The sequence below is a fragment of the Schistocerca americana genome, chromosome 7, assembly GCF_021461395.2.
Source record: "Schistocerca americana isolate TAMUIC-IGC-003095 chromosome 7, iqSchAmer2.1, whole genome shotgun sequence".
NCBI classification, from domain to species: domain Eukaryota; kingdom Metazoa; phylum Arthropoda; class Insecta; order Orthoptera; family Acrididae; genus Schistocerca; species Schistocerca americana.
In genome coordinates, this window is record NC_060125.1 from 317,310,346 (window position 1) to 317,454,524 (window position 144,179).

The window sequence follows — 144,179 nt, forward strand, 5'->3', positions numbered from 1 at the left end:
AGCCCTTGGCCTCCTTATACCTTCCTCCCTGCAGTGATCGAAAAGTACTGCTGGTCCGTCTCTCTTAGTTTCTGTCCTACGAGATACCCCAATTCCCTGACGCAATCGTTCTGCGGGCTAAGTCCACCGCTCGATCCGGCAGTTAATGAAACTGTCTGCCGGCGAGGGGGGAAAGAACGTTGGGAGTAGGGAGGGGTGGGGAAGGGTTTCTTGCGAGCAGGGGCTGCTCTCTGGACCCACCGAGGCGATCGTCAGGCAGACGGCTCCCCGCGCCTCACACCACCTCAGTGGTGCCCTCTCCTCATCACTGCGGAGAACCAAATATGACGGATCTGTCCCTACGGAGAGAGAGAGTACCTCACCTTCTGCTTTAGTTCTCAGAACTTCCACAGCTATACATCACTGGTCGTCAAGTAAAATATAACAGCGATCCCTAGATTACAAGGAGTAAAATTTCGTACAAGGTTAAGGATAAAAATTTCTCAATTTTTCTATAACACCTTCGTTGGTCTGAAATTTAAACATACAGTATGATAGAAAGAAAGTACTGGTGCGCCATTACTTTCCTAAATACCCTCTACGTCTCATTGCCATGGTTACACTCCATAGTTGTGTTGTTCTACAAAACTCACATCTTACAATTTCTTTATTGTTTGCTTCTGGACTGAAAACAGTAGGTTTATTTTCGAGTCTGATATCGGCGACTTGCTGAGGGAGGGCTCTCTGCAGTCCGGCTATTGATTTCGATGAACTTCGGCGTACTAGTCGCCTATTGATTGAAAGTAATTCTCCGAAGGGAATTAAGTTACCACGCGAATGTTTTAGAAGGAAACCAGCGTTAGGTAATCTGCCGTAGAATTCGTTTCAGAGCGGGTACAACTGTCAGACTACTCGAAAATAAGGGAATTGTATCTATGGTTATCACTCTTACAGCCTCAAATTTTACGAGAAACCTAAGATTTAACTACCGTTTTTAAAGTGGTTGTAGATACACTCGAGAAGAAAGGCAATTCGAACCGATGAGAAAATGTGATGACTGTAATCAGAATGGAGGCCTTATAAACTGTTGAACACACACTATCTGATCCAAAATAATGCGACACCTACCTACTGTTGGACAACAACATGAGATCCGTCAACCATCCACTCTTATGGCGTGACTGTAATCTGAATGTAGGCGTTATATAACTACGAGTATATACGACATAAGTTAACAAGGACTTTCCTATACACTCATACACCATCTGATCAAAAATATCTGGACACCTACTAGTGAAAATCAATATCCGATGTATGCGCCCTTTGCCTTTATGACGGTTTTAACATTGATGGGAGGAATTCCAGTAATGTGTCTGAATGCCTTAGGAGTAATTTATAAAATTAAATAAATAAATAAATAAAATATAATATTAATTATTGTATATGTACGATAGTGATTGGTTGTAATTAATATTTGCTTATCTGGAACGTGGACGTTTAATTATTTGGTTCAGACGCTTGACAATGGCTTTTTCGTAAATGCAATGTCATTCGTAGTTGACCGTGAAATAAGACTCAAATAATCGGACTTCGTATTTAAATAGTTTCCAAAGACTGCTGCGGTAGGTGCGGACTCAAAATCTCAATATTAGAATAATTTGCCAGCCATGTCAATACGTGGCTCAGAGGTGACTGTCTACTAAACATAAAAAAGTTTACACAGTTAGTTAAATCAGACATATTCAACGAATAAGCCTACAGTTAAATAATTCAACTTACTTTCATAAATATAGAATCTTTACAGAGTCGAGTGCCTAGTGAGATTGCAACTCGCAGTGTTCTTATATAACACGAAATATGGCGGTGTGCCAGTTAATAAAATATACGTGCTTCCCGCACCAGCTATTCTACTCGACCTCCTTCTCGTTAATGAAACATAAGAGTGTCCTAATTGTATTTTGTTTTATCAGCGGCATAGCGCTGCAGTTCTGTGCCATAGGCTTTATTTATTTGTCAGAGATTAATTATTTAATTAAGATTTCGCGTTTCCGAGGAAACTCACGCACGGCATGCAAATGTGCCTTTATAAATTGCAGCCCGACACAGGAGCAGAAAGCAGAGAAGGTAGTGATGTTGGACACTGGTGTCTACTGCCAACTCGACGTTCTGACTCATTCGAAAGTTGTTCCATCGCGTTCGGATCTAGAGTTCAAGTAGACCGCTCCATTTCCGATATGTTACTACCTCCATATGCTGCTTCATGACAGGCTGCACTGTCATGCTCGTACAATCATCGTCTCCGAACTGTTCCTCTAGTATAAGTGGTGTACAATGTTTTAGAACGTATACATATCCATGTGCGTTTAGTTTTCTCTTAAGCTGAGAATGGGGACCGCACCATAACCACAGGAGAGAGCCTTGTTCCGCAATACCACGTCCTCTGCGCTTCATTGTTGGCTCTACACTTATAAAATCTAGCTTTCCCCAGGAATTCGCCAAACTTAACCTCTTCAATAGCATTGTGATTCAACACTCGTTTCTAGTCATTGTAGTGGCGTCACTTTTCACACCACCTAGAGCGTCGCTTAGCATTTATTTCAGAAATGTGTGAATTATGAGAACTAGATCGACCACTGTACTACATTACCTTTAACCCTGTATGCACATTTAGTGTGGTGGCTGGGCTGCTGGTAGAACTTTGGAACTCAAGAGTGATTCCTTTCACTGATTTCATGCGATTTTTAACAACCATCGTCTGCAATACTTGGCGTCTGCAATACTTAATGCGAAAGGTCTTCCTGATCTTGGTCTTGGTTTTAGCTGTCATTGTTCACCCATGTTTTCATTTCACAATCACGTCCCCATCAGTAGCTATGGCCAGCGTGAGAAGAGATATGGCGGTTCCGCCTCGTGTGACACCCAGTTGTCAATATCACATTACTAAGAAAAGACAGGCCATATAGTATACTTCCAACTGATCTTCAATCTGATCCCCTTAGGGGCTCAGCATTTCTGTTCTGAGTATAGGCTTGGCGACCCCAGGGTTCCTGAGCTACACACCCTTAAGTGCCGCCAGTCCGGTCACTGTAAGCTCTGGGTGTCACAAGGAACGGGGTTCTTGACCTGACCGCCCAGGTCGCGAGGATGTAATAAACTACTATAAAAAAGTCCTTCAACCTCAAGGTGTCGTGCGCGCTGATGAGATGCTAGGCTGTTGTGGAACAGTCGATATAGGGCAACCTCTGGAGAAACTGCCGCACCTCAAAGTCTTACTCAGGCATGCGTGGCTCTGCCTGAGTGTATCCTTATTTCCCTAGCTACTCGTGGGACTGTAATGGAATCCTTGAAATCTTCTTCTTCTCCTAGCAGCGGTGGGAAGGGCGTACTGCCTGGGAGTATTCACACCCATTCATCAAAAAGAATGAGGTAGGCTAGTCCTCATGATAATCAACTTGTTGTTAGTGACAGGGCTCATGACGTCATGAATCAGAATGTCTTTATAGTGATCAAGACGATGGCTTGCTGGTAACCTTAAGTCTATAAAGCCGTTGCGAAAAGCTTCCTTGCTGGTCGAGACTAACTACGCAAAGCAGATGGAACTACTTGGAAATTCACAAAAATTGGGTGAGTATGACATCACTGAGGAGTTGCATAACTCCCTTAACTCTAGCAAAGGTGTGGCCACCTGCCGTGATACTATGGACATCGATATTGCCGAACTCAGACAAGACTGGGCATCTCAAGGGATAACAGATGTGGAGCAATGGATCCATAAAAACAATGGAGAAATTCAGAACACTGCCACATTCACTGTGACATTCAATTCTCTGATGCTGCCTGAACACATCATGGCCTGACTACTTGCAGGAAGCAGTGTACCCCAGACTACGTTTCTAAAATTTAATTTAATAAGGTTTTACGTAGCCACCCAGATTTTATTACTGTCTACATGAATGGTTTTAAGCAGGGAGATTGTTTCGGTTGTTCTGTCGTGTTCCTCGACGTTTTCCTCAGGATAGGTCTGCCAGAGCAGTTTTCAGTTTACTACGGGGAACTATTAGCTATCCTGAGAGCAATGAAGCTGATGAGACGGCGTCATGACGAAAAATTCATCATCTGCTCTGATTTCAAAGTGCCCTTCTCGCTATTGGACAGATGTACGCAGCAGATCGAATGGTGCAACAAGTGCAGAGCGCTTCCCCTCTCTTGCAAAGGCAAAAGAAGGAAATCATTTTCTGCTGGGTTCCAAGGCACATTGGGATTTAGGGAAACAAACTAACTGGTGCGGCTGCCAACGAGGTGTGCTCCCTTCCTCTTCCTGCAGGCTGTCACTTCATTTGTGACCAGAAAGGCCATGTGCTGGTGGTAGGCTCAGTGGCTGGAAGGAAGGTATAATAAATTGTGTTCCATAAAAACTTCAGTGCGACCACAAATTACTTCCTTCAACATGTGAAGGTCTGAAGAAGTGGCCCTTACACAACTTACAGTGGGACATTGCCCATTGACACACGGCTTCCTCTTACGCGTGAAGGTAACAACAGTATGTCGGAGCGGCGGGACACAGCTATCTGTGTAACATATTTTAAGTGTTTTATATGAGTACCTGAGGGTTCAACTGGGTCTTCCATAGGATATTTGTTTTACCTGGTAACAAGGCGAGGGTTGTTCGTGTTTTAAGATTTTGTGCAGTGTCCCAAATTCTTCGAAAATATTGGATGTGAGATCTTAATGTGTCACAGAGTGGCTGGGTCACGTATTGTTTATAAGTCGTCATCCAGCTACGGTTATCTGTCCCTTTTTAATCATGTCTTTACAAGTATATTGTCCATTATTTTATTTAGTTATTCTGCTGTGTTTCGTTGGGATTTTATTAGGATCTTGTCTGAAGCCCACCTTCTTGGGCTGGCTTTAGACTCTTGTGGATCGATGAAACTAGGTTTTCCTGTTTAGTGGCCCTTTTCCATAGCCTTCCGCAATGTTCTTCGGCATATCACTAATGCAAGGGCGCTGATAAGCTTGCTGTTTAGCTTCCTCCACCATAAGTCATCATCAATCTGATGGATACTATTACGCTGGTGGAAAGATAGTATGAATAATTTTTATTATTTTCGCGTGTCGAGACTACTCCATCTGTTGGAAATCGGTGTTACATCGTGATATTTGGGCTCGATTTTTCTAAAAGGTAATCGTAGTTGCCAAAACCGTTTCAGAAGAGTTACTTTCGAGAGATCCATACCTAGAATCCCTATGCAATGGCTCACAGTGTCTTACCTCCCCTGGCACGTTAAAAACAAAAGGAATTATCGTTAAATATGTGGTCGTTGTTTGCAAATTAGTACAAGGTTCTCTAAGTCTCACCTATGCATTTATCGTTTCCCGTATTTCTAAAGAACCTTCAGACTCATAACACGTTTTTAGTTTTAAATGTTTAGTAGGGATATGACAGAATTTTGAGTGTTTTGGCGTTATTTTTTAGTTCTCCATGCACAATAACAATCGTAAGAATATAAGACAATGATAACTGCGGATTTCGACACAGGGGTCAACTAACTAAACATTATCCATAAATGATCATACGAGAGCCAGCTGTGGTGGCCGAGCAGTTCTAGGCGCTTCAGTTTTGAACTGCCTCGGGCCTGGGTGTGTGTGATGTCCTTAGGCTTGTTAGGTTTAAGTATTTCTAAGTTCTAGGGGACTGATGACCTCAGATGTTAAGTCACATAGTACTCTGAGCCGTTTTGATTATACTAGGGTTGTCCAGGTAGTAATTTCCGATCAGTCGCGAAATAGACACCACAGTGAAAACCCGATGAAGCTTTGCACATATGTGTTGAGTAGTGTCTCTAGTATGACCATAGATCCCATCAAGATGCTCTTTTCAGTTGTGAGCGCACTGTGAGCGAGTAAAGGCGCCTAGAATAACGATGTCTTCCGCCAAGTAGCAGGGCCCGCTGAGAGGCTTCGCCTTAATGAATGCAGCCCACCTAACACAACTGCCACGCACTTTCTTCATCATGGCAATTCTCAGATACACTCTGCAGAGGCAGTGAAGACGCTCCTGCAGCCTTTCCGATGGGAAGTGTTCGATCACCCACAATATAGCCCTAATTGGCTCGTCGTGAGTGTCATCTCCGTTCACATGAAACGCTGGATACGAAGACTACACTTCGGCGCAGGCCCGCGCTGTAGACCAGCATAGAGAATTATCGGAAAGCACAGGCGGCTGCCTTCTATGACGATGGTGTTGGAAATTCGGTATAACGCTCCGACAAATGTCTAAGTCGGAGCGGCGACAATGTAGAGAAGTATCTGGGAAGTGCACCTAACTCTTGCAAATAGAATGTTTCTGATTTTCACTGTGGTTTCCATTTAGCGACTGCTGGAACTTACTTTCTGGACAACCCTCGTAGAATGATATTTTTGCGAAGTTTGTGTTTCTTTCAATATGGCAATAGAGGGAATTGCGTAGCAGCAGTATAAGTAGCCGTCAAATAATTCACTTGGCAAGACGGGTTAGGCAGTCAGATGCAAGACAAGTTCATTATAAAGTTAGCTAAATCTCAGGGGAAAGTAGAGATGGAGAGATACTAGGATTCAAAATTTACATGATGGGCCTGATATGAAGTACCTATGAGCTGGGACGTCGCTAAAGGTATCAGTTCCAAATGTAAGCATTTGCTGATACACGTCTATCTTCGTTTCAGTTGACCTCTTAAATATAAGCTCGCAACAGTCAATACCTTCTGTGTCATGTAAACATAAACTGACATGATGACAGCACAGTTGTTACACTCTACTTGCTAATGAAATGTACTACAGCTCTTGTCTACAATTCCAACTGCTTAATACAAACATAAATTAGTAACAGCAATTTCGATGTATTCTTATTATCTTCTGCCATCCCTCTCTATTCAGGGCGTCCACCTCGCAAACACTGCGGCGCCCCATCTTTCCATAAATATCATGGTATGCCAGAATTTTGACTGCCAGGTCGTTCCTATTCAAAAATTTTCTTTTGCCATCGATGATGTGGCATTCTCAACAAATGTCCATACCAGTTTAAAAGTTTTTCAGTCCTAGCTGCAGCTGTTTCATCTCTCCTCATTCTAGTTCTAACTCTGCCTAAAGTTATTTCTCGATTTAGGACTTTCTGTATCTCCTGGATAAATAAACAATTTCCAAAGCTGTCAGTTGTCTTTTGAGATTGGAATTGAAAATCATTAGTTCTGATCCATAGCATAGGACAGGTTTATTCATTAATCTACATAGCCTGTTCTTATGGTTCTTGGAAAAGATCCTGCCCACGAAATAGGTTCCGTAGACCCTACTCGTTTTCTTCTTAACTGTATTCTGTAATTCACTTCTGAATTACCCAGTCCACTTTTGACAATTCTTCGCAGAGCCACTTCTACATGTAAGCTAAAGAAGATGGACTACGGACTGCAACAATGTCGCAAATTAATTAGGCAACTAGACGTAACGTAGTTAATAGATATTAGATTCTTAAAATAGATGATACAGCAAACTGATTACAAGATATATTAACTTCACAAAGCGCGATAAATGACTTGCACAATATGTAGCTAGTTTTATTCTTGCTGATAGCGAATTCCTTGACTGTTTACTACATATTGCGACAGCAAAGTGTCTGTCACGTGACAGAGAACTTATGTGCACATGAGCGCAATAGTAACAACTGGATACTTTTTCACAGTGAAACTGGTAAACGCAGTGAGAAGGTCTCCGTATAGTATAGGCATATCTGTGAAGGATATTGTAGCTTATTTGCGGGCCTTGTATTTCTATTAAGTGTTGCTACTTTAATATCATAATGAGGCAAGTCTTTCTGGCCATTTGCAGAAATTCTTATTACTGTCCTTACTGAATAATGTCTGCCGCTATCTGTCATACACATAAGTGTGTTTTCTCTTCATTCTAGTTAACTTAAACAATATTTGTACCAGTCATGGTTTAACAGATTCGTGTAAACACATTACTGTACTTCTCTTAACGAGCCCAAATCGTATTGTCGACTCATGTTTGAGGTGAAGTAATTTTATAAGGAGGCGAACTATATAGGTTTTCGAATGTGTTCTCCTGATGATAGTTTCAATAACAACAATCTTTCTGTACTGTGACTATGACATATCCCTTTATTAGAGACACGTATCTAGCACCCTCATTCAACTCCCTGTCGCTTAACTGCGTAGAAGATCCTGATCTGTCCGGTAGTTGTAATCTGCTCGGTAGTGGACGTCATCTTCCACTGAAGAAGAAAATGTTCATTCTGAAGGCTTTTAGTGAGTTTTAATGCAATTTTTACAATGCCAAGTGAAACAAGTCCTCCGTTTAAATGATTCTGATCATGTGTAAGCTATGTTTTGGTTTGATTCTACGTAACATTCCACGGTGAGTATGACTCATCATTTTAATACTAGAGTAATAGTGTAATTTAAAGTTTCCTTTCGATGGTAAGAATGCACTGTGTACCGGAACAAGACATTTTCTACAAGACTGCTCGAGTTTATCACACATCCACGTCATCGCAGCTCCGCTATAAAGTATTTTACTTGGTTCTCCCAAAACTAAAACAAAGTACAGCACGTGTAACATACTGATGCTAAGAGTTGAAGGGTGTGCTTGGAGAGGACGAATTTGTAGGTAAAAGCTATCTCTCTGAAGCAGAAAATACGGCGTAATGAATTTAGCTTCTTTTATTATTTCATGAGAACTTTCATAACAAGAGTTTACGATCCCTCTGTTCACTGATACAAAAGCACATAGCCAATTTCACAATTGAGAAGTATCATCAAAGTGTCAGGCCTGATAGCTGAAGGTACACATTCCCTAAAGAAATGACAAATGATACATCGAACAATGTAATTAAATGTGATATGGTCCGTCTGCCTATATGGAACATTAAACTTGTTTATCGCTCAGTCACGCCTAGTCCCTTCTCCATCATCAAGTCGTGGTGTAGCTAGAAAGCGCGAAAAGAGCAGAAAGACGAATTTTACCGAAATGTTACACAGAATAATCATCACTTCACACTGGCCTTACGTGCAGCTCCAGGAAAAAATTACGGAACACCACGCAAATAACGTAACAATCAAAAACATGAAAACACGTCATCATTCCAATAAACCACAGCATTTTCATTTGAACATTGATGAGATGTGACCTGAACAAAGAAATCTAATATTTACAAGTAGCTGGAAGACGGCGTTTGGCCAAGATGTAAGCGGATGCAATGAAAATTTGACGATAGGAAATAAGACATGAAAATATCAAGTCAGCTCTGAAACATGCTGAAAAGACATGCAGTAAATAATTTTAACTACCACTCGGGAGAGGTTGTGACTCATCTTAACTGAATGCGATGCATCTGAAGTGAATTACGGGATACTATATCCATAAACTATTAATATATCCTACCCATCGTCCTCAGGTATCCATTTGAATACGTAAAGGCGACCAGTCTACATATGAGCAACATGAACGCTTAAGATTAGCACGAAAACCAATGTAATTTAAAAAAAAAAAAGAGTCACTCACGAAATTATGACTTGAAGGTAAACAGAAGAACAGATACGTTCACATTGTCTAAGAGGACTGAACCAGCCGCATGAGGTGCAGTAATGCATATGGATATTATGCTAACGTTGCACACTCTCTGCAGCCCAAGTTAGTTGTTTATCGGGTGCAGATCATGTTATAACTAGAAATGAAATTTTCACTCTGCAGCGGAGTGTGCGCTGGTATGAAACTTCCGGCCACGTTAAAACATTGTGCCGGAACTAGACTCGAACTCGGGACCTTTGCCTTTCCCAGGCAAGTGCTCTGCCAACTGAGCTACCCAAGCACGACTCACTTACCGTCCAGACAGCTCTTCTTCCACCAAGAACCGAGATCGAGTCTCGGTCCAGCACACACACAGTTTCAATCTGCCAGGAAGTTTCATAACATCGCACGCTCCGCTGCCGAGTGAAAATTTGTTATTGTTTTCCAGCCTTCATTCACATGTATGTCACACTGGTTCAAAAAATGATTCGAATGGCTCTGAGCACTATGCGACTTAGCATCTGTGGTCATCAGTTCCCTAGAACTTAGAACTACTTAAACCTAACTAACCTAAGGACATCACACACATCCATGCCCGAGGCAGGATTGGAACATGCGACCGTAGCGGTCGCGCGGTTCCACACTGAAGCGCCTAGAACCGCACGGCCACACCGGCTGGCTTTATGTCACATTCTCAAATGCTTTCTTCTAAGTATTCCAGAATAACACATAACCGGTTTTAGCAAATCTGTAGATAACGATTTATGAAATGGATGTGCTTCGTGTACTCTGCATGTATTCAGCCCACACATTTCATCAGTGTCCATCTGTACAAAGAAATAATCACATGGTGGCTTCAGAATTAATGATATTCCAAAGCGGCAGTGAGTTGGAGCTTCATGTTCATTTTTTTGTATGTTTTTTGGCATGTGTGGAACGACATATCCTATTTATGACATTTATTTGACTCCTGAAGTATGCAGAGATACATCATATTAATGAAAGAACAAGTATCAATTGTAGTATTTGGTCCCCTTCATCTTACTGGCAAATAGCTTATGAGAAGTTGTTGCAGTCACTGGACTTATCTGTGTGGTGAATAGTAATATATCCACGTGTACCACCCGACTCAGCAGTTGCATGGTGACGATTTCAAGCGGGGAGCTACTTTCTGTGAATGTGCTGTGAATAGTATTAGTATGGACCCTTTACGAACTGTTATGTTCTGTGAGGAATCCATGTCCACAAACTACGGCGCAGCCGTCGCTGGGCCACAGAAGGTACTAGAAAGCTAGTCATACGGAGCATATAAGGTGGTCCCGTAATGTGTGGTGTAGAATATTTGGAGATGAAATTATTGGTCCGTACCAAATCAGAAGTATTAATCTGTTAACGTCTACGACGATAATATAAACATTAGAGGCCACACATGGACGGAAAACAACGGTCACCAAGTCCACTCTTCTCCAGATATTGTGCAAGAAGTGAACTATAGATTGCTGGAAGAAGGCTAGAACATCGTAGTCCACAGGTATGTCGGGCACGGTTGCCCGTATTAACACCGCTAGATTTGTATGAATATCTAAACACTTGTGTTTATGTCATGACACCCCATAACGCCGCACGTATCAAAGAAGCTTATAGATCCACGACACCAGAAATATCATCCACAGATAGTTTAAAGGATTAATTAAATTGTGATTTCAGGAAAATGGAACACTTGAGTGATCATTCCGCCAAGGGAACATATAACACAAAATATCAATTATGCACAGCATATTGCATCCATCGTAAGATTTTGAATATTTATAGCTCAAAACTAATATTTATATGATCTGATTTGAATTAGTTTGTTCAGCTTGGTTTAAATAAATGACGGAATACGAAAATGTTCTATGTAGAAATTAGCAACTCGTTGCTTTAACTCTCTGGAAAATATCTAATTAAACTATATTTATGTTTATGTAGAATTAGTAACGTGTCTTACTTTCACCTAAGTAAATAAATGTTCCTTTCACTTACTATTTTGTGGGTTGCAGCGCACGAAACCTTCTTGAAACACCTTGTGCAGACTTCCGAAAGGAAGCATCTAGGTCCTGTAAGAAAAATTACTGTGTTTTGCGCCCTTTTTCGGTCACTACTTTAAGAATCAGGTATTTCATTAAATACAAGTTGGTGAAATTGGTTGGCCGTTTCCGTAAAGGCTTAGTATAACAATTCCTTATTTAGCAATGAAAACATTGAATAAATGAAAGTGATAAAGATGCCCGCTACAATCCAAGTCTACGCAACATGTGATTTTAGAATATGAATAATATAGAGCATCCATATCTCCATATCTTGTGGTTTCTTTGATGATCAACGTAGTCCATATTTATTAACTGTACATCGAATATTACCATTATAAAAGATACCTTCACTAAATAATGATCTTGTTTAAACATCAATGATTCAGAGAAATGGAAGTATCATATAGCAGAATCCCTGCCGCAAGCGAATAGGAAATATCATTGTCTGTAGCGAACTGCACCTCTGTTTTCCTTCCAGGGACTTAAAAGCCATGAAGATTAGATTTCTGTGCCACATAATTCGATACTGAATGTTTTAAAAATGCAGGCGACCGAACGACGCCATGTTCCGTTCCTTGGGACTCAGCAGTAACCTAATTTCGCGACCGCTCTGGGCCAGGCGAGATGCTTAAAAGGGCGCCGCCACGTGCAGAGGGATTGAAACTGGATTATACCGTGAAACTCTGACAGATCATATCACCAACTTGGAGGGAGTGGTTTCTCAGACATCAAGTAAAGACTACGCTGAGGTCCGGGAACAGAATTTTAGTTTGTCCTGTGCCTACCGTCGACCTGAAGGTACTCTGAGGAATAAGAGGACACATCAATCTTAGTGCTCGGGCCAGCAGCCAGTTCATCGTTGTCGGGTAAAACAATCACCGCTCCGCTCAAGTAGGTCACTAATCACACCTCATGGTGCGATGAAAGTATTACAGGTACAAGACCACAGCATTTGTATGCAGCATCGTGGGAAGAGTAAAGTGCTAGGTGATGCTGCAAGATAATGACAGGAAGTCAGAATTTCGAGAAACACTTACGTGAAACGACTTCTGTTTCTCTCTTTCAAAGCAGAATCATAGAGGTACATGATGGAAGATTGTGCGTCTCATATAGTTAAGGCCAGCTTGCTGGTTGTATGCCTAAACATCATGAAGTGCTACAACAGGCAGCCCTGCTCTTACAGGTTGGTAACTGAAATGCAAGAAATGTAGTTAAAATTAACTGCCCTAACAATGAAAATATACCACGTTACCTGTCCTAAAAGTCCTAAAACTTGTCAGATTGGTTCCGTAAGCAGGTCGCAGGTTAGTCTGAGTGAAGAGGCCACAGACTACAGAGCCACTTTACATTATACGCCAATTCCATAGCCAACACCCGCCTATTATTCGAGACAGAGTAGTTGTAACACTTTACTTTCTTTGTCGGACGCGAAATACCTCGTCTAAACTAAACCAATATCAAGCCCACCGCAACAAACACCAGCAATTCTTTATAAAATCGAGCTGCCATACATAAAACAAATTTGAACGTCTCACTACTTCACTGATGAGTCACTCTGTTAAATACGCATATCTCGTAAAATATTCATTAGAATTATATATTAATATCTTCAGCTGCTGACGGGCGTTGATACACATCAACGTGGACAGGTGAAAATGCGTGCACCGACTGGTACTCGAACGCGAAATCTCCTGCTTACATAGCAGACGAGCTATCCATCTGAGCCACCAAGGACGCAGAGGATAGTGCGCCTCCCGCGAGAACCACATTCTCACCTTATATATCCACACACTACAATCGTAGTGTCTCCACACAACACACCCGTTACTCGTAGAAGATATTCTTACAAAGTCCCGTAAGTTTTGGGGTAATATGTATGCATCCGCACAGAAGAAGTACGTCATGGTCAGTATTGCCAGAACTATAAACTTATATGGTATCTGTTCTTTCGGACATGTCGAAAAGAATGCACTGTGTACCGTATCAGTATAAGTATACAGTTCTGGCACTACCGGCCATGTTCTTCTTCTTCTTCTGTGCGCATGCACACATATCCGAAAGAACAGACACCATATCGATATAGGAATGTAAAATCCATATGGTTGAAGTCTCCAAGCTCTATGTTGTTTTTATTATATGAAGCGGAAAGGGGTGTAAACAATAAAATTTTCGCAGTAGTATGAAATTTAAGTAAGATGTGTAGACTTGACACAATTTCAAATTGTGTGAAATACCGAAATTGACATTTTTGTTCACTTAGAAGCCGAGAAACTGCCAACCTGCTCATGAGAACTTGTGACAGTTTTACCTGTTTAGTTATAAAGACATTAAGTTGCATGTGTTTTCTGTTCCTTCTAGCACAGTAATACCTAATCATCTCTGAGAGTTTAGGAGTGGTGTGCCTCACTGGGGTAATTACGGAATTATGTTCAGTTCTCATTCTAAGAGGAGACTAACCTTCAGACATAATGAAAACGCGAAAAATCTGCTATATAAAGCTATGTCCGTAAACGAATGAATCGAAATTTATAAGCCAAATCAGATGATTCTTTAACTAGTTCAGCTAAGTGAAGCAAAACTAAACTATAAACTATTGATAACTTCAGCTGCTGATGTAAAGTATATTTACAGTGTAGAGGAAAGCTGCAAAGATTACTGCGTCATGGTGTGTAATAGGAGTAGAGTGTGAACATATCTTTAACTGGCTTCCAACTTTCCGTCACCTTTATGTCACATTCTGAAATGTTGGCTTTCGAAAACCACAGAACAGTCCGTATCTGGCATTAGTAAACATATATGTACTTCTTGTGAGCTTCAAGTTGAGGAGCAGCAAGTTCGTATTGCTCGAATTTCTATAATCCCAAACCTTCAATACTTTTTCTCTGTTTTCTGTTATACGTGCACTGCATACACCATGAGTATTTAAGATTTATAGATTATTATCCAAGCTGTGTTCTGCTCGACTTTATTATTCACGGCATACAAAGCAGATTGCGAGGATAACACTGTAAACAGTTCAAGCAGAAACATTTTATTTCATTAAATATTCAGGACATACGATTCATAAGAACTATGTGATTTTCAAAATTCACGCCTGCGTTGGGATTTATCTTTCACCAGGCTGATACACTGTTAAGTGGTAGGACTGGACTAGACAACAACTATTAACATTCACAGTTGACAACACCTAAGTTATTTTAATCAACAGAAAATTAACACAACTTTTTTCCCCCGCTTCACGTTTTATTTTCTTTTAAAAAAAGCAACGAAACCAAGAATTTTACAACTCTGTTAACAAGAAAAGTCTCTCAAACTACAATAACCTGCCTTTTAGTTGTAAAATTTTACCAACGACAGCCAATTACACATTTTTACAGATTTCAAATATCATAAAATTGCCTTTGGATACAAAACTTAAACGATGGCATTAAAATTCACCACCAAGCAGTAGTAAATACACAGCAAAAGCGTTACGCCCGTTGGTTACATGGGTTTACAATAAAGCGAAGTTATTTGAGTTCAAATCAAACCTCTGTCACAAGCGGTGACAATCCAAGGACCGAGCGAGGTGGCGCAGTGGTTAGCACACTGGACTCGCATTCGGGAGGACGACGGTTCAATCCCGCGTCCGGCCATCCTGATTTAGGTTTTCCGTGATTTCCCTAAATCACTCCAGGCAAATGCCGGGATGGTTCCTTTGTAAGGGCACGGCCGACTTCCTCCCCCGTCCTTTCCTAATCCGATGAGACCGATGACCTCGCTGTTTGGTCTCTTCCCCCCAAACAATCCAATCCAATCCAATCCAATCCAAGGAGCCTGATGGGCGGTGCAGACTCGTCATCCACGGCCGTACTCGTAGAAGGGCGGGTCACAAACAAGGTCAGCTACGACAGACTATAAACTAACCTTAAAAATCAGTAACTGTGCACTGCTTTAAAACAAAGGAAGGACACATTCTGCTACATAACAGCTTTCAACTCCAACAAAAACTGTTAAAATCATCTGTCCATTGACTACATAAGCCGATAAGCAAACTAACAGTACATGCAACTCAGAAACACAATAGGCTGTGCAATTCTAAACAACTGTGTTGGAGAATTACAGTAATAGCTGATGAGAGAAGGCCTTAATAACCCAAGATTATTTTACCAAATTATTGGCCATAATTATTCCACAGAAAGAAGCATCTCTTATTAAAATAAAATTAGCTATATTTTACTAGCAGAAAACACAAACTTCCAATGTCCAAAAACGTTTTACAAATGCTTTCCCTTGATAATTGGAGGGAAAAGGGAAGCCCTTATAAATACGTACTTTACTCGTTCAAATAGCAGGCGAGACAAAATTTATATTTCTAAAATTCTTTTGCAAATAGTTGTCCGTAATAACTGCAGTGAAAAGGGCAGCTCTTATTGAAATAAACTTGATTACTTTTAAATAACTGACTGCAGAAATAGTTCACAAAACATTGCGAGGAAGAAGTAGAGGGGAAAGAGCAGTTCTTATTAGAATAATCTTCACTGTTTTTCAATAAAAGACAAAATGAAATCTGCAGAAATGTTTTACGAACAGTTGGCCACAATAATGGAACAAAAGATGCAACTCTTATTAAAGTAAGCTTCATCACTAAAATAAGCTCTTCCTGACGGTGTGTGGCGAAGGGTACCCTGAGTACCTCTATCGGTTCTCCCTTCTGTTCCCGTCTCGTATTGTTCGTGGAAAGAAGTATTGTCGGTATGCTTCTGTGTGGGCTCTAATCTCTCTGATTTTATCCTCGTGATCTCTTCGCGAGATATACGTAGGAGGAAGCAATATACTGCTTGACTCTTCGGTGAAGGTATGTTCTCGAAACTTTAACAATCGCCCGTACCGAGCTACTGAGCGTCTGTCCTGCAGAGTCTTCCACTGGAGTTTATCTATCATCTCCGTAACGCTTTCGCGATTACTAAATGATCCTGTAACGAAGCGCACTGCTCTCCGTTGGATCTTCTCTATCTCTTCTATCAACCCTATCTGGTACGGATCCCACACTGCTGAGCAGTATTCAAGCAGTGGGCGAACAAGCGTAATTTAACATATTTCCTTTGTTTTCGGATTGCATTTCCTTAGGATTCTTCAAATGAATCTCAGTCTGGCATCTGCTTTACCGACGATCAACTTTATATGATCATTCCCTTTTAAATCACTCCTAACGCGTACTCCCAGATAATTTATGGAATTAACTGCTTCCAGTTGCTGACCTGCTATTTTGTAGCTAAATGATAAGGGATCTATCCTTCTATGTATTCGCAGCACATTACACTTGTCTACATTGAGATTCAGTTGCCATTCCCTGCACCATGCGTCAATTCGCTGCAGATCCTCCTGCATTTCAGTACCATTTTCCATTGTTACAACCTCTCGATACACCACAGCATCATCTGCAAAAAGCCTCAGTGAACTTCCGATGTCATCCACAAGGTCATTTATGTATATTGTGAATAGCAACGGTCCTACGACACTCCCCTGCTGCACACCTGAAATCACTCTTACTTCGGAAGACTTCTCTCCATTGACAATGACATGCTGCGTTCTGTTATCTAGGAACTCTTCAATCCAATCACACAATTGGTCTGATAGTCCATATGCTCTTACTTTGTTTATTAAACGACTGTGGGGAACTGTATCGAACGCCTTGCGGAAGTCAAGAAACACGGCATCAACCTGTGAACCCGTGTCTATGGCCCTCTGAGTCTCGTGGACGAATAGCGCGAGCTGGGTTTCACACGACCGTCTTTTTCGAAACCCATGCTGATTCCTACAGAGTAGATTTCTAGTCTCCAGAAAAGTTGATGGGAAACTGGTCGGAACACTCGATGTTAGTGCGGTAAACACACAGTTTACAGCAAGAAATTCACCAAAATACTTGATGAATCAGTAGCGAAAGGGAACTCAAGGTCTCCACAATCTCGGTTCAGGCAAATGTAGAGAGTGTTGTACCGTTGCCCCACAACTGGACAAAACACCGTCCTCTTACTGATCAGGTCTCCGTGCAGCAAGACAGAGTTTAATATGTCAGGGCTGAACGGTGGCAGACCGTCCTCGCACCCCCAGGTGCTAACAGTCTCTAGCTGCCTACCGGTGGGCCGGTCAAAGCGCCTGGCGCGGTGAACCACCAAAGATGTCGCAAGGCACTGCGATCGAGCGAGCTATCCGAGCTGACACAACTCTGACTCTATTAGTAAAATACTGTTTTACTACTGACACACTTTCCCCTTGAACCACAGGCATTGCCGGAGTGGAGTGACGAGACAGATAGACTTACAGTACGTGCGACCACAAAAGAGGTGTATCTGTGGGAAGGCCAGACAATCATGTGAGCCCTGAAGCGAGGCAGTAGTTTTTTGAGTAGTTGCAGGACCAACTATCGTGTAAATTTATCAGAATTTCTGCATCACTGTTCGATAAGGATGATAAACTACATGTATCGGTACATGTAACAATATACCTTGTTAAGCATGTTAGCCATCATTGTACTTCTCATGTACTTTGTCTACACAGTCGAGCGTATACGACACCACAGCATTCCACAGATTCATCTTTCAAAAAACGCTAATATTTCATCTGCCGCTTCTTTCTCACCCTGTGAAATTCTTTCATTTCCTATCTGACGAAATGTCGACATCGGCACGTATTGTTGTAGATTTAATGTAATGTTTGTTTGCTTTGTTTATCGTTGCCATTGCTTTCCTTTGTGTCAACGCCACTAGCACGGTAGCACAATTGTGAGGTACTTGCCGACCAAGCATTTCAACTACGCTCCGCAACTTCATGCCGTGTTCACCATTGTAAACCCCCAGTCCCGCCCCCTACCCATTAGCAGCCAGTATTGTGGCTGCATGGTGGACAATATATGGGACGTCGAATGCCATAAACCTCACTGGCTTCTTAGGACTCGCATTCAAGAGATTCATTATAAGTAATGTGGCGAAACGTGTGTTCAACAGCAGTTATTTGCGATGTACTGTACTGTGACGGCACTCTGTTATTCGTTTGCGCTTCAAATGGAGGATGTCGAATGAGGTTATATTTTGAATACGGTCGACTGTGTTGATTTGCTTGCCACCTATAATTAGAACTTAATTTCATAGCCCCCTGTGGAGTGAGCCGAAGAGCGATTTAGAGATCGTGCTTTTAGTATATTGTGTCTTCGAAGGGAACTGCTAGTACGTCCTCTCAGTTAGCCTCCATTGCTCATACTGTAACATGAACGTATTATTGGCTGGCATAGGACAGCTATGGCCGGGTGGGTTATTTGGCAAACAAGGAAAGCCCCTAGTGCAGATTTAGCTGAACTACTATATATTTCATTTAGTCAATTATCGACGTAAGTGAATATACTTGTTGTGTTGTTAATGCGTCGTATCAGCTGTATGTAACACATGCGTTTCCAAAGGAACATTGCATCCTAATTCGGAATGACACAGGCACTGCAATATGGTAGTTAATGCTGTGACTGTGTCATGTTAAGACGAGTTTTGTTGCCGATGTTGTCTAAGATTAATCTGGATTGGTTTGTTTTAGATATGCTGTGAGGTTTTGGATGTGTTTAAATTGAATAATATTGCTCTGATGTCTGAGTTGCAGAACCCTTCTCGAAATCCAGTCTTGTTTTAAATGATTTTACAGATATCAGTATTTGTAAAATTTTTCTCTTAGTTACATTTTTACTGTTTTTAAAAAGAATTCTTTGATTGAATTCTGTTTACAGAATAATTTATCCAAAATAAATTTTGACTTTACGAAGAGTTCTTGTGCATAATAACTGTAAAGAACGTAATTTACGGAATTGTTATGTTCATGAAAACAAATAAATATTTAAGTGCCACTAATGGCTGAATTGGCCGAGCCCATCACGTTATTCCTAGTAGCCGCTTCTCCATTGATGTCAAGTTGATTTAAAGCTAAGCGAACGTTCTGGTAACAGATGCCGTTGTTATTTGTGTTGTTTTTCATACAGCTTGTCAACATTAGAAATCGATATTTTGTTGTATTTTCTGTGTCACTATGGATCCAAGGAATGTACATGACCCAGCTTGGTTGAGAAAAGAGGAGTTAGACTACGAACTCCAAGCTAGAGGCTTAGATGGATTTAACGGGGATCCAGGTGAATTAATTCAGCGGGTAACGGCGGCTTTGGATAAACCGATTATAAGCCCTTCAGTGGATCCCTTAAAGGGAGCTGTTTATAGAAAGAGCACGCTTCTATAGTCAGGTTATGAGTATGCACATACGCTTCGAAAGTTATCAGAATAGGTCGATTGACTAGGCGGGGTGGTTGTCAGACGTGAAATTAAATCTAAAATCGCTGAGGTCGGTAATAAAATTAAGGCGATTACCGAGTCGTTACCGGAGGATAATAGGAAGATAAGAGTTGGAGAGGAGATGAATGGTGGCAGAGTGATACTGAAAGATGAACTCATTACGGAATATTATTTTCAAAACTTCCGAACCGCTTGGAGTGCTCGCAGCGGGAACAAGCCGCCAGGGAGGAGTGATCAGTTCTGCCAGCTTTAAAGCTAGTGCGTTTGACGGTAGAAGCACGGAACAGGGGCGACATACTTGGTATTCCAGATCATCACCTATTATGTTAATGGCGATAAAGGTAAAAGTACTTTGTTCCAGTTAGTGCATAAGCAATAATCATTTTAGTTTTATTGGTTTACGTAGGAAGCTGATAGAACAGCTAATTCCGCCTAGAGACTCTAATTAGTTCATGAGAATTGTGGTGGGGAATAAGGGCAGAATGAATTAATATGGGCAGTGCGTGTACACGATGAAACGAAGTGTGCCGGATTTGTGTTTCAGGTATATTGACGTGCAAGTGGAGCAACACACTCTAAGTTAGTTAAGGCTGGAGGATAAATAACACGCCATTTTTGGGGGCGTGTCTTACGATTTTCAAACTTTGGGTTAATTGCTAAGACTTATTCGAGCCTCGTCTTATGTGGATAACAAAAGGAAATAATTAGGTTAGGCCTGTCAGTACGAAATACGTCACCGACTTCTAGAGAGATGAAAAGTAGGTCATTTATATGCTTTGTGAAAAGAAGGGTCATTTTAGCATAAATTGCTGATAAAGGATTAAGTGTAGTTCGGAGGCAGGATGAACATGTCTTGTGGTCAATACAGTATAGAGTTATATGCACAATTACATACAGAGGTAATGCAGGAGTAGGTCTAACAAGTGATAAGAAAAGAGGAATGCGGGTAAGTTACTATGAGCAGTATAATGAACGCATCATCGTAGGCAAAGTAGACACAAAGCCATTACCGATTACAGTAGTACAAGTTTGTATGTCCGCTAGCTCCACAGAGATTCAAAGAACGTAATGTGAGACAAAATATGTAAATCAGATAGTTAAGGAGAGCGTAACTGAACTGTAGAGGGTAACTTAAATTCCGTACTAGGCATAGGAAGAGACGGAAAACTAGTGGGAGTATACGGACAGGAGGAAAAGGAGTGAATAGCGAAACCACTGGGTTCAATTTGTAAAAGAGCTTAATTTAATCCCCGCTAACGCTTGGTTTAGGAATCAGAAAGCAAGGTTGTACACGTGGAAGTGACGTGGAGCCACTGGAAGGCTTCAGATAGGGTATATAATGGTAAGACAGGGATTTTAGAGCCAGATTTTAAGCTGTTACACATTTTCAGCGGCTGATGTGAACTTTGATCATAATGTATTGTTTATGAATTATTGATCAAAAGTGATGAATTTACAAAAAAAAAAAAAAATTGGACGTTAAGGAGATGGTACTTGGAGAAGTTGAGAGAACAAGAGATTGTTGAAAGTTTCGAAGAGTTCTTTGGACAATGATTCAGTGAAACAGGAGAAAGAATACTGTAGAAGAAGAGAGGGTATCTTTGAAAGACAATTTAGTGAAAGCAGGAGAGGATCAAATAGATAAAAAGAAATGACCTATTGGAAATGCTTGGCTATCACATGCGATATTGATTATAACTTACAGAAGGAGAAATTATAGAAATGCAGCAAATGAAGCAGGTGAAAGGCAATACAAACGTTTATAACGTGATAGTGACAAGAAGTGCAAATGGCTAAGCAGGAATGGCTACAGGACAAATATAAGGGGCCTGAAGTATGTATAAATAGAGATAAGATAGATACCGCCTACAGAAACATTAAAGAACATATATAGGAAAGAGAAGCTGCTGTATGATTATCAAGAGCCCAGGACTGAAACCAGTACTAAGCAACAAAAGAGAAAGATGAAAGGTGGAAGGTAAACTCGTATATAGAGTGACGGTATTACAGTTATTCGGAGATGGGGAGATTGGAATAGGATAGAATAGTGAGGAGAGCTACAGTAAACCAGTCTTCGTAATGAAGACCACCACAACAACAACAACATCGTTAACTGAAAGCCCTAATTCCCCACTTTACAATAAACGTCCAACATTTCCTGAAGTCTTAATATTTAAAATGTTATCGATAATAATACTTATTAATTTCCAGAATGTTGGAATCCTAAACTGAAATCCTTTCAAAACTACGGTCTTTCCGAGAACAGCAGTTTCAGAAATACTCAGTTTTGAAAATGTAACTTTTTCGAGAGCTCATCGCAGCCTTTAAAAATGGCAGTCCACATTAAAAATTTCAGATCATAAAGCAGCACATTTAATTTCGCAATTTTCTGTTTATAAAACACACTGTTAACAATGATAATATAATTGTCGATATTTTTGTTTCTTTTTTAAAACAATTTCTATAAATTATGTTAATATGTCAAATTTATTACCTCTGCATTTAAAAATTTGTCATTAGTTCATTACGGACATGTTTACGTGGGCGTTACACACTGAGCCGTACTTAGTGGTTGTGTAAAATTCGCTTGGTACAGTCACTGTGTTACAGAAAATACAACTATTGTGTTTGTATCTGCCACCTCTGAATCTATGTAATCACTCAGTGTTTCAGTTGCTTACATATAAGTGCTGTGAAATTTATATTTATATGTTGCAAGCAAGCTGATTTCAGTGAGTGAGTTTAGTGTCAATAAATTTGATCAAAATAAGGAAGAAAACTCGTTAGTGTTGTGTACATGTATTTAATAACTGATTACGTGAAATAATCACACAAGGAAAATTAGACAGTATGAAACCCTACGAGACTTAAGAGGTACAAGAACAGATCGTTAAGTAACAAAGTATATGACGAACTCAGTGGGTAAGCAGCTCGAAATTCCATAGTGGTAATGAATACGTCTGTATCCGAAAAGAATCGAATTATAAGTATACATGAAAATTAGTGAGCTTGCAAAGTGACAGTGATACGACGTGTCACACCCATTGTCCTACCATGTATGCATCTCTGGAATGAGACACTCCGTTTGAGGCATAACTGTTTTACCCTTGAAGATCGCGAGTGGATGAAACGCATCGCCACCTCTTAAAACCATAAGTCAGTCTAAATTTTAACATGTCTTTTATTTGTCACGTTAAAAAGTGTAAATATTATTATCTGTGTGTTGAAGCTCTTCCGTCTGTGTTCGCTTGCTAATAATTTAGTGTTTGGATGGGTTCTGCATTGAGCACAACACAGTTTTCTCTTTTCCTTTGTTCTACTGCCCAGATGTATTTCCTTGCGATTTCAGTAACATCAGCGGACCTTTATTTTCTTTGTATTAATCAACAGTAAAAAAGCTCTTTACTGCTTGTACACATATGAAGTCGAGTTGTTAACAAAGTATTTACAAATTTGAAAACTCTAGAAAATTTATATATAGACTTTGTTACAACAAGCTGTGGTTTCCATGCTTTTTGTGTATATCATTTCATTTCATTGCACAGTCTGCCATCTCAAGCCATACATAATTTACTGGAGAAAAGCCATTTACCTCGAAATTTACGACTGAGAGTGTTATCGTTAGGCCCAACATTAGTTTGTACTATGTGAAAGACCGAGCACGCACCCAAGCGCGTGCGTGTGCGTTTCTGTGTAAGCAATATGTTTTACTTAACTTCCATGGTTTGCCCTTCATCTTCCGTGTCGAAAACTGCAATATTTAAGATTCAGCGTCTTTGTTTACAAGCTACTAAAACTACATGGCGACACGTGAACAGTAGGGTGTGTTCTGGATAGGAGTTTTGAATCTTTATGAAGTGTATGTGCCATTGTGCGTTTTTTGTCTAAGTGTGTATGAGTGGGGGATTGAGAGTGGGGGGGGGGGAGTGGGGGGCTTGTGTTCCCTGATAGTTCTTTGAAAGCAGGGAGGGCAGTCCCATTGGAGAGAGAGACCCCTGTTTTCAGAGTTAATAAACAGACACAACATAAGTTAAACACTGCATTACTCACAGTGAACGTAAAGGGGAATCAGAAAAAGTAAATCAAAAATAAGGCATACACACACAAACTTACACTTAGCATAAATTTATGCAGGGCCTAACCAGAATATTCCCAGTCGTATGATTTCGAGGTAGATAACTTCTGTTCTATAGGGAACTGATGACAGTCTGTGAAATGAACTAAAGTATCAAACAAAACCAAAAATATCATGAAAATCAGAGAACGTGACAGAAGATATATACTCAAATCATTATCTGTTTCTCAGCTTTCTAAATACTTTCTTTGAAACTCGAATTTATATGTGTACAGGTAGAAAATAGCATTTTCCCCTTTAGTTTAGTGCAAAGAAAATAAAAGGCCACTGATTATGCTGAAATATCAGCACAACTTTTATGGGCAATAGAAATAAAAGTGAAAACAGTGTTTCTCATAGGGTGGATCCCTTCAAACAAGAAATATTACATTTAATTTTTAGTCTTATTTATTTCAGTGGCAAACTGAGAGGGACTGCTCGAGCAGCACGCCTCCAGTGGGAAGTCACGCAGTTGTGATGTTCCCAGAAGTGCCTATAATACCGACGTAACGACCTGCTTCTGGGATCGACGGCAAAACGCATCCCTTTGTCTCGCAGGCAGAAAGTGCTTCAGACAAAGACATTTAACATCAACAGTACAATAGCACGTTGAGAGAAGCCTTTGCAAGACGGTATTTAAGACGGGTGTTGTTTGCTGTTTTCAGTGGGAGAGAGTGTGTGATGGAGTGACGGCGCTGCATTCAGTGACTCGCCTTACCTCAGAATGTGTTTGACTCTGCATTGGCTCCGGGTTGTTGTTTGTCCATTACCCAATTACCTCATACATTACCTGTCATTCATCAACATCTTTGCCTCTGTACTTCTGCATCGACAGACATCTCTGCCCAAACTCTTTGCCTTTACATATGTCTGCTTCTGTCTGTATATGTGCGGATGGATATGTGTGTGTGTGTGTGTGTGTGCGCGCGAGTGTATACCTGTCCTTTATTCCCCTAAGGCAAGTCTTTCCGCTCCCAGGATTGGAATGACTCCTTACCCTCTCCCTTAAAACCCACATCCTTTCGTCTTTCCCTCTCCTTCCCTCTTTCCTGACGAAGCAACCGTGGGTTGCGAAAGCTTGAATTGTGTGTGTGTATTTGTGTTTTTTTGTGTCTCTATCAACATACCAACGCTTTTCTTTGGTAAGTTACATCATCTTTGTTTTTAGATATATTTTTCCCACGTGGACTGTTTCCCTCTCTCTCTCTCTCTCTCTCACTATATATATATATATATATATATATATATATATATATATATATATATATATATATATATATAGGGAAACATTCCACGCGGGAAAAATATATTTAAGAACAAAGGTGGTGTGACTTACCATACGAAAGCGCTGGCTGGTCGATACTATCAGTAGTTCGAATCTTTTATTTAACTGGCCGTATTTGCGCTAGCTCTATTGCAGTAGTTCGAGTAACGAAGATTTTTATAGGTAAGTGATTCATGAAGGGTGTAGGTTATTGTTAGTCAGGGCTATTCATTTGTAGGGATTATTAAAAGTCAGACTGCGTTGCGCTAAATTATTGTGTATCAGTTTAGAAATGAACAGAATAAGTAAAGAGAAAGCAGTCTCAGTACGTTCAGTTTTAGTCAACTATTTCTGTATCAAATAATGTAGAAGTTGCACCAGCACTGTCATTCTTTTCATTCAAAGGGGAAGTTTCATATGTTGACCCTTAGGTGAGGATACCACACTGGAATCTTCTGATTTGTATCTTGTGGTTTGCGTAGTTAGTGTAGTTATTATTTATTGCTAGCGCGTAATTGTGGAGAAAATTTCCTATGTGGTTGTAGTTTTTCATTGTTGTACAGTAAAACAGTTGTAGCATGCAGGTAGATTTGCACCAAGTATTTCGCTGCCGCGCTTGCAATTAATTAGATATTATTCTCAGAGCTATTCAAACGTGTTTTTTTATTTTGCTCTTCAAATTGTGCTTTTCTGTGTTATCGTGTGAAATACATGACAATTATGGCTTCTGAAAACGTAACACTATGCTCCAAAGTAAATTGAGAAATGATAGCGACGACGAGCGTAACTTGTCAGCACCACCGTGTAATGAATTAACAAATATTCAATATATTAATTTGGTAACTGTGCATAGGGAAATGGACCAGGGAACAAATAATGGTGTAGACAATGATGCAATTAGTGTACAGGGAAGTATTGTCAATCGATCGGTCGGAATTAAAATGCCAGAACAAAATCTTGCAAATACCGTAGATTCAGGTTTTGTATCATTACCCTTTTCTCAATCAAGTCGAGACACATTTTCTGCTTTACAAAATTCCGGTGCAAATGCACTGCTAAAAATCACAGAGGAACAGGTTTAAGACACTTATAAATTATTATTGCAATTAATGCAACAAACGAAGCAAAATCAGAAACAAACGGAACAAAGTCAGAAACAAACACAGAAACAAATTGAACGAACACAGCAACAGCTTTCAAACATTAGACACAATTGAGCAAACTCCTGAACAAACACGTCGCGGTTTAAGCGCTGAGTTACTTAAAATTGAATCTAAGTGTCAAAAAGTCTGTAATGACGTAAAAACACAAATATGTGAGGATTTTCAACCTACTTTTTCGCGGCATGAAAATGTATTATAGAATCACACAGCAGGCATAAAAGAACTGCAAACTACTATTCATGAAAATCATGACAACTTGCAGGCTAAAATTGATACAGTTGTGTCTAATGATACGGTACGCAACTTGTACAAACTCAGGAAAACTTAAAGGACACTATAGATACTCTAAAACCTGGTTCATTATCGGAGAAAGTAGCCGAACTTTCGGATCAGTTCACTAACTTATATACAGAGGTAGACGATGATCTGAGTGACACAAGACCGTTAGCCTTCACAAACACAGAAGAGTATGAACAAATTAAGAAATTTAAACAAAACTAGAATCAAATTAATACACAGTTCAAAAGAGAAATGCGGACGGTACAAGATCATTTCACACACGTAATGCAAGTGGTACATATTTCAGAAAGTACTTGCGCTCCGACACGGGAAGAGGGACTTGAAATACGGAGAAGCGACAAAGTCATAACAAAGTGCATTTCGGAAACTTTGAAAGAAATTGGCATGGTGCACCGAATTTTTAGATGGAACCGCCGACACGGCGTAACGGTGACCGATATGCGACTCCCCGTCATGATGATTTTCACTATAAGCTCTTCAGTACTACACGTAAATTCAAACAAATCTTGCAACAACATTCATCCACAAGCGTGACTTCATGAATTCTCTCATAGTCTTCCTCCCAACTGGTCATTAGAACACAGATTAGAATTTATGTGTGGCTACATAGAGAATGAACCAGCTGTAAGAATACGATCGGTCATTCACGATTGTCACAGCAAAGAGAATTTTATCATGCCTTCCTCTCAGCATATTGGTCTCAAGCTGTTCAAGAGCGAGTAAAACATAGCATCATAATGATGAGGCATTTCGAACAATTTGAATTTTCCAGTCTTGCCAAATATTTTGAAGACATGTTGCATAAGAATCAGTATCTCTCAAACCCATACAGCCTCTCAGAACTTATTTGCATTTGTTTAATTAAGTTGCTGTAAAATTTAAGACATATTACACTCCTGGAAATGGAAAAAAGAACACATTGACACCGGTGTGTCAGACCCACCATACTTGCTCCGGACACTGCGAGAGGGCTGCACAAGCAATGATCACACGCACGGCACAGCGGACACACCAGGAACCGCGGTGTTGGCCGTCGAATGGCGCTAGCTGCGCAGCATTTGTGCACCGCCGCCGTCAGTGTCAGCCAGTTTGCCGTGGCATACGGAGCTCTATCGCGGTCTTTAACACTGGTAGCATGCCGCGACAGCGTGGACGTGAACCGTATGTGCAGTTGACGGACTTTGAGCGAGGGCGTATAGTGGGCATGCGGGAGGCCGGGTGGACGTACCGCCGAATTGCTCAACACGTGGGGCGTGAGGTCTCCACAGTACATCGATGTTGTCGCCAGTGGTCGGCGGAAGGTGCACGTGCCCGTCGACCTGGGACCGGACCGCAGCGAAGCACGGATGCACGCCAAGACCGTAGGATCCTACGCAGTGCCGTAGGGGACCGCACCGCCACTTCCCAGCAAATTAGGGACACTGTTGCTCCTGAGGTATCGGCGAGGACCATTCGCAACCGTCTCCATGAAGCTGGGCTACGGTCCCGCACACCGTTAGGCCGTCTTCCGCTCTCGCCCCAACATCGTGCAGCCCGCCTCCAGTGGTGTCACGACAGGCGTGAATGGAGGGACGAATGGAGACGTGTCGTCTTCAGCGATGAGAGTCGCTTCTGCCTTGGTGCCAATGATGGTCGTATGCGTGTTTGGCGCCGTGCAGGTGAGCACCACAATCAGGACTGCATACGACCGAGGCACACAGGGCCAACACCCGGCATCATGGTGTGGGGAGCGATCTCCTACACTGGCCGTACACCACTGGTGATCGTCGAGGGGACACTGAATAGTGCACGGTACATCCAAACCGTCATCGAACCCATCGTTCTACCATTCCTAGACCGGCAAGGGAACTTGCTGTTCCAACAGGACAATGCACGTCCGCATGTATCCCGTGCCACCCAACGTGCTCTAGAAGGTGTAAGTCAACTACCCTGGCCAGCAAGATCTCCGGATCTGTCCCCCATTGAGCATGTTTGGGACTGGATGAAGCGTCGTCTCACGCGGTCTGCACGTCCAGCACGAACGCTGGTCCAACTGAGGCGCCAGGTGGAAATGGCATGGCAAGCCGTTTCACAGGACTACATCCAGCATCTCTACGATCGTCTCCATGGGAGAATAGCAGCCTGCATTGCTGCGAAAGGTGGATATACACTGTACTAGTGCCGACATTGTGCATGCTCTGTTGCCTGTGTCTATGTGCCTGTGGTTCTGTCAGTGTGATCATGTGATGTATCTGACCCCAGGAATGTGTCAATAAAGTTTCCCCTTCCTGGGACAATGAATTCACGGTGTTCTTATTTCAATTTCCAGGAGTGTATTTTGGCAGGACGTTACAAAGTCGACAGTGAAGCTTTCCAGAAACAATCCTATAATTGGAAATAGACACTGACAGTCTCTAAATGCGAAAACGGGAATATAACAATTACGGGTCATATCCTTCACAATTTCATGACGACGGAAATAATAACTGGACACGACGAGACTACTTTCATAACACAACTCGTGATCAAAACAGAAACCAACCAAATAACAAACGTTGGCAAAATAATAATAATTACAGGGAAAGATCACCTCTCCGTGGTAATTATGATAGAGAATTCATTGAAACTGACAATATGGGAACCAAAGTAATTATTATGAAGGGAGACAGAATATCTTCAGACACAACGGTCCATCGTGCAATTACGGTTCAGGGAGAAATTCTCCACCAGTTAACCGACAAGTAAGAAATTACAGAAACTTCCAACACGACGACAGACGGTATAATCATGACGACAGGCCAGAATTTAACCAAACTTGACGTGATTCAAACAGAGCAGGAGCCTCTCGTCAAGGCGAGTATTTATAAGTTAGATCTCCAAATCCTAGTAACGACGTGCGACGACGTCGAGTTAACAGGGAATGACTTGCACCTTAGGCGGTCATGTGCGCCGGCTAGGCTTGAGAAAAATAAAATAAGCTAACCTTGACAAAAATTCCAGTATTCTCTACCATCGTATACCGCATGGTAATTGCGTTGAAGTTGAAATTATGCGTACTAAGAAAAGTAAACGTGCAAAATGGCTAAGCAGGGATGGCTAGAGGACAAATGTAAGGATATTGAGGCTTATCTGACCAGGGGTAAGGTAGATACTGCCTACAGGAAAAATAAAGAGACCTTTGGAGAAAAGAGAGCCACTTGTATGAACATCAAGAGCTCAGACGGAAATCCAGTTCCAAACAAAGAAGGGAAAGCCGAAAAGTGGAAGGAGTATATAGAGGGTCTATACAAGACGATGTACTTGAGGACAATATTATGGAAATCGAAGAGGATGTAGATGAAGATGAAAGGGGAGATATGATACTGTGAGAAGAGTTTGACAGAGCACTGAAGGACCTGAGTTGAAACAAGGTCCCGGGAGTAGACAACATTCCATTTGAACTACTGACAGCCTTGGGAGAGACAGTCCTGACAAAACTCTACCATCTGGTGAGAAAGATATATGAGACAGTCGAAATACCTTCATACTTCAAGAAGAATATAATAATTCCAATCCCAAAGAAAGCAGGTGTTGACGGATGCGAAAATTACCGAACTATCAGTTTAATAAGTCACGGCTGCAAAATACTAACGCGAATTCTGTACAGACGAATGGAAAAACTAGTAGAAGCTTACCTCGGGGAAGATCAGTTTGGATTCCGTAGAAATGTTGGAACACATGAGGCAATACTGACCCTACGACTTATCTTAAAAGAGAGATTAAGGAAAGGCAAACCTACGTTTCTATCATTTGTAGACTTAGAGAAAGCTTTTGACATTGTTGACTGGAATACTCTCTTTCAAATTCTGAAGGTGGCAGTGGTAAAACACAGGGATCGAAAATCTATTTATAATTTGTACAGAAACCAGACGGTAGTTATAAGAGTCGAGGGACACGGAAGGGAAGTAGTGGTTGGGAAGGGAGTGGGACAGAGTTGTAGCCTCTCCCCGATGTTATTCAATCTCTATATTGAGCAAGCAGTGAAGGAAACAAAAGAAAAGTTCGGAGTAGGTATTAAAATCCGTGGAGAAGAAATAAAAACATTGAGGTTCGCCGATGACATTATAATTCTGTGAGAGACAGCAAAGGACTTGGAAGAGCAGTTGAACGGAATGGATAGTGTCTTGAAAGAAGGATACAAGGTGAACATCAACAAAAGCAAAACGAGGATAATGGAATGTAGTCGAATTACGTCGGGTGATGCTGAGGGAATTAGATTAGGATATCAGACACAAAGTATTAAAGGAGATTTGCTATTTGGGGAGTGAAATACCTGATGATGGTCGAAGTAGAGAGGATATAAAATGTAGACTGGCAATGGCAAGGAAAGCGTTTCTGAAGAAGAGACATTTGTTAACATCGAGTATAGATTTAAGTGTCAGGAAGTCGCTTCTGAAAGTATTTGTATGGAGTGTAGCCATGTATGGAAGTGAAACATGGACGATAATTAGTCTATACAAGAAGAGAATAGAAGCTTTTGAAGTGTGGTGCTACAGGAGAATGCTGAAGATTAGATGGGTAGATCACATAACTAATGAGGAGGTACTGAATAGGATTGGGGAGAAGAGAAGTTTGTGGCGCAACTTGACTAGAAGAAGGGATCGGTTGGTAGGACATGTTCTGAGGCATCAAGGGATCACCAATTTCGTATTTGAGGGCAGCGTGGAGGAGGGTAAAACTCGTAGAGGGAGACCAAGAGATGTAGGTTGCAGTAGTTACTGGGAGATTAAGAAGCTTGCACAGGATAGATTAGCATGGAGAGCTGCATCAAACCAGTCTCAGGACTGAAGACCACAGCAACAACAACAACAAGAAAAGTAAAGGATTACACCACACTTCACAAGTAAAACCGTTTATTGAGAGATAATCTTCTTTTTAACATAGTCTTTGCCATAAAATTTTTCACTTCACATTACTACTCCGCTTTCTCACAGTAAGAAACTGTTAACACGCAACAACGTTTTAAAGTTTACTATCCGGTCAAGAACCTAGGGAACATATTTAGACAGTACTTACTAGCGCATTTTTTCAGGGAACAGACGACAAAGTCTCAGTGTGTATAAATTTTGTTTGTTGGTTGCAGGATTATGTAACGACTATAAAGTTTACATACTGGAAACATACTGCTAATGAGATTTTAAGGCAACATTTTGGTTTACTTAAAAAGACATTTTGTATTTAAAGTACTTTCAAAGAGATTACAGAGGACATAGTATTTGGTTGGTTTGACAGCTACATGATTATATTACGACGCTACTAAAGAGTTACACAATCGTCATAAATGCTTTTGCACTGTACTTATTTATATCCGCACAGTTTTTCTTCTGGAAAGTAAAACATGTTTTAGCAGTAAATTTTGTGGTATAGCTACAATGAGATATCCTTTATCGCAAAACAACAATACATTAAAGTGCAGTACTTTCTTGGTTACGGTAATGAACGTAATAGCTACGATATCTATTCGCATAGCACCTTACTTTCGCAAATGATAAGGTAAGTACAGAGACTTCTGCAAAACTTCGGTTATGAAAGACGAAAACTGCGACACTTGGAACGTTTTACCCTTAAGTAATGACACAATGTATTTTACAGCAAGACGCACATTTTAGTGCTACAGGACACGCACCTGGGCGATTAATTTTTGCAATTAAACCTTTTTTGGAAAGATTCTTGAATTTCAAAGGTACAAAGAAGAGTTTCGGTGAGATATTTCATTCCGGTGGTGTAAACTGTAACAGCTCAGGGTATAATTACATTAACCCTCAGGGCAGTATGCTTACTTTGTATACTAGGCGTGTGGCAAGTGCTAGGAGCCCTAGGTAGTATGGTATTTGCTTATTCAATTTTAGAAATCAGTACCCTTTTTCTCTAACGCAGAATTACACAGCTATCTGATTATTTAACATAGAGTTAAAATATTTTTATTACTATGTCAGTGACACATGTTTACGTAATTACACACTTGGAGAACTTCACAATTATGGAATTGTAATTTGTCTGCACTTTGGGAACTGTTCACATTTACTTGAGAAACCACTGTGATACTACGAGAGCATTTTTTTTAGAGACTTTGAAATTATTGATGAAAGCTACGACGTGTTTGAGATTTGATTAAGGCGTTTTGATGGTATCACTGCGACGACGATGTGTACTGTGTTGTCGAGGTGTGGTTGTGATCATTACGAAGGATGAGTGCTTGCGTGACTGTAAGTACCACATTGCTGACAGAAAACTTTTCGCACACTGTTATTTATGAGATTTCGTATATATATGACATTTTGGGAATAATGATGAGGAAAGGGAGCTCTTTGAGAAGAAAGAAAACCAACCCTGTCCTTTCGTTTTGGGTAATTCCGCTATGTGTTTATGTGCACCCTTTTGTGTCTATGCTCTTCCTGTCTTTATGTGTTTATCTGATAAAGAGCTATGTTGTAGAACTATTCTAATACTAAGCTGCATTTACTAAGATGAGATGTACTGTTCTCCTCAAATACAACCTGTTCTTTACTTTGGAAACATGTTTGGATATTATTTATTATGTAATGTTTCCTTTTTTATGCTCATGTATCACTTTGTTGTTCTAAATAATATTCTCATTTTTTCATTTATTTACTTATATCATGATTTCTCTAATACTCATATATCTGTTTGATTCTATTCTTTTGTACTGTCTGGATTACTACTAATGTTATGATTATGTTTCTTAATGATGTTTTTTGTACTGTTGTAATTGTATTTTCATGTTATAAAATTGTAATTGACTCCAGTTCATCAAATTAAGTAAATAGTAAGGATTCATTTCACTTCACACATTTCTGTTGGTCATAGCATCTTCACAATATGTAGGAATTCAAAAAAATGACTGTTAGTGCTCGCACGTGTGTTGCAAATCCAGCAAGGGGCTGGTTTACAGTATTGTTGGTTACAAGGACTTTCAAATTTTTTTTTTCTGAGTGTCGAAGTGGTGGTTCATGGACATGCTATATTATCCGCAAGATTCTTCGATGGTGATTTTGCACCTGCACAGTCGCAACAGATGGCTGCTTGCCATCTCTATGAGGACTACAGTGGGTCTGCACCTTTGGTGGCCCACCAATACCATAATCTCTACAACGACTACAGTGGGTCTGCACCTGTGGTGGCCCACTAATAACATTATCTCTCCAAGAACTACTGTGGGTCTGCTCTGTGATGACCTACCTACCAATATTCTTCAAAACTGCGACTGACTCTGCTGTGGGTTTGCTCTGTTGTGGCCCATTACCTGTCTGCATGTCAAGAGTCAGTGCTGTCTTCCCGTTGGAAGGACAACTCTACTTCTTCGAGACTGCATGGAAATCCACTACTACCATGTGCATTTTCTTTTACTGCACAGACTTTGTGCATAAAATTGTAATTACTACTGTGATGAATGATCAAGAGTATCTTTATGGACTGTGTGGATAATTTTTGCTTTTTACCAACAGTGTATCTACAAGTGTGTGCATTTGATATATTTGTTATTGTTAATATGAGAAATTTTATCAAATCAGCATTGGCCATTGCCCAAAACAATTGTAAAATTATTTGTGGGGAGCATGGGGGCTATGTACGTAGGCTTTTAGGTTTTTATGTTGGTAACAACATGCAGCGTTCCCTATTAAAAGCGCTGACTGCGCTGTGTGCAGTCTGTGGCTGGTTGAACTTGTTGTCGGAAGTTATTCGCCAGTGTAGTGTTGGGCAGTTGGATGTGAATAGCCAGTAGCGTTGGACAGTTGGAGGTGATCCGCTAGAACTGGTGGATGTGAGGAGAGAGATGCCAGAGTTTTGAGATGTTAATATGAGCGGACGATCTGGACGTTTGTAGGTCAGAAAAAGGAAATATGTTAAACGGTATGTCAAGAATTTGTATGTATATTATGACTTTTGAACACTATTAAGCTAAATACATTGTTTGTTCTCTATCAAAGTCTTTCATATGCTAACTATATGCCTATAAGTAGTTAGTGCCCTCAGTAGTTAGAATCTTTTAGTTACCTGGCAGTATTGGCGATCGCTGTATTGTAGTAGTTTGAGTAACGAAGATTTTTGTGATGTAAGTGATTCATGAAGAGCATAGGTTATTGTTAGTCAGCGCTGTTCTTTTCTAGGGATTATTAAAAGTCAGATTGTGTTGTGCTAAGATATTGTGTGTAAGTTTAGAAATGATGGGAATAAGTAAAGAGACAACAGTCTCAGTACGTTCAGTTTCACTCAGTTTTTTCAGTATCAAGTAACGTAGAAGTTGTACCAGCACTGTCATTCTTTTCATTCAAAGGGGAAGATTCATAACAGTTACGTTCATGAAACATTAACACAACTTACAACTAAATGAAAGTATCAACAGCTTGGCACAACTTAGGTAACGAATCTGGAATGAACAAGTCAGAGACAGCACGATATTGGTGGGAGCGAATAAGCTCGTGGAATCTGCCAAATGATAGATGACTGTTAATCAAAAAGGAAGGAAAAAACTGCAGGCAGAATGAAGCATGCATTACTTTCTTGATTGAGCGCGGGTTGCGCATCTGCATACCTGAAATTTAAAAGTGTTGAAGTCGTAACGTTAATCTGAATTCTTGGAGGTCTCCTACAATTCGTTTTGTTTGCACTGCCTGCTCCACACCATAGTTAGATTTACAGGCTGCCGCGAGCAGCTAGGCGTGGAGGCTGCATTTGTCCTGCACCAAAGGTTGCTCTCCTTCAGTGCCTCGAATAGTAGTCCGTCTCCTGGATGAAGTGCCCCGTCGAGTCTCGGACGGAAGTGCTCTACAGAGAACTTCCAGCAAGAAGTGAATGTTTACTCTTTCCTTGTGGGCGAGAGTTTTGTCCATGATTTTGAGCATCAACAACAGAGGTTCTTCGGAGTGATCACACACCAGATACATTCTAATAAAGCAGCAGTCTTCCTTCAAGCTCAATTTTAAGGATGGTAGACTTCAAACGGGCCTACTTGGGGCAGGAGAAACATCACAGGACATTTTAATTTCCACTGTCTATATTTTTACAAATAAATTCATGATACTTTGTCAGCATGACCAGGAAGGATTCAGACATAACAAAATAATATCAATAAGCAACAGTGAGTATTTTTAGTCGAGAAGATCGGAAACAGACAAAATCTGACTTCCAGTATCTTTCTTGTTTCGTGTTTCCGCTAGTAAGGAGGCCTTAGTAGCGGGTGAGATCCATTCTCCTACTCCAGAATTTTTGTTAACTAATAGCAGCTGCTTGACAACCACAGTTACCTTGGCGCCAGCCTAATGGTTGTTGGTGTCACGTTTCCAAGCATAAAGGTCGTTCTCATTTCATTTCTTAGACTTTATCTCTGAACTGTCCTTGCTCAGTGTTTCCAAGGATGCAGGATTCCTGGTCGTTGTTGGTTTGATTGAGAAAGTCTCAAGCCCCTGGTGGTGGGGGACACACCACATCAAAGACAGATTTTTATTACTCAATAGCCAGCGTCGGTTAGGACCCATTAACTATTGCCGTCCGAGGGAAGGGTCTGTCTGGTCGTCCTCTGTGCACAAACAATATACGGGGCCTAGATGCTTCCTCAATGGCTCAAATGGCTCTGAGCACTATGGGACTGAACATCTGAGGTTATCAGTCCCCTAGAACTTAGAACTACTTAAACCTAGCTAACCTAAGGACATCACACACATTCATGCCCGAGGCAGGATTCGAACCTACGACCGTAGCAGCCGCGCGGTTCCGGACTGCAGCACCTAAACCGCGTGGCCACCGCGGTCGGCCTTCCTCGATGGCGTCTCGCCTCCGTTGGTGATTATGGCAAACAAACTATGAAAAGATCCCATGGCCCCTTAGACTAATGGCTCGACATTGGCCCTCCCTTTTCTGGTCTGCGAGGCTCAACATGCATCCAATAGGACTCGGAGTTATTCTTTTGAGTAAACTTTCAGTAGAGGACATTAGCGTAGAATTTTAGTTGTTGAGACAATCAATGGCATTAGTTTTGTTGATACTCATACTTCCATGTCTCGACAGAAATTCAGATCAGCTGGCTTTATTAATTCAAGAGAGTTAGATTATAGTGCGTAGCAGAATATACTAAAAGTGGGACCATTGGCCAACGACTGACTAAAACAGGAGTAAGGAGTAAAATAGAATGCAAATGGATGGTCTTAAGCGTTGGAATAGTGACGGCAGGAGGCAAATAGGTAAGGCCCTGCACTAATTAATGAAAGGAGAAAAGACAATATTGTACCAAATGAAGGAGGAAAAACGTCAGCTTTCAAATTCTTCATTCTTACGCAAGTTTCAAGTCTGTTCCAAAGACACTATGCCCTGGGTTTCAATTGTTTGATTTACAACGGTCTTTGACTGCCACTGTGAAGGCATCTCTGGTAGTAAATACCTTGGAGACAGTATGTACATAACAATCAGTGATTCTTGGGCCATGTCGCATGTTTGTGAATCCCGTTTTATGGCAGAGTAAGCATTTTGCATTACTTCTGTTCTTCTCCGCTCTGCTCTTCGCTTTCATGATCTCCTCATATCTCCCTTTTCACGATCTGTGTTCTAGACGACTGGTATCACAGCTTGCTCATGTAATTTTGGAAAATGAATTGAGATCTCTTTCTGATGGCCGTTTTCTGGCCGCGAATTAAGAGAATGATGGTGAGCTGGAGAACAGAATTTTGCAACGTTTCAGGTCTTTTAAATGTACCACCACTTGTGTCTAGACGTAACATCCTCTACTCAGACAGGTAGATCGTGATCCACGGCAGTGGTACAGAATTGGTTTCCTACATGCTCACTCACAGAAATGGTATACTAGCTGCGTAACATTCGCACAAACTTAAATGTGTACAAAACTTGTTTATATGACTTCCACTTTGTTTTATTTATGTGGCTTTGTATATCAGGTTGTCCATCAAAGGATAAGCGTAATTTTCAATTGTTACCGCTTTTGAACTGAGTATTCCCAATCAGGAACTTGACTTAAACATCTACGAACTATTTTCCTTTCCCACTCACTTACGAAACCCATCTTACATTTCGGCTGCAAACTTGCATTTATATTCACCCCCGAATCTGTATTTAGTTTAAGCATGAATTTTGATATGAAGTCTGCCTTCAGCTGAAGTATTAATGACAGCAAAGTCAAAGCGCAATTCGCATAAGCCTTTTTCCACCCTTCACCTTGCTTTAGACCTCTGGTATTAGTATTGCTGAGACTCCTAAAATGCTTCCTCTTTTCTAGATTATCTTCGATGTGATTGTTATTTTCATGTTCTTGTGTCGACAGGTGTTAGGAATCAGACTGAAGGTAACATTCTCATCGAACTTGGTCTATCTACAAGGAAGATGACTATACTTGATCCTAAATTTTCCAAAACGCCTGTTCATGCAACGATTTCTTCTAGTTGCGCACTGTAAGCACTCCTACCCCTGAACATATTTATAGAACCTTGGTCAGATACCGTTAGCACTTATTTCGTGACTAAAAATTTTTTACAGAAGGAGCACATTTTCAGAAAATTGCACTGATGCCACATGTTCTCGAGTACTCAGTCCAGTTAAGATAGGAAATATGAGGCTTATAAGCGGAATACAGAAGTTTAAAACATGAGATTTATAGGAAGTGTAGCTTGGGAATGGAGAATACCATGACGATAAATGTAAGGCTGTTGAATGGTGCACGGTTACGGGAAAGGTAGATGGAGCATATAGAAAAATTATTCTTTTCGAGGTAAGGGAGCACTTATATGAATATTAAGAGCTCATATGGTAAGTCCATACTAAACAAAAGGGGAAGGTTGAATTGTGGAACGCATTCTTAGAGATGTATGCAAGGGAAACAAAGTTGAAGGCTGTTGTAAAAAGAGAACAGAAAGTAAATGAAGATTACAGAGGAGATATGATACTGTGAGGCGAATTTGACAGAGCTCTGACAGAGCCAGATAAGTCTCTTAGAATGGACAACATTATCTTAGTATTAATAAGATCCCTGAACGAAGAAGTCACAAGTGAACAAATCCAGTAGTCGAAATACCCTCCTGTCTTTAAAAATAATATTATTATCCGTATTCCAAAGAAAGATGACGATAACACGTGTAATTATTACAGAAAATAACATTTTAATAAGTCATGCTTGTAAAATACTGATACGAATTACCTGCAGGAAAACTAAAAACGGCTAGAAGCCGACCCCGGGGAAGATAAGTTTCGTCGGGATAAGAACTTAGGAACACGTTGGGCAATACTGTTCCTACATTGTACGTTTAAACCCTGGAGATAGGGAAACTTTTAAAGATTCAGAGAAAGCTTTTAAAATTAGTAACTGAAACACTTTGGATTCTGAGATAGCAGGAATCAAAGACAGAGAACGAAATGTTATCTACAGCTGGTCAAAGTGTATGACAGAAAGGTAGTAGAAGACAACGGATTGAGAGAGGGTAGCATCCCCTGATGTTATTAAATCGGTACATTGAACAGGGAGTGAAGGAGACCAAGGATAAGTTTTGAAAGTGGATTATAGTTTAGAGAAAACATATAAATACTTTGCGGTTTGCTAATAATATTGTAAATTTGTCTGAGGTAAAGGACTCGCAGGAGCAGTTGAGCGGAGTGGAAAGAAGTTGTAAAATGAATATCAACTAAAGTACACCAAATGCAGTGGAGTGTAATTGAATTAAACCAGGCAGTGCTGATTACACAACAAGTAATAGATGAGTTTTGCTCATGGACATAAGGTAATATTATGGTCAGCGTAGGGAGGATATAATATACAGACTGCCTATACCTAGAAAAATGTTTCAGAAGGAGAGAAATTAGTTAACACCAAATAGAAGGAAAACATGAACGATATGCACATCAGACAAGAAGTGAGTAGAAGCGTTAGAAAGGCTCTGCTACTAACGAATGCTGAAGATTCGATAGGTATATCACAGGACTAATCAGGAAGTATTTAAATGAACTAGGAGAAAGGAATCTAAAATTACACAGTAGCCACAAATGGTATGTACCTTTTTCTTTATTAGGGTTCACGAAGTAGATTAAACTAGTGCTGTTTAATCTTAGAATGTACTTGTCAAAACAGTTCACGTTAAGTTTACGAAATCAACTGGCTCCATTTTATCTATGATGGCAGCGCTGTCTACATCCCGATATTTGTGACGATTGACCTGCGGCTAAGTGATTGAAGTTATCATGTTGTGGGTTCAGCCTATGAATTTATCTTATTGTATGGTTGTGAACACACTGTATCTGCACAGTCCTGAAGATGCTCGCATTGATTGAGTGAAACATTTAAAAGTAAAGAAAAAGTTAAATGTGACTTGTGGTTTCTCTACAGATTTAATTTCTTGCTGCCACTGTTCCCCTGCATGCCATTACCTGAGCCCACTAAAATAGAAATTCATGGCACAACGTTACCAAAATAAAGGGTCTGCTGATAGGGTGTATCCTGAGACATGAAGGAAGCATCTGTTTAGTAATGAAAAAAAGTGTGTGTATGTGTGTGTGTGTGTGTGTGTGTGTGTGTGTGTGTGTGTGTGTATGGGAGGGGGACAGAGAGTTGGAAGTTGAAATGAATGCTGGTAGTAGCAGCAGGTATGCAGAGAAGGAGATGTTTGCACAAGTTAGATCAGCAAAGAGAGCTGCGCCAAGCCAGTCTTTGGATTGAAGACTACGAAAACGACAATGTAATGGGCCAGAAGAAAATGCATGTAGTTTGAATCCTCCACAGGGTAACAGATATTGCACGCATTGCTGCCGACAAGGGCAATATTGGGAACAGTTCTCTGCACATATACCATAATGTTCTTTCTTGTACTCTATATCCTCAAATATGTGTCACTGCGAAATTACAATTTCATCACATTTCAGATCGTTATGTATCGTGTGCCTGCTGCAAAATGTAATCAAAAGGTTCTTACTTTGGAGTGATATATCACTATCCCTTTGTAGTGGATGAGTGCCAGGAGGTGCCGTATTAAAACTCCTCCGAGCTTTTCAAATGATTTATTTTTTCTGCTACAGAGCTTCGTTGACCTCAGTCCGCGTGACAGGCCCTGCATTGCTGAGGAAGTACCCCCAGCAGCCTGTGCAATAGAATGCTGTGTTGTGCCGGCCTTGTTCGCCTGCTGTAGAGTTCCAATTACATCACGATGCCTGCGCTAGCAACCGACTCAGCGGCCACTGTCACCGTTGGCTCCGCACTGCTCCGCCGGGAACTGTAGCCGGCCCCGCTGCTGCTTCTTCCTCGGCTGGCACAGATGGGAATGCAGCGGCAATGACCGCTCCCGTTCCGGCGTCCGAACCTGCGTCCCTCGCCTTGTAAGTCTCCAGCGTGTGTCGGGAGCTGAGACGACTGTCCGCGGTAGCGACCCGAAGAGTGGCCTGCCTTGTCTGGCTGCGGACCTCGCGTCGGCCCCAGAGGGTCGAACCAACGACCCGCCATGGACTGGGACGCTGTCGCCCCATCTGTTGCCGTGTGACTCCAGTAGTGTGACACGCCCCGCCGTCCAGGAGAGCTGCCACACATCAGAGCCTCAGTGATCCGTACCCGGTTCACCCTTTCGTACACCGGATCCAACGCTCTCTTCAGCAGTTGGTGGACGTCGGTTCTCCAGTTAGCTTTATGTGGGTTCCGGGCCATGTCGGTATCCCTGGGAACGAAGCTGCAGATGCCGCGGCCAAGGCTGCGGTCCTCCAGCCTCGAACAGCTTCTTGTTGCGTCCCTTCGTCCGATTTTAGCAGGGTGATTTGTCGGCGCATCTTATCTCTGTGGCATGCCGATTGGGCTGCACTTACCGACAACAAGCTTCGGGCCTTAAAACCTCTTCCCGTGGCTTGGACGTCCTCCTCACGCCCTTCTCGGCGGGAGGAGGTCGTTTTAGCCCGGTTAAGAATTGGACACTGCCGGTTCAGCCATCGCCATCTGCTGACGGCTGCGCCGGCGCCGTTCTGCCCATGTGGGCACTTGCTGACGGTTAGACACATTTTAATGTCCTGTCCAGATCTTAACACACTGCGCCTCGATCTTAACCTGCCAAATACTTTCGATGCCATTTTAGCGGATGACCCACGAGCAGCTGCTCGTGTTCTTCGTTTTATCAATTTGACACACCTCGCTAAGGACATTTGATGATGCTGTTTTTTAATCCTATGCCTGTCAGTCTGTCTTTTATCGTGTTTTCCCTTTTAGTTGTTGTGGTCAACTTGTGCCTCGCGGTGCATTCTTAGAGTAGTCAGGGCGCTAATGACCATTGAAGTTGTGCGCCCCAAAACCACAAAAAAAAAAAAAAAAAAAAAAAAAAAAAAAAAAAAAAAAAAAACACATGAATGAATCTCGTTAGAAAACCACACCTATTTTTACTCGCCTTTGTTGCTCTGTTTCGATAATGCATCGCTCCAAGTCACATACGCCCCACACCACAGTTGCGCCAGTGGGCCCCTTCTTCCTATAGCTTGCGACATGCGAACCGCTGCATTTACACTCTTCAGCAGTTCGATGGCCGCTGTGGCCTCCATTCCATTTCGTAACCGCTGGTCAGCGTAACTTACTGCAATCCAGCCCGCACCCGACCGTAACTTGTGCACTCCGAAATATGGCACCAAATCTAACTTCCCTATCTTAAACTGTGGTGCCGCTGCACCTTCTTGGAAATGAAAGTAATTTACGGTAACAGTTTCTAAGTTCCAAAAATTGAATAAAGCATAATTAAGATTATAAGTAGTGTAAACATATTTTTCTTACGTGGAATTACGAGTTATGTCTTGGCCTGCTAACAGAGCCGGTAACCAGCATCACGATGGTCCATATCAACAACCAAACCACGCATACTGCGACAGAAATGTTTCATTATGTAATAATACCCTGTGTCACTGGTAAGTCATAAGAAATGAGCCTTCCTGCAGCTGGTAGATTCGGTGCGCCTATTGATATTCCGGTCAGTGTGCCGGCGCACTCACGGAATGATAAGTCGGGGGGCGGCTCGGCGGCGTCGGCGGCGGCGGCTGGGACACGTGCGGAAGGAGCAGCGACTAACGCGAAGAAAAACGTGGCCGCCCGCAAAGGGATGTGAATTTCATAAGGCGGCGTAGAACAGGCGCGGTGGCAACCAGCACGCTCTATGTCACCTGCGAAGCGTGGCGTGCCGCTCATGGCGGTTTCTGCAGGCACCGCTTAAAGAAAGTAGCTTCAGTAGCTTCTGTAATCGTTCTTTCTCTTCATCAGACAGTTGAAACTGTCTGAAGTAAAAATAAAAGACGGAAGATAGAGATGGCGATTATACTGATGAGATGAATGATGAAAATCAGTGAAGCCTGCGTTTTATATCTGTTTTATATGCGATGATGAGTGTGCCTGGAAAGATGATTGATCAGTTTTGTGCACCAGAATTAGCTTTACAATAAAATTATGCTTATAGACAGGCATAGATCTTCGTTCAAAACTTGCGTTGTCAACTCATCGCTCATTGACTCAAAATATTGTAGCAACAGGACCATGAGATCATTCGGTTGAACGACTGTTCGTATGTCAGTTTCATGGGAAATATCGCCCATTGGAACATTTATTTCAGATGAAACATTGTCATCAGATTGATGAATTGCACTACGTGCAAGATCACCTAACAGAGCATCATTTTTACACAATAAGTTATCTGTCATAATATCTGCTGCAGTTCCAAAGTGCGATTCCAGATCGGCTTCTGAAATTCGTGAGTTATCAGCCTACATGTTCGCAAACTCGTTCTGTTCAGCGTTAAGCTCTGTGTTGTAATCCTCCTCTGTAATCATTTTGGAAATATTGCCTATTTTCATCATAACATTAATGCCAATTAAAGGATTTTCCAAAAATTTTGAATGAATGTAATTTGGAAAAGCATGTATTTTGATAACAATATTCTAGTTAGGAATACTGGAACAACAATGTAATGCATTACTGATAAAATGTTCCAGAGTTACATGTGCATCTTGTTACTCACGTTCATAATACCAAAATTTAACACAGAAAATACTGTTATTGAATGACAAGGTCTAAAATTTCGATACTACATGTTGTAAGCAGCATGCGAGGCTAAAATTCCCCGTTGCAGATCTCCCTTACCTCAAACAGTGATACTTTGGCGTTCTCAAAATGGATCCCAGATTTCATCAATTGAACTCTCTGATGGTTTTTCGTCCTTTTCTATATCTGGTTTACTTTTTAGATGTCAACTCTGCATCGTGATACGATGCATACTACAAAGAAAAACAAGTAGCTTTAGATTACTGTAAGTCTTGTTATTGTCTCCTTTTCAGACCGCTCTTTCGGTTTAGTAAGGTATTGATATGTCTGAAGTAAAAGAAACAGTTGGAAGAGAGTGAGGTTGATTATAATGGTGAGGTGAATGAAGAAAATCGTCGAAGTCTTCGTTGTAGACCTATATCAAACACGATGAGGTGTGATTGTGGAAAGATGATCAATCACTTTCGTGCATCAAAATTAACTTTCCAATTAAATGGTGCTTAGAAATGAGGCATCGGATTTCATTCTCAAGTAATTAAATGAATATAGGTTCGTTTTCTGCTGGAATGTGCTATGAACACTTCTGGCTGTGACAATGGTGGCCGATCCATTACATCATCCTACTGAGGCAACCAACAAGGAATTTTTGACGAAAAACATTAAAAATTATTAACTGAGGACAAGGAGTAAGGCCAATAAAACAAATGAATAAAGTAAATAATCGTATTACTGATTGGCGACTCCATAGTGTCCTGTGCACTACGACCAGATAATGGGTATACTTGGAAGGAGAGACAGCATTGGTCGTATATTTTTGTTTATTATCGCAAAATCGATTTTCGGTCACTTAGTGACCATCTTCAGTGCTGTAATATATAACTTAAATTAGTAAGCACTGGTGTCAATAAGCTTACGGCGATCACATTATGCTCTGTTTGCAGGCTTATCGTATTATTCCAACTCCTTATCTAAATTATCATCTAAAGACACAATTTTTTATTATATCCGTTCACTGAGATGGCTGTGACATAAGAGAGAGAGTACAACACAGTATTCAGACATTGGCATTTTTCATAAAAAAAAATCATACCATAAATAAATCAGATAGCATCTCTGAGATTGGGGAGCTGTGATGTTAAATGAGTCATCACATCTATCACATCTTTACCTTCACTTTCACAAATCCATTCATTTGTTGAATTCTACTTTTACTCAAGGCTGTGGTATAAACAGATGAATTGTTTCAATAGTTAATGTTCTTAGTTACCAGGTCCTTTCCCTTCTTTTTGGCATGTATGTCATGCTACACGTAGCACGATATGATTATTATCAGTTTTAATATAATCTTTTTGCGACTATTCTAAATGTGTAAATACTCTCTTAGCTGCGTCGTAGCGTAAGACAAACAACTTATTTGATTTCCATGCAAATTATGCTCTGTTTGCAGGCTTATCGAGTTTGAAGAGTAAAACGCTGTAAGTTTCATCACTTTCAGGCCTACAATAATGTCAGCAGCAGAGATTATAGTTCCACTGGAAAAAGCGAAATTGGTACCGATATCTCTGTAATTTAGACCACTACAACCGGACACATTTTCTCAGGTAGTGGGAACTGTGTGACAGATAAACTGGGCCGACTTAAGACCCAAGTGACACAAGCCACCGCTTGGGACGCAAAGCTGTAGTGGACGCAGGTGGGACCACATTTCGAAGATTTCTGTACAGGACGTGACACATTCAGTAGTGGCCGCTTGGGGTGCGAAGCTAAGAGGCGTACCAGAAGCGCTCAGTAGAAAGATTTCTATACAATGCGATAACAGACACGTATGAAGGTGTATGACAAAAAAAGTGGAAGGGTAGGAGGCGCTGGAGTGCAAATAATCCGGATGAACACATACTTACGATACCTTAAAATGAAGTATTAAGTTATATTGTATAATTTGTGTAAGAATCAGTACAGCTTGTGTTCAAATTATAAGTAACAGTGGCTACAGTGGACTGGAATAAATATATAAATCTTAAATAGTTACGTAAATATGTGAGACAGATACCTCAGCTGAATCATTTGCAGTCATAAGGAGGACAAACCAGAAAAGAAATACATTTTGATGAAACGTCTTTGTTTGCTAGTTGCATTAACTATACTATTTCGCAGAAGAAGAGAGAAATTACGACACTTGGGACGAGACGACGCCGGCCCCCTTTTATGATACAGACCGCTTAGAGGGTGTTTTTCTACAGCAGACAGAGCATGCCAATGATGTGCTTCAAGTCACTGTGTGTACCAAGCCCCTGCCACGCTGTAGAGGAGGCAACTATCGGAACTGAATCCACCATTTTCAGGGACCAATATGAAACTTGGCCTAGTGTCTAAAAGGGTATGAGAGTCAACGGAAGGAAATTAAAGTAAAAAATAAAATTTTTACTTCATAACTTCTACTGATTAACGAAGACTGTCTTAAGTGTATGTAGTTTCCCGGTGCTCTGAAAGAGGTCTACATCAAAAGATAGCAGTTCTAGACACATGTTCAAATATGTAGGGTTCTCTTCTTACGTTTCTTACAAATGTGAGCGAAAACATGGCAGTTTATCTGCTCAAAATAGTTTCATGAAACTTACGAAGTAGCAGATACTGAGATTACTTTTTCATCCGCTGAGTTCTTTACTATCGGTTTCTTTTTAATACTTCCTTGCTCATCTTCTGCCGCTATCATCGGTGCTTATATACTTTTGTGTGGCACAATTTTATCTGCCATCCTTTCTACAGAGATATCACATTTTCCTGTCAACTAGTTAGGATATGATTAACTGTCATTTACAGTATATCTTGAATTACCCATTTCATTATAACACTTGTTCCTGACGGGGGCACGAAGCCCTCATGAAAGTTATTTGCACCAGTTAAGCTACTGCGTGTGCAACGTTTTATCAGGTATTTGACATCATTCACTCTGTGCAAACACAGCGTTGCTCAGCATACGGCGGCTACAAAAGAGGAACGCTACGCTAGCGCCAGCCAGCGGTATAGTTATTTCTCTGGCGTGTCATTTGTCTCGCAGGCTGTGTGTACTGTCTGTGAGCCTTCTTTGAAGGAACGACAAAACTGTGCGGGCGGATTAAATTGGGTTCTGTTGGATCACAGAGGCAGCCGGTCAGCCTCGGAATCACGGCTGCAGATTACGATGGCGAGATCGCAACTTGTTTCATGCACCTGGTGGGCACTGAATTTAGCAGCCATGGAATGATTCTTTTACGAGCTTAAAAGCGGGATAACGTACTACTGTATCTCTGCTGAAATAGCTTACTTTCATCGGCGTCTTGATTTAAGAAACGCGGACTGAGCGTAGTGACAAATGTTTAATAACAACAGATAGCTCAGGTGTGAATATTGCCCCGGGCTATACCTATAACGGAAAGCATATTGTAAACAGAGGTTGGCAACTGTTCAAGGATTATTAAACAAAGTTATATGATATGCCTCGGAATGGGAGGGCATACTGTTTATGGTCCCAGAGCTCTCTTTAGTTGTGTCCTGCTTAGTGGTATTCATCCACTCTAAGTATTTCAGGGCTGTAAATAGTCTTCACAGGTTTGCCGCCGGATCACGTTGTGCAAATTTCTCAGTATTTCCTCGAAGCAGCTGTCCGACATCTTCAGGTGGTTGAACCTTGCTCGTGGCTAGGTACTACTGACGGTATCCGCACACCGACGCCCTGTGCAGGGCTATTAAATTATACTTTTAGAAATGTTGTCTTTGGTAAGGTTTTGTAAGACTAGTTAATGTAGTCACGTTCTTCGATTTTACATGCTGTGCCTCGACACGAATAATTAGACAGCAAATTATACAACGAATGAAAGAATTTAGTACAGTTTCAAAATATTGTGTCAATTATGACACAACCAAAAACATAAAATTGGAGAGCTACTGAAATCAAAATGCTATTAGGTTTGAACCATGTGATGAGTTCAAATAACTTTTGGGAATGCAATCTGGTGACGTTGACGGCAAGCACAGATATTTCGACAGGAACACACGCCTCCACTGCTAGTGATACGAGGCCGTTGGGATTTAGGATGGCGTTCCGTATTACCCTCCTGAACCCACCGATTCCATATTCTGCTAACAGTCATAGGATCTCGACCAACGCGAGCAGCAATGTCGCGGTACGAGACACCGCAATCGCGATAGGCTATAATCCGACCTTTATCACAGTCGGAAACGTGGTGGTACGAATTTCTCCTCCGTACACGAGTCATCACAACAACGTTTCACCAGGCAACACCGGTAAACTGCTGTCTGTGTATGAGAAATCGGTTGGAAACTTTCCCCATGTCAGCACGTTGTAGGTGTCGCCACCGGCGCCAACCTTGTGTGAATGCTCTGAAAAGCCAATCATTTGCATATCACAGCGTCTTCATCCTGTCGGTTAAATTTCGCGTCTATAGAACGTCACCTTCGTGGTGTAGCAATTTTATTGGCCAGTAGAGTATATCAGAGACTTCATCAGTCATTAGACTTCGTGGGAGAGCAGTATAGGGCTCTCCGCGGAACTCACGGACTTCGAACGTGGTCGGGTGATTGGGTGTCAGTTGCGCCATACGTCTGTAAGCGAGATTTCCACACTCCCAAACATCCATAGGTTCACTGTTTCCGATGTGGTAGTGAAGTGGAAACGTGAAGGGACACGTACAGCTCAAAAGCGTACAGGCCAACCTCGTCTGTTGACTGATAGAGACCAGCGACAGATGAAGAGGCTCGTAATGTGTGATAGGCAGACATCTATCCATACCATCACTCAGGCATTCCAAACTGCGTCAGGATCCACTTCAAGTACTATGACAGTTAGGCGGGACTTGAGAAAAATTTTATTTCATGGTCGAGCGGCTGCTCATAAGTCACACGTCACACCGGTAAATGGCGAACGACGCTTTGCTTGGTGTAAGGAGTGTAAACACTGGACGATTGAACAGTTGAAATACGTTGTGTGGAGTGATGAATGACGGCACACAATGTGGCAGTCCGATAGCCGTGTGTGGGTATAGCGAATGCCCGGTGAAAGCGAACTGCCAGCGTGTGTAATGCCAACAGTAAAATTCGGAGGTGGTGGTGATACAGTGTGGTCATGTTTTTCATGGAGCAGGCTTGCAACCCTTATTGCTTTGCGTAGCACTATTACAACAAAGGCCTATATTAACGTTTTAAGCACCTTCTTGCTTCCCACTGTTGAAGAGCAATTCGGGGAAGGCGACTGCATCTTTCTACGCGCTCGAGCGCCTGTTCATAACGCACGGTATGTGGCAGAGCTACACGACAATAACATCCCTACAATGGAGTGGCCTGCACAGAGTCCTGACATGAATCCTATAGAACTTCGTGCAATGCCTCACCAATCGACATCGATAGCTCTCCTCAGTGCAGCACTCCGTGAAGAATGGGCTGTCATTCCCCAAGAAACCTCCCAGCACCTGATTGAACGTATCCTTGCGAGAGTGGAAGCTGTCATCATGACTAATGGTGGGCCAACACCATACTGAATTCCAGCACTACCGATGGAAGGCGCCACGAACTTGTAATTTATTTTCAGCCAGGTGTCCGGATGCTTTTGTTCACTTAGCGTACCTACCTTACACACACCGACATTCTGCTTTAAGGAACCTAATGGACCCTAATCTCGGAGGGTGGTCGAAAAAACTTATTCCACACAATTTTTCCCGCAAATAGACCAACCCTTTCCGAAATGCTCCCTGCGTAAGGCAAAAATTGCTGCCATTGCGGTGTTATCATCACTCTCGCGGTGCGCAGTTGGTTGATAGCGCAACGCACTTGTGATCTGCTTTTCAGTATAATCATTCTGACGGTAGGTGACCTCGAGATGTGGTAACTCAGTTGAAAATTTCTCAGGGTTCGAGATGACGTGGATTCTGTGAACCAATGGACGAAGTACCCCTTCACGCTGAACCGGATGATGACAACAGTCAGCCTGCGAATACAAGTCAGTGTGAGTAGGCTTCCTCTAAACGGAATACCACAACGTACAATCATCTATTTCCAACGTCCACAGTGAAACAAATATCCTGGTGGATTCAATTCAGGCATTCTAAGACGCCGCTGAAATTTTCTCTGTCATAAATGGTACATCCCAACCTACCATTAACCTTCTTCGTGACCAACGCATCAAGGTCGGGAAGGCAGTCATCCTTTTCCACTCCCATAGTGAAAGAAATATTGCTTTTAATTTAGTTGTTCTACAAAGTCATTCAAATTCTCACTTTCATGTGGCCGAAACTAGAAGTATCGTCTACATATCTGAAAAAGCTCCCATGTTTCAAAGCTGACGACTCCAAAGCAGATTCCTCCAAGTCTCCATTAGCAAATTTGCAGTAATTGGTGAGAACAAGCTTGTCATCGAAACTCCATCTGTCTACTCGTACCATTGGTCATTGAATTAAATGTAATTGGTAGTCAGCACATGTCGCAATAGGTTCACCTCAACACAAAACCTAATCTCAGTGAACCGTAATTAGTCATACAGAGGAACACAATTGAAGAGAGAGGTCACATCAGACCATACTAGAACATCAGACACATTCAAACGCATTCCTCTAATCGACGTAAGAAATTGTCGGTGTTTTTAATGTGGTGCTCACATCGATCTACTCAACAGAGTAGGAGGGTGTTTTGATACACGATATGCCTAAAACAATGGTAGCATTGCTCTTGTTTGCAGGAAAAATAACAATACGGATCAACTGTAAGTGAACGTAAAGTAGCCCTTTTAGGTTCTGTTACTCTTGGGTGGACGTGGCCCAGCCAACACACGGCATGCCTCCCTCCTAGCTTCGATATCAGGATGTTGCCTAAAAGCAGCCTATTCAACAGACGCTTGGGCGACGGTGCAAAGTTTAAACTAATGTTACCGATGTTGAGGACAAGCATGATTACGTTCAAAAGCTGTCGTATACAGTGTCTGATTCAGCTTATCGCAGGATCGGTCGCGAGCTAACATCCGAAAGATGTTCGGGCTCACATGCGGTTCCTCTTCGTTGAAATGTCTTGGCTAGGGGTTGAACCGCACATGTCGCATTACACGCCCTAAATTATAAACTTGGGTTAAATTGTCTGGCTGATGGCAAGTTTGCGAAACTGTATGAAACAAAGTTAATGTAACGTATAATAACAGTAATAATATCGGAAACTAAATTAACGACCCATAAATGATGTAAGCCACACATTTCCGATTTGGCTGGAATAAAGATTATTCAGAAAGCAAACTGATAGCGAAAGTGGTGGTATTTAGAATTACAAGCCGCATACACCACCTCGTTAACTACGCGAAAAGTTACAGTTCACACGAGGCGCGCGGCTGCTCACCGCTCAGAGACTAAGTTCCGCGATACCACACAACCTGAAATGTTTTAAGTCGTTTGACTTCCTAGCTGCCTAAAGATCGACTGTTCGTTTTCGTGTCTCCACCAGCGCTGTACCCTCTGATGTTTAGAGCAGAACTGTCGCTCTGGTGTCTCCAACCGAACTATCGTCCGCGTGCCGAACATCGTCGCTCAACTGACTAGGGCAGTTCCCTTTCCTGAAGCCGTCCATCTGATTGGCTACAGCTTATTCTACATTATTTTACATTTCAACATATTTAAATAACCAAAGCTTGACCACTTTCGCTTTAAGATCGACCGAAGCGTTCAGATATTAGTATTCAGGTCGTTGTTACAAAACTCATTAATTTGACTTTAACAGTAAATCCTAAACTATATTAGATATGATCAATATTCAAGTTTTATTTGTATCACCATGAAAATTTGTGAAGCATGGTAGATTAAGATTGCTTTGGCTTCATTCTCTAAGTTACTAAAGAAATGAATACTTTTCATAAATGTTTCCCTATATGGCCAATCTTAGGTCCGTCATATTTAACACTGCTACATCTCCCTGCCCACAAACGGCTCGGGATTTCCCTATGACCTAGGTTCTCATCTGTCTCCCTCCCACACTACCGCGCTTAGGAATCATTCAGCACAATAGACATCTGTGAATTTCCCCATCATTTGGCTAAATTGCGCTGTTTGTGGCACACTGTCCTTTACGACAGGGTTCGTTTTACAATTCCTGAGTACTGACTCTTTCGGCCATATACTTAAATGAGAGCAAAATGCTCGTTAACTCACACACCTCCACTTCATAACATGTTGGCGTGCCGTATATGATATGAAGTAGCACCCAAATTTTCAAGAAACTGGCGTGACCATAACTTATAATTAGGAAATTAAAGCAAATATAAAACCATCCAAACACTTAAGCCTAACACATACATACACAGAAATAAATCCCTTATATAACTCCAAAACCCCAATTTAGAGGCATAAGTGTGCACTGATGTTTGACCTAATACCATTCACCAAATAATTGACTTCTCCGACCTCCTCGAACCCAAATGTGCGTCTAAACTACCTCTTTCTAACTTCACAGAACTTGTGCAAAAATAAATAAATAAATAAATCATAAATAAATAAATAAATAAAAATCCTTAATCGACAAAACATCAAACAAGCTACAATAAATCCTGAAACAAAACATTGAAAATCACCCCTCCAAAAAAGTCTTGTAGTCTAAACTCAGATACACATATTTCCTAACCTGCTTTCCCCTTCTCAATGTACAATCTCAATTCTGTCACATTTCTTAATCCTAGAAGTTTTCCTGAAACTGGGTATATGAGTCAGTAGGCATTATGGTGTGGGCATTCTGCCGCTGCAAATGACCTATAGTACAGCTCAAACAACATTTTATTTCTCCATCTACTTCGCTGGACTTCTCTTTCGTACGTACTAGCACTTTGTTTCCTGTTTTGTATTTAATTGGTTTGTACCACTGTACCCCACATCATGCCGTTTGTTCGTTTCCCCTGCTGACTTGTACATACGGGATTTTACCGTCTGCTTCCCCTCAGTGACCGACTCAGCCAACCGCTGCGGGAACTCTACAATTTCCGTTAGCAGTAATGTCGGTTTGACTCCCGTCATCAACTCCAAAGGCGAATATTCAGTTGAGTTACTTTTCGCGCTGTTTAGAACGTCCTCAAATGAACGTACGTATTCCACCCACTTTGAGTGTCTATCACTCGCGTAACTCCGACACAGTCGTCCAACTGCCGGCCAGAGTGGTCGAGCGGTTCTAGGCGCTACAGTCTGGAACTGCGCGACCACTACGGTCGCAGGTTCGAATGCTGCCTCGGGCATGGATGTGTGTGATGACCTTAGGTAAGTTAGGTTTAAGTAGTTGTATGTTCTAGGGGACTGATGACCTCAGAAGTTAAGTCCCATAGTGCTCAGAGCCATTTTTGAGTCGTCCAACTTCTCGCATATACCACCCTCAAGGGCTATTCGCCGGGTGGTACACGGATATTTTACTGCGTTTTATTTCCTGGTCGTTCATAAATTTGTTCCAAACGTATGATGTAAACTGAGATCCGTTGTCAGATAACAGCCTTTCTGGTTTGAAATGCTTTTCTAATTTGGCTATTGCTGTTAGCTTTCCGTATGGAATAAAGTTTAATAAATTTTGAAAACAGGTCCACAGCAACAAATATGTACTTCATACCACCACGTTGTCTGGGCAGTGGGCCAAAATTGTCAGCAGCCAGTAATTCTCCTACCTTGTTCCGTATTATACATTGCATTTCCCCTTGTTGTGTAGTAGTGCATTATTTTACTCGCTGACATCGATCATAGGAAGCCAGCTGTGCGCGTACTCTGTGGCGAGGTTATTAATGTGGATATATTGCTCTATAAGTTCCGTGCACTTCTGGGCCCCGTAATGACCAAGACTTACATGGACGTAATCTATCAGCAGTGCCACATATTTGTCTGGGAATCACAGATATCCGTCTTCTCGTCTCTTCTGCGAAACAGCACACCCTTATGGATCTTGAAATAGCGGGGTATGTTTCCATAGCCCTTGCAGTCAAAGTTGATGCCTTTCATGCACAGTAGCTGAAATTCGATCTCTGTCTCCTCCCTTTCATTGTCTTCCTCCCCAACGGGCAGCTCCGACAGAGCGTCGGCAATACAATTCTCGAACCCCTTAACGTAGCGCAACTGGTAACTAAATTGCTGCAGGAACATTGCCCAGCGCCTCAAACGGTCGTTTAGTATTCTACAGCGTTACAGAAGGGCCTTATGGTCGGAAGCACCGTTACCTCTATACCCTCCAAATACATTCCGAACATTTTGAATGTATACAAGATTGCAAGGAGCTCCTTCTCTGATATGCTGTATCCGCGTTCGTACTAGTTGAGCATGCGATTGGCGAAAGCTACACTCCGGTGTTGTATCTTCCCGTCGATTTGTTTTTCTTGGAAGATTTCGCAGCCTATCCGATAATGTGAACTGTCCGACGACAAACAGAACGCAACATTCAGGTCGAGATAATAGAGCATCTTGCGCAGACAAAGTTTATCCTTTACGTTCTGAAATTCTTTTCACATTCCTGGGTCCATTTCTATGATGCGTTTTTCTTTAATAATTTATATAGATTTGGGCTATTCATTCCCTCATCCCCCAAGAATTTTCGATAAAACCCACGTAATCCAAGGTATGATTTTAATTGCTTTCTGTTGGCTGGCCTTTTGATTTCAGATTCTCGATACTCGGTAAAATTCCCTCAGATGTAACAGTGTGTCCTAGGAACTGTATTTCCGATTGGAAAAATTTGCATTTGGCAACCTTTAACGTCATCCCTCCTCGTCTTTTAAGGCCACAAGCACTTCTTCCAGCAATTTGCAGTGTTCGTATTAGTATTTCGTCACTATTAAAATGTCGTCTACCTAGATAATCAACTTACTCATTAATAAAATTTTCTCGGACTTCCAGCCGCGTCAGGCTGGAAGCCCAACAAAATTTTATTAGATCATATCACAGCGGAACCATGCATTCATACTTAACTTACTCATTAGGCGTTCACCTAAGCCATGACTAAGCGTTCTCACAAATACTGCCACTCCGTGCGGTTAAAGGCGCTGCAGTCTGGAACCGCAAGACCGCTACGGTCGCAGGTTCGAATCCTGCCTCGGGCATGGATGTTTGTGATGTCCTTAGGTTAGTTAGGTTTAACTAGTTCTAAGTTCTAGGGGACTAATGACCTCAGAAGTTGAGTCCCATAGTGATCAGAGCCATTTAGCCAAATACTGCCACTGAAATCGTGAGGCCGAACGGTACGGACTTAAACCAGTAGCTTCGTCCTTCGAATAACAAAGCTGTGTAACCTCTGCTTTCTGTTGCCAATGGCAATTGCCAAAATACTGAGGTGATGTCAACACTAGACACCAATTTTATGTCCCTAAAGTTCTGCAGCAGCACCTCCATGTTACCAGGCTGGTCGAGTTCTCTCACAATCACCTTATTTATCTTATGCGCGTCTAACACGATTCTAACTGATTTGTCTTTTTTTCTTTACAATTACAATGGGATTACAATATTCGCTTCTACACCGTTCTATAACATCCCATTCTAGCATTTGCCCTAACCTGGCCCTGACGGCTTCCCGATCAGCAGTAGGAATTATATAAGGCTTGCACTTAATCGGTTCGTGCGGATTCACTTTAATGGAGTGTTTGAGGTCTGTTACTTTACCGGGACGATCATAAAATACGTCCTCATAACGGCACCACAATTCACATAACTGCTTTATCTCTACTCTCCACTGCTTCTACCATTTCCTTTATATTGTCACACATATTGCTCTCTTCATCACAACCATGTGTAATCATGGATGTGCGCAACAGATTCATGATTTTCCTCTTCCTTTTTCACTCTCAATTTCAAACTCCAAGCACCTTCCCACGCAGTGAAGCGAAATTTTATATTAACATAAGAAATCTGTTCCGAACACCATATCTTATGCAAGTCCATTCACTACAATGCATCCTATACTAAAATGATTCTCCTCGCACTTGAATTCCAAGAGCACTTCTTGCCCTATCGGCTTACTTAAACCGCCAACTACCGTTTTAGTTTTCATACTATTTAGAGGTAGTAATAATAATTTCTTATTCTTTACCCTATGTAAAAAACCTTCCAACACTGCAGAAATATTATTTCGAAAATCGCGCAGTGAGTCAGCTTTCTCGTCATTTACTTTAATTTCAATGATAGGCTAAACATTAATCATTTTTTTTGTTCAAACACTGTTCCATCAATAAATCATTCTCTATGTCTCGTCCCTTCTCTTCCAGCTCTAGAGTTCACATACCCTGTTCGATCCACCCCTTGATTTCGTACTCGTCCAAATATAATTCATTAAACGCTTCTTTCGCCCCCATTTAATTTTTTTTTTCTAGACCTCTCGCTATCTTAAACTTCTCTCGAGTCCACAAATGAGGCATCTACATCTACATGATTACTCTGCAATTAACGTTTAAGTGCTTGGCAGAGGGTTCATCGAACCACAATCATACTATCTCTCTACCATTCCACTCCCGAACAGCGCTCGAGGAAAACGAACACCTAAACCTTTCTGTTCGAGCTCTGATTTCTCTTATTTTATTTTGATGATCATTCCTACCTATCTATGTTGGGCTCAACAAAATATTTTCGCATTCGGAAGAGAAACTTGGTGACTGAAATTTCGTAAATAGATCTCGCCGCGACCAAAAACGTTTTTGCTTTAATGACTTCCATCCCAACTCGCGTATCATATCTGCCACACTCTCTCCCCTATTACTTGATAATATAAAATGAGCTGCCCTTTTTTGCACCCTTTTCGATGACCTCCGTCAATCCCACCTGGTAAGGATCCCACACCGCGCAGCAATATTCTAACAGATGACGAACGAGTGTAGTGTAAGCTGTCTCTTTGGTGGACTTGTTGCATCTTATAAGTGTCCTGCCAATGAAACGAAACCTTTGACTCGCCTTCCCACAATCTTATCTATGTGGTCTTTCCAACTGAAGCTGTTCGTAATTTTAACACCCAGGTACTTAGTTGAATTGATCGCCTTGAGAATTGTACTATTTATCGAGTAATCGAATTCCAACGGATTTCTTTTGGAACTCATGTGGATCAACTCACACTTTTAGTTATTTAGCGACAACTGCCACCTGCCACACCATACAGAAATGTTTTCTAAATCGCTTTGCAACTGATACTGGTCTTCGGATGACCTTACTAGACGATAAATTACAGTATCATCTGCGTACAACCTAAGAGAACTGCTCAGATTGTCACCCAGGTCATTTATATCAGGAACAGCAGAGGTTCCAGGACGCTTCCCTGGAGAACACCTGATATCACTTCAGTTTTACTCGATGATTTGCCGTCTATTACTACGAACTGCGACCTTCCTGACAAGAAATCACGATTCCAGTCGCACAACTGAGACGATACCCCATAGGCCCGCAGCTTGATTAGAAGTCGCTTGTGAGGAACGGTGTCAAAAGCTTTCCAGAAATATAGAAATACGGAATCAACTTGAGATCCCCTGTCGATAGCGGTCATTACTTCGTGCGAATATAGAGCTAACTGCGTTGCACAAGAACGATGTTTTCTGAAACCATGCTGATTACGTATCAATAGATCGTTCCCTTCGAGGTGATTCATAATGTTTGAATACAATATATGCTCCAAAACCCTACTGAAAACCGACGTCAATGATATACGTCTGTATTTCGATGGATTACTCCTACTACCCTTCTTAAACACTGGTGCGACCTGCGCAATTTTCCAATCTGTAGGTACAGATCTATCGGTGAGCGAGAGGTTGTATATGATTGCTAAGTAGAGAGCTACTGTATCAGCGTAATCTGAAAGGAACCTAACCAGTATACAATCTAGACCTGAAGATTGCCCGTATCAAGCGATTTGGGTTGCTTCGCCACTCCTAAGGTATCTACTTCTAAGAAACTCATGCTACCAGCTACTGCAAACCTACGTCAATGTTATAGGTCTGTAGTTCGATGGATTACTCCTACTACCCTTCTTAAACGCTGGTGCGACTCGCGCAATTTTCCAATCTGTAGGTACAGATCTATCGGTGAGCGAGAGGTTGTATATGATTGCTAAGTAGGGAGCTATTGTATCAGCGTAATCTGAAAGGAACCTAATCGGTATACAATCTGGACCTGAAGACTTGCCCGTATCAAGCGATTTGAGTTGCTTCGCAACCCCTAAGGTATCTACTTCTAAGAAACTCATGCTAGCAGCTCTTCGTGTTTCAAATTCTGGAATATTCCATTCGTCTTCCCTGGTGAAGGAATTTCGGAAAATTGCGTTCAATAACTCCGCTTTAGCGGCAAAGTCGTCGGTAACAATACCATCGGCACTGCGCAGCGAAGGTATTCACTGCGTCTTGTCGCTTGTGTGCTTTACATACGACCAGAATTTTTTCGGATTTTCTACCAAATTTCGAGACAATGTTTCGTTGTGGAACCTATTAAAGGCATCTCGCTTTGAAGTCCGTGCCAAATTTCGCGCGTCTGTAAATTTTAGCCAATCTTCGGGATTTCGCGTTCTTCTGAATTTCGGATGCTTTTTCCGTTGCCTCTGCAACAGCGTTCGGACCTGTTTTCTGTACAATGGGGGTTAAGTTCCATCTCTTACCAATTTATGAGGTATGAATCTCTCAATTGCTGTTGCTACTATATCTTTGAATTTGAGCCACATCTCGTCTACATTTGCATAGCCAGTTCGTAAGGAATGGAGATTGTCTCTTAGGAAGGCTTCTAGTGACACTTTATCCACTTTCTTAAATAAAATTATTTTGCGTTTGTTTCTGGTGGATTTGGAAGAAACGGTATTGAGGCTAGCTACAACGACCTTGTGATCACTAATCCCTTTATCAATCATGATGCTCTCTCTTAGCTCCGGATTGTTTGTGGCTAAGAGGTCAAGTGTGTTTTCGCAACCATTTACAATTCGTGTGGGTTCGTGGACTAACTGCTCGAAATAATTTTCGGAGAAAGCATTTAGGACAATCTCGGAAGATATTTTCTGTCTACCACCGGTTTTGAACAAGTATTTTTGCCAACATATCGAGGGAAGGTGTAAGTCACTACCAACTATAACCGTATGAGTGGGGTATTTATTTGTTACGAGACTCAAATTTTCTCTGAACTGTTCAGCAACTATGTCATCGGAGTCTGGGGGTCGGTAGAAGGAGCCAATTATTAACTTAGTTCGGCTGTTAAGTATAACCTCCACCCATACCAATCGCAATAGTGATCGTAATGTTTTACCGTACCATCGCCAGAAAGTTAGAGTAAAATCACATTCCTCCTTAAGATACAAATCTGTCCAAATATTACTTTCTATATTAGAAACGATCTCACTGTTTTCTCCATTAAAATTACCGACATTAGTAGTTACAACATCATTATCATGAAATAAAGCATTACTTATTACTTCCTCATCATTACAAACATCTTCACAAACAGTACTTTCAACAGCTGCTGATACATCATACAACTCGCTACATAAAACCTCATTTACCTCCGTTGACAAATCACTAATATAAGAACTGTTCATGGTTTCACCATTCTTTGCCGTTACATGACACAAATTGTAGCTATAACGTCGTGCAATTTCAGAATTAACAGTACCATTAAATTCTGCTGCTTTTTGATTTAAACCCCGGCATAATACCTTTTCTTCTCCTACACGCTCCTGCACCACATTAATTTCAGATCGCACATAAGATTCAGACCCACATACGTTTTCAAAAAAACATTCAAGATCCACAGATCCATCCAGACTTTTGGGTTCACTTCCAATAGTAGAAAGATACGGACAAATTTCTTCCTCTGAAGTATGAATACCAGCAGCTTCAAATTTCGTAATTTCAGCACATAAAACATTCTTACTATCTTCTTTCAAAAATAATTCACCAATATCCGCCGATACATGCACAAATTCATCAACAGCTTACGAGACTAATGCTACGTATCACTTAATAACCTCCTTAACAACTTTCACGTCACACTATAACCTGAAACACCGTCACTCTAATCACTATAATCGTTACCGCTGGTTAGAGCCTCTTTAGAATTTTCTATACCATCTAACTCCACCGAATTCAGCTCAAACTCAGCCTCCTTTTGGCACATACAAGCTTTCATTGTATTAACAATCACACATTCCTTCATCTCACATTCATAAAACAGATCATTTACCCCTAAATAGTCGTCATCGCCTTTATCGTTATCTGTCATTATCTTGGGATTACGCCTTTGAAGTACGATCTGGTTTGAAAATTTACCTATTTGATTCTCACCTCTTACTACATTTCAAATCTCTGACGCCTTTCTGCTGATTTATTGACACCCATGACATTTCCGTTTACTTGCGTCCTATTCGTCGCCGGTTTATTTTGCCATCTCCAGACTTGAGCTGTGGAGAAATTTCATTTCCCGATCTCCCATTACGCTGGTTCATTTCGCCAGGTGCCGGTCGCTCAAATCTACATTCTTAGTGTCAGTCCCTGTCACGAAAGTGACATCATTGGGTATGTTCCTGTTACCCTTTCCCTTATCAAAACTGTTGTTTGCGTTCCGTTGATAGCTTCCAGGATGACTTTCATAGTAATTACTCGGACTGTAGCTAAGATTTCCTCTCTGAAAGCTCTTTGTCTGCTTACTTGGCGGTTTAAATTTCAACACCCGTTCTAATTTTTCTACAAAGTCCAAAATTTTGTCTACTGAGTTGTGGTACTGTCCATTAGATACCACTGCAAATTTTCCGGTAACTGCCTTTTCAACATAGTAATTTCAGAAAGCACTCCCAATGGACGTTTCACATCCATTAATCTCGCAAGTACACGTTTACAAAATGCATCGACCCGATCCCGTATTTAAATGTTAGCCCATTCAGAAATTCATTTTAGAGTCGCGTTTGCTTCACTTCGCTCAAGAACCTGTGGAGGAAACTGCTTTCAAATATTTCGTGTCACTGTGTATATTTGCCCTCGATTGCGGCTGATCCTCCAAATATCTTTTCACGAATTTTATCTTCACCTCATCGGACATTCCCCTTATAAAACCATCCCTGCATGCTGTTAGAAAATTCACTGGGTAATATTTCCCGTATTCTCCAAAACATTTGAACCTTCCCGAGTTCATCCACGCAACACTGATCACTGCAGAGGTTTGATTTGCAGCTATAGAATTCAACTCCCTTTTAATTCATTGATTTGCCTTTTAACTTAACCGTTTTCAATTTTGATACCAGATTACACTTGTTCCTTTATTTTATCTACTTCTTTCTCCCGTTTACCTATTCGAAAGGGTAAGCTGCTAATAGCCTCTGTTGTCTCAACCATTGTGTAAGTAAGCTGTTTATGTTTTCTTATTGGCAACGTTACGTAGCGCTCTGTATGAAATTCACTGGCTGTGCTGTGTGCAGTCTGTGGCTAGTTTGCATTGTTGTCTGCCATTGTAGTGTTGGGCAGCTGGGCGTGAACAGCGCGTAGCGTTGCGCAGTTGGAGGTGAGCCGCCAGCAGTGGTGGATGTGGGGAGATGGCGGAGTTTGGAAATTTGTAAGACTGGATGTCATGAACTGCTATATATGTTATGACTATTAAGGTAAATACGTCATTAGTTCTCTATCAAAATCTTTCATTTGCTAACTATGCCTATCAGTAGTTAGTGCCTTCAGTAGTTAGAATCTTTTATTTAGCTGGCAGTAGTGGCGCTCGCTATATTGCAGTAGTTCGAGTAAACGAAGATTTTTGTGAGGTAAGTGATTTGTGAAAGGTATACGTTAATGTTAGTCAGGGCCATTCTTTTTTAGGGATTATTGAAAGTCAGATTGCGTTGCGCTGAAAACATTGTGTGTCAGTTTAAGCCCAGTCACGTATATAATTTTTCAAAAGGGGACGTTTCAATTGGAGCATCTTGCCTACTCATACAATTTCTTACGTTGCCTCCTAGCTCTACCTGCAACTTTTACACCTTATCACTGAAATTTTTCTCCTCTTGTTCTATTCTCACTATCAATTCCTCGATTAAACTAGCAATTTTACCCACTTCGTCTTTCACAACCGAAGCTATTGTGGACTGAACAGAATCTATTTTTAAATTTACGTCACGCATATCAGGATTAACAGAATCAATTTTGGATCCCAATCCTCTTACCATTTGCTTTAATTGCGACATTATATCTCCCCAAATTCATCTCCACTGCCTGATTTCAGACTATTTGCTCTACTAAATTTAGCACCGATCACGCTCTCCCACTCCGACTTCGGGCTAAGAGGCTCGCTAGTATTTTGGGACCCACACAAACTGTCCAACTGCTTAATATTAGCGACGTCTATTATTGGTGATTGAACTACATGATCATACATAATCTTGCTACCAGCGCAGGTACTTAGCTTTGTCGTGCTGGATCCCTCTGGCATGGTATTGCTGCCGATGTTGCAGTTGAGGCTGACGCTGAAGATGTCGTAGTCCCTGCTGTGGTAATGCAACCGCCGCTGCGTGATGAATCGCCGTTGAAGATGCCGTTGCAAACTGGAACCAAGTGTTTTCGATGTCGCCTCTTCTTCCGCGTTACTTACTTATGACTCCTAGCCACTGCTAAAACTCGGTGCACACAACTGGGGCCAACGGAAGCGTTTGATTCCACCAGTCTGCTTTGACCCATGACGTAAGGGTGTTGCTCTGTGAGACGTCACTATGGCGCGAAGTTTGAGTTGGTTGTGTTTGTAGATATCGCCTCGTTGTGTTTGATGGCGCCCTCTCTCTCTCTCTCTATCTCTCTCTCTCTCTCTCTCTCTCTCTCTCTCTCTCTCTCTGTGTGTATGTGTGTGTGTGTGTGTGTGTGTGTGTGTGTGTGTGTGTATGTGTCTGTGTGGGATGGCCGACGTACGTAGCAGCGCCGATATTTGTTGGTGGTAAGTAATTGTTTCTTTGGGTCTATTTTTCTGAGTTGTAATGTTTTGTATATTTATTGTGTATTGAATGTGTTTTAATTTACGTAGGGATGTTCGGCATTTTAATTTTTGAGGAGTTGTGATTTTGGTTTTGTTTTTCGTAGTAGTAGGTGTTGGCTTTTTCGTATGGTTGATCTACGTGGGGGAGTTGGAAAATAAGTTTCCCCTGTCGACTTTGGTCAGAGTTGTGTGTGAAAGGAAAAAAAAAGAGAATGAAACATTAAAGATAAGACATCATTATTTTTCTACATAATTCCCAAGTACATTGAAACATCTGTCACACCGCTTTATAAGCTTCAAAAAGCCTTCCAGGGAAAAATCAGGGCTCTGCATACGGAAGAAGCGTTGAACGGCTTGCTTGACGTCAGCATTGCTGCCAAAGCGTCTTCCTCCGAGAGTTTTCATCAAAGCAGGAAACAGATGGACGTAACTTGGTGCGAGTTGTGGACTGCAAGGCAGATGGTGTAGGCGCTCCTAACCAAGGGTTGCAATATGGTTTTGCCTTGCCTTCGCCGTGTGTGGTCTCACATTGTAATCCAACAGCAGAGCCCCAGATCTGACAAGGCCAGGCTGCCCTTTCCGAATCAACTCTCTCAATTTCGACAGAGTGGCACAGTACCGCGCAGCATGGATGGTTATAACGTCCAGAAAGTCCAGCAGCAAAAACACCTTTAGCGTTCCAGAAAACGGTGAGTAGCACTTTACCTGCAGACGGAGTGCTTTTGAACTTCTTTCGGACAGGTGATGACGGATGTTTCCACTGCTGCACTTGCTGACGTCCATCACTGAACTGCTGGCACCATCTCTGAACCATTTGCCTCGACATCTCACCTGAGCCATACACCTCAACGAGGCGGTTATGAATTTCTGTGCCTGATACTCCACGTACCCATTCATAGTGGATAACAGCTCTCAATTCCGCCTTTAATCACGACTCCAAAATGCACCTTCTCTCCATAGCTCCGGGAAAAGGTTGAGCGGCTGGTCTCCGCTTTACGCAGGCACTGCGACAGCGCCATCTGCTTCATCGCGGTCGTCCTCTACCCAATGGTGTATCGGTGACGTGCACGTTTGCCTTTACCTGCCGTGTCTTCTTTCGCCCATATCACACAACTCTGCAGACAGTCGACAGGTGAAACTTATTTTCCAACTCCCCGTCGTACACGGGTCAAGGGAACTGACCGACTGCAGTTTTCGTAGTTTTATATGTAACTATTGGTGTTTTGGTATCATTATCTGTGTTGAAGGGAAATGTCTGATTCAAATTTTAGTGATTTTTTCTGTAGGCGTTGGTGTTTTGGTACCGTCATTTGCGATTGACTTACAGAGGCCAAGGGAAGTGTCGATTCACGTAGATTTTGTAATTTTTTTTGTTCGTTATATTGTGTGTTTTGGGATTGTGGTGTGCCTTTGTTTTTGTCCCTTCCATAAAACCCCGAATTTCCCGAGGCTGCCCCGTTAGTTTCATTGTATTTTTGGAGGGAGATGTTATTGTCTTATTTATACGTATTTTCGTGTTTGTTGGTGTGTGTTTGTAGTGACATCATAGGCGCCATATTTGAGACGCTTATTGTAGCCATTTCCGCCATATTGATGATTTCATGGGTCAAAGCAAGAGGGGTGGAATCGGACACTTCCGTAATCCTCACAACTGTTGCAAAATCCGTAGCTCAAAGCCCCACGCGAACTGCCTAAACTGCCACAGATTTGGGGCCTAGATCACAGAATGTCGATAACAATTTTAATTTCACAACTATTCAAGAGAAACCAAATTTTCAGTCCTGAACAGATATTATCTTTGACTTTCCGTGAGGTTCTGCCTATCGAAGTTAAGATGATACATTTGGAAACACCTTGCAGAATTCTTATCCAATTCTAAACTTTCCACAATTCATATTCCGCAACTAAGACTTTCCAACATCCAATCCCGTTCCAACATTTTGCAAGATTCTTATCCCTCAACTAACACTTTCCAAATTTCTATCCCGGACGAGCCCCTAATTTCGAGCTTACATCCCAAAGATGTTCGGTCTCACATACGGTTTCTCTTCGTTGATAAGTCTTGGTACAAACTCGTCTAGGGGATGTCGCATTACACGCCCTAAATTAGAAACTTGTGATCCTTGGGTTAAATTATCTGGATGATGGCAAGTTTGCGAAATTGTATGAAACAAAGTTAATATAACGTATAATAACAGTAATAATAATATCGGAAACTAAATTAACGACCCATAAATGATGTAGGCCACACAGTTTCGATTTGGTTACAATAAAGATTATTCAGAAAGCAAACTAATAGCGAAAGTGGTGGTATTTAGAATTACTATTACACTCGAGCGCATATCCACTTGACACAGTTCGATCAGTCACAATCTCATCGCGGATTACAAGCCCTATACTCCATCTCGTTAACTACGCGAAAAGTTAGAGTTCACACGAGGCGCGCGGCTGCTCACCGCTCAGAGACTAAGTCCCGCGATACCACACAACCTGAAATGTTCTAAGTCGTTTGACTTCCTAGCTGCCTAAAGACCGACTGTTCGTTTTCATGTCTCCACCAGCACTGTACCATCTGGCGTCTAGAGCAGAACTGTCGCTCTGGTGTCTCCAACCGAACTATCGTCCGCGTGCCGAACATCGTCACTCAACTGACTAGGGCAGTTCCCTTTCCTGAATCCGTCCATCTGATTGGCTACAGCTTATTCTACATTATTTTACATTTCAACATATTTAAATAATCAAACCTTGACCACTTTCACATTCTAAACATAGTAACAATAACATCCAATACATAATAAACGTTAAATTCTTGTACATAAAACCAATACAATTTCCTTCTTAACTTTGAATGTCACAGCCAGTAGCCTTGCACCAATGTGCTTTCTGATAAAAAAATCACGATAAAAGTAATTATTATGTGCTACACTTTACAACCAATATTCTATTAAGTAATGATTCAATAAGGTGTCATGGTGTCGTCGTTCAATGTGTTTTGTGTGGAGAAAATGATGATCTGATGCTTCACTGAAAACACTGATAATTTAAATTCCATATATCTTTTAGAGAAATAAAGTTTCAGAGTTGATAATTACAACGATTGTCATTTTAATGATGCACTTCTATATGAAATGTCGATCGTTAATATCGACCAAAGCGTTCTGGAATTAGTATTCAGGTATTTGTTACAAAACTTGTTAATTTCGATTTAACACTAAATCCTTAATTATTATAAATACGATCCATATTCAAGTTTCATTGGTATCACCATGAAAGTTTATGAAGGATGGTAGATTATAATTGCTTTGGCTTCATTCTGCGAGTTATTACAGAATTAAATACTTTTCATAAATGTTTCCCGTTACGGCCGATCTTAGGTTCGCCATATTGAACACTGCTACATCTCCCTGGCCCCAAACGGCTTCTTAGGGATTTCCCTATGACCTTAGTTCTCATCTGTCTCACTCGCACACTACAGCGCTTAGGCCTCATTCAGCACAATAGACATCTGTGAATTTCCCCATCGTTTGGCGAATTTGCGCTCTTTGTGACACACTGTCCTTTACGACAGGGTTCGTTTCACAATTCCTGAGTTCTGAATCTTTCGGCCATATACTTAAATGAGAGCGAAATGCTACTTAACTCACATGGTGCTGATCCCACAGAAAGTGTTTCAGAGAAAGGCTAACAGCCTACTGACGAAACGTTGCTTATCGCTGGAGGTTATTTATTCTTAAATCCCATTGTGATATTCCCCATATGTTACATGGAATGGACTTGCTGACGCCCACAAAAATGGAGTTCTTGTTCGTTAGACTGTAAGTAATATTAGTTCACAGCCATATTGTGTGGCAAAACTCCTTACTGTTCTGTTGACCTCTACAGCAGGACAGTGAGAGCATCACATTAAGAACTAGGCGGATATCTTACGTCGATTATAGGGAATGCTTTTCAATGACTCAAATATTCCACACAGTTTTGATGTGGTCTCTCTCTTCACTTATTTCCTCTGCTTGATACGTTATAAATGATTGAGGTTAGTTTTAGTGCCGAATTAACGAACCTGTTTCGATGTGTTGACTTCCACCTACTTTTTCAGTGGCCAGTACTACGAGCAGACAGAGTATCCATGGGATGCCAGTTGTCACCTATTATTAACAATTTGTTCAGAGAAGACTTCGGTGAACGTGCCTTGGAATCGGTAACTTCGAAACCTGCGTGTTTTTTCAGATATGTGAACGAGACTTTTATCTTGGCCTCATGGCAGTAAGAAAAAAATGGTTCAAATGGCTCTGAGCACTATGCGACTCAACGTCTGAGGTCATCAGTCGCCTAGAACTTAGAACTAATTAAACCTAACTAACCTAAGGACATCACACACATCCATGCCCGAGGCAGGATTCGAACCTGCGACCGTAGCGGTCACGCGGTTCCAGACTGAAGCTCCTTTAACCGCACGGACACACCGGCCGGCCATGGCAGTAAGACGTTGAACGTTTTTTCTAGACTACTGAATTCACTCTAGCATTTATTTCACTGTGGAAGTGGAAAGAGATGGTTGTCTTCCCTACGCCGGCCGTTGTGGCCAAGCGGTTCTAGGCGCTTCAGTCCGGACCGCTACGGTCGCATGTTCGAATCCTGCCTCGGGCATGGTTGTGCGTGATGTCCTTAGGTTAGTTAGGTTTAAGTAGTTCTAAGTTCTAGGGGACTGATGACCTCAGATGTTAAGTCCCATAGTGCTCAGAGCCATTTTTTTGTCTTCCCTACACTGATGTGTTGGTCAGAAGAATGATTGATACTACATTGAGACACATCGTTTGTAGCAAGCCTACTCAAACTGACTGTATCTGTAGGTTGATAGTTTTCACCCCTCCGTACTTTGGCTTACTGCGCCCAGGTCAGCCGAGTTAGCCTATCTTGAAGTCGACTTTCGTCAGAACATTTATGGTGAAAGGGAGATAAGACTTGCGTTACACGATCTACCAACTGTGTACCAAGTGAGTGATGACAATGCCAGTCTGACACCAAAGTCTAAGGCCTTTTTACCCAAATCGGGGCTATTTCGAATAGGATTGGTCTATTTCGTGGAAATATGGTGTGAAATGTGTTTTTTCGACCACTGTCTAAGATTAGGATCCCCTAGGTTCCTCAAAGGAAGATGCATGTCTATCACATTCCTTACAGTTGTGGCATGTCGTATATTGGTCAGACCATCATGACTGGGAGGGGCCGGTGTACTGAGTATGAGCGCTGCTCGTACTTCAACAGCGGAGGAAATGTGCCACTGCAGAACATTGTCTGTGCCTCGGTCATCGTATGGAATACAACAACACAGATTCTCCTACTGGGGTAGTGTTATTAAGGAAGCACTTGAAATAAAATTAGTAAGTAACCTTATAAATAGAGATGGTGGTTTTGTTTACATTCTGAATGGAATCCTGCTGTAACCCTTGCCGAAAACCAGGGGGACATCGGTCATCTTTCATTTATAATAGACCATATGCTGTCTCATCATCATCATCATAATCATCACAACCATCATCATCAAAGCGCTAACACGCATTTCAAGAACTAGGTTATAAGGTTTTTAGTGCACTAAATGTTTAGTGCAGTAGTGGGAATACAGTAAGTCAGAGGATATCAAATTCTCTATCCCCGTTCTTTACCTTGATAGATATCTCTCCAATCTCCTGTCCCTTAAAAGTTTCGATTGATTTCATGAATGTACAGATTTCTCTGTTGTTGAGGCTTGTGAAAAACTATCTTTTCTCAGAGACAAGGTACCTACAATACTGCTGGAAAAGAAATAGTGCACCCTTTTAGAAGTTTTCAGTTCCCTCAAAAATTATTGTTGCAACAGTGCAATGGAGTACATGTAATGATTACATTTACACAGAAACAGCAGAAGCGGTTCTTAGTTACCAGGTATCGATCCATGCTTAAACACCCATATTAGTACGAAGTGTAGCTCCCACAGGTTGCGCTGCAGGGGCTGGCTTTGGCATTCAAATCGATTGTACAGATGGAGACCACTGTCATGGGTACGTTATGCCACGTCTGCTCGAACTGTTCATGTAGTTCTCTAAGAAATGTCGGTTGGTGAGTCGCACAAGTCACTTCTCATTCCGTTATATCCCACACGTGCTGGACTTGAGACAAGTCTAGAGATTGTGCTACTCAGGCAATTTACTCCACGTCTTGTACAGCATGTTGAATTCCATGGGCAGTGTACTGGCGAGCATTACCCTATTGGAACAACACATCACCTCCCTGTTGCAAGAACGGCAAAAAAAAAAAAAAAAAAAAAAATTGTTCGGGAGCTCCAACCACCTTGGTGCAGGTCTTATTCCATTCGACGCCACAGTGGCGACATGCGCGCCGGAGAGGTATGAAATGATGATGAAGACAGTACAACAGCCAGTGCCTGAGCGGAGAAAATCACCTACCCAGCCGGGAATTGAACCCGGGCCCGTAGGACGGCAATCTGTAACGCTGAACACTTTTTCTTTTTTTGCGGGCAAGTGCTGTACCATCTTTTTTTTATTTTATTTTTTTTTCTACCCCCTTTTTTTTTTAAATAAAATGGAACTAAAAAAAAACAAGTGCCACCGCCACTTTGGATCCTATAAGAAAAAAAAAGAAAAAAAAATCTGGGCCACTTCAGGCGTTGGCTCCTGACTAAACCTACCCCAGAGAGCTGCCTATATACCAGGGGAAATATGGGAAATCAAGGTTAGGGCTATCCTTACAAACAAAACAAAATCTTCCTATTTCTGAATTTTATTTTAATTTTTGTTTTGTTTTATATTTATTTATTTTATTTTATTTTATTTATTTCTTTTTTTTTTTTTTTTTTTTTTTTTTTTTTTTTTTTTTTTTTATTAATCAGAGGCCTTCTGCGCCCCGCTGGTAATCTGTTGAGTCACGTCTTCTCGAAAGTGATGTGTTCCGTTCAATTGTTCAGAAATGTTCATTGGTTCAAGCAGGAAATCTTCTCCTCTCTTGGCTTAACACATTCCAGCTGCGAGGCGGCTCGTGGAAAGCACTCCCAAGGAAGTTCGAGAAAAATTGTCTGTATTTTGGGTGACGGACAACGACATAATGACGGTCATTGTGGTATGTCCAAAAATCGAGTACAGAGTCTACAGTTTGTCCAAATAAGTAGTGAATGGCATGTCCGCGAATCCAATTCACAGCATTGGTCTTTGTCCGAGGAAAAATAGTCACGTTCCGGAAATAATAATGAAAGGGGAGTAATCCGATCCGGAATGTCCCGCGTTAGAAAAGCCACAATACGTCGAACCAAGTGCCAAACCTCCGCCGCCGGTCCGCAAACAAACCGATGTTCATCATTGTCTGGCACTCCACACGTGGAGCATAGAGGTGATTGGGCGAGGTGGATACGATGAAGGCGAAATTGGTTGATTTGCTTACCATTGACAGTTATGTACCAGACAGATTGAACATTCGTGTCAAGGTAACAGGCGAACACCGCGCGCCATACATGACGCCAGTCAACCTGTGGGAACTTTAGTTCAATCGGGTTAGGAGGACGACCTAATTGGATGACATTGTATACTGCCTTTGTCTTGAGTAAAAGCTGTCTTGGTAAGGTGAGGCGTAGATAACTGAGTTCCAGAAAGAAGTACCGTATATAATGGAACTGGGCCGGAACATCCGCGATCATCACTGGGGTTGACAGTGAGACCGGCGAGTATGCCGACAGGAGGAGACCAGTGAGGCTCGTTGGGCAACGTGTCCATACCGTCATCTGGGAGCTGACAAATAGGGCGCGAGCTCTATCCGGCACGTGAAACAGACCTATCCCACCTCGTTCACGGGGAAGAGTAAGGGTCGCATAGTTAACTTTGAACAACATCCCAGAGCTGACGAAAGATGCCATCGCTGCCAACATGCGACGTGCCACAGTAAGCGGGAAAGGTAGAACTTGCGCTACATGGGGAACTCGGGATGCGATATATGTATTGACATATCGAGCTCGTTGGAGAATATCTAGGGATCGAAAGCGATGGTCCATAAGACCTGCTCTGATCATTAAAAGGAGGCTTCGGCAGTTGATGGTGGCTGAAACGCCGGAGATCAGATGAAAAATCTATTCCCAAACAACGAATGGTATCAACGGTGGTGAGAGGTGTAACGCACTCCACGGGAAGTCCCGTGCCAATGAACATAACTTGTGACTTACGTACGTTTAAAGAGCTACCCGACGCCTCACCATAAGTCGCTACCCACGTCAAAACAGCTCGAACTTCGTCGGCATTACGTAAACAGATGACGACATCGTCAGCATAGGCCGTGCTACAGAATCGGTAGCGATCTATGGACAACCCTACCAAACGTTGTCTTAGTCCACATAGCAAGGGTTCCAAGGAAAAGGCGTACAAAATTGCTGATAGAGGGCAACCTTGACGTACGGATCGACCTATTATTAACGGTGGAGTGAGTCTGCCATTGTACATAATCCTTGATGAGGCACCCCGCAGAAGGCGCATCACTACCGTGATAACGGCGACCGGGAAACCCATATGGTGGAGAACGGCCGTAAGGAACGAATGGTCAACCCTATCGAAAGCTTGACTGAAGTCCAAAGACGCAAGTGCCCCAGAGAGGCGTTGTGCCTGGGTAACGGCGATCATATCCCTGTAGCGGCATAAAGCCGTGCGAATATTGTTGTCGCCTCCCAAAGATGCTTGGTCTGGCGACGTTTTTAAGTCGTGCTGCCAAAAGGCGAGTGAAGATTTTCATATCACTGTTAAGGAGGGTGAGGGGCCGATAATCACTGATATTGTTGCCACCGTGCGGTTTATGTACAGGAATAATAATTCCTTCCATGAAAGCGTCCGGCACAGGTACTTCCGGAGACATCAGTTCCCGACAGATGGAGGTGAAGGTGGACTCTAACAAATCACGGAAGGTGCGATAAAATTCGAGGGGAAGACCGTCGGGGCCCGGGGAGCGATTGATGGTTCCTGCCCGGATCGCATCGCGGACTTCCTCATCAGTCACCTCCGACATCAATTCAATCGCCGCATCTCCTGGGATACCACCGAAGTTGAGCTGTGAGACTTCCTCGATCAACTCTTGGGAATGTGGAACTGCGGCGTAGAGCTGCCGGTAGTGGGCGTGAAGCACATTCCCTATGGCAGATTGGGTTACGTAGCGACGCCCGTCTTGATCCGTTAGGACGTGAATCAATTTTCGGCGTCGATTTTGTCGTTCTTGGACGATATGGTACATCGACGGATGTTCATGAGGCATGCGATCAGCAGTACGAGATCGTACTATCGCCCCTTCCAAATGCCGTCGCATGAGATTGGAGATTTGGGCCTTAGCTTGGTTCATCCTTGTATGGCGCTCAGGGGAGGCTGGCATCGTGGAGCATTCTCGTAGGATCCTGTAGTAAAAGTCCATAGTGCTCTTCCTCCAGGCGACAACACCTTTGCCATACCGGATTAAAGTTTTTCGAAGAGCAGGTTTTGCACACTGGATCCACCAGGATATGGTAGACGGATACGTGGGTCGGCGTCTATTACATGTGATCCAAGTGTCTTCTATTAGAAGTCGACAGTCAGGTGAATTAAGAAGTGCCGTGTTCAGTTTCCATAAACCACGTCCGTGCCATACTGCCTGTCTTGTGAGAACAACATCACAGAAGTAAGCCTCATGGTCTGAGAAAGCAACAGGCCAGATTTCAGCCTGTCGAGTGTGTTGAATTAGGGATCGCGAGATGTAGATGCGATCCAGTCGGCTAGAGGAGTGCGCAGTGTGGTACGTAAAGCCCAAAAGATCACCGTGAACATGTCTCCACGTGTCGACAAATTGTAGCCGCGTGACGACTGTTTCCAGAGCGGCGCATGGTGAGTGACGCGGCAATTGATCCTGAGGTCGCTGGGTGCAGTTGAAGTCTCCACCCATGATCCAGTCATCGTGTGGTCCCATAAAAAGGGGTGTGACTTCATTCGCGAAGAAGGCATTGCGTTCACGACGGTAGCTGGAGCCCGACGGCGCATAAATATTGATGATGCGTACACCAAAGAGAGTAAGGGCCATACCTCTGCCGCTGGGGAGGTATAGGACATCTTCGGCAGGAAGACCTTCGCGTAAGATGATGGCAACGCCACTACCGGTGTCCGAAGCGGGAGAAAGATGCACCGTGAAGCCATGTGGTGGTGAAAAATCGGCGACATGCACTTCCTGAAAAAGCGCAATATCTATGTCCGCATCATAAATCATATCGCGGAGCAGCGCTAGTTTGTGGGGCGCACGAATGGTCGCGAGGTTAATCGTTGCGACACGATAATGCTGGTGTGGGAGTCCCACAGGCACAGGCGGGGCTTCTTCTTCAGGAGCGAGAGGTCGTCGATCTTGCCGGTCCGCTGAAGAGGCTGCTATTGTGGAGAGTTTGCAGGCGCGGGCGCAACCGATGGAGGTGCCCCATCATCAGCAGCGTCCACCCCAGTCCCTTCGATCTCCACGTCGTCTGCCCAGGAGACTGATGCTGCGGTAGGGCATCGGCTGTGCACGTCATCCACGTGGAGAGGAGACGTAGTTTTCGTCTCATCGGATAGGCTCTCTTCAACGTCGACCTGTGGGGGCGACGGCGTCAGTAATGAGGGGTGTTCGTTGCCAGTGGTCGCCTGTGGCGGGTCTGTCGCATCAGCCTTTCGGTCATCAAAGATCGGTTTGTCGTCCATCTTCGGGTCTGCATCCCCGGTATCCATCCGTAGAATGGATTCATCAGGGGGTGTACGGCTACGTTTCTTTCTCTTTCGTGTCGACCCTTGTTTTCGAACAAGTCGTTCAGAGTCCGATGGCGGGTGGCTTTCGTCTGACTCCGGACCAGTCTGAAGGAAAGCAGAAGTAGGTACCACTCCCGGATCAACGTCCATCTCAGTAGCATTTTCAGTCACAGTGCTGCGATGATTCGGCAGGTTAGGATCTGGCGTCTGGGGCACCTCAGAAGGAATCTCAGGAGCGGTTGTATCTACCTGATCAGACGACGTCAACGGAGCAGGAAGACTCTGTGTAGACGTGCTACCTTCCTGGGCAACCTTGGCGTATGTGACAGGGATCGGAGTCATCACCGCTGGGGACGCTTCCTCTCCGACCGGCGTCTGGATCAGGCGGCGTCGCATGCAGGCGGATCTGACGTGGCCTTCTTGTCCACAACCCGCACATGTTCGGGGTTGGCCGTCGTACATGACAATGGCTCGCACCCCGCCAATGGTCAGGTATGATGGAATATGTTTTTTCAGTTCAATTTTGACCTGACGCACACCATTAAGGACATGGTAGGTCGTGAAGGTTTGCCATTTTTCCTCTACGTAACCGATGACGTTACCGTATGGTTGTAACGCAGAGACAACTTCGTCCTTCGGCACTTCAAAAGGTAGTTCAAACACCCTAATCGTGCGTTGACCGTACTCTGCGAGTTCAAGTGTTACAGCTCCGACGTGACCATCAGAGTATTTGAACTTAAGTCCATTGGCATGGCGGCGAATAACATCTTCACACACCTCGGTGTTTGCCATTTTAATATGAACGACACTACTCGTGATCGAAAAATGGATTCCGAAAACGTGGTTAGGATCTAAACGAACTTCTTCACGTATGAACGTTTCAACTTCATGTGCACGAGGTCGCGCATGTTCAGCTGGGAAGGAAACTTTAAGGGTCGCACGGCGGTAAGCGCTCGACATGTTGTTCACAGTGGACGGACGCAAGCCTGAAAGCTACGACGCGGAAGTAAACAACGCCTGCAGCGGAGCACTGGCCGGCAGGCGGGGCCGTCCGCACGCTGCCACGGCTGAGAGCCGACTAACACTCAGCTACCGGGGGGATGCAATGACGGTAATAGAACGGGCCTAACGACATTGTAAACGTACTGAAATCTAGTTAGTGCCCTCCCCAAGCACCAAAGGTGAATGAGAGTTGCAGCATGGCCTGGGGTGGGGCCAGTGTGTCTTGGACGAATCCACTTTACAAGATGGCGCTGTCCAGGTCTACTGTGCACTCGCAAACGACAAACAAATGAGTGCAGGCAGAAGCTGCTTTCGTAGCTGGAGACCGCGGCGCTCCATCCCAAGTGGTCCTCTGACGACAGCAGTTGAGCTGTGCACGTCGCTGTTGTGCAGTAAGTAAAAGTCTAGCTAGAGGAGCACGTGGCCGTAGTGCCACTGCTAATAACCGGTTCGCAACAGTTCGTGTTCACACTTATGGGTTCACAAGCCCTCTTACCTGTGCTGCCGGCCGAGGTGGCCGAGCGGTTCTAGGCGCTACAGTGTGGAACTGCTCGACCGCTGCGGTCGCAGGTTAGAATTCTGCCTCGGGCATCGATGTGTGTGGTATCGTTAGATTAGTTAGGTTTAAGTATTTCTAAAGTTCTATGGGACTGATGACCTCAGAAGTTATGTCCCATCGTGCTCAGAGCCCTTTGAACCACTTTTTTACCTGTGCTGCTGTACCTGTACGATCTGATACTACTGCCCTTACAACACAATGAGCCTGGCGGGCGTCTGTACTACGTGGACGTCCAGAACATCGTGTACTGATGTTAGAATGTTCACGGGACCACTGACGCAGAACGTCGACCATGTGTGGAAATTCTCCCAACTACCACCCCGCCACTCGGAAGGCCACAATTTAGCTATAGGAGGCATGAGTTTGCGGCATGCTTTCCAGCTTGCTTCGCACGTTTATACCACACAGTGCCTTCTGTCTGAGATTAATCCATATTAAAGGGTAGACATAGATGGCGCTCTGGTACCTATGACACTACGCTATCTGTTGGCGGACGACGTTGAAACAATTATTAGTACATTAGTACCGCATATGCCGTCATCGAATCAAAATCTACGTCGTTTTTCCGGAACTGCAAATTTTTTCCAGCATCTGTTTGAGAACTTCCAGAAGATTCGATCCCTTTCAGTTGAAAATACAGCAGGCAAAGGTCTACTCAGTCACTGTAACAGCTGTAATATTACATGTTCCGTCTGCAGGTCTCAGTTATGGGGCAAATGACTTTTTTTTATGAAATTGTTAACCATATAACGTGTTCTAGAGTTGAAGTAAAAATGTCAAAGACTTCATTTCTCACGCTAAAATACATTTAATAAAACATACCACTTATCACAACGATTCAAAAATTAGTATTTTTTCTATAGAAATGATTGATTTATACAACACTATCGCAAGTGACACTATGGTACTTACACATTATGCGATCATCTCTATCGCCTGGAATGCCATCTTTTCGCCTTACCCCCTGCCTGTTTCCTCGCCTACCCTAACATTATGGGAGCCTATACACACTGCAATTCGCGCATCGCGAAGGGACAGTGTCCTATGTTAAGACGTGGGTGAACCGTCATCACTCATTAGAGAATGACAGCAAACTGCCAAACCTACAATTAGCATTCATTCCTGTCATTGCAACGTAGCCTTGAAATAATGATTACTGTGTGTGTTCAGTTACCTCTGCACCTCACAGCAAACGAAAAAAGATTTTTTAATTACCTCAGAGTTACCTCTGCACCTCACAGCAAACGAAAAAAGATTTTTAATTACCTCCGAGTTAAACCAGCTCCCGTATGTAAGACAAATAATGAATCAGAGCATAATTTAAGCTGTAGCTAACTGTAAATTCAGGTTGGGAAGTCATAAATCCTCATGCCTTCACAGATACAGAGTTCCACCGTCCAAACGGTTTCATAAACGAGAAAAATAAGTCCCCGTTGTGGTAGGTGATTAAACTGGCCTCAGTCCAGTGATGGAGGAGCCAATTTATTCCGTCGGCTTGACAACGATGGAGTGCCGTTGCACCTGACCAACGAAAATAAACGGAGAAGTGATTAGGGTGATCTCTGCCTATCCAGTCGACAGCAGAGCAATACGTCAAGTGAAACCGATGAAATATTGTGGCATTATAAAATGATAGCTAGGTCATTTATTTGAAATGAAGACTACTTTTCTCGTTTTTTATGTGATGAATCAGATATGTCACACAACCAACACACGTGAGATACAGTGTGCCTCTCATAATTTGCAGAATACCGTTTATATAAGCAAATGTTCTGTAATTCTCTTAATCGTTGATATTTATGCTGGATTTATGTCTAAGTTCCTATAACGTCAACTCCAAAGAACCTTCTGATAACTTGTGCACACCCTTTTTCTATTGTAGGTATTACGTCGTTATGCTTAGCAGCTGCAGTTTTATGAGAACGAAGTCTTCCACCACGGCACTGTTTTTATAAGAAGTTCGAATGTGTTTTATAAAACTATAGTTCTAATTTTCGTCCCTTCCGTTATTTATACGTGTTAAGTTTCCGGATAATCCGTGGTCTAGTATATTTTGTAAGTCATTGTTGCAAATTACATCTCCAGTGATTTGTTGTCGTTCCAAGAGCTCTTGCACTTCCTTTGTTCAACGCAGTTGTGGAGTGTCATCCATAAAAGTGGAGTCAGAGCCAAGTGCACACATGACGAGAAGCAAATGGAGGAGTAGTAGAGTGTCACAATAAAGCTGACCGATGGGTGTACCATGTTCAATGATTTGTACGTGAGTACGACCGTGCAACATTATGCCTCCCCAAATCGTAATACGTGGACCGCCAGAGTCATCATGTTCGACATGCGCGTAGGGGGCGAGAGGTGGGAACAAGTAACGCTCCCACGAACATTATCGAAGGAGGAAGGCTTCTTGGATCTTGAGAACCTTCGGCGAATGAACATGTCTGCCCATTCCCTCCAAGTTAAATCCCGTCGAATGGAGTGCGTTCTCGACACCCATTGCAGCACACCCTCTTGCACCAACGACCATCCAGAAGTTGTGAATGGCATTAGTGGACGAATATAATGCACTGCCGAAGATCGCTTCACCTACGTTGCGCCCAACATGGCAGCACGTTTCAGAGCATGCATTGCCATACCTGATAATCAAACACCATATAAAGAACCATAACCAGCCTTAGTAACATCCAGGGACCATCATGAATTGCGGTGACTTGAACGTAGTTATTGTCTTTGAATAAAATTGTCATTTCCCTTCGTCTCATTGAGTATTTCTTTCAATTACTTTATGTACTCCACATTATCATTCCTTTCTACACTCCTGGAAATTGAAATAAGAACACCGTGAATTCATTGTCCCAGGAAGGGGAAACTTTATTGACACATTCCTGGGGTCAGATACATCACATGATTACACTGACAGAACCACAGGCACATAGACACAGGCAACAGAGCATGCACAATGTCGGCACTAGTACAGTGTATATCCACCTTTCGCAGCAATGCAGGCTGCTATTCTCCCATGGAGACGATCGTAGAGATGCTGGATGTAGTCCTGTGGAACGGCTTGCCATGCCATTTCCACCTGGCGCCTCAGTTGGACCAGCGTTCGTGCTGGACGTGCAGACCGCGTGAGACGACGCTTCATCCAGTCCCAAACATGCTCAATGGGGGACAAATCCGGAGATCTTGCTGGCCAGGGTAGTTGACTTACACCTTCTAGAGCACGTTGGGTGGCACGGGATACATGCGGACGTGCATTGTCCTGTTGGAACAGCAAGTTCCCTTGCCGGTCTAGGAATGGTAGAACGATGGGTTCGATGACGGTTTGGATGTACCGTGCACTATTCAGTGTCCCCTCGACGATCACCAGTGGTGTACGGCCAGTGTAGGAGATCGCTCCCCACACCATGATGCCGGGTGTTGGCCCTGTGTGCCTCGGTCGTATGCAGTCCTGATTGTGGCGCTCACCTGCACGGCGCCAAACATGCATACGACCATCATTGGCACCAAGGCAGAAGCGACTCTCATCGCTGAAGACGACACGTCTCGATTCGTCCCTCCATTTACGCCTGTCGCGACACCACTGGAGGCGGGCTGCACGATGTTGGGGCGTGAGCGGAAGACGGCCTAACGGTGTGCGGGACCGTAGCCCAGCTTCATGGAGACGGTTGCGAATCGTCCTCGCCGATACCCCAGGAGCAACAGTGTCCCTAATTTGCTGGGAAGTGGCGGTGCGGTCCCCTACGGCACTGCGTAGGATCCTACGGTCTTGGTGTGCATCCGTGCGTCGCTGCGGTCCGGTCCCAGGTCGACGGGCACGTGCACCTTCCGCCGACCACTGGCGAAAACATCGATGTACTGTGGAGACCTCACGCCTCACGTGTTGAGCAATTCGGCGGTACGTCCACCCGGCCTCCCGCATGCCCACTATACGCCCTCGCTCAAAGTCCGTCAACTGCACATACGGTTCACGTCCACGCTGTCGCGGCATGCTACCAGTGTTAAAGACTGCGATGGAGCTCCGTATGCCACGGCAAACTGGCTGACACTGACGGCGGCGGTGCACAAATGCTGCGCAGGTAGCGCCATTCGACGGCCAACACCACGGTTCCTGGTGTGTCCGCTGTGCCGTGCGTGTGATTATTGTTTGTACAGCCCTCTCGCAGTGTACGGAGCTAGTATGGTGGGTCTGACACACCGGTGTCAATGTGTTCTTTTTTCCATTTCCAGGAGTGTATATATGGAACAAGTTAGATCGAGTTATAATACTTAACAGTGACAAATCAAGCGAAAGTTACTTCCGTACTTGAGTTTTCACACCAATGTAGTTGGTCAACAGATTTTTCTTGTCAACTATTCACTTTGAAATTCCCCAGACTTTGAATGAGATATTTCAAATGTAATGGTAACATGATTAATACAAAATGTGATTCTTTTTCGTTCCCTACTTGAGTTTTGAGGAGACATGGTTTATGGGAAGTGGAATGAGCTGTATGACTAATGGTTCTCAAAAAATACTTTTAAACAATATATTAGATACTCAAGTACGACATAAATACGATATATCTGAACAGTTTTACTATGATCTACCACATAAGTGTTAGTGATTATACAGTTTAATGAATTTAATTTGATTCCTTACAAGTTGCACTAACATTTGACTTTGTAGACAGCATGAGAAATACTGAAACTCACCTCAGAATGTGCATACACATATGAAATCACATTTAACTAGCAATATTCATAAACATAAAATCCTTTTGATCATTAAAATGTGTTAAACTGATTTATCAACCTTTAAAAAATACAAGTTGATATTATCTTTAAAGAAATGAGCTTAAAACAAAAACATTTACTGTTACTATACTGCATAATCTTTAGTAAATACTTTCATTACTAAAAGGCTTATTTCCCAACGGCCGTTTCCGAATACATACGCATTCTGCTTTAGCCTTAACCTATAAAATAAGTGAAGCCGCCTTCTTCATATACAGCTTTTTAATATATACCTTCCTTTCTTGATCAGTCAGGTTCTCAACAGTTCTACGATCGTCTCTCTCTGGTCTTAACATCTGTGAGGTGTATTAGTGAACAGAGCCGAAGTTCAGAGCAGCTCAATTCATTACCAGTTCCAATTATTATTAGACTGAGCGCGCTAATTCTTCTGGCGGGTGGGTCACACTTGCACGGGATCCTGTCCGCGATACAGTTCAGTTACTTTTTCGAACATAATCACTTGCTACTGGTGTGACATAACTTCGACGCTCTTGCTTTTAATCTCCACAATGCCTTTTGAAGACACCCAGAATTGACGTACCAGTTACTTACGCCCATAGTCTGACTCCAGTTGCCGCCCGTTACACATATCCAGGGAAGTGAGCCACTTATTTAGCTTTTCCTCTGTTTTCTTAGTAGTATATATTGCTTAAATTTCGTTCGTGTTCTTGTATTTCAGAGGTTTAATCTCGCGTTTTGTGTTTATTGTGGCAGTTAATAACGCAGAAATTCATAATTTGTTTTGAAGACAAGTGACATTTCGGGTCGGCCTAGTTAGTCACGCAGTCCGGCTCCAGCTGTCACCAATCTCCAGGGCAGCAAGTTATGTATTAACTGTTTCTTTGTTTACTTAGGAGCTTGTATTGCACAAATTTCGTCTCTATTTTAGTATTTAAGAGGTCTGATCTCGTGTTTTGTAAGTTAAATTCAGGCTGCCTGTAGCTCGTTTGTCATTTCTTCTGATCAGCCGGCTATACGGATCAGTGAGACAACGTCGTCGATCGGTGACACGTTAGGAGGGTAACAAGCTGCATATCTATGTAGTTTACTTTTTCATTTAGTCTTCCTAGGATAGGAAGGATTACTGCGCACTGTATGCTGACGCTGGAGGAGATGGCCGCACTTTCTGAACAGTTGAATATGGTTTTAGCTATGGTCAGCTGCCTTCCGGCTGCTGGATGAGACACCTCAGGTGTTGCTTGTTTCTTCCATGGGCCTTGCAGCCGAGGCACTTCCTCGTTTACCGATGCGATGGACGCGCCCACACAGAATGATGAGTGGAGGGGTGTAACGCGTTCACGTCGCTTCGGGCTGAGGGCTAATGTGAACGTTGGTCGTCTCGTCTCGCCTATTTGCCCTGCGATGAAACTGGTGGTCGTTCGTTCAGCAGGATTCCAGCAGATACAATTGGGCTGGAACTTGCTAGTCATCGGGAGCTCCAATGTTATGGAGCCTTTACGAAGATAGCGATCCGGGCTTGGCAGGGGGCCTCATCAGAGATGTGGAGTCGACTTTGCCTCGGGCTGTCGAGCGTGCAGTTTCCAGTCGTCTGCAAGTTGTGGATCGTCGGCACCAACGACGCCTGTCACTTGTGTCGTGAGGCCAACCTCCGTTCACATAGGTGACTGTCGGAGGAGGTGAAGGCTGCTGGCCTTGCACGCGGGATACAAACAGAGCTTGCATCTTGCAGCGTCTTAGCCAGAACATACAGGGGTCTTTTGGTTTGGAGCCGAGTGGAGAGTCTCAACCAAAGGTTTCGGCGACTCTGTGAAGATCTTGCTTGCACATGACCTTTTTCCTCTTGTGAGGAACTGTAGGACTCACCACCTTGACAGGTCAGGAACGCCCAACACAAAGGAAGCCGGTACTGGATAGCAGAGTACTTGTGGAGTGCACGTTGGTTTTTTTTGGGCTAGGCAGTAGTTTGAGCTATGCTGATAAACACTCACCAGTTGATGTGCAGATAGGGCCATCAGACCAGATTGAGAGTAAAGATACATCGACTGTCAAAATTTTATCAATAAATTATCGAAGAATTTCTAACAACGTTTCTTAATTGACTGCCCTCCATGACCGTTCTCACGCTCCAATTATTCTTGGAACCGAGGGCTGACTAAAATCTGATTTCTGAGATGTTCAGTGAGCCTGGGAACATTTATCGGAAAGACAGAGTAAACGCCATAGGAGGGCGAGGATTACTCGCATGTGGGGGCCACCAGGGTGAGTGGCTACAAGATGCAGTACTTGGAACCTTAACCTAGTCTAACGTATAGATGTTTTCAAACAGTCGATTCCACCGGCGGGGACGTCTTCTTGTCAGAGAGGAACCTGGGACTAAAGGGTGCGGCTGCCGCCATCGGAACGCGGAAGGCGTTTTCCGGGGTGCAGGCGCTTCCCTGGAACTTTTCAAGCCGCCCTGCTCCCCCTCTGGACCGGCGCCGGCGGCCTTCCTCCGGCGGGAGCCTTCCGCAGCGGCAGCGGTAGGGACCCCATTGTCTTGTCTCGCGGGAGGCCATTGTGTGCGCCCGCCACCTGCTTAAGCCGCTCTCGCCAGCCTGCCAGTGCCGACACGGACTCTCCAGGGCGCACTTCCAACGCTGCACGCGCTCTTTTCTCAGCACTTACCCCGGCCGACGATCGGCTTTTATATTAAAGTCGAATGTTACTGCTCAACACATCTGGTAGTTTTCACGCTGCGCTCGAATATTTGGAGGAGACCTCGTGAGGGCAGTGAATATCGAACAAAACAACTCGTGTCCTTACAACGGTATACACTATTACAATACTCTCCAAACTGAACATGGCGTGTTCCCATGGTATGTGCCATAGTTCGCATTTCAGAATTTCTGCTTCACGAAGACCTCAAAGTTCTCACATCATGCTTAGATACAAAATAATGTCAACGTGCCACATACGGAAAAAATTCTTTATTTCTAGACAGCGTCTCATAATTAAAGCAAAGCTGCCTCAATATGGAAGTCTCTTCTGAAGATACCTATATTCGTCTGTGCGGGGTCTCCCGTCACCTTCCCGTGATACGAAGATATTAGTGATTTCAAACAGTTTTTAACGCATATTGTGCATTACGCCCTACACGTGGTATGTGGTAACTGGTAAGTCATAGCAGGCCAGAGTGGCCGAGCGGTTCTTCGCGCTACAGTCGCAGGTTCGAATCCTGCCTCGGGCACGGATGTGTGTGATGTCCTTAGGTTAGTTAGGTTTAAGTAGTTCTGTTACGGTATACTGACAGTTTTTACTTATGGACCGTCGGACAGCAACTGAGTAAAACACAATTTTAGTGTCATATGCGTTTCGCCTTTATTTTCTGCAAGGCATCATCAGTGGTCTCGAATATGTACATATGTTAGCTATTTCATTTACATTTTTGTTACTGTGCCTATAGGTTATAAACAGTTCTGGTGGTTGGTATTTCCTATTAAGTAGTAATGTTTTGAACTGTACTTACAGGTTGCGTGGACAATTTCTTACATATTACGCTCCTGTTGCATTTTTGGTGTTGTTCTTCTTCTTATGAATGCCAATTTGCGGTTTTTTCCCCCACATACCACAGCACTATGAACTGAACGCTTGTTTTAATGCAATGTTTTGGTTTCTGTTGCCGACTGTCAAATGTTTTTATCAAAGATCGAATGTTATTGCCAAACTCTAGAGTGTAATTATTGAAGTATCTGCGATGTGTTCGTGTATGCATTTGTGTGTGCGTTTGTGTATATGTGTGTGTGTGTGTTTTTTGGTGTGTTATGATTTTTTGTGCTGAGTGTGTGTGTGTGGTATAATATTTTTTGCGGTGTGTGTGTGTGTGTGTGTGTGTGTGTGTGTGTGTGTGTGTGTGGCTGGATGGTGTGGGGAAGAGTTTTTTTGTTTTATGTTATCATTTCCCTTATTAAGAGAGGTAGGGAGCCTGTGGTGATGTGTGTTTGTTCATTTATCACATGTTTGTTTTCTGATATGGCTTTCTGGATGTGGAAGTTTTCTTGCATTTCGATGTTTGTCATGGTTGCTTATTCTCATTATTTTCACTTCTTGTTCCATGTTTTTAGGATGATGGTTTTGTGTTTTAAGTGCTCTGCAAATGTGGAATGGTTTGTTTCATACTTCCAACATCAGATATGTTCTTTGTATCTTGTTTCAAAATTCCTGCATGTCATTCCTATGTATATTGCATCACAACTTTGACATACAAGTTTATATATTCCTGGTTGTTGGAATTTGTCGCTCTTGGTAGCTGGCTGGGTTAGGTGTGGAGGGTTTGCCAAGGTTTATATGCTATTTTGAAGCCCTGTCTCTTTAGGATGTTTGCAACTCTGTGTGTTAGTTTATGTTTGTAGGTCATGGTGTACCATCTGGTTCTTTTCTGTGTGGTGTTGACATTGTGTGTGTTTGTGGAGTGTGTTTGTAAGTTTTCAGCTTGTGAGTTCTTTTGTATTCTGGAAATGATGTGTTTGTTTTGTATTTGTGTTTTTATTTTTTGATTGAGCCTGTGTACCACATTTGTGTCATTCCCGTTGTTCCTAGCTATTTGTATGATTGCACTCATTTCTTGTTCATAGTTTCTCTTGCCGAGTGGGATTCTGTTAAATCTATGTAACACGTTTCTTAGTGCTGCAAGTTTCTGGCTGTGGGGGTGGTTGGATGTGGAATGTATTACTGTGTCTGTGGCTGTTGGTTTTCTAAAGATATTAAACGTATGTTTGCCATTTCCTTTTTTTATTGTAATGTCAAGAAAATTTATTTGAATTTCTTAACTTTTTTAAGTGTGAATTTTATGTTCTGATGAGCTTCGTTTATGTCAGACGGTCCATAAGTAAATATTATGAATATACCATAATATTACGCGCAACTGAGGAAGACAGGACCAAAAATGTTGAAGATGTTAAGTAGTTCTAAGTTCTAGGGGACTGATGACCTCAGAAGTTATGTCCCATACTGCTCAGAGCCATTTGAACCATTTTGGTAGTCATAATAGAGACGATCCATAAGTAAAAATTATCACTATTCCGTAATATTACGCGCAACTGAGGAAGACAGGACCAATAATGTTGAAGATGTTAAGTAGTTCCAACATCTAGGGGACTGATGACCTCAGAAGTTAAGTCCCATACTGCTCAGAGCCATTTGAACCATTTTGATAAGTCATAATAGCCATAGAAGCAAGAAACGAGAAAGAAACAGTTAATTACGAGATAAAGACGGTACACTGTGTATCCGTACCAATGCGTCCTTTGAAACGTCCTCCCTTATGATGCGAACTCTGCAAAAACTAAGCATAGGTGTCGGAAACCTTCTAATCGCGAAATAACCAACAAAATAAAGTGATAAAACCATACTGAAGTAACATTACTGCCCACTTCTTATGCCTGAGGTTGGGGTCACAACTTCACAGCTCATGTGGGTGCACATTAGACTTGCAGAACTTTCCAGTTAACCTCCTTCCGTCTTGTGAACATGTGCCATGACACGGGTGACATGGTAGCACATGGTCGCAATTTCGAATATTACTCAGCCTTGATGGGAATGATATCATTGCGGAAAGAAAAGTCAAAAAACCTATTGTAGTAAGCTTCTTCGCACACGGTCTGATATTAGCTAATGTCAAAGACTGCACCCATATGAGTATCTCAAACAATTAAACAAAGGGTAGTCACCTGATTAAGTTCATTCAGCTGTTCCTCTGAAAGAACAACTGCGACATTAATCGAAGTACAGATACTTCCGATCAAATGACATCAGTTCGATATTTCTTGCAGCGTTGGACATCAATATTTGAACTATAATTACATCGAACCCAGATCTTCATGGTGGACCAGGTTAGCAACGCACAATTTGTTATTTCGACTGGTCATATAAAAGACTTTATAGGCTAAACACAGGAATCCTGTTAAAGACAGCACACATCCTTAATTGATTTAAATGCAAAAGCTACAATGATGAAATCGCGCAGGAAGTCGATGACCATTGAGGATATCAGAAGAAGAATTGCCCCATGTTTGATGTGCCAGATGACGATCAGACTGGCTTTAGGAAAGGGGGGACGAGAGAGGCAATTCTGACGTTGCGGTTAATAATGGAAGCAAGACTAAAGAAAAATCTAGACACGTTTATAGTGTTTGTAGACCTGAAAAAAGCGTTCGACAATGTAAAATGGCGCAAGATGTTCGAAATTCTGAGAAAAGTATTGGTAAGCTATAGGAACAGACGAGTCATATACAATACGTACATGAGCTAAGAGGGAATAACAAGAGTGGGCGACCAAGAACGAAAAGCTTGTATTAAAAAGGGTGTAAGACAAGGATATAGCCTTTCGCCCCTACTGCTCAATCTGTACATCGAGGAAGCAATGACTGAAATAAAAGAATGGTCTAGAAGTGGAATTAAAATTCAGGGTGAAAGGATATCAGTGATACGATTCACTAATGACATTGCTATCCTGAGTGAATGTGAAGAAGAATTACATGATCTTCTGAACGGAATGAACAGTCTCAAGAGTACAGAGTATGGATTGAGAGTAAATCGAAGAAAGACGGGTGTAACGAGAATTAGTAGAAATGAGAACAGCGGGAAACTTAACATCAGGATTGATGGTAACGAAGTGGATGAAGTTGAGGGATTCTGATATCTAGGCAATAGAATAACTAATGACGAACGGAGCATGGGGGACATCAAAAGCAGACTAGCAACGGCGAAAAGGGCATTACTGGCCAACAGAAGTCTACTAATATGAAATATCAGGCATAATTAGTGGAAGAAATTTCTGAGAAAGTACGTCTGGAGTCCAGCATTGTATGGTAGTGAAACACGGACTGTGGGAAAACCGGAAAAGCAGAGAGTCGAAGCATTTGAAGTGTGGTGATACAGACGAATGTTGGAAATTAGGTGGTCTGATAAGGTAAGGAATGAGGAGGTTCTCCACAGTAGTGGCAACGACAGAAATATATCGAAAACACTGATAAGGAGAAGAGACATGATGATAAGACATCTGTTAAGACGTGAGGGAAAGACGTTCATGGTACCAGAGGGAGCTGTAGAGAGCAAAAACTGTAGAGAAAGTCAGAGATATGAATACATCCAGAAAATAATGGAGGAGGTAGGCTGCAAGTGCTACTCTGAGATGAAGACGTTAGCACAGGAGAGGAATTCGTGGCGGGCCGCATCAAACCAGTCAGAAGACGGAAGAAAAAGAAAATTTAAAATACCTGTTTTCTATTCTTTTTCATACGGGTAAGGAACGAAGGTTGTTGTACTTTTTGGCTACCTAGTTTCAGCTACTTTTTAACATCTTCCAAACTACCCATTTTTGAGGAAAGATGCATGAGCATTTTTATAGAGCATGGATAATGAAAGGAACTTATGCTTACACCAGACAAAATTATCAGCACCAGTGATACCTATATTTCATGTTTAACCAACTGCCACAACTGCTGGGAAATGCTAGGAGTAATAGCAGAAATTTTATTTAAACAAACACCACATTGTGTTAGCGTCTCACAATATCTAAGAGTGCAGGAACATACACCACACTCCTGCGCCATACGTCATTGCTGCTGCCACGTCCACTGTAATGTACTCCTGATGGGGTTTTCCACTATGCATCTGGTGGTTGTGTCATAGCCATAAGCCCATCACAGTGCTCCTACTAACGTTACAGCTCGTTCTGCTGCGAACGCATGCGGGCTGACAGCGGTATAAACAACAGACATACAACACATTTGCTGGTAACTGACAGTGCTTTGTTCTAGTCCTCCACACCAGCCGCTGCATGGACCAGCATATCTGAACCAATTCTGATTCTCTGAGAATGATACAAATAACACTTAACAAAACCGTGACTCCATCATAGCGATGTGCAATATCCACTCTGCATATACTATCTGATTAATAGTATGTGGTCGCCTCATTGTAATGCTACCACTATCTTAGCAATCAGAGATACAATTTTACTCTCATAAAAGTCGTCAGATGGATTTCCCCAAGTGTTTCAGCATATAGTTGTCACTTCGTATATGCAATTTGTAGTTGGAATCGACCCAAACAAATACTGTTCATCAAGACTTTGATGCAATGTCTACTGTTGACAGAAAGCATCGCTTTGTTTCCATTTACGAACAAAATTACCTTAAAGCAGAATTTTATATGGTCATTGGATAGAGCGATCTCAAATTAATCTAGCGTAGTATTTGTAGAATCGATATGTATTAACAAGGACATTAAAACATGAAGAATAGCAGACTCGATAATAGGGAATGGGCGTTCGAAGTAAATTGTGTTACAATTCATCTGCCACCACCACTCTATTTCCGCCAGGGAGACATTGGAATAAGATAGGAGAGCACAAGTGCTCACATACAATCAATATAACGCTGCTAAACATGTGTATATGGTCGAAAACCAGCTGAAATAGGTACCAAGCATCTACTGGATCCTATAAGTAATTTCCTTAATCGGGAGCCACTTAGGTCTATTCCAAAAATCAGTGGAAGTTAGAAGTACTACTATGCATCCAAGGTCTGACTAAATTGTAATGAAATATGCAAAATATACACTCCTGGAAATGGAAAAAAGAACACATTGACACCGGTGTGTCAGACCCACCATACTTGCTCCGGACACTGCGAGAGGGCTGTACAAGCAATGATCACACGCACGGCACAGCGGACACACCAGGAACCGCGGTGTTGGCCGTCGAATGGCGCTAGTTGCGCAGCATTTGTGCACCGCCGCCGTCAGTGTCAGCCAGATTGCCGTGGCATACGGAGCTCCATCGCAGTCTTTAACACTGGTAGCATGCCGCGACAGCGTGAACGTGAACCGTATGTGCAGTTGACGGACTTTGAGCGAGGGCGTATAGTGGGCATGCGGGAGGCCGGGTGGACGTACCGCCGAATTGCTCAACACGTGGGGCGTGAGGTCTCCACAGTACATCGATGTTGTCGCCAGTGGTCGGCGGAAGGTGCACGTGCCCGTCGACCTGGGACCGGACCGCAGCGACGCACGGATGCACGCCAAGACCGTAGGATCCTACGCAGTGCCGTAGGGGACCGCACCGCCACTTCCCAGCAAATTAGGGACACTGTTGCTCCTGGGGTATCGGCGAGGACGATTCGCAACCGTCTCCATGAAGCTGGGCTACGGTCCCGCACACCGTTAGGCCGTCTTCCGCTCACGCCCCAACATCGTGCAGCCCGCCTCCAGTGGTGTCGCGACAGGCGTGAATGGAGGGACGAATGGAGACGTGTCGTCTTCAGCGATGAGAGTCGCTTCTGCCTTGGTACCAATGATGATCGTATGCGTGTTTGGCGCCGTACAGGTGAGCGCCACAATCAGGACTGCATACGACCGAGGCACACAGGGCCAACACCCGGCATCATGGTGTGGGGAGCGATCTCCTACACTGGCCGTACACCACTGGTGATCGTCGAGGGGACACTGAATAGTGCACGGTACATCCAAACCGTCATCGAACCCATCGTTCTACCATTCCTAGACCGGCAAGGGAACTTGCTGTTCCAACAGGACAATGCACGTCCGCATGTATCCCGTGCCACCCAACGTGCTCTAGAAGGTGTAAGTCAACTACCCTGGCCAGCAAGATCTCCGGATCTGTCCCCCATTGAGCATGTTTGGGACTGGATGAAGCGTCGCCTCACGTGGTCTGCACGTCCAGCACGAACGCTGGTCCAACTGAGGCGCCAGGTGGAAATGGCATGGCAAGCCGTTCCACAGGACTACATCCAGCATCTCTACGATCGTCTCCGTGGGAGAATAGCAGCCTGCATTGCTGCGAAAGGTGGATATACACTGTACTAGTGCCGACATTGTGCATGCTCTGTTGCCTGTGTCTATGTGCCTGTGGTTCTGTCAGTGTGATCATGTGATGTATCTGACCCCAGGAATGTGTCAATAAAGTTTCCCCTTCCTGGGACAATGAATTCACGGTGTTCTTATTTCAATTTCCAGGAGTGTACATAGTCTCCATTCCACGCTCCATGAAGCTTTTCCCAGATGAAGCTACTGACGATACCAAAAATCATGCACACAACACTTGCAGAATAAGTTACAGTGTTTGGTATAATCTCTCACTGTATTTATTTCGTGATACCTCTGTGGAAGGAAGTGATGTAAAATGCGGTCAGAAAGTTTCCTTTTCAAGGCCTTACAGTCCTAAATTTGTATGTCAGTCAGGCAAAATCGCCATAAGCATTAAGGCAATCGCCCCGCCGACGAACCAAGTTGAAGATTCCCGGTTGGGGGAACAGTGTAGGAATTGAACAAATGCAAACGCATGAGGGAAAATCAAGACTATAGAGCAGTTGCCGAAGAATCTTCACGTCAGTTAGCATGACATGAAGCAGTAGCTCGCCCTGTCTCAGCATTCCACGATGGTGGTTTTAGTCAGAAATGCTGCCCCATGCACGTTATTATTCTCTGGTGGATATCTACTGGTATATTTGCTCAGCAGCGAAGAAATGCATAGCAGCACGATGTTCCTGTTCGTGTATATTTTATAATAACATTGCTGTACTACGCATTTGCTGAACGCACACTGGAAAGACCTGAATGACGCACTAAATACTTGCCACATGTCAGTGCTTACATTTGCATATTAGACTTGCTGTGTGTTGCATATATTCTGCAGTAATGTGCTCAAATGGAAAATTTTTGATCGCTCCTTATAGATTGCCCACAACATACTCTATCCTATTATTGAAACTCTGAACCCATCGCTGGCCGGTGGAACCGCGCGACCGCTACTGTCGCAGGTTCGAATCCTGCCTCGGGCATGGATTTGTGTGATGTCCTTCGTTTGGTTAGGTTTAAGTAGATCTATGTTTTAGGAAACTGATGACCTCAGATGTTAAGTCCCATAGTGCATTTGAACCATTTTTTGTGAACCCATCCATGATACACAAGACATCTCTTGTAGCGTATACCACTGGAGTTCTCTTGGCACCTCATATCAATTAAACAATCCCTCGAGAAAATTCATCGCTCCTCATTGGAATTTGTTCACGTCTTCTATCTGGCCGGGTAAAGATCGCGGACTGACGAGAAATTCTTGGAAGTTGCTCGAATAAGTGGTACGTAAACCTTTTCAGTCGTGGTTTTCACTCGTGGATAATATTCCCATCACTCTGGCACCCACTTTTTCTTATATTTGTCTTACGCATTAATTAAGGTCTAGGTTTTTCTGGATGACTACTCCTACCTATATTATCATTTTTACTGCCGTCAGTGAATTATCACCAAGGAGTACTGCGTCTCCTACCTTAGTCTAGTTTTTGCGATATGTAGCTGGATCTGACCCACAGAAATGCTGCTCATCAGAAACTGTGGTGCCTAGTATTGATGGAAAGCATTGGTTTAATTCCCACGATACGAAGAAAATTTTAAAGTGGAATTTTACGTACCCATTCGATCATACACTCCGAAATTCTAATATTGTGAGTCATTTTCCTTGAAAATTTTGTATTGTGTGAATTGTGTATTGAACCGGGGACCTACAAACGACGGCTAGGCTTCGTTCCCGCCGTAGCCCTCAGTGATTCACAGCCCCACAATAGGCTACAGCAGTCCATTCGCCCCACCACTGCTCCACAGGCTTGGCGGTTCGGCCCCCAGTGGACCCTCCCGGGAACGTCTCGTACCAGACGAGTATAACCTCAAATGTTTGCGAGGTAAATTACGGTGTACGCGTACGTGGAGAAAGTGTTTGCGCAGCAATCGCCGACGTAATGTAACTGAGGCACAATATGGGGTACCAGCCCGCATTCGCCGAGGCAGATGGATAACCGGCACAACGGACCTCGACATTAATCCGCCGGGCGAATTCGTGCCGGGGACCGGCACGCCTTTCAGCTCGGGAAGCAACACGTTAGACAGCGAGGCTATCCAGGCGGGCTTTCCTTACCAATACTCCAATGTATAATTTTTGCTATGCATTGACAGGCTTTAGTAAACAAAAACTAAGAGCCTAAGAGCTGCGTATGCGTAAGAAAATCAATACTGGTTTCTAGTCTCTGTAGTACGAAAGTGAAGCAGCACTGTTAAAAGCTGTACCTTGTAACCTCTGCCATGTACCTGGTTGTTACACTGTCTGAGACTTCTAAATTGTGATGTAACTATTGCAAGAAGATAATTGCTCAATGCAATATGCAAGTCGCATTTCAAAATCAGGGACACGAATCTTAATGTATTTTTCGAAGAAAATAGTTTTCTAATGGCATGTATATAGGGAACAGTTCTTCAGAGCAATGAACATGTAAGTCTTGCTGCTGTGCTTTTAATATTATACTTTGTTTAATATAAGGCCGTAAGACAGATCCACACAATTATAGGCCTATACCGTTAACACCAATTTGTTGTAGAATAATGGAACATGTTTTATGCTCAAGAATTATGACGTTCTCGGAAAATGAACATCTCCTTAAAAATCAAAATGCATTACGCCAACAGAGATCCTGCGAAACTAAGCACGCTCTGTTCCTCCATGAGATCCACAGCGCAATGGCCACCGGCGCTCAGGTTGATGCCGTGTTCCTTGATTTTAGTACATTTGACACCTTCCCGCATTGCCGTTTAATGAAAAATGTGCGAGCTTACGGAGTATCGGAGAAGACCTGCGATTGGATTCAAGACTTTATTGCAGATACAACTCAACACGTCACTCTTAATGTAATGTTGGAGGGATCAGATAGCGGTACCGAAAGTACCCTCCACCACACACCATTAGGTGTCTTGCGGAGTATGATATAGATGTAGATATACGATCCGCAGGTCTTGACCCCAAACCTCTGCGAACCAACATCACAGTGGATAAATAAGTATACCGACGCTGTTGTAGCATCTATCACATGCGTTAATCAAATACACGATTGCTCTCCATCTGATACTACATTAATCCAACCTGGTAAGGTTATAAGGGTCTCAGCCTGATAAGCAGTTACCTCCAGTCCATCAAATTTGGATACAATGTTACCATTCTTTCTTGAGTGAATCCAAATTACAATCGATACTTACAAAAATCTTATCGTGTATTCTTTAATATGGTAAATGTCGGTGTATCCACTGAGTTCTGTAAGTACACCAACTTTTGACCACTTTCCATTGATATTAACAGCAATTGCTAATATTATGTATTCTCCAGTCAGGGCCACAGTTTTAAATACCCTGAGTTTAAAGAAATATTCAAATTTCGTCATCCATATGCAATGGTCTGACCTTTTTTCGAGTAGCAGTTTATATTCTTCCACTACAATAGCTGTTTGTGCGAAATACTCCAGTTTTCGTTCTCTTCTCCAATTCTAGTTTTCACATAAACTGTACTATCAGAAGCAACTTCTTTAATATGGAATGGTGTAACTCCGTTTGACACATAGGCTTTTTTTCCTAAGACCTGTGAATTTGACACGGAATGTAGCATCCAACCATAATTCACTAATATCTATATTTGATGGTATTGTGAAGAATAATGTCCTGATTGACACGTATTGAAACCTTAAGCTATTTTCGATGCTTTTGATGATTGCAATCCTCAGTTTCAGGCGTGGAGTAATACAAGTGTATTGCGACTATTAGTCCGTGTCCGTTTTGCCAGCACACTAATACTCTGCACCTGAAAAAAAGTTGTTTAGTGAGTAGATGGAGCAGCATATATTTATCAAAGTATCCACTCGGTGCCCTTTTAAACTGAGATGTCACTCCAAGCGAACATTATGTGTCACCGAAAAAAAAAATCACGATCTCTTTGCCCTGGTTAATGTGAGGTGCTGGGGACACGAACGGGGACAACACGTTCGAAGATAGCCCCGGTGGTGGTTCACCTAAAGTTTTTATTTTTTTATTTTGGACTTGTGAAGTTAGAAAGTTGAATTTTACAACTCGTAATTCAATTCAAGTACTAAAATCCTACCCCACAATCCTTAAGTGTGTTTGATTATGTAGTAAGCTCAGATTTTCAGGGTGCAGACATGATTTTTGGAGTGTTGGGGGTCACAGATCTGCGTTTTTCTTTATTATGTAGCACATATTTAAATTGTGTACTGCAGGATATCTTCTCCATAGGGGTTTCAAGAAGCAAAGTAAACAGTTCCCTATTTTATTAATTACAGAGCACTGGCAACATGCAACTGATTCCTTTCCATTTTTAGAGAAAGAGAGTGACCTTACATTTTCTTAATTCATACGTTTATCACTGGATTGTACTGTCCGTTCAAAATACAGCAACACAGTTGTAATTTGGAATTGGTGTATCATTCTGCTACTTACTCCTAAGGTTTCGAGCCAAGATTTTTACTGACAGCAGAATAGATGGCCATAGTTTTGCCAGTAAATTGGAGATGTATTGCGTAAATTGTCACAGTTGTGTTTGCTTTCCTGTAACTCAGATTACTGTAGATTATCCTAAAAAAATGTCTTACATTTCCCGATTTTGACACAACTTGGAGGAAGGTATTTTTAGTGTTGAAGGAAGGAAAGAAGATTAGGGGTTGACATCCAAATGAAATCGAGGACCTTAGAAACAGAGCACAAGCTCGAACTGTTGACTGGGGAAAGAAAATGGCTGTGCCTTTTCAAACGAACCATCCCAGCATCTTGGAACGATTTAGGAAAATCATGGAAAACCTAAATCTAGATGGCCAGAAGTAGCTTTTAACTGTCATCCTCCCGAATGTGAGTCTAGTGTACTAATCAGTGTGCCACTTATTTATTAGTGTCGTATATTTATTACAGCATAAATATACACCTGGCCTGAGATGCACTGCAAAAATATAGCACTTATTACTACGAATATGTCTAGCGCCACCATAAAGTTATAAATGCGTGTTTAATAGGAAATTCTTTAGTGTGCAAGAGATAAATTGGGGTATTTAATAATATGAATCAGAAATGCCACATGTTTACTTATTCTGTACGTATATTGTCACTCTACAACCCTAAACACCAATTCAGAGATGAAATTTAGTTACACACTAAAGTGTCAGCCGCAATACCTTCTTCGTGCAAGGTATCATTCAAATGGCTCTGAGCACTATGGGACTCAACTGCTGAGGTCATTAGTCCCCTAGAACTTAGAACTAGTTAAACCTAACTAACCTACGGACATCACAAACATCCATTCCCGAGGCAGGATTCGAACCTGCGACCGTAGCGGTCTTGCGGTTCCAGACTGCAGCGCCTTTAACCGCACGGCCACTTCGGCCGGCGCAAGGTATCATTCTCGAGGAATCATAATGTCTCACCCAGCCGTCTGAATACGTCAACCGAAGTAAAACACAAGGTAACGCAAGGTAAGTATTAACATTAGGAGTTATCCCTGAATGGTACACAATACAATTTATGAATTACAATGATATAGGTTTTACCGAAAATTAACGAAGAATTGCGAGAAATTAAAACAGAAAATTAAGTTTTGGAAATAACATTGGTTACTTTAGTACACACATGAAACGAATTTTTCGTTTGCAATCAGGAAACTAAACAATCTGCTAAGAGCAGCATCGCCACAGAGTTATAAATTACGGCTTAATACCACGTCCTTTAGTCATAAAAACACGTATCTGAATATTTTAAAAGAAAGTTCCGTAACTGTAAGAGATCCATGCATGACCACTGTATCATGTATACTAATGTGTATCACAGTAGTACTACTGCTTGCATCGAGACATCTTCTACAACAGTAGTGCAAATATGTGAGCCATTTGTGTTTTTATATTGCTATAGAGCAATTAAATTACAATAGCAGTGATACACACACACGCAAAATATTTAATAGGGTATGATTATCATTAGTTTCACAAATTGATTCCTTTCCTTAAGTCCTGAGGAAAAACGGTTTCTAGGAGCCAATTCAACCCAAAGTCGGTAATATTGGTTAGTTTTGCGACATTGTGGCGAACAATGCGCTGGGTTAACAAAAAATATATTTCTCTTCCCTTAATATAACACTTCCTTTTCGCTAGCATTTCATACATTTAGACAGTCGTCCAAAGGGTCAAACACAAAAGTCTATTCAATTGTTATAATTTCTAACTTAAAATTATATTTCTTCGGTATTATATCCTATGCTCCCCCACTTATTTTTTCCAATATGCCCCTTGGTGTTCCAGTATTGCTCCAGTGATGGAGAACTGGTAGTATGATCTTCAATGTATGTCCCTTAGAATGTACCTTCTTTTTTATATGAAAGTGTAGCTATGTGATGTTACCTGTCTCTTATATCTAGTGCTAACTGCCTCTGCCCAATCTGCGTATTACATGTCTCAATATGTCCGCCCCGGTAACTGAGTGGTCAGCGTGACAGACTGTCAATCCTAAGGGCCCGGGTTCGATTCCCGGCTGGGTCGGAGATTTTCTCCGCTCAGGGACTGGGTGTTGTGTTGTCCTAATCATCATCATTTCATCCCCATCGACGCGCAGGTCGCCGAAGTGGCGTCAAATCGAAAGACCTGCACCAGGCGAACGGTCTACCCGACGGGAGGCCCTAGCCACACGACATTTCCATTTCCATGTCTCAATATGGTATGTTGGTGTATAGTATATCACTTCAACTAAGGTCATCAAAAGGATTTCTCAGACATCCCTTGGCATGATATAAGCAATGAACCGACTTTAGACGGAAAAATTCGGGAATTATGTCGCAAAATAATTGCACTGTATGATAAACATGCTCCTCAACGCACTGGCAGGGTAAAGAGAGCTCCCGCTCCGTGGCTCACCACTACATTACGCCAGTTAATGAATAAACGTGATGCTGCACATAGGGCCTTCAAGCGTAACCCAACTCCCGAGGCGCACGAAGCTTATAGGAAACTCCGAAACAGAACCAAGCAAAGCGTGAGGAATGCCAAAATCAGACATGCCTGCTCTGTCGTATGCGGCATATCAAAACCTGCTGCACTGTGGAAAAAGCTGCGCAGTTTTGGTATAGGGAAGCGAAGATCTGACGCCGTTTATCAAGCGTCTGCAGAATAATTAAACGATTTCTTCTCAACAGCTGTAAACTGCCACGCAGCGACAAATTATCAGCCCCAAGATACCAATCTCTCGAGACACGAGTTTTTCCTAAAACATGTCACTACCGGCACAGTACACAAGGCAATTACGAGAATCTCTTCCGAGGCAGTAGGAAATGATGGAGTGAGCATTGGCATGATTAAGAACGTCGTAGACACTATTATTCCAGTTATCACAGACATCGTCAACCTGTCTCTTGTCAGTAGTACATATCCTACTGAGTGGAAGCAAAGTTTAATTCAACCTATACCCAAGACTGACAACCCTAAGTCGCCTGGTGACTACAGGCCGATCAGCATACTACCTGCAATATCTAAAGCCCTAGAATACATCATCCATGAACAGCTGACGGATTACCTCAAAACTCATAACATCCATGACAAATATCAGTCAGGCTTTCGAAAACGCCATAGTACAGCAACTGCATTAATCAAAGTAACTGATGACATTAAACATGCTATGGACAGACGTGAAGCTACCATCCTAACACTGCTTGACTTTAGCAAGGCTTTTGATACAGTTGACTCTGATATATTACAAATTAAAATGAAACAGCTGAATTTCTCAAACAGCGCAATGCACTGGTTCGACAGCTGCCTCAAAAACAGAAGTCAACAAGTCATTTGTGGGTCGGAAAAGCCATCATGGAAAAACGTGCGCTCTGGAATTCCCCAAGGCTCCGTCCTTGGTCCATTACTCTTCTCACTGTACATTAATGATATTTCTTCAGTGATTCACTCCTGCAACTACCATCTATATGCTGACAACATCCAACTGTACGTAAGTGCAAGCCCCAAGAACATTGCTGACGCAGTAGTAAGTATGAACGCAGATCTTTGCTTTGTATCTCGACGGGCACAGTACCTAGGTCTGAAACTAAACCCCAAGAAATCCCAGGCCATACTTATATCTCATCCAAAGTTAATCAGCCGGTAATTTCGCGAAACAGTCCCTCAAATACTCCTCCATGGTACCCAACTACCATGCCAAAAAACAGTAAAAGACCTTGGAATAATCTTGGATGATTACCTAAACTGAAAAGAACAAACAGTCACAGCTTGCCGGAAATCGCTCTCCTCCCTACATGCAATTCAAAAATTTAGAAAAACATTTCCAACCCATGTCAAACAAGAATTAGTCCAAACACTAGTCTTGCCTAATCTTTACTACTGTGATGTAGTTCAACACGGCAGAAATAGTGAAAATTCGAGATGCCTCGAGCTAGTGATGAATGCTTGCGTTAGATACGTGTGCAATATACGGTTGTATGATCATATCAGTCCTTCATACTCCAAGCTAGGTTGGATACGCCCACATAAGGCACACGATCTCCTCACGATGTGCTTACGTCATCGATTTCTTAGCCACTGGTACCCCCAGTACTTATCTTCTCACATTAAACACCCATCATCATTCCACAACCGCAATACCAGATCGGATACGTCTAGCATCTTGGCTGTACCTTTACATAACACAAAATCTTTCTCGGTGTCATTCTCCATCTCAGCCATACGACTATGGAACGCGCTCCCCTGTGATCTGCGTCTTATCCAGAACCACTCAACATTCAAGAGGGAACTCAAAACTTACATACACTCCTGGAAATTGAAATAAGAACACCGTGAATTCATTGTCCCAGGAAGGGGAAACTTTATTGACACATTCCTGGGGTCAGATACATCACATGATCACACTGACAGAACCACAGGCACATAGACACAGGCAACAGAGCATGCACAATGTCGGCACTAGTACAGTGTATATCCACCTTTCGCAGCAATGCAGGCTGCTATTCTCCCATGGAGGCGATCGTAGAGATGCTGGATGTAGTCCTGTGGAACAACTTGCCATGCCATTTCCACCTGGCGCCTCAGTTGGACCAGCGTTCGTGCTGGACGTGCAGACCGCGTGAGACGACGCTTCATCCAGTCCCAAACATGCTCAATGGGGGACAGATCCGGAGATCTTGCTGGCCAGGATAGTTGACTTACACCTTCTAGAGCACGTTGGGTGGCACGGGATACATGCGGACGTGCATTGTCCTGTTGGAACAGCAAGTTCCCTTGCCGGTCTAGGAATGGTAGAACGATGGGTTCGATGACGGTTTGGACGTACCGTGCACTATTCAGTGTCCCCTCGACGATCACCAGTGGTGTACGGCCAGTGTACGCTCCCCACACCATGATGCCGGGTGTTGGCCCTGTGTGCCTCGGTCGTAAGCAGTCCTGATTGTGGCGCTCACCTGCACGGCGCCAAACACGCATACGACCATCATTGGCACCAAGGCAGAAGCGACTCTCATCGCTGAAGACGACACGACTCCATTCGTCCCTCCATTCACGCCTGTCGCGACACCACTGGAGGCGGGCTGCACGATGTTGGGGTGTGAGCGGAAGACGGCCTAACGGTGTGCGGGACCGTAGCCCAGCTTCATGGAGACGGTTGCGAATCGTCCTCGCCGATACCCCAGGAGCAACAGTGTCCCTAATTTGCTGGGAAGTGGCGGTGCGGTCCCCTACGGCACTGCGTAGGATCCTACGGTCTTGGCGCGCATCCGTGCGTCGCTGCGGTCCGGTCCCAGGTCGACGGGCACGTGCACCTTCCGCCGACCACTGGCGACAATATCGATGTACTGTGGAGACCTCACGCCCCACGTGTTGAGCAATTCGGCGGTACGTCCACCTGGCCTCCCGGATGCCCACTATACGCCCTCGCTCAAAGTCCGTCAACTGCACATACGGTTCAGGTCCACGCTGTCGCGGCATGCTACCAGTGTTAAAGACTGCGATGGAGCTCCGTATGCCACGGCAAACTGGCTGACACTGACGGCGGCGGTGTACAAATGCTGCGCAGCTAACGCCATTCGACGGCCAACACCGCGGTTCCTGGTGTGTCCGCTGTGCCGTGCGTGTGATCATTGCTTGTACAGCCCTCTCGCAGTGTCCGGAGCAAGTATGGTGGGTCTGACACACCGGTGTCAATGCGTTCTTTTTTCCATTTCCAGGAGTGTATTAGGGACGGTATAGCCACCATTGTTGTGCCCCTCTCATCTCTTTCTCTTTCCTCTCCATCATAGCTTCGAATTTTACCATTGTATTTCTCTTCCTCTAACCTTTGTACCTCCTCTATATCTCTTTCACCCCATTCTATCGTCTTATGTCTCTGCTCGATGAGAATAACTCACAAGCTGCAAGAACATAACGAGAAAATTCCCAACTAGCAATAGGACTAACAATCATAAAAGAAAAATATGTTTACTTTCATGTACATAGTCATTATTATTATTATTATTATTATTCTTGATTGTTATAAGTATTTTTTTGATTGTTATAATTATCATTGTACTACTGTTATAAGCTCTATTTTTTTTCTTTAACATTAATTCTGTATAACACGTTATATGTCCTTAATGTTCTGTAGAAACTGAAATTCGTTCAATCTGAGTATGCCTGGTTAGGTGTAAGAGAGTGCCTGAAGGCCCTAATCTTGCCAGGTAAAATAAATGCATAAATAAAATAAATAAGTACAATTACTGATTTTTTGGTAGCTTTGGCCTAGTGTTTGTGACTGTGTATGGAAAATCCACTGTATACTATGCACGATATCCAAAGAAGTATACCAATCTCCCACAAATAACAGTGTTGGTGGGACAGTAGCAGTTTATGGCACTTTGTCCTTAATACGCATTGAATAACACGATGCGTTTCGTCAATGTAAATCACTCCCTGATATAATGTAGCCATTCTTTTGAAGCAAGACCAAGTGGGCACACAGGTTTATAAACATATCTTTTGTTAATCCCCAAATATTTTATTAACTGGCATTAAATAAACTATGGAAGCACAAGTGTCAAATAAGATAATACCGCAATACAGAAGGAAGACGACATAATTTAAGGGAGTGCAAACGTGGATAATGTAGGAGGCTGCTTCTCTAAGGACCCATTGAAAACCTCTACGATATAAGTCACTTTAATACTTATGGACGTTATCTTTCCTTCGGAGGTTTCTTTGTATCAAAAGCAAGTCTATATTAGAAGGCATACAATGTCATTTGACATTTCCTGTATACAATCTAGATTTACGCTTTACGCCAATAAAAGTGAGTACAATGTTCTAAGATTATTGACGTATTTTGCCGTGTTTTGCGCAAGATGACACACACATAGGTCGACACTCTTGTTTAACAAGATATTAATGGTAAGAAATTAACGCCTTGTAGGAATGCAACATATTCTACATCTACATCTACATTTATACTCCGCAAGCCACCCAACGGTGTGTGGCGGAGGGCACTTTACGTGCCACTCTCATTACCTCCCTTTCCTGTTCCAGTCGCGTATGGTTCGCGGGAAGAACGACTGTCTGAAAGCCTCCGTGCACGCTCGAATCTCTCTAATTTTACATTCGTGATCTCCACGGGAGTATAAGTAGGGGGAAGCAATATATTCGGTACCTCATCCAGAAACGCACCCTCTCGAAACCTGGCGAGCAAGCTACACCGCAATGCAGAGCGCCTCTCTTGCAGAGTCTGCCACTTGAGTTTGTTAAACATCTCCGTAAAGCTATCACGGTTACCAAATAACCCTGTGACGAAACGCGCCGCTCTTCTTTGGATCTTTTCTATCTCCTCCGTCAACCCGACCTGGTACGGATCCCACACTGATGAGCAATACTCAAGTATAGGTCGAACGAGTGTTTTGTAAGCCACCTCCTTTGTTGATGGACTACATTTTCTAAGGACTCGCCCAATGAATCTCAACCTGGTACCCGCCTTACCAACAATTAATCTTATATGATCATTCCACTTCAAATCGTTCCGCACACATACTCCCAGATATTTTACAGAAGTAACTGCTACCAGTGTTTGTTCCGCTATCATATAATGATACAGTAAAGGATCCTTCTTTCTATGTATTCGCAATACATTACATTTGTCTATGTTAAGGGTCAATTGCCACTCCCTGCACCAAGTGCCTATCCGCTGCAGATCTTCCTGCATTTCGCTACAATTTTCTAATGCGGCAACTTCTCTGTATACTACAGCATCATCCGCGAAAAGCCGCATGGAACTTCCGACACTATCTACTAGGTCATTTATATATATTGTGAAAAGCAATGGTCCCGTAACACTCCCCTGTGGCACGCCAGAGGTTACTTTAACGTCTGTAGACGTCTCTCCATTTATAACAACATGCTGTTTTCTGTTTGCCAAAAACTCTTCAATCCAGCCACACAGCTGGTCTGATATTCCGTAGGCTCTTACTTTGCTTATCAGGCGACAGTGCGGAACTGTATCGAACGCCTTCCGGAAGTCAAGAAAAATAGCATCAACCTGGGAGCCTGTATCTAATATTTTCTGGGCCTCATGAACAAATAGAGCGAGTTGGGTCCCACACGATCGCTGTTTCCGGAATCCATGTTGATTCCTACATAGTAGATTCTGGGTTTCCAAAAACGACATGACACTCGAGCAAAAAACATGTTCTAAAATTCTTTCAACAGATCGACGTCAGAGATATAGGTCTATAGTTTTGCGCATCTGCTCGACGACCCTTCTTGAAGACTGGGACTACCTGTGCTCTTTTTCAATCATTTGGAACCTTCCGTTCCTCTACAGACTAGCGGTACACGGCTGTTAGAAGGGGGGCAAGTTCTTTCGCGTACTCTGTGTAGAATCGAATTGGTATCCCGTCAGGTTCAGTGGACTTTCCTCTGTTGAGTGATTCCAGTTGCTTTTCTATTCATTGGACACTTGTTTCGATGTCAGCCATTTTTTTCGTTTGTGCGAGGATTTAGAGAAGGAACTGCAGTGCGGTCTTCCTCTTTGACACAGCTTTGGAAAAAGGTGTTTAGTATTTCAGCTTTACGCGTGTCATCCTCTGTTTCAATGCCATCATCATCCCGGAGTGCCTGGATATGCTGTTTCGAGCCACTTACTGATTTAACGTAAGACCAGAACTTTCTAGGATTTTCTGTCAAGTCGGTACATAGAATTTTACTTTCGATTTCACTGAATTTGATTCTGATTTTGTTTGAATTTTCTGATTTGTTCATACTCTTCTGTGTCAGTGAAGGCTACGGGTCTTGTGTCATTCAGATCATCATCCACCTTTGTAGATAAGTTAGTGACCTGATCCGAAAGTTCGGGTACTTTCTCCGACAGTGAACACATTTCCTCAATGTGTTTTTCGGAACCAAGTTTCAGAGTGTCCATTTGTGTTGAAATCGAATCTACTGTGTCCTTTAAGTTTTCCTGAGTTATTGCAAGTTGCGTAACCGAATCGGTAGATGCAACTGAGTCAATTTTAGCCCACAAGGTCTCATGATTTTCATGAACAATGGCTTGCAGTTCTTTTATGGCTGCTTCGTGATTCTGTAATGCATTTTCATGCCGCGAAAAAATAGGTTGGAAATGCTCACAAATTTGTGTTTTTACGTCATTACAGACTTTTTGACATTTCGATTCAATGTGATGTAACTCAGTAGTTAAATCCTCACGTGTTTGTTCAAGAGTTTGCTCCAATGAGTCTAACTTTTGAAGCTTTTGCTGTGTTTGTCTCTGATTTTGTTCCATTGTGTCTAACTTTTGAAGCTTTTGCTGTGTTTGTCCCATTTGTTGTATTAATTGTAATAACAATGCATTGGTGTCTGAAACATGTTCCTCAGTGCTTTTCGGCAGTGAATTTGCACCGGAAACATTCACATTTTGACAAGCAGAAAATGTGTCTTGACTTATTTGAGAAAACGGTGAGGATCCAAAACCTGAATCTACAGTATTTGCGAAATCGTGTCGTGTCATTTCGGCTTCCTGAGGAGAGCTATTGCCGACCGATCGATCGATAATGCTTCCCTGTTCTCTAATTGTTTCACTGTCTACACCATTGTTTGCCGTCCGCTCCATTTCCCTATGCACAATTACCAAATTACTACTTTGAACATCAGTTAATTCATTACTCGGTGGCGCTAACACACTGCTTTCATTTTCACTGTCATTTCTCAGTTTACTTTGGAGCCTAGTATTACGTTTTTCACACGCCATTATTGTCAAAATATTTCACACGACAACACAGAAAAGCACAATTTCAAGAGCAAAAATAAGAGAACACATTAACATAACACTGAAAATAATACCTAGTTAATTGCAGCTGCGAAATACTTGGTGCAAATCTACATGCATGCCACAGCTGTTTTACTGTACAACAATGAAAGACTGCAACTACAAAGGAGATTTTCTCTACAATTACGAGCTAGCAATAAACAAAATCTACACTAATTACACAAACTACAACAAAAATCAGAAGATTCCAGTGAGGTATCCTAGGCTAAGGGTCGCCATATGAAACGTCCCCTTTGAACAACTATGCATGACTGTGCTTAACCTGACACACAATATTTTGTTAGCGCAACGCAATCTGACTTTCAAAATTCCCTGCAAAAGAATGGCCCTGACTAACATTAAATTATACCTTTCACAAATCACTTACCTCACAAAAATCTTCGCTGCTCAAGCTACTGCAATACAGCGAGTGCCACTACTGCCAGCTAAATAAAAGATTCAAACTACGGAAGGCACTAACTACTGATAGGGATAGTTAGCAAATGAAAGATATTAATAGAGAACAAACAATGTATTTACCTTGATATCATCATATATAAATATAGCAGTTCATGACAAATTTCAAAACTCCGCCATCTCTCTCCCCACATCCACCACTGCTGGCGGCTCACCTCCAACTGCGCAACGCTACGCGCTGTTCACAGCCAGCTGCCTAACACTACAATGGCGAGTATTACAACAATGCAAAGCAGCCACAGACTGCCCACAGCACAGCCAGTGATTTTCATACAGAGGTGGCGTTACCAATATAAGAACCTAAACAGCCTACTTACATAAAGAAAACATAAACAGCCTACTTACATAGAGAAAACATAAACAGCCAACTTACATAGAGAAAACATAAACAGCCTACTTACATAGAGAAAACATAAACAGCCTACTTACACATATATTAATGAAGCCTGTCTGGAGGGCGCGGTATACAGTGCAGTCACTGTCGCAATTCCGAAACAGAGCAATTTATCTGACATCCAAAACGGCATGATCAGTGGCCTTCAGGCCAAAAGTGAAAGTATTGCCGAAATTGCTAAGTTTGTAAACCAATCACTTGCCACCGTGGATAAGGTATAACGCACATGGCGAAATGGCGCTATCCAAAGTCGGAGCCGAGGCAACGGGGTGCACCATGAGCCATAGATCTTAAGTGTTAGCGTCGGCTGTGTAGATGCGTAGGGGCGAACAGACGAGAAAATGTTGAGCAACTGACGGCCCAGGTGAACCAAGGTGGCACCAATATTTTCTCCCCAGCAAGCGCTGTTCAACAGAAACGAAGGCTGAAATTTTGCACACCATTATCGTCACTGGACGTCCACCCAGTGGCTACAAGTGGTCTTTTCAGATGAATCGCATTTTATTCTCCATCGGACAGGTAACCGTTGTCTGAAATCTCCGAAAGCAAACACTCTGCAACCAGGGGTAGTATTACGGTCTGCGGAATGTTTTAGAAGCATTCCCTGGGTGATCCTGTCATTGTGGAGGGCATAATGGATCAACACAGGTATGCATCTACTAACGGAATCCATGTCCGCGCGTACAGCAAGTTTGCCTTCCCTTGCCACGCTGGCATCTACCAGCAGCAATGCAACGTATAACACATTTCGCAGTGTACGCGCCTCTTTCAAAGACCAACAATATGATTTTACCGTAGTCCCCTACACGTCAATGTCCCCGGATTATACTCAATCGAGAACCCGTGGAACACCAACATCGTTTAATTTGCGCCATGGATCCTCAACCGAGAAACCTGAGACATGGCTCCACATCCCTCTCTGTATCTTCCCGAACCCACTGCACGTCTCGTCCTGCAAAAACTCTCGAAACATGGTCAGATTAATGCAACTAGACAGAGCATAACCAAATAAATAGTTCGAAAACTCCTTTCACGCAAAGAATAAAAAATACACTCCTGGAAATTGAAATAAGAACACCGTGAATTCATTGTCCCAGGAAGGGGAAACTTTATTGACACATTCCTGGGGTCAGATACATCACGTGATCACACGGACAGAACCACAGGCACATAGACACAGGAACAGAGCATGCACAATGTTGGCACTAGTACAGTGTATATCCACCTTTCGCAGCAATGCAGGCTGCTATTCTCCCATGGAGACGATCGTAGAGATGCTGGATGTAGTCCTGTGGAACGGCTTGCCATGCCATTTCCACCTGGCGCCTCAGTTGGACCAGCGTTCGTGCTGGACGTGCAGACCGCGTGAGACGACGCTTCATCCAGTCCCAAACATGCTCAATGGGGGACAGATCCGGAGATCTTGCTGGCCAGGGTAGTTGACTTACATCTTCTAGAGCACGTTGGGTGGCACGAGATACATGCGGACGTGCATTGTCCTGTTGGAACAGCAAGTTCCCTTGCCGGTCTAGGAATGGTAGAACGATGGGTTCGATGACGGTTTGGATGTACCGTGCACTATTCAGTGTCCCCTCGACGATCACCAGTGGTGTACGGCCAGTGTAGGAGATCGCTCCCCACACCATGATGCCGGGTGTTGGCCCTGTGTGCCTCGGTCGTATGCAGTCCTGATTGTGGCGCTCACCTGCACGGCGCCAAACACGCATACGACCATCATTGGCACCAAGGCAGAAGTAACTCTCATCACTGAAGACGACACGTCTCCGTTCGTCCCTCCATTCACGCCTGTCGCGACACCACTGGAGGCGGGCTGCACGATGTTGGGGCGTGAGCGGAAGACGGCCTAACGGTGTGCGGGACCGTAGCCCAGCTTCATGGAGACGGTTGCGAATGGTCCTCGCCGATACCCCAGGAGCAACAGTGTCCCTAATTTGCTGGGAAGTGGCGGTGCGGTCCCCTACGGCACTGCGTAGGATCCTACGGTCTTGGCGTGCATCCGTGCGTCGCTGCGGTCCGGTCCCAGGTCGACGGGCACGTGCACCTTCCGCCGACCACTGGCGACAACATCGATGTACTGTGGAGACCTCACGCCCCACGTGTTGAGCAATTCGGCGGTACGTCCACCCGGCCTCCCGCATGCCCACTATACGCCCTCGCTCAAAGTCCGTCAACTGCACATACGGTTCACGTCCACGCTGTCGCGGCATGCTACCAGTGTTAAAGACTGCGATGGAGCTCCGTATGCCACGGCAAACTGGCTGACACTGACGGCGGCGGTGCACAAATGCTGCGCAGCTAGCGCCATTCGACGGCCAACACCGCGGTTCCTGGTGTGTCCGCTGTGCCGTGCGTGTGATCATTGCTTGTACAGCCCTCTCGCAGTGTCCGGAGCAAGTATGGTGGGTCTGACACACCGGTGTCAATGTGTTCTTTTTTCCATTTCCAGGAGTGTAGTTACATGAAAAGTAGTCTGTATTGCGTAGAGCTGTAGCAGAAGCAAGTAATCTTTTCATTATTTATAATCAGTGTAAAAGTTTGCTATTCAAATTAGGAATCCGACTGGGGTAAGACCAGGGCATTATCAATAGACAGTTTTGAGGACATGGCCAACTGACAATTTCTTGCAGAAAACACACAGTTAAAATGCACGAAACTGTAAATTTGACCTTCACATCGACCCTGATTCGCTAAGGTGTACTAAAATAGTAATTGGTCTCTTAGCGTCCATATCACCTCTGCACTTATGGTGAAGTTCGTAATGTTTGGCGCTTTGTGTAATTCTGTGGATGCAAGACCTATTCAAACAGTGCTGGCGTCATTCCGGTTTCCTCAGACTAATGAATGTTGTTATTACATTCTCAGTCGCCCAATCCTTCTTCATATACATCACTTCGTAATGAAGTTACCTAGCACACGAATAGCTTGTCTTCATAGTGGAGGCTAGAGACATTATTGTTTTTAAATTAAGGTGACATTTGCAATCAATAATGAATATTTACTAGTAGGACCTCGTCCTTTTCAAGTCGTGTATGCACAAGTGCGCTTTGAGGTGCGGTGGAGCTGATTAGAATTACATAGCTGGAAGGTAAAATACGTTTCTTCAGCTTGTGATACAACACTCGTAATCCTATGACGCTACGGTCACTCCCCTTTGGGCATGTGGCTTGGACTGTCCACTGATCACTGCGGAAACAGGTTTTAGCTCGTAGCTGGCCGTGAAGTCTGCACACACTTTTCTGAATGCTCAGCGACGTGTGACCCACTTTGGCCAGTGTGGCAGCATATGGCAAATGCCAGCGATGCGCCAGTTTACCAGAGTTGTCATGGAAACGACAAGACCCGGAAGATGATCTCACCTCTGCAGGGAAAGATGGCGGGTGCTAGAACCCAGCTGGTGGAGGATGGAGCTCTGCGCTGCCCTGGATACGAACTGCTGTCCTCTTAGACAATTACTCAGCCAATGCTGCTGAGAAATCGGGAGCATATCTCCCTCAGCACGACACGAAAACAAAAGGTGCGGACTCAGCTATCTGAGCAGGTCCAGCAGAGGTGGAGTTTGCCTCCGGTGTTAGCAGCATGTGGATCCATTATCTGGTAGTGACTAACTTGGCTCTCGTGTCTCGTTGGGTGCTGCCAAGCTGAAATTAGCGAGTAATTTTACTAGTTAATGACGTTCCTATCATGCTGTTGCATGGCTTCCAACAATGTACGAATCAACACTCCATCGTCGATGTATAACCTCTTTGAAAGACCTACAGTTCGTCTGGAATTTTGCTACGTCGCCAGGTTTTGGAGGAGCGGTTCGGCTTGCTTCGTGGTAGGTAAACGGACAAGTTGGTGAGATCGACATACCATTGTCTCAGCGCCCGTCATCCGCCGACAGTTTCCAATTTTCAGCATAACTAGAGAACAGCTGCTATTTCGACACCAGTGCCCCAATTTCAGCAGCGGTCAGCGTGTGAACACAAAAGGGCAGACTGCTTCGGAATCAAACTTTCCACAATGTGCGTTGAACGGTGTCTTCCGACACCTGCCAGCATTGTAATCTGTCGTATCTGCACTTTATCGTTGCCTCTCCCGCCTTGCAGAGCCGACTAGCCACCAACACCCACGTTCTGTGATGTGTTGTGAATGTCCAATACCTCTCTGCTTTGTCGTTCTGTCACTATCGAAAACCGCATTTCATAGATGTTCACAACAGTAGCACTTGAGCAGCCACTCAGATTCATAGTTTATGAGATACACGTTCCAAGCTACCGATCCATAACAATTGTCAGTGGAGTCCCATTATGCAACCTATATAACCCTTACGGTGCGTAGTCTAGGGGTAGCGTCATTGACTAGTAATCCAAACGCCTCCTTTCCCGGCTTCGTATACCGTCACTGCTCAACTTTTCAAGAAAATATATATGAAGATATTAACTGTTCTCGAAAGAAAAGATACCATTGATGACCGTGCAGCTTCTCTAGATTAAATGATAATTGAAATCCTCAGATGCTGACAGGTGTTGTTGATGTACCTCGATGGGGACAGCTGAAAACGTGTGCCCCGACCGGGACTTGAACCAGGGATCTCCAATTTACGTAGCAGACGCACTGCCGATCTGAGCCACCGAGGGCATAGATGAAGAGCGCAACTGCAGGGACTTATACTTTGCAAACATTTTCAGCTATCCCCATCGAGGTATATCAACAGCTGTCGGGATTCAATTAATTATCATTTAATCTAGAGAAGCTGCACGGTCATCAACGCTATCTGTTCTTTCGAGAAAAGTTACTATCTTCATGTATAAAGGCTACTCAGCCATTGACCTTCGTCTGTGCGAATGCGCACAGATTGCCCGAACTCTTGCGGTAATCGTCACCTCAGTGTACGCGAGTAATGAGTGGATGGGCAAATATGTATTAGGTACATTACGTATGTAGATTGTGGACAGTTGGGAATGTGGGTCTCACGGGAAGCGTGCAAGGGATAAGTCCCTGCAGTCGCGCTATTCATCTGTGTCCTCGGTGGTTCAGATGAACTGAGCGCCTGCCATGAAAGCAGGAGATCCCAGGTTCGAGTCCCGGTCGGGGCACACGTTTTCAGCTGTCCCCATCGAGGTATATCAACAACACCCGTCGGCAGCTGATGGTATCAATTAATTATAATTTTTCTATAAAAGTCATCGGCAATAACTGCTGAAGATATCTGGCATAAGCAGTCACCTTCGTCCTGCCAACTGTTTTATCAAAGAAGGCGGTGGAGCGGACAGAGGTGCAAGGACTCTCTTGCGCTTAGAGCGGGAAACTGCCCGTAAAGGCCGAAAAATCACCATTGATTAACTGCATGAGCATGCAGAGGGCAAAGTAATCAGCGAATTAAAAACATGTAATATGTATCGACGGGACACGTGGACTGTTACTGAAAAAGTGTCATGATTATCCCTTCATTCGAAAAAGCTTCCTGACTCGTCCCACATTTCAGATTTCCGGTAACGGACTGCGAAGAGGGAGATGACCATGATCATCAATAACTAACGAACGGATAACGTTCAACGAGCAGGGGTGTGGAATGTCAAAAGTTCGAACGTGGCGGTGAAGCTAGAATCCTGAAATGGGAAATACTGAGACTTCATCGATACTTAGTGAGGGCCAGTGAAGTGTATTGGGTAACATCTACAAGAGCGGAATATGGTATAATGGGAGTAGGATTCGCTATGAATAGGGAGGTGGGGCAGAAAGGGTGTTACTGTGAACAGGTCTGTGATAGGGCTGTTTCTATCAGAATCGACAACGATACTTTGGGTATGCACGCCAACGTCGCAAGCCGAAGCGGAAGAGATGGAGAAAGTATATAAGGATATTTAACGGGTAATTCAGAATGTAAAGTGAGATGAAAATATAATAGTGATGGGGGACTGGAGTGCTGTTGTAGCGGGAGGAGCAGAAGAAAGGATTACAGAAAAGTATGGGCTTTATACTGGGAATGAGACAGGAGAAATAGTAACTGAGTTCTGCAATACACTGAGCTCTGCATTAGCGAATACTTTGTCCATTAATCTCAAGAAATGGAGATACCGCTGGAAAAGGCCGCGACATTCGGGAAGATTTCAGTTAGACTACGTCATAGTCAGAAAGAGATTTAGAAATCAAGTACTGGTTTATAAAGCGATCCAGGAGCAGATATAGAGTCAGATACCAATTAGTAATGACGGAGAGTAAGCTGATGTTTAAGAGGCTAGTCAGGAAGGATCAATGTACAAATTATTGGGATACGGGAGTAATAAGGCAAGGCGAGCCACAGCGTGCCAAACGTCACGCAAGCAGTGTGTGCGGTCTGCGGGCGAGCCAGTACCTGGCCACTCACTCAGCTTTGCTCAGTATTTATCAGAAGTATCCGGAAGAGCGCGATATTTCATCTAGCGCTGCGGTGCCGCATTTTGCAGTTGGCAAAACTCTCTTAGTTCTGCAGAATCATTGCGTCAGCATTTCTCACATCGCTATTTGTTCGCTCTGTGAAGGACGTTCACAGGTCCTGTGGCTGTTTGATAAGAAGAGGCAGTCTCACGAACTATTGTCACAATCCTTGGAAATGAATACGTATGACACAAGAGAGGTCACATAAGCAACGGGTACTGCTTATTTGTTATGAAACGACATTTTGGTACCATGCAGAAAGAATTTAAACTTTTAGATGACAATGAACTAGCAAAAAATGACATCAATCGACAAACAGGCTTCATTTCTCTGTGCGTCAGGAAGCACTTTGTGCTACATTTTCAGTCATGGAGCACTTGAAGACATTGGTGGTAAGAACGTTAAATTTCTGAAGTGGCAAACAATATTCTATTTCCAGTAGCAACAGTTCTCAATGGAAATGGACGAATTGTATCCAGACTTCAAATACACTGGGTGATCGAAAGTATCCGGACACCCCTAAAATAATACGTTTTTCAAATTAGGTGCATTGTGCAGCCACCTACTGCCAGGTACACCATATCAGTGACCTCAATAGTCAGTAGACACCGTGAGAAGAGAATGGGGCGCTCCGCGGAACTCACGGACTTCGAACGTGGTCAGGAGATTGGGTGTCACTTTGAAACGTCCCCTTTGAACAATTATACACGACTGTCCTTAAACTGATACACAATATTTTTTTTTAGCGCAACGCAATCTGACTTTCAAAAATCCCAACAAAAGAATGGCCCTGACTAACATTAAACTATACCTTTCACAAATCACTTACCTCACAAAAATCTTCGCTGCTCAAGCTACTGCAATACAGCGAGCGCCACTACTGCCAGCTAAATAAAAGATTCAAACTATGGAAGGCACTAACTACTGATAGGGATAGTTAGCAAATGAAAGATTTTAGTAGAGAACAAACAATGTATTTACCTTGATATCATCATATATAAATATAGCAGTTCATGACAAATTACAAATCTCCGCCATCTCTCTCCCCACATCCACCTCCAACTGAGCAATGCTACGCGCTGTTCACAGCCAGCTGCCTAACACTACAATGGCGAGTCTTACAACAATGCAAAGCAGCCACAGACTGCACACAGCACAGCCAGTGATTTTCATACAGAGGTGGCGTTACCAATAAAAAAACCTAAACAGCCTACTTACAACTTGTGTCATACATCTGTATGCCAGATTTCCACAGTCCTAAGCATCCATAGGTTCACTGTTCCCGATGTGATAGTGAAGTGGAAACGTGAAGGGACATGTACAGCACAAAATCGTACAAGCACACCTTGTCTGTTGACTGACACCGCTGACAGTTGAAGAGGCTCGTAATGTGTAATAGGCAGACATCTATCCTGACCATCACAGAAGAACTCCAAACTGCATCTGGATCCACTGCAAGTACTATGACATCTAGGCGGCAAGTGAGAAAACTTGGATTTCACGGTCAAGCGGTTGCTCATAAGCCGCACATCACGCAGGTAAGTGCCTAACGACGCCTCACTTGGTGAAGGAGCGTAAACATTGGAAGATTGAACAATGGAAAAACGTTGTGTGGAGTGACGAATTACGGCACACAGTGTGGCGATCTGATGGCAGCGTGTGGGTATGGCGAAAGTCCGGTGAACGGCGTTACCAGCGTGTGTAGTGCAAAGAGTAAAATTCGGAAGCCGTGATGTTATGGTGTGGTCGTGTTTTTCATGGACGGGGCTTGCACCCCTTGTGGTTTTGCCTGTCACTATCACAGCACAGCACTACATTTATGTTTTAAGCACCTTCTTGCTTCTCACTGTTGAAGAGCAATTCGGGGTTGGCGATTGCATCTTTCATCACGATCGAGCACCTGTTCATAATGCACGGCCTGTGGTGGAGTGGTTACACGACAATAACATCCCTGTAATGGACTGGCCTGCACAGCGTCCTCACCTGAATCCTATAAAACACCTTTGGGAACTTTTGGAACGCCGACGTCGTGCCAGGCCTCAACGACCGACATCTATTCCTTCCCTCAGTGCAGCACTCCGTGACTAATGGGCTGCCATTCCCCCAAGAAACCTTCGAGCACCTGATTGTACTTATGCCTGTGAGAGTGGAAGCTGTCATCAAGGCTAAGGGTGGACCAACACCATACTGAGTTCCAGCATTACCTATGAAGGGCTCCACGAACTTGGAAGTCATTTTCAGCCAGGTGTCCAGATACTTTTGAGAAAATAGTGTATTACTACCGAGTGATTTGTTAAGTCAGGTGGCAAGCCCGATACTATTTTTCGATTTAAATTTCGCTGTTGTTGAATTTATGAAGGAAAAACGAGTGCAGTTACGAAAATTGTAACATCCAAAATGGATTGCAGACCTCTCATTTTAAGTGGGCTTGACTGCACACTGACCACAAAAAAAACATTGCAAGGTGATTTCTTTCAGATTTGGCGGGAATGCATTTAAAGGAATTGCGTTGTAGAAGGAATACATTGTGCCAACTACGGTCCAATTTTTTAAGCTCACAGGCGTTAAATAAGGCACGAGGTTTCATGAATACATTATGCCCTCACAAGAATTACAACGATAGTTTTATAAAGGTTTTAAAGTCTCTCCCAGTCATTCATCTATTTCAGAGCTGTTTTCGGAACTGTTTGCCGTTTCAGTTGAGAGCACTCCTGTGCCTGTTCAGATGTAACTGATTGATCCGCAAGGTTATTTCAGTTTTGATTACAATTTTTTTTTACGTTAAAACTGTCCAGGACATCTACATAGCTCAACTCATATAGGTTTTCCAAGTATTCATAATGAGGTAGCAAAGTACAACAGTATTTCGATCAAGATATTTGGGTGGAAGTCCATCATCCGTTATGCAGTGAGTAACGATTACATAATAACTAGAATGCAAAATTATTTGGAATTGTCAGCATCTGTCCAGATGTCAAGAGTATGTACTAGAAAACAATTATGTCTTCAGCGCACCAGAAGCAATTAACTAAGACTGAAAACTTGTTTTTGTGATCTTTTTATTGAGAAATGGGAATTATACATCCGAGTCAGATGCTGTACGACTGTATTGCCATTTAGTGCGTTGCTTTCGTTGTTTTCCCCTCTTCCCCTCGTCGCACAGAAACAGCGCGGCGTGCCGACTGGGGAAACATGGTTCAAAATAGGTTCAAATGGCTCTGAGCACTATGGGACTTAACATGTGAGGTCAACAGTCCCCTAAAACTAAGAATTACTTAAATCTAACTAAGCTAAGGACATCACACACATCCATGCCCGAGGCAGGATTCGAACCTGCGACCGCAGCGGTCGCAAGGTTCGAGACTGAAGCGCCTACAACCGCTCGGCCACATCGGCCGGCGGGGAAAGGTGAAGCGAGGCTAAGCGCTTTGCCACTTATCCCGGGCATGCCCCGAAAGCCGAAATCTTGGAAACACCTGTACTAAGGGAAGAAGAGATGCGTTTGAAGTTATCTGAAGGTATAGATGCGGTCAGATCAAACAGTTCAGTAGGCAATTCATTGAAAGAGGAATGGACATCTCTTTAAATGACAGTCCCGTAAGCTGGAAAGAAAAATATAAGTGCAAAGAAGGTATATGTGCAGACACCATGGGTAACAGTTGATCGACGAAAGAAGTAAGTAAGAAAATATTTTGGGACATTCATTAATACGAAAATATAAGTCACTTAGGAATGTACTAAATAGGAAGTGCACATAAGCTAAGGGTAAATGGCTGCATTAAAAATGTGAAGAAATCGAAAAAGAAATGATTGTCGGAAGCAGTGACTCAGCATATGGAACAGTCAAAACAACCTTCTGTGAAATTAAAAACAAGGATGGTAACGAGAATTCCACTGTTAAATACAGAGGATAGAGTGGAGAGGTGGAAGGAGTACATTGAAAGCCTCTAGGTGGGTGAATATTTATCTGGTGACGTGATAGTAGAAACAGGAGTCCGTATAGAAGAGATTGAACATCTAGTACTAGAATCACAATTTAAAAGAGCTTTCGAAGACTTAAGATAGGAAAAGGCAGTAGGAATAGATAACATTGGAACAGAATATCTGAAAACTTTGGGGAAGGGACAACAAAACGATCATTCACGTTTATGTGTAGCATGTTTGAGTCTCAAGATTATACCATCTGCCTTGGGGAAAAGCACCAGCCTCACAATTCTGAAGACTGCAAGAGCCGACAACTGAGAGAATTATCGCATAATTAGGGTAATAGCTCATACATCCAAGTTGCTGACAAGAATACAATAGAGGAAAATGGAAAAGAAAATTGAGCATGTGTGAACTGAGCGTGTGTTAGAAGACGATCAGTTTGGCTGTATGAATGGGAAAGGCACTGACGCTGCAGTTGATAATGGAAGCAAGATTGAATGATAATGAGGACATGTTCATAGGACTTACCGACCTAGGAAAAGTGTTCGTCGAGCTCAAATTGTTCTAGATGTTCCAAATTCTGAGAAAAATGGGACTAAACTGCAGGGAAAGACGGGTGATACAAAAAATCTACTACAGCCAAGCGGGAACAGTAAGGGTAGAAGACCAAAAAAGAGGTGCTCGGATTAAGAAGGGTGTAAGACAGAGATGTAGTCTTTCGCCCTTACTGTTCAATCTATACATCGAAGAAGCAATGACGGAAAGGAAAGTAAGGTTCAAAGCTGCAGTCAAAATTCAATGTGGAAGGATAAGATTCTCTGAGGACATTGGTATTCTCAGTGAAAGTCAAGAAGATTTACCGGATTTACTGAATGGAATCAACAGTCTAGTGTGTACACAATATGTATTGAGAGTAAATGGAAGGAAGATGAAAGTAATGAGACGCAGCAGAAACGAGAGGAGCGGGAAATTTACCGTCAGGATTGGTGATCACGAAGTAGATGAAGTTAAGGAATTCTTCTACCTAGGCAGGAAAACAGCACGTGACGAACAGCCCAGGGACGACATAAAAAGTAGAACGGTACTGGCAGAAAGGGCATTCCCAGCCAAGAGAAGTCTGCTAGTATCAAACATTAGCTTCAATTTGGGCATTACATTTCGGAGAACGCACATTTAGAGCACAACATTGCATGTTAGTGAAATATGGACTGTGGGAAAGTCGAGACAGAAGAGAATCGAAGCATTTGAGATGTGGAAAAATCAGGAGGACCGATTAGGTAAGTTCCTAGTATACGCCTCACCGGCTCGAATATGGTGCAGTTAATGTGGACGTATTCACTTCCAGAGGATCACGTGCAGAGTATCTTGGGGCCTCAACGTTATTTAGTCCAGCACGTGGCTACAGCGACTCAGTTCTTCATAGACGAGCTCTCTGGACCTTACACCTATCGCTGCCATGGGTCCTTAACTAGAAGCTCTCCTGGTATCCTCCCGCAACGTATGGTCAATAGATAGTCATCCTGCATTGGATCTTTACTTCCTCCGCAACGTGCAGCAGCCAGCAGTCACTCTCGAGCTACGCTGAGATTAGTCCTTTATTGTACGGACGTTCGGGACTTTCGTATTTTTGCCTGAGGCTGTTTTAGTATAATCAGTGACAACCAGTTCGTCGTGAGTCAGTACTTCGATTCTATCAATTGCGATTTAGTTTTCAGTAGCCGACAATCTTCTGGGCTTCCATATTTCACACATTTCAAGGAAAGAAATTTTTGAACTATGTCATTTGTTGTGTAGTTGCCCTCCAAAGCAGAAGATTTGGAGTTTTATGTATGTGGGCATTAGGTTCTCTATGTCGGACGCTGCTCAGTTCACAGTACATATCGACACAGTTTGGGGTGTTGTAGGTAAAAACTATTCTACGACACTGGACAGTATTTTGCTGTATGCTCCTAAAGTGTTCGATGTTGCCCCTCCCCGTTCATTACCTGTAGCTATCCCCAGGATAGAGTGTTTGCACCATGTACCTTAATGGTATCATGTTAATCAGTAGCATGTGTCACTACGTGTGTTTTCTGACGTAATCGTATTCCACAATTAGTTTCTGTAAATATGAGCTGGGACTCATACGTCTAGTTTACAAATTTAATTGTTCCAAGAACCCAGATGAAATGTTCGCCAGTCCTGTTTGCCCGTTGACTTAGAATGACCATAGTAATACGGTCGGAGAGTCGCCTCTGTAGCGAGTTGAGATAGGTATGGGTGCTCACCCCTGTTATTACTTAACTTCGTATTGGCGAGATATCTCATACCTATGGGTCTACTATCAGCCACTACAATCTGCCCTAGCCGACAATGACTTTCCATTGACATGTTCAAAATGAAGTTGCTCATCTTGGCGGTGAAAGGTTTTCACCAACGCATGACATTCAAAACATGCAATTGATACATTGGCGTGATGAAAGCCGTGTGCCTACATCTTGGTGTGTCTCCCTCTTGACTCACCTACCATCCGGTCGTGATCATATGCCCTGGTGTCGCTTGTCTTGACCAGTATGCTAGAGACGCCACGCCAAGGCCTAGAAAGGGGTATGACGGCGTCCCTGTCACGTTAAGCACTAACTGCCCGATTCTCATTAGTGAGAGGACCGCGCCCCCCACCCCGCTTTATTCAGCACAGCTCCTCATGAGTGTGATTGCTGCTGAATAATGTGTGTTTGACTCGTATTCTTAGATTAACACTTTAAAATAATACTTGTGCTTTCTATGAAGGATAGTTTATCATCTCAAAAAATGACCGTAGACCTTGAAAGCTCTTGACAGTTTTACTGCTTCTGTACACTTTTATCCGCCAACGAGACATATTTTCCCCTATGACGGGAAAAGCAAATATCTGCGTTTTCGCTGTGGGGGAAGCACTGCACATACAAAATCATCTCACCGAAATGTGGGATATAGCCCATAATGATTTCTTCATCAGAGGAAAGAGAAAGGGTGTACAGGGTTCTGTGATAGAAGTATATGGGTTTGACTTTGCTTGATGACAGAGCTCTGTGATGTTCCTCTTGGGTTTATTTGAAAAATACATAGCTGCGATCTCGGCACCACTGTATCGTAGTACGGTGCTAGATTTTCCAAATCAGAATTGCACAGCCAGCTGATGACATGTAGCAACGTAAGGCAATAATTTTAATGCTTTTGAAGAGTAAAAACGCTACAGCGATCGATGCCCAGTTGGTGAAGTATGAGCTAATAAGTCACCATCACATGACTCTGTAATTAGATGGTGCAGCTGACCAAACTATCTGAGTAACGATGAGTGAAATCACCTGAAGGCCCGGAAATCGGAAGAGATATGGAGACCCTGAAGCTCAATGACAGGCGTATGGAAATACAGACAAAAATGGAAAAGAGTGATGGATCAGTTGTTATTAAGTTGCAGCGCATTTCGAACATGATCAAAGTCGTCGCCCGCTAGTTTTTAGAATGCTCATATGTACCGAAAACATCGGCCGGATGCCAGACTGGAGCAAAGCTGAAATGTTGCAGCTGTTTGAATCCAAGGGAGCAAACAAAACATTAGGAATAGGGATTCACCACCACCGAAAAAGCAATAGCCGTATGAGACAATATACTTCGCTATACAAGACTGGACACTACAGCGCAGCATGCTATATTCCTTGCACGTACTTGTCTGGTGGTGTTAGTCCCAGACGGTTACCGAAGTGAATCAATCGACTCGTCGTGTTTCAGGATACAGCTTACACCGTTGTGAGTTGCATGACATATATCTACGTCATGACACCGGTACTCTATTGCCAGGTTGCCCGTGTTATTGACGAAAACTGTATTTTCGACGACACCGAAGATGTTCTTTGGAACTAAACGGGTTGTGGCGTAATAGAAAACCCTGAAAACCTTAAGTCTTCCTCCTGTACTGATGTTTAATCTGATATAGTTGTTAACAGTTTTTTAATAACCGCCCTTTCGTTGGTTGATAAAACTGAAATTGAGGCCAATGAACTGTTTTAAATGGGAATGTTAATTTGAATCCTTAAGGTCGATGTTGACCAATAAGAGGAAAGATACATCACTGACACACTTCTGCTCTCGTGTATGCCCTGTGGAGCCGTAGATAAATACAAATGAAAGATTCGTACTCAAGCATGAAGTAGCATTTTCTGCTGGAATGGACCTATAAGTTAACCTCTACACAGAATTTCTCGTACAGCCATAAGTGTATGCCCCGTGGAGCCGTGGATAAACACAAATAAAACAGCAAGATTCTCAGTCAAGCATGAAGTAGCATTTTCTGCTGGCGTGGACGTATCAGTTCATGTCTGCAAACTTCCAACTTTCTCGCACAGGTGTCAGTTTCTCCTCCATCAGTTTAGAAGATAACGACAATACGATCCTATTTCCTTGCCACTTGTTGGGAGGTGAGACGCGAAAACATAAAGGTAAAATTGTGTTTGGTGTTTTGCACTTGGTGGCTGAACTTCCATGGATGGGGCCTCCCGGCCAACGATACCGTACGCTCATTTTCATAATTTTTGTGTTTGGTGCGACATTTGGCTTATGAAACTATAATAGCATTCCCCGCTCTGACCTACCCAGAGACAAGAAGATCGCGTAGATACCATAGTTAATCCAAGATGAAAATCGAAACGCAGCGTATGCCTTACTTTCTCGAAAGATATTTGATTAGAAGACAGAATGCAATCGTAGGTTAAGCTGTGGCACAATACAAAGCAGTAACAACAACATAAATATTTCTCGAGCTCAGAAAGAGTAATAAAAGGTTACAAACATTTGCATTGCCTTACAAAAAAAAAAAAAAAAAAAAAAGAGTGAAGCACCAGAAGACGTTGGTGGATGTCAATGTAAGTTCGGACGAGTAATCATCATCAGCAGGTATGAAAATGAGTAGAGATGCAATTCTCTGTGAGAGGTAGAATGGTCGACAGAGCGCATTAGTGTTGTTCGTGTTCAGTACTCCTACCACAGATTATTGGGTATAAAAGGAGCTTTAACAGCGTCACATATTTACTCATCGCTGTGATGCGCACGAAGATACCGCGCAGTTGTGGGACAGAGTGATCAGAACCTGACAGGATTTGAAAGAGGCCTCATTGTGTTCTTCGTCTGGCTGGCTGGTCGATTCGTGCAGTATCCAGATTTGCGTGGCATTGGCATATGACGCTGGTCGGATGGGACACTGCATGAGAAAGTCATCGTCAAGGTTTCGGCAAACCACGGCTGAGCACGCTGTGGTGGATTGCTGCATTGTGTACCTAGTACATACCAAGAACTTTACCTCTGTGCTTGCCAAATGGGAGTGACTAATGGACTCACAGTACCGCAGCATTTGTCAAAGAACAGCAGGAGACGGCTGCCGTTAACATCTCAACAAGAAATGTTTATGCGGATGGGGCCGTAACCACTGAGAAACGGACTGTTGGTGAATGACGTCGTTTTGGGTTCCACGGTGAATTGTTATTCTGCAACACCGCGGATGACGATCGTCGCAGAGTGTGGTGGTGACCTGGTCTGAGATGCTATTCTTCCAGTGTTTTGACAAGCACATCGGTGTCACTCCTTGTGTCATGGTAAGGGGAAGCATCGGGTATGACTTTAGGTCACAGCTGGCAGTGAGAAGTCTGATGGCACATCAATCTGTTACAGGCATTCTGCGTCCTCATGTGTTTGCTCTCATGCGACACTATCCTTGTTCCTTTTTCCAACAGTACAACGCACGTCCACCCGTGGGACGTTCTTCTATGGACTGTGTGACGTTGAGGTACTCTTGTGGCCAGCAAAATCCCAAGATCTCTCCAGTACTCCTGTATCCAGCAAAACCCTCAGATATGTCTCAGAGAGTACTTGTGTGGCACCTGCCCAGACGTCAACTCAGTTCCAGAGCTATTATGAAGGATATCAAGGACTAGTTACAACAGCTGTGGGAGACCTTGCCTTACGAAAGGATACAGTGGCGTTATTACACCCTTCCAAACCAAATCAATGTATGCATCAATGCCAGAGAGACAGTACTGACGTAGTGAAAAATCGGATACGTGGGCTCATACTGCCAAGTTATTTGTAAATGTAACCGTAATTTGTGCCCTCTCCACTCGTGATATATCATTTTGTTTGCTCCCACCCTCTGAGTGCTTCACTATATTGGACAGTCAGTCTATTTGCGTCTCTATCACTAAGGCGTTGGCTCATTTACATCGATCAGCCAAACCATTACGACCACTGACCTACTATCGATACCAACCCGACCAGGCGATAGCAGCGTCGCCTGGCGAGGAATGACTGCTAGTCAGACACGTGCAAGTGACATGCATTATCGGTGAGCGTACTTTCCACGTGTAGAACAGGGAAGACGCGTGATTTATCTGAGTTTGACCGAAAATGGTTTATGATATTATTGAGGCTCGGCACGAGCGTTGCGAAAACAGCAAGACTTGTCAGGTGCTCGAGGAGCGCTGTGGTGATTGTCTACAACACGTGGCGAAACCAGAGTGAAACCGCGTCATAGGCTGGACCGACTGGTAAAGCAAGAGAGAGGGCGAACTGTGGTGGAACTAACACCAGACTTTAATGATGGGAGGAGTATAAGTGTTTCTCGTGACATAGTGCATCGAAGATTCCTAACGATGGGTCTCCGCAGCCGACGACTCCTGCGAGTGCCAATGTTGACACCACGACATCAGTAACGAGGACTGCAATGGGCACATGCTCTTAGAGGTTGACGCAGTGGCAGAGCATTGCATGGTCTGATGAATACCGATACCTTCTTCATCATGCCGATGGGAGGGCGCGATATCGAGGTGTTCCAGTGGAACAGCTCCTTGACATCCTATTGCGGGAGGAGACAAGCTGGAGCGGGCCTCCATTATGCTATGGGGAATATTCACTTGTGGGTCCTTGCTCAGTGGAGCTTATGCAAGACACTATGACGGCCAAGGAGTATCATACACTGGTTGCACACCACGTGCACTCCTGCATGACGGTAATGTTTCCCGTCGGCAGTCGTGCTTTTCAGCAAGATGATGCAGCATTTCACAATTATGGTGGTGTGGTTCGAGGAACGCAGTGGCGAGCTCCTATTCATGTGCTGGCCCCACACCTCGCCATATCTCAACGCGATGGTACACATTTGTAAAGTGATTAAACGTGGTGTCAGAGCTCGTCTCGCCCCCCCCCCCCTCACCCCCCCCCCCTCACCCCCCCCCCCCCCTGGAATTTACCACAGTTAGGTGACTTGTGTGCAGAGCTGAGGTGCCAATTCCCTCCAGAGACCTTACTAAGGCCTCATTGCTTCCATGTCACGACGCGTCGCCGCTTTTATCTTTGCCAAAAGTAGACATATCGGTATTAGGTAGGTGGTCATTATGTTCTGACTGATCAGTGTGTTTCAGCTGTAGGAGGCTCAGAGTTGTAACGACCTCATCAATTTTTCCTACCTTCTACAGTCTATCCTCAATCAAATATGCTTTTCATAATGATCCCTTGCCCTGTCTTCCCCTGTGGCACGATCGTCTCTTACTCAATTTCTCAAAAGCAGATTGCAAGACCTTCACATCTGTCCTTGCATATGAATGCAATGGACTCCCACACCTCACATCAATTTATCGAGACAGACTTGATCCACAAAGCTAATTTTACTACGATTGAATGCTCTAACAATTCGTAACCTGTTTTAGCTTGATAGCTCGACTTGATGCCTCTGCGAAGACTGCTTCACATCTGTTATTTGCTTGTTGAAACCTGAAGCAACTCGGTATATAAACTTCAGCAATTGTGTTTCTTGCTACGCTCGCACGACGTTGCGTAATTGAAGATCGATCGAGCCTGAAGCAGTTTGTGCAGCTCAAATGCTTGAACAAGACAGTAGTTGCGTGTGTAGCTGCCTTAATACAACACAGGAGGCTATGTGCCTTCGACCTGTTATGTTTACAGCCGCGTCCGAAGGGGCAGCGTCCGGAAGCGCTTCTGCCGGTATGACTGCTACTACTAGCAGCCGATATACTTTGTCTCTATATGTATTGTCAGACAGCTTCACTTAATAATCTCTCGTGCCTTTCTCCGGGAGGTAAGTGACTACCTTAATAAGTGTGCAAGATTTCCATAATCATGCAGTTGTTGGTTTTCCCACCACTTACATGTTTTCTCGCTTTTTTGTGTTAAATTTAACTGTTTTTTCTATTATTAAAAATGAAATCAGCAAATCAGACTGAATACATAAAAATGTTGACGTTTGCCGTTGACACTGTTTTTCGTTCAGAGAGGGCAAAGGACTTGGAACAGTAGTGGAACTCAATCTTAGAAAGAGATTAGAAAAGTCAACATCAACATTTGAGTCTTCTTCATGAGCTCAGTGCAATTCAACAACCAGTTCCATACACAATCAGAAACCACTTTTTCTCACAAGAGGATTCTGTACAGGTCCACAACTACAATAAAACGGAACAAAATAGGAACAAATGCCGTTTCTAAATAACCATCAAAGTAAATATCCACCATCGGCAACTGATTCTTTAACGTACAGTAATCATGACATAAACATTTGCGAATTTAATGACGCTTTTATGCCCGCTAAAAAAATCTCGTTCTAATAAAAATTTTTGTACAGCTTCAACTTGCCGTTAAAGAAATTTCTCAAAACACTCCTCGTTATCCGTTCTATTAGCAAAATTCCTTTAGTGAACCACTAACTCCACCGGTAGTCAACATTTTACGTTGATTTACACAATCTCGTACACCGAAGCCCGACTGTGTCTGGGTTAACATACATTCAAGGTCAGACAACATTTATGTATTCTGACCTAACCCGTACTGACTATTAGACTAATATCAACTATTTTTGGAACCATTAAAATGAATAAACGAGCGACAATACCATCACTTTGAACAATTGCGACGTTATTGTAATCGGCTTTCGTATCCGTTTCTATCATCCATTTGCAGCTCTCTACAACCAAGCAGCCTCGTGAGTGGCAGACACTTAATAGGCAACATTTGCCTGCACCTCCCCTCTCGCCTTACGCCTAAAACAGTACTGGCTCTGAGTATTATGTGACATAACATCTGAGGACATCAGTCCCCTAGAACTTAGAACTACTTAAACCTAACTAACATAACGACATCACAATCCATGCCAGTGGCAGGATTCGAACCTGCGACCGTGGCAGTCGCGCGGTTCAGGACTGAAGCTCCTAGAGCCGCTCAGCCACCGCGGCCGGCTAAAACAGTAATAAACAACAATATGTATGAAATTGTATAAACTGTACATATACCCAATAATCTGTGGTAGGAGTACTGAACACGAACAACACTAATGCGCTCTGTCGACCATTCTACCTCTCACAGAGAATTGCATCTCTACTCATTTTCATACCTGCTGATGATGATTACTCGTCCGAACTTACATTGACATCCACCAACGTCTTCTGGTGCTTCACTCTTTTTTTTTTTTTTTTTTTTTTGTAAGGCAATGCAAATGTTTGTAACCTTTTATTACTCTTTCTGAGCTCGAGAAATATTTATGTTGTTGTTACTGCTTTGTATTGTGCCACAGCTTAACCTACGATTGCATTCTGTCTTCTAATCAAATATCTTTCGAGAAAGTAAGGCATACGCTGCGTTTCGATTTTCATCTTGGATTAACTATGGTATCTACGCGATCTTCTTGTCTCTGGGTAGGTCAGAGCGGGGAATGCTATTATAGTTTCATAAGCCAAATGTCGCACCAAACACAAAAATTATGAAAATGAGCGTACGGTATCGTTGGCCGGGAGGCCCCATCCATGGAAGTTCAGCCACCAAGTGCAAAACACCAAACACAATTTTACCTTTATGTTTTCGCGTCTCACCTCCCAACAAGTGGCAAGGAAATAGGATCGTATTGTCGTTATCTTCTAAACTGATGGAGGAGAAACTGACACCTGTGCGAGAAAGTTGGAAGTTTGCAGACATGAACTGATACGTCCACGCCAGCAGAAAATGCTACTTCATGCTTGACTGAGAATCTTGCTGTTTTATTTGTGTTTATCCACGGCTCCACGGGGCATACACTTATGGCTGTACGAGAAATTCTGTGTAGAGGTTAACTTATAGGTCCATTCCAGCAGAAAATGCTACTTCATGCTTGAGTACGAATCTTTCATTTGTATTTATCTACGGCTCCACAGGGCATACACGAGAGCAGAAGTGTGTCAGTGATGTATCTTTCCTCTTATTGGTCAACATCGACCTTAAGGATTCAAATTAACATTCCCATTTAAAACAGTTCATTGGCCTCAATTTCAGTTTTATCAACCAACGAAAGGGCGGTTATTAAAAAACTGTTAACAACTATATCAGATTAAACATCAGTACAGGAGGAAGACTTAAGGTTTTCAGGGTTTTCTATTACGCCACAACCCGTTTAGTTCCAAAGAACATCTTCGGTGTCGTCGAAAATACAGTTTTCGTCAATAACACGGGCAACCTGGCAATAGAGTACCGGTGTCATGACGTAGATATATGTCATGCAACTCACAACGGTGTAAGCTGTATCCTGAAACACGACGAGTCGATTGATTCACTTCGGTAACCGTCTGGGACTAACACCACCAGACAAGTACGTGCAAGGAATATAGCATGCTGCGCTGTAGTGTCCAGTCTTGTATAGCGAAGTATATTGTCTCATACGGCTATTGCTTTTTCGGTGGTGGTGAATCCCTATTCCTAATGTTTTGTTTGCTCCCTTGGATTCAAACAGCTGCAACATTTCAGCTTTGCTCCAGTCTGGCATCCGGCCGATGTTTTCGGTACATATGAGCATTCTAAAAACTAGCGGGCGACGACTTTGATCATGTTCGAAATGCGCTGCAACTTAATAACAACTGATCCATCACTCTTTTCCATTTTTGTCTGTATTTCCATACGCCTGTCATTGAGCTTCAGGGTCTCCATATCTCTTCCGATTTCCGGGCCTTCAGGTGATTTCACTCATCGTTACTCAGATAGTTTGGTCAGCTGCACCATCTAATTACAGAGTCATGTGATGGTGACTTATTAGCTCATACTTCACCAACTGGGCATCGATCGCTGTAGCGTTTTTACTCTTCAAAAGCATTAAAATTATTGCCTTACGTTGCTACATGTCATCAGCTGGCTGTGCAATTCTGATTTGGAAAATCTAGCACCGTACTACGATACAGTGGTGCCGAGATCGCAGCTATGTATTTTTCAAATAAACCCAAGAGGAACATCACAGAGCTCTGTCATCAAGCAAAGTCAAACCCATATACTTCTATCACAGAACCCTGTACACCCTTTCTCTTTCCTCTGATGAAGAAATCATTATGGGCTATATCCCACATTTCGGTGAGATGATTTTGTATGTGCAGTGCTTCCCCCACAGCGAAAACGCAGATATTTGCTTTTCCCGTCATAGGGGAAAATATGTCTCGTTGGCGGATAAAAGTGTACAGAAGCAGTAAAACTGTCAAGAGCTTTCAAGGTCTACGGTCATTTTTTGAGATGATAAACTATCCTTCATAGAAAGCACAAGTATTATTTTAAAGTGTTAATCTAAGAATACGAGTCAAACACACATTATTCAGCAGCAATCACACTCATGAGGAGCTGTGCTGAATAAAGCGGGGTGGGGGGCGCGGTCCTCTCACTAATGAGAATCGGGCAGTTAGTGCTTAACGTGACAGGGACGCCGTCATACCCCTTTCTAGGCCTTGGCGTGGCGTCTCTAGCATACTGGTCAAGACAAGCGACACCAGGGCATATGATCACGACCGGATGGTAGGTGAGTCAAGAGGGAGACACACCAAGATGTAGGCACACGGCTTTCATCACGCCAATGTATCAATTGCATGTTTTGAATGTCATGCGTTGGTGAAAACCTTTCACCGCCAAGATGAGCAACTTCATTTTGAACATGTCAATGGAAAGTCATTGTCGGCTAGGGCAGATTGTAGTGGCTGATAGTAGACCCATAGGTATGAGATATCTCGCCAATACGAAGTTAAGTAATAACAGGGGTGAGCACCCATACCTATCTCAACTCGCTACAGAGGCGACTCTCCGACCGTATTACTATGGTCATTCTAAGTCAACGGGCAAACAGGACTGGCGAACATTTCATCTGGGTTCTTGGAACAATTAAATTTGTAAACTAGACGTATGAGTCCCAGCTCATATTTACAGAAACTAATTGTGGAATACGATTACGTCAGAAAACACACGTAGTGACACATGCTACTGATTAACATGATACCATTAAGGTACATGGTGCAAACACTCTATCCTGGGGATAGCTACAGGTAATGAACGGGGAGGGGCAACATCGAACACTTTAGGAGCATACAGCAAAATACTGTCCAGTGTCGTAGAATAGTTTTTACCTACAACACCCCAAACTGTGTCGATATGTACTGTGAACTGAGCAGCGTCCGACATAGAGAACCTAATGCCCACATACATAAAACTCCAAATCTTCTGCTTTGGAGGGCAACTACACAACAAATGACATAGTTCAAAAATTTCTTTCCTTGAAATGTGTGAAATATGGAAGCCCAGAAGATTGTCGGCTACTGAAAACTAAATCGCAATTGATAGAATCGAAGTACTGACTCACGACGAACTGGTTGTCACTGATTATACTAAAACAGCCTCAGGCAAAAATACGAAAGTCCCGAACGTCCGTACAGTAAAGGACTAATCTCAGCGTAGCTCGAGAGTGACTGCTGGCTGCTGCACGTTGCGGAGGAAGTAAAGATCCAATGCAGGATGACTATCTATTGACCATACGTTGCGGGAGGATACCAGGAGAGCTTCTAGTTAAGGACCCATGGCAGCGATAGGTGTAAGGTCCAGAGAGCTCGTCTATGAAGAACTGAGTCGCTGTAGCCACGTGCTGGACTAAATAACGTTGAGGCCCCAAGATACTCTGCACGTGATCCTCTGGAAGTGAATACGTCCACATTAACTGCACCATATTCGAGCCGGTGAGGCGTATACTAGGAACTTACCTAATCGGTCCTCCTGATTTTTCCACATCTCAAATGCTTCAATTCTCTTCTGTCTCGACTTTCCCACAGTCCATATTTCACTAACATGCAATGTTGTGCTCTAAATGTGCGTTCTCCGAAATGTAATGCCCAAATTGAAGCTAATGTTTGATACTAGCAGACTTCTCTTGGCTGGGAATGCCCTTTCTGCCAGTACCGTTCTACTTTTTATGTCGTCCCTGGGCTGTTCGTCACGTGCTGTTTTCCTGCCTAGGTAGAAGAATTCCTTAACTTCATCTACTTCGTGATCACCAATCCTGACGGTAAATTTCCCGCTCCTCTCGTTTCTGCTGCGTCTCATTACTTTCATCTTCCTTCCATTTACTCTCAATACATATTGTGTACACACTAGACTGTTGATTCCATTCAGTAAATCCGGTAAATCTTCTTGACTTTCACTGAGAATACCAATGTCCTCAGAGAATCTTATCCTTCCACATTGAATTTTGACTGCAGCTTTGAACCTTACTTTCCTTTCCGTCATTGCTTCTTCGATGTATAGATTGAACAGTAAGGGCGAAAGACTACATCTCTGTCTTACACCCTTCTTAATCCGAGCACCTCTTTTTTGGTCTTCTACCCTTACTGTTCCCGCTTGGCTGTAGTAGATTTTTTGTATCACCCGTCTTTCCCTGCAGTTTAGTCCCATTTTTCTCAGAATTTGGAACATCTAGAACAATTTGAGCTCGACGAACACTTTTCCTAGGTCGGTAAGTCCTATGAACATGTCCTCATTATCATTCAATCTTGCTTCCATTATCAACTGCAGCGTCAGTGCCTTTCCCATTCATACAGCCAAACTGATCGTCTTCTAACACACGCTCAGTTCACACATGCTCAATTTTCTTTTCCATTTTCCTCTATTGTATTCTTGTCAGCAACTTGGATGTATGAGCTATTACCCTAATTATGCGATAATTCTCTCAGTTGTCGGCTCTTGCAGTCTTCAGAATTGTGAGGCTGGTGCTTTTCCCCAAGGCAGATGGTATAATCTTGAGACTCAAACATGCTACACATAAACGTGAATGATCGTTTTGTTGTCCCTTCCCCAAAGTTTTCAGATATTCTGTTCCAATGTTATCTATTCCTACTGCCTTTTCCTATCTTAAGTCTTCGAAAGCTCTTTTAAATTGTGATTCTAGTACTAGATGTTCAATCTCTTCTATACGGACTCCTGTTTCTACTATCACGTCACCAGATAAATATTCACCCACCTAGAGGCTTTCAATGTACTCCTTCCACCTCTCCACTCTATCCTCTGTATTTAACAGTGGAATTCTCGTTACCATCCTTGTTTTTAATTTCACAGAAGGTTGTTTTGACTGTTCCATATGCTGAGTCACTGCTTCCGACAATCATTTCTTTTTCGATTTCTTCACATTTTTAATGCAGCCATTTACCCTTAGCTTATGTGCACTTCCTATTTAGTACATTCCTAAGTGACTTATATTTTCGTATTAATGAATGTCCCAAAATATTTTCTTACTTACTTCTTTCGTCGATCAACTGTTACCCATGGTGTCTGCACATATACCTTCTTTGCACTTATATTTTTCTTTCCAGCTTACGGGACTGTCATTTAAAGAGATGTCCATTCCTCTTTCAATGAATTGCCTACTGAACTGTTTGATCTGACCGCATCTATACCTTCAGATAACTTCAAACGCATCTCTTCTTCCCTTAGTACAGGTGTTTCCAAGATTTCGGCTTTCGGGGCATGCCCGGGATAAGTGGCAAAGCGCTTAGCCTCGCTTCACCTTTCCCCGCCGGCCGATGTGGCCGAGCGGTTGTAGGCGCTTCAGTCTCGAACCTTGCGACCGCTGCGGTCGCAGGTTCGAATCCTGCCTCGGGCATGGATGTGTGTGATGTCCTTAGCTTAGTTAGATTTAAGTAATTCTTAGTTTTAGGGGACTGTTGACCTCACATGTTAAGTCCCATAGTGCTCAGAGCCATTTGAACCTATTTTGAACCATGTTTCCCCAGTCGGCACGCCGCGCTGTTTCTGTGCGACGAGGGGAAGAGGGGAAAACAACGAAAGCAACGCACTAAATGGCAATACAGTCGTACAGCATCTGACTCGGATGTATAATTCCCATTTCTCAATAAAAAGATCACAAAAACAAGTTTTCAGTCTTAGTTAATTGCTTCTGGTGCGCTGAAGACATAATTGTTTTCTAGTACATACTCTTGACATCTGGACAGATGCTCACAATTCCAAATAATTTTGCATTCTAGTTATTATGTAATCGTTACTCACTGCATAACGGATGATGGACTTCCACCCAAATATCTTGATCGAAATACTGTTGTACTTTGCTACCTCATTATGAATACTTGGAAAACCTATATGAGTTGAGCTATGTAGATGTCCTGGACAGTTTTAACGTAAAAAAAAATTGTAATCAAAACTGAAATAACCTTGCGGATCAATCAGTTACATCTGAACAGGCACAGGAGTGCTCTCAACTGAAACGGCAAACAGTTCCGAAAACAGCTCTGAAATAGATGAATGACTGGGAGAGACTTTAAAACCTTTATAAAACTATCGTTGTAATTCTTGTGAGGGCATAATGTATTCATGAAACCTCGTGCCTTATTTAACGCCTGTGAGCTTAAAAAATTGGACCGTAGTTGGCACAATGTATTCCTTCTACAACGCAATTCCTTTAAATGCATTCCCGCCAAATCTGAAAGAAATCACCTTGCAATGTTTTTTTTGTGGTCAGTGTGCAGTCAAGCCCACTTAAAATGAGAGGTCTGCAATCCATTTTGGATGTTACAATTTTCGTAACTGCACTCGTTTTTCCTTCATAAATTCAACAACAGCGAAATTTAAATCGAAAAATAGTATCGGGCTTGCCACCTGACTTAACAAATCACTCGGTAGTAATACACTATTTTCTCAAAAGTATCTGGACACCTGGCTGAAAATGACTTCCAAGTTCGTGGAGCCCTTCATAGGTAATGCTGGAACTCAGTATGGTGTTGGTCCACCCTTAGCCTTGATGACAGCTTCCACTCTCACAGGCATAAGTACAATCAGGTGCTCGAAGGTTTCTTGGGGGAATGGCAGCCCATTAGTCACGGAGTGCTGCACTGAGGGAAGGAATAGATGTCGGTCGTTGAGGCCTGGCACGACGTCGGCGTTCCAAAAGTTCCCAAAGGTGTTTTATAGGATTCAGGTGAGGACGCTGTGCAGGCCAGTCCATTACAGGGATGTTATTGTCGTGTAACCACTCCACCACAGGCCGTGCATTATGAACAGGTGCTCGATCGTGATGAAAGATGCAATCGCCAACCCCGAATTGCTCTTCAACAGTGAGAAGCAAGAAGGTGCTTAAAACATAAATGTAGTGCTGTGCTGTGATAGTGACAGGCAAAACCACAAGGGGTGCAAGCCCCGTCCATGAAAAACACGACCACACCATAACATCACGGCTTCCGAATTTTACTCTTTGCACTACACACGCTGGTAACGCCGTTCACCGGACTTTCGCCATACCCACACGCTGCCATCAGATCGCCACACTGTGTGCCGTAATTCGTCACTCCACACAACGTTTTTCCATTGTTCAATCTTCCAATGTTTACGCTCCTTCACCAAGTGAGGCGTCGTTAGGCACTTACCTGCGTGATGTGCGGCTTATGAGCAACCGCTTGACCGTGAAATCCAAGTTTTCTCACTTGCCGCCTAGATGTCATAGTACTTGCAGTGGATCCAGATGCAGTTTGGAGTTCTTCTGTGATGGTCAGGATAGATGTCTGCCTATTACACATTACGAGCCTCTTCAACTGTCAGCGGTGTCAGTCAACAGACAAGGTGTGCTTGTACGATTTTGTGCTGTACATGTCCCTTCACGTTTCCACTTCACTATCACATCGGGAACAGTGAACCTATGGATGCTTAGGACTGTGGAAATCTGGCATACAGATGTATGACACAAGTTGTAAGTAGGCTGTTTAGGTTTTTTTATTGGTAACGCCACCTCTGTATGAAAATCACTGGCTGTGCTGTGTGCAGTCTGTGGCTGCTTTGCATTGTTGTAAGACTCGCCATTGTAGTGTTAGGCAGCTGGCTGTGAACAGCGCGTAGCATTGCTCAGTTGGAGGTGGATGTGGGGAGAGAGATGGCGGAGATTTGTAATTTGTCATGAACTGCTATATTTATATATGATGATATCAAGGTAAATACATTGTTTGTTCTCTACTAAAATCTTTCATTTGCTAACTATCCCTATCAGTAGTTAGTGCCTTCCATAGTTTGAATCTTTTATTTAGCTGGCAGTAGTGGCGCTCGCTGTATTGCAGTAGCTTGAGCAGCGAAGATTTTTGTGAGGTAAGTGATTTGTGAAAGGTATAGTTTAATGTTAGTCAGGGCCATTCTTTTGTTGGGATTTTTGAAAGTCAGATTGCGTTGCGCTAAAAAAAAATATTGTGTATCAGTTTAAGGACAGTCGTGTATAATTGTTCAAAGGGGACGTTTCAAAGTGACACCCAATCTCCTGACCACGTTCGAAGTCCGTGAGTTCCGCGGAGCGCCCCATTCTCTTCTCACGGTGTCTACTGACTATTGAGGTCACTGATATGGTGTACCTGGCAGTAGGTGGCTGCACAATGCACCTAATTTGAAAAACGTATTATTTTAGGGGTGTCCGGATACTTTCGATCACCCAGTGTATTTGAAGTCTGGATACAATTCGTCCATTTCCATTGAGAACTGTTGCTACTGGAAATAGAATATTGTTTGCCACTTCAGAAATTTAACGTTCTTACCACCAATGTCTTCAAGTGCTCCATGACTGAAAATGTAGCACAAAGTGCTTCCTGACGCACAGAGAAATGAAGCCTGTTTGTCGATTGATGTCATTTTTTGCTAGTTCATTGTCATCTAAAAGTTTAAATTCTTTCTGCATGGTACCAAAATGTCGTTTCATAACAAATAAGCAGTACCCGTTGCTTATGTGACCTCTCTTGTGTCATACGTATTCATTTCCAAGGATTGTGACAATAGTTCGTGAGACTGCCTCTTCTTATCAAACAGCCACAGGACCTGTGAACGTCCTTCACAGAGCGAACAAATAGCGATGTGAGAAATGCTGACGCAATGATTCTGCAGAACTAAGAGAGTTTTGCCAACTGCAAAATGCGGCACCGCAGCGCTAGATGAAATATCGCGCTCTTCCGGATACTTCTGATAAATACTGAGCAAAGCTGAGTGAGTGGCCAGGTACTGGCTCGCCCGCAGACCGCACACACTGCTTGCGTGACGTTTGGCACGCTGTGGCTCGCCTTGCCTTATTACTCCCGTATCCCAATAATTTGTACATTGATCCTTCCTGACTAGCCTCTTAAACATCAGCTTACTCTCCGTCATTACTAATTGGTATCTGACTCTATATCTGCTCCTGGATCGCTTTATAAACCAGTACTTGATTTCTAAATCTCTTTCTGACTATGACGTAGTCTAACTGAAATCTTCCCGAATGTCGCGGCCTTTTCCAGCGGTATCTCCATTTCTTGAGATTAATGGACAAAGTATTCGCTAATGCAGAGCTCAGTGTATTGCAGAACTCAGTTACTATTTCTCCTGTCTCATTCCCAGTATAAAGCCCATACTTTTCTGTAATCCTTTCTTCTGCTCCTCCCGCTACAACAGCACTCCAGTCCCCCATCACTATTATATTTTCATCTCACTTTACATTCTGAATTACCCGTTAAATATCCTTATATACTTTCTCCATCTCTTCCGCTTCGGCTTGCGACGTTGGCGTGCATACCCAAAGTATCGTTGTCGATTCTGATAGAAACAGCCCTATCACAGACCTGTTCACAGTAACACCCTTTCTGCCCCACCTCCCTATTCATAGCGAATCCTACTCCCATTATACCATATTCCGCTCTTGTAGATGTTACCCAATACACTTCACTGGCCCTCACTAAGTATCGATGAAGTCTCAGTATTTCCCATTTCAGGATTCTAGCTTCACCGCCACGTTCGAACTTTTGACATTCCACACCCCTGCTCGTTGAACGTTATCCGTTCGTTAGTTATTGATGATCATGGTCATCTCCCTCTTCGCAGTCCGTTACCGGAAATCTGAAATGTGGGACGAGTCAGGAAGCTTTTTCGAATGAAGGGATAATCATGACACTTTTTCAGTAACAGTCCACGTGTCCCGTCGATACATATTACATGTTTTTAATTCGCTGATTACTTTGCCCTCTGCATGCTCATGCAGTTAATCAATGGTGATTTTTCGGCCTTTACGGGCAGTTTCCCGCTCTAAGCGCAAGAGAGTCCTTGCACCTCTGTCCGCTCCACCGCCTTCTTTGATAAAACAGTTGGCAGGACGAAGGTGACTGCTTATGCCAGATATCTTCAGCAGTTATTGCCGATGACTTTTATAGAAAAATTATAATTAATTGATACCATCAGCTGCCGACGGGTGTTGTTGATATACCTCGATGGGGACAGCTGAAAACGTGTGCCCCGACCGGGACTCGAACCTGGGATCTCCTGCTTTCATGGCAGGCGCTCAGTTCATCTGAACCACCGAGGACACAGATGAATAGCGCGACTGCAGGGACTTATCCCTTGCACGCTTCCCGTGAGACCCACATTCCCAACTGTCCACAATCTACATACGTAATGTACCTAATACATATTTGCCCATCCACTCATTACTCGCGTACACTGAGGTGACGATTACCGCAAGAGTTCGGGCAATCTGTGCGCATTCGCACAGACGAAGGTCAATGGCTGAGTAGCCTTTATACATGAAGATAGTAACTTTTCTCGAAAGAACAGATAGCGTTGATGACCGTGCAGCTTCTCTAGATTAAATGATAATTAATTGAATCCCGACAGCTGTTGATATACCTCGATGGGGATAGCTGAAAATGTTTGCAAAGTATAAGTCCCTGCAGTTGCGCTCTTCATCTATGCCCTCGGTGGCTCAGATCGGCAGTGCGTCTGCTACGTAAATTGGAGATCCCTGGTTCAAGTCCCGGTCGGGGCACACGTTTTCAGCTGTCCCCATCGAGGTACATCAACAACACCTGTCAGCATCTGAGGATTTCAATTATCATTTAATCTAGAGAAGCTGCACGGTCATCAATGGTATCTTTTCTTTCGAGAACAGTTAATATCTTCATATATATTTTCTTGAAAAGTTGAGCAGTGACGGTATACGAAGCCGGGAAAGGAGGCGTTTGGATTACTAGTCAATGACGCTACCCCTAGACTACGCACCGTAAGGGTTATATAGGTTGCATAATGGGACTCCACTGACAATTGTTATGGATCGGTAGCTTGGAACGTGTATCTCATAAACTATGAATCTGAGTGGCTGCTCAAGTGCTACTGTTGTGAACATCTATGAAATGCGGTTTTCGATAGTGACAGAACGACAAAGCAGAGAGGTATTGGACATTCACAACACATCACAGAACGTGGGTGTTGGTGGCTAGTCGGCTCTGCAAGGCGGGAGAGGCAACGATAAAGTGCAGATACGACAGATTACAATGCTGGCAGGTGTCGGAAGACACCGTTCAACGCACATTGTGGAAAGTTTGATTCCGAAGCAGTCTGCCCTTTTGTGTTCACACGCTGACCGCTGCTGAAATTGGGGCACTGGTGTCGAAATAGCAGCTGTTCTCTAGTTATGCTGAAAATTGGAAACTGTCGGCGGATGACGGGCGCTGAGACAATGGTATGTCGATCTCACCAACTTGTCCGTTTACCTACCACGAAGCAAGCCGAACCGCTCCTCCAAAACCTGGCGACGTAGCAAAATTCCAGACGAACTGTAGGTCTTTCAAAGAGGTTATACATCGACGATGGAGTGTTGATTCGTACATTGTTGGAAGCCATGCAACAGCATGATAGGAACGTCATTAACTAGTAAAATTACTCGCTAATTTCAGCTTGGCAGCACCCAACGAGACACGAGAGCCAAGTTAGTCACTACCAGATAATGGATCCACATGCTGCTAACACCGGAGGCAAACTCCACCTCTGCTGGACCTGCTCAGATAGCTGAGTCCGCACCTTTTGTTTTCGTGTCGTGCTGAGGGAGATATGCTCCCGATTTCTCAGCAGCATTGGCTGAGTAATTGTCTAAGAGGACAGCAGTTCGTATCCAGGGCAGCGCAGAGCTCCATCCTCCACCAGCTGGGTTCTAGCACCCGCCATCTTTCCCTGCAGAGGTGAGATCATCTTCCGGGTCTTGTCGTTTCCATGACAACTCTGGTAAACTGGCGCATCGCTGGCATTTGCCATATGCTGCCACACTGGCCAAAGTGGGTCACACGTCGCTGAGCATTCAGAAAAGTGTGTGCAGACTTCACGGCCAGCTACGAGCTAAAACCTGTTTCCGCAGTGATCAGTGGACAGTCCAAGCCACATGCCCAAAGGGGAGTGACCGTAGCGTCATAGGATTACGAGTGTTGTATCACAAGCTGAAGAAACGTATTTTACCTTCCAGCTATGTAATTCTAATCAGCTCCACCGCACCTCAAAGCGCACTTGTGCATACACGACTTGAAAAGGACGAGGTCCTACTAGTAAATATTCATTATTGATTGCAAATGTCACCATAATTTAAAAACAATAATGTCTCTAGCCTCCACTATGAAGACAAGCTATTCGTGTGCTAGGTAACTTCATTACGAAGTGATGTATATGAAGAAGGATTGGGCGACTGAGAATGTAATAACAACATTCATTAGTCTGAGGAAACCGGAATGACGCCAGCACTGTTTGAATAGGTCTTGCATCCACAGAATTACACAAAGCGCCAAACATTACGAACTTCACCATAAGTGCAGAGGTGATATGGACGCTAAGAGACCAATTACTATTTTAGTACACCTTAGCGAATCAGGGTCGATGTGAAGGTCAAATTTACAGTTTCGTGCATTTTAACTGTGTGTTTTCTGCAAGAAATTGTCAGTTGGCCATGTCCTCAAAACTGTCTATTGATAATGCCCTGGTCTTACCCCAGTCGGATTCCTAATTTGAATAGCAAACTTTTACACTGATTATAAATAATGAAAAGATTACTTGCTTCTGCTACAGCTCTACGCAATACAGACTACTTTTCATGTAACTACACTCCTGGAAATGGAAAAAAGAACACATTGACACCGGTGTGTCAGACCCACCATACTTGCTCCGGACACTGCGAGAGGGCTGTACAAGCAATGATCACACGCACGGCACAGCGGACACACCAGGAACCGCGGTGTTGGCCGTCGAATGGCGCTAGCTGCGCAGCATTTGTGCACCGCCGCCGTCAGTGTCAGCCAGTTTGCCGTGGCATACGGAGCTCCATCGCAGTCTTTAACACTGGTAGCATGCCGCGACAGCGTGGACGTGAACCGTATGTGCAGTTGACGGACTTTGAGCGAGGGCGTATAGTGGGCATGCGGGAGGCCGGGTGGACGTACCGCCGAATTGCTCAACACGTGGGGCGTGAGGTCTCCACAGTACATCGATGTTGTCGCCAGTGGTCGGCGGAAGGTGCACGTGCCCGTCGACCTGGGACCGGACCGCAGCGACGCACGGATGCACGCCAAGACCGTAGGATCCTACGCAGTGCCGTAGGGGACCGCACCGCCACTTCCCAGCAAATTAGGGACACTGTTGCTCCTGGGGTATCGGCGAGGACCATTCGCAACCGTCTCCATGAAGCTGGGCTACGGTCCCGCACACCGTTAGGCCGTCTTCCGCTCACGCCCCAACATCGTGCAGCCCGCCTCCAGTGGTGTCGCGACAGGCGTGAATGGAGGGACGAACGGAGACGTGTCGTCTTCAGTGATGAGAGTCACTTCTGCCTTGGTGCCAATGATGGTCGTATGCGTGTTTGGCGCCGTGCAGGTGAGCGCCACAATCAGGACTGCATACGACCGAGGCACACAGGGCCAACACCCGGCATCATGGTGTGGGGAGCGATCTCCTACACTGGCCGTACACCACTGGTGATCGTCGAGGGGACACTGAATAGTGCACGGTACATCCAAACCGTCATCGAACCCATCGTTCTACCATTCCTAGACCGGCAAGGGAACTTGCTGTTCCAACAGGACAATGCACGTCCGCATGTATCTCGTGCCACCCAACGTGCTCTAGAAGATGTAAGTCAACTACCCTGGCCAGCAAGATCTCCGGATCTGTCCCCCATTGAGCATGTTTGGGACTGGATGAAGCGTCGTCTCACGCGGTCTGCACGTCCAGCACGAACGCTGGTCCAACTGAGGCGCCAGGTGGAAATGGCATGGCAAGCCGTTCCACAGGACTACATCCAGCATCTCTACGATCGTCTCCATGGGAGAATAGCAGCCTGCATTGCTGCGAAAGGTGGATATACACTGTACTAGTGCCAACATTGTGCATGCTCTGTTCCTGTGTCTATGTGCCTGTGGTTCTGTCCGTGTGATCACGTGATGTATCTGACCCCAGGAATGTGTCAATAAAGTTTCCCCTTCCTGGGACAATGAATTCACGGTGTTCTTATTTCAATTTCCAGGAGTGTATTTTTTATTCTTTGCGTGAAAGGAGTTTTCGAACTATTTATTTGGTTATGCTCTGTCTAGTTGCATTAATCTGACCATGTTTCGAGAGTTTTTGCAGGACGAGACGTGCAGTGGGTTCGGGAAGATACAGAGAGGGATGTGGAGCCATGTCTCAGGTTTCTCGGTTGAGGATCCATGGCGCAAATTAAACGATGTTGGTGTTCCACGGGTTCTCGATTGAGTATAATCCGGGGACATTGACGTGTAGGGGACTACGGTAAAATCATATTGTTGGTCTTTGAAAGAGGCGCGTACACTGCGAAATGTGTTATACGTTGCATTGCTGCTGGTAGAAGCCAGCGTGGCAAGGGAAGGCAAACTTGCTGTACGCGCGGACATGGATTCCGTTAGTAGATGCATACCTGTGTTGATCCATTATGCCCTCCACAATGACAGGATCACCCAGGGAATGCTTCTAAAACATTCCGCAGACCGTAATACTACCCCTGGTTGCAGAGTGTTTGCTTTCGGAGATTTCAGACAACGGTTACCTGTCCGATGGAGAATAAAATGCGATTCATCTGAAAAGACCACTTGTAGCCACTGGGTGGACGTCCAGTGACGATAATGGTGTGCAAAATTTCAGCCTTCGTTTCTGTTGAACAGCGCTTGCTGGGGAGAAAATATTGGTGCCACCTTGGTTCACCTGGGCCGTCAGTTGCTCAACATTTTCTCGTCTGTTCGCCCCTACGCATCTACACAGCCGACGCTAACACTTAAGATCTATGGCTCATGGTGCACCCCGTTGCCTCGGCTCCGACTTTGGATAGCGCCATTTCGCCATGTGCGTTATACCTTATCCACGGTGGCAAGTGATTGGTTTACAAACTTAGCAATTTCGGCAATACTTTCACTTTTGGCCTGAAGGCCACTGATCATGCCGTTTTGGATGTCAGATAAATTGCTCTGTTTCGGAATTGCGACAGTGACTGCACTGTATACCGCGCCCTCCAGACAGGCTTCATTAATATATGTGTAAGTAGGCTGTTTATGTTTTCTCTATGTAAGTAGGCTGTTTATGTTTTCTCTATGTAAGTAGGCTGTTTATGTTTTCTCTATGTAAGTAGGCTGTTTATGTTTTCTTTATGTAAGTAGGCTGTTTAGGTTCTTATATTGGTAACGCCACCTCTGTATGAAAATCACTGGCTGTGCTGTGGGCAGTCTGTGGCTGCTTTGCATTGTTGTAATACTCGCCATTGTAGTGTTAGGCAGCTGGCTGTGAACAGCGCGTAGCGTTGCGCAGTTGGAGGTGAGCCGCCAGCAGTGGTGGATGTGGGGAGAGAGATGGCGGAGTTTTGAAATTTGTCATGAACTGCTATATTTATATATGATGATATCAAGGTAAATACATTGTTTGTTCTCTATTAATATCTTTCATTTGCTAACTATCCCTATCAGTAGTTAGTGCCTTCCGTAGTTTGAATCTTTTATTTAGCTGGCAGTAGTGGCACTCGCTGTATTGCAGTAGCTTGAGCAGCGAAGATTTTTGTGAGGTAAGTGATTTGTGAAAGGTATAATTTAATGTTAGTCAGGGCCATTCTTTTGCAGGGAATTTTGAAAGTCAGATTGCGTTGCGCTAACAAAATATTGTGTGTCAGGTTAAGCACAGTCATGCATAGTTGTTCAAAGGGGACGTTTCATATGGCGACCCTTAGCCTAGGATACCTCACTGGAATCTTCTGATTTTTGTTGTAGTTTGTGTAATTAGTGTAGATTTTGTTTATTGCTAGCTCGTAATTGTAGAGAAAATCTCCTTTGTAGTTGCAGTCTTTCATTGTTGTACAGTAAAACAGCTGTGGCATGCATGTAGATTTGCACCAAGTATTTCGCAGCTGCAATTAACTAGGTATTATTTTCAGTGTTATGTTAATGTGTTCTCTTATTTTTGCTCTTGAAATTGTGCTTTTCTGTGTTGTCGTGTGAAATATTTTGACAATAATGGCGTGTGAAAAACGTAATACTAGGCTCCAAAGTAAACTGAGAAATGACAGTGAAAATGAAAGCAGTGTGTTAGCGCCACCGAGTAATGAATTAACTGATGTTCAAAGTAGTAATTTGGTAATTGTGCATAGGGAAATGGAGCGGACGGCAAACAATGGTGTAGACAGTGAAACAATTAGAGAACAGGGAAGCATTATCGATCGATCGGTCGGCAATAGCTCTCCTCAGGAAGCCGAAATGACACGACACGATTTCGCAAATACTGTAGATTCAGGTTTTGGATCCTCACCGTTTTCTCAAATAAGTCAAGACACATTTTCTGCTTGTCAAAATGTGAATGTTTCCGGTGCAAATTCACTGCCGAAAAGCACTGAGGAACATGTTTCAGACACCAATGCATTGTTATTACAATTAATACAACAAATGGGACAAACACAGCAAAAGCTTCAAAAGTTAGACACAATGGAACAAAATCAGAGACAAACACAGCAAAAGCTTCAAAAGTTAGACTCATTGGAGCAAACTCTTGAACAAACACGTGAGGATTTAACTACTGAGTTACATCACATTGAATCGAAATGTCAAAAAGTCTGTAATGACGTAAAAACACAAATTTGTGAGCATTTCCAACCTATTTTTTCGCGGCATGAAAATGCATTACAGAATCACGAAGCAGCCATAAAAGAACTGCAAGCCATTGTTCATGAAAATCATGAGACCTTGTGGGCTAAAATTGACTCAGTTGCATCTACCGATTCGGTTACGCAACTTGCAATAACTCAGGAAAACTTAAAGGACACAGTAGATTCGATTTCAACACAAATGGACACTCTGAAACTTGGTTCAGAAAAACACATTGAGGAAATGTGTTCACTGTCGGAGAAAGTACCCGAACTTTCGGATCAGGTCACTAACTTATCTACAAAGGTGGATGATGATCTGAATGACACAAGACCCGTAGCCTTCACTGACACAGAAGAGTATGAACAAATCAGAAAATTCAAACAAAATCAGAATCAAATTAATACACAACACCAAAGAGAAATCCGGGAAGTACAAGATCAGCTGACACAGGTAATACAAGAATTACGTATTTCAGAGGACACTCGCGCTCCAACACGGGAAGAGGGACTTAGAAACACGGAAAAGCCGCAAAATAATAACACAGGGCATTTCGGAAGTTATGAAAGAAATTGGCAATGTGCACCGAATTTTGAGATGGAACGGCCGACACGACCTAACAATGACCGATATGCGACTCGCCGACATGACGATTTTGACTATAAGCTGTTCATTACTACACGTAAATTCAAAACATTTAAGAATTCTGGCAACGACATTCATCCACAAGCATGGCTCCATCAATTCTCTCATTGTTTTCCTCCCAACTGGTCGTTGGAACACAGATTAGAATTTATGTGTGGCTACTTAGAGAATGAACCAGCTGTAAGAATGCGATCGGTCATTCACGATTGCCACAGTGAAGGAGAATTTTACCATGCCTTCCTCTCAGCGTATTGGTCTCAAGCCACACAAGACCGCGTAAAACATGGTATCATAATGATGAAACATTTCGAACAATCTGAATTCTCCAGTCTTGTGAAATATTTTGAAGACATGTTGCACAAGAATCAGTACCTGTCAAACCCATACAGCCCCTCAGAACTCATCCGCATTTGCTTAATCAAATTACCTGAACATTTACGGCATATTATTTTAGCAGGACGTTGCAAAGACGACATTGAAGCTTTTCAGGGACTGTTACAAGAACTAGAAATTGACACTGATAATCGCGGAACGCGAAAACAAGGACACAACAATTACAGGTCACATCCGTCACAATTCCGTGACGACAGAAACAATAACCGGACACGACTGGTCTATTCTTACAACGCAAATCGTGACCAAAATAGACACCACCCGTACGACAACCGTTGGCAGAGTAGTAATAATTACAGGGAAAGATCACCTCTCCGCGGTAGTGACTATCACAGAGACAATCAGAGAAACAGACAATATGGGAACCAAAATAATTATTATCAAGGGAGACAGAATAACTTCAGACGCAACAGTTCAGCGCGCAGTTACGATTCAGGGAGAAATTCTCCACCACTTAACCGACAAGAAAGAAACTACAGGAACTACCGACATGACGACAGATGATGTGATCGTAACGACAGACCTGAATTGCATCAGAACTGGCGGGATTCAAACAGAGCTGGGCCCTCTCGAGGAGGTGAATTTGTAGAAGTTAGGTCTCCAAATCCCAATAACGACGCGCGCCAACAAAGAGACAATAGGCAATGACTCACACCGCTGGCAGCCACAAATCGTTCTTATGACACTAACGACGCATCTGCAGTAGCTAGTAATTACGTAAAAATGGAAGACATTAGGGACATCTTACTCCAGGAACACGACGTAAAACATAACAACATTGCATATCCTGTGATTCACATTACTGTAAATGACGTAAAATTTACGGCAGTACTTGACTCTGGCAGTCCCATTTCAGTGATCAGTGAAACAGCCTTTAGCAAATGCAACAAATCGAACGATTGCCCCACACTTCCGTTACGTAAGATTAAATTACAAGGTGCAATCTTTGGAAAAAGTGTAGATGTACGCCAACAAACCAATTTAGAATGCTTTTGTCAAAGCCACAGCTTCTCTATGAACTTTCTCATTGTTCCATTATTGTCGACGGAAATTATATTGGGAGTAGACTTTTTGAATGAATACAAAGCAATCTTAAACTTTCACGATGCTGAAATAAGTTTAGAGAAAGAAGGTAAGTCAATAGCTTTGAAATTTGAAGATTGGCTCTCAAACCATGACGAGGAAATTAATCGGCTTTACCTTCTGTTGGACAACAATTCGGAATTTTCTACGGAACTAGACACTAACAATCACTCTGCAAGAACTGACAGGGATGATATCGACGGCATATTTGAAATTAATGAGTTAATTCAGAATAAAATTCAAACAATTGAGAATTGTAATGACACTGATAGGCAGGACCTTTTTGAGATTTTACAAGAACATTCCACAGTTTTTACTCACAAAACAGGAACAATCAAGGGATTTCAATACCAATTTCGTGTTCGTGAACATACTAAATTTTGTGTTAGACCATACGTAATTCCGGCGCATTATAGGGACCGTGTTAGAACAGAAATACAATCTATGCTTGACGAGGGCATTATTGAGCCTGCAGTAAGCTCATATAACAATCCGTTACATGTTGTTGAGAAGAAAAATGGATCGATCAGGCTTGTCTTAGATTCGAGACAAATCAATACTATCATTATTCCTGAAACAGACAGGCCGCAGACGATGGAAGAACTTCTTCAAAATTTTAATGGTGTAAAAGTGTTGTCTTCCATTGATCTCAGATCCAGCTTTTATCAGATCGAACGTCATCCAGAATGTAGAAAATACACAGCTTTC